The 144,179-nt window shown below is 42.8% G+C and overlaps 3 protein-coding genes, 1 non-coding gene and 1 pseudogene across 6 annotated transcripts; 3 read left to right on the forward strand and 2 right to left on the reverse strand.

Moving 5' to 3' along the window:
- Window positions 1-21,190: 21,190 nt before the first annotated feature.
- On the forward strand, window positions 21,191-21,902 carry LOC113902718 (annotated as a pseudogene).
- An 8,064-nt stretch (window positions 21,903-29,966) lies between these two features.
- Window positions 29,967-86,968, reverse strand: CDS2 (CDP-diacylglycerol synthase 2). The gene is made up of 13 exons (XM_027559424.1): window positions 86,614-86,968; window positions 46,644-46,780; window positions 45,270-45,366; window positions 44,417-44,514; window positions 42,266-42,405; window positions 40,430-40,488; window positions 39,708-39,790; window positions 36,511-36,598; window positions 35,946-36,014; window positions 34,911-35,063; window positions 33,287-33,406; window positions 32,740-32,843; window positions 29,967-32,498 (listed from the first exon to the last, which is right to left on the reverse strand). The coding sequence occupies exons 1-13, from the start codon at window positions 86,668-86,670 to the stop codon at window positions 32,366-32,368; spliced, it is 1,338 nt and encodes a 445-aa protein (XP_027415225.1). The 5' UTR covers window positions 86,671-86,968; the 3' UTR covers window positions 29,967-32,365.
- On the reverse strand, window positions 40,798-40,903 carry LOC113903736. The gene has a single exon (XR_003514278.1). It is a non-coding gene; the product is annotated as a small nucleolar RNA U6-53/MBII-28 (small nucleolar RNA).
- A 5,145-nt stretch (window positions 86,969-92,113) lies between the features above and the next one.
- Window positions 92,114-97,517, forward strand: PCNA (proliferating cell nuclear antigen). The gene is made up of 6 exons (XM_027559425.1): window positions 92,114-92,542; window positions 94,071-94,168; window positions 94,303-94,370; window positions 95,107-95,301; window positions 96,897-97,020; window positions 97,111-97,517. Exons 1-6 carry the CDS (start codon window positions 92,322-92,324, stop codon window positions 97,188-97,190), a joined length of 786 nt encoding a protein of 261 aa, XP_027415226.1. The 5' UTR covers window positions 92,114-92,321; the 3' UTR covers window positions 97,191-97,517.
- Window positions 97,518-98,805: 1,288 nt separating this feature from the next.
- On the forward strand, window positions 98,806-107,257 carry TMEM230 (transmembrane protein 230). Of its 3 annotated transcripts, XM_027559427.1 has the most exons (5): window positions 98,832-99,092; window positions 101,282-101,395; window positions 101,756-101,834; window positions 102,718-102,840; window positions 106,171-107,257. In XM_027559427.1, exons 2-5 carry the CDS (start codon window positions 101,373-101,375, stop codon window positions 106,309-106,311), a joined length of 366 nt encoding a protein of 121 aa, XP_027415228.1. In that variant the 5' UTR covers window positions 98,832-99,092; window positions 101,282-101,372; the 3' UTR covers window positions 106,312-107,257. The 3 variants fall into 3 exon arrangements, with proteins under 3 accessions (XP_027415227.1, XP_027415228.1, XP_027415229.1); XM_027559426.1 differs by lacking the exon at window positions 101,756-101,834 and having other exon boundaries at window positions 98,806-99,092; XM_027559428.1 differs by lacking the exon at window positions 101,756-101,834 and having other exon boundaries at window positions 98,837-99,268.
- Window positions 107,258-144,179: the final 36,922 nt, after the last annotated feature.

A 144,179-nucleotide genomic window follows, 5' to 3' on the forward strand; every position in this document is an offset into this window, starting at 1 on the left:
AAAGATACCCCTTATCTGCTCTATTGCATTACAAGAAGAAAACCACACTCTGTCCCCATCTCAGAGTGGAAAGGAGGGTAGCCCTTGGCTAAGACTTTGAGCCTCTTTGTGGCCATTTCAGTGATTTTCAAAGTTGGTTTTTGCAGAGCTGAGGGAACAATTACTAAGAGGTAGTGCTATGTCTTACTCTCAGTGGACCCATGTACACAGTCTGAAACAGCAGATTGGGACCAAAAAAATGGAGCCAGGGATCGTCCACATAAAACTGTGAAGTTTAATTCACTGAGAAGAGGTGGTCTTGGAAATTATGGAGCATGAAAAAAAATGTTATCCTGCCTCCTTGTGGGTTTTAACTATATCGTTTGTCTTTGACGAGAGAAGGAGAATGGAGAGGGAGAAGGAAAGACGGAGGTGGGGTAAAGAGAGAGAGAGATGCCTTTCTACATGATTCAACAGACACTCACTGGAAATTGTAGAGGATGAAGAGGTGTGCCTGCAAAAAATGCAGATGGGGAGAAGCTCTGGAAGCAAAAGCTCATCCTGGGCTGTGCTGCGGAAACTGCAAAGTCAACAGCCACCTTTCACTGCCCTTCTGGAATCCCCAGGAAATTCTCATGGATGGAGTTCCTTAGCACCAGGGGAGAGGGACAAATCCTGGGTGAGGCAGACCCCTTAGGTAGATAACAGAATTTCTAAAAGAGTGAGTGGGAGTCCCACAATGAACATTAAAAAGAAATTGGTGCCCCCTTTTAAAGCAAGAATGAGGTAGGACTGTCTGCTCTCATCCCTTCCATTCAAACTACTAGAAGTCAGTCTAATGAGACAAGAGAAAAAACATTGTAAGGATTAGAAAAGAAGAATACCATTGTGAGTATTTGCAGATAATATACTTTGCAAATAAAACCCAGAATAACCTAGTAAAACCTAATAAACTAATAAGAGAGTACAAAAAGGTAGTGGACTACAAGATGCAGAAACAAAAATCAACAGTGAGCTTGACAAATTCAACTTGACAAACTTTGAATTATACCAAATTCAAACCAAAGCATGTATTTTTTCAAGGCACATTTTTGAAGAAGGGACTTAATCCATCAGCCAGCAATATTTATTGTAAAGTTATGGTAAAACTGGAAGAGTCAGGTATTCACAGAAGGGATAAACAAATGGGCCAATCAAATAAAATTTAAAGCCCCAGATTTCAGATGCATGTATGTATAGGAATTGGCAAAATCCATTTTTCCCCCAAAATGCGGAAATCAAGGCTAAAGAGATAATTTAATCTCAATTACAGAGAAATAAATTGAGATTTTAAACACTTGGCTTCTTTACGGAAAATCTACACCTCCTATCTACCCTCTACCTTTTGTGGAGGTACTGAAAAGGATTAGGGGATGGGACAGAACAGGGAAATATGCTCTGCTCCCACTTCAGCCTGTGCTAATGCAAAGAGAGAGGCAGCAACATCCAAGGGGGTGAAGGGAGAGTGGTGTTCAGGCACTCCTGGGTCACCAGCAACAAAGATAGCAGAGGTGGAGATGGGAGCCGTGATGACCTGGCTACTGCCAGGTGAATATCTCATAAACGACTGAAAAGAAACTCCACTGACACAAGACTAGGAAGCTGGGAGCCTGGTCCAAGGATAACTTTTACACAAATCCAGTCGAATATCATATATTACCAATAGAATTCCTCTGTGAGTAACACACTGACAATCTACTTCCTAGGTACATTCTGCAATTGTCTTTTCTGCTTTCAACAGTCTTTACCCATTTTTTATTTTAATTTTTATTAGAGCATAGTCGATTTACAATGTTGTGTTATTTTCGGGTATACAATAAAGTGTATCAGTTATGCATGTACATATATCCACTCTTTTATTTAAAATTCTTTTCCCATATTGTCCATTACAGAGTACTGAGTAGAGTTCACTGTGCTCTACCGCAGGTTTTTATTAGTTATCTATTTTACATATAGTAGTGTGTATACATCAGTCCCAATCTCCCAATCGTCTTTACCTATCTTTATCACAATAATCCTCTCCTTCCCCATAAGCACTAAAGAGCCAGCCAAAGCTGCATAAGTCATGAGCTGTGATTCTGCCATCATGCATTTATCACCAGTTGATTTGTGTCTGTTCTTGCCTGTCCCTGATCTTATTCCTACTCAGGCTTCTCTAATACCATGCGAGTAACTCTAAACCTTCCTGCCTTTATCCATATTACCTGCTCCAGTTTCTCTGGTGGAATTAGCTCTCTATCATGACTATTGCCTGGATCTGGTCTCATGCACAGCTCTGGTTTCCACTCCATTCGGACTGAGCTCTGCTGGATGCAGAAGGATTCCCCAGAGTGAAGATGCAACTTTGTTCCCAATATGAGAGACCGCTGCCTTCTCCTTTCCCAGAGAATGCCTCCTAGGTTTCAGCACCAGCACAGACCGATAACAGTAACCTGTAATTTAGATTCATGTGACCCAGCTCTTCTATTGGGCTTGATTCCTGGGTCCTTCTCCCATATCTTCCAGCTTTATTACACATCCTTCCTCACCTCTAACCTGCACCTCTGATACCCAGAAAACCAAATTAAGATCCTAGATGTCTTTAGTCTTTCTCTATGTGCCAGTTGGAATCTTAGTAGGAAGTGAATTCAACTCAGCTGGTTCAAATGAGAAACCTTTAATAAAGAAAATATTTACAGAGGTGTGGGTGGAGATAAGGGAATCAACAAGGGGTGATGGGGCTCCCAGAAACCAGCAGCAGAGGGTAGCTTTATCACCCTTAGGACTGGAGAGCAAGAGAAGGAAATGATGACACAAGAGCTCAGTGAGAGCTGGAGTCACTGGGAAGGGGCTGCTCCTGGAGGGATGGAGCCACTCAGAGCAAGAAGTAGTATACCCTGACCTCTCTCTCCTGTGCCTTCCAGTCTCAGGCACCTTCCATTGGTCAAACCCAACCAGAATCCAACTGGCATGTGACCCCAAAAAGTGTCATGTGTAGAGTCACTCTCTGAGCACAGAGTAGGGCAGAGAAGGGTAGCAAATGCACCTGAGGTGGGCAAACAGTACAAGCAGACCCTTTGTTTCTCATGTCAGACCTTTCATTTCTCCTGCAACCTTGAGCGTTTCAGACATGGGCTCTCCTGGCCTCCTGACAGGGGAGTTTCTCTTAAGCCCTTCACGAGGTATCTACCTGGCAATAGCCAATGTGTTATGGCTCCCACAAAAGTATTCCAACTACTCAGATACGAGTGAGACCCACTCCTGGGCAGGGAATACCTGGTACTTCTCAGAAGCTAGGAGTTACTGGGAATTTATGGAGAGAGGACAATAAAAGCATGTCTCCACCAAGGGAGCTCCCAGTGGAGACACAGGCAGGTGGGATGAATCAAAGGAGAGGAAGGACACAGGACCAAGAAGCTGAAGCCAGGACGCTTTGTTCCAACTGGTGGGCGATAATCCCTCCTCTTCTTCCAGGGTGTGCCCAACAAGTAGCAGAATGGCTCAGGCAATCATGATAGGAAGGGCTGCAGACCATGTAACAATATCCACTCCATGTTCACGTCCTTTGTCCTATTCAGACCAGAGACAGATTCCCAGCCCCAGCTTGGTCACACACAATTATCCTGCCCCGACTGAGTTCTTGTTTCCCTACCTGCATTTCATATTCTGAGTTTCTTCTTTTCCTTCTTCGTAGGTTTATTTATGTCATCCCATCACTTTTTGTTGTCACCTAATCACAATTTCATGTCCTTTGTCAACTTTTAGTGACTTTAAAAAGTATGGTTGCCATAACCACTCTTGCAAAAATTATGGACTGGCTGCCTTATTTAGCAGTAGTTATATCCTACCTTGGAATGGCATCTTGGTTAAAACAGAGAGTATGGGCTTCTATTTTATCTTAACACCGAGAATCAGGGACCAAACCCAACACACTCACCGCCAGCAGGCACATACATTAGCTCATTTAGCCCTTCAGCTCCCCTCTGAGGTGTGACCCACTATTAGTCACTTTAAAGATGAGGTAACTAAGGCTCAGAGAGGTTGATTAATTTGCCCCAGGTCATGCGGCCAGTGAGGATCCTCTCAGTTCTCTCTCTGTCCTACTGATTGTCTGTGACCTAAGAGTGAGGAATAAAGGCAGCACTTGAAGGAAAACACTTTTCTCTCCTCTTGTTGCAGTTGTTTCTCTGTCTTCCCTTTGGATTCTGTACAGAGCTGCTGTTCATCTTTGCCTTATGCTTCAGAACAAGACAGAATGAATGAATAACCAAGGCAGTTGGGAGCAGCCTCCCAGACAGGATGACCAGATCCCCAGGAAGCTTGAACACTAGGCTGCCATGGCTGAACCTTTACAATCTCAATTCAACAGTCTGCCACTGTGCCTTTGTTATTTCTTGTGAGCCTGCTGTATTTAAGAACATAGAAAAGAATTTTTGTTTAGCCAGGAGGTATGGGAGTGGGGTCATTCTGAAAGAGGAAAACTGAGACAGAAATGGGACAGAGCCTCTAACTGCTCTTCATTCTCCCATTGTCTCTGTCAGGCGTCACTTCCCAACTACAAAACCAGAAAAGTAAGGCTTGTTAAGTCCTGCGTTATCTGGGACAGTTGGGGATCTCTCATCCATCCCTCAACATGCACACACACACACACACACACAAAGAAAGAGAGAGACCCCGAACTTGGTGCAGAGTGGGTAAATGCCAAGTATTCCTGCCCTGATTGCACTCTGAAGCTAAATCCACCTTGATACTTTAATTTATGAATAGGGAAATGTCCAGAGAGGGAAATTGTCCTGTACAAAGTCACAGAACTGTTCACGTGGCAGACTATGGTCTAGAGCCCAGTCTCCTGGTCCCCAAGTAAATTTTTCACATTGCATTATCCTCACCCGCTCCATGAGGGCTTGATGCAGAGGGTCATCAGTAGGGTCCAGCTAGGCCTTACATATGGGGATGAAGAGAAGATTCATAGGGGAAGAGGTTCCTGAAAACCCGGGAGTTGAGTTTCATGGCCTTTCTTGGGTCAAAGAGAACTCTTCCCCGGTAAGGCTGGGAATTACAAATTTACAAATTAAGATACAGGATGCCCAGACTTCCCAAGTGGTACTAGTGGTAAAGAACCTGCCTGCCAATGCGGGAGACATAAGAGATGCAGGTTCAATCCCTGGGCTGGGAAGTCCCTTGGAGGAGGGCATGGCAACCCACTTCAGTGATTTTGTCTGTAAAATCCCATGGATAGAGGAGCCTGGTGAGCTACAGTCCAAAGGGATAACAAAGAGTTGGATATGACTGAAGTGATTGAGCACACACAGCAAACACATACAGGATGCCCAGTTAAACTTGAATTTCAGATAAATGATACCTAATGTTTTGGAATAAGTATATCCAAGTATTTCAACTGTATCTGGCAACCCTATTCCCAAGGTTCAGATGAGGGGAAAAACACCATAACTGCCACAGATACTTCCTCATTTCCCTGCAGGTGTTCAGGCCCTCAATGTTCTGACTCTAGCCAATGGAACCTGCCTTGTTTTCTAGAATTATTTCTAGTCTGAGGTAAACATGGCACCAGCAAGCAATTGGGAAAGTTAGGGAGTTAATAGAAAATATAGATCTCAAAATATTTAACCCATACCACTGTATCTTTGCTACCTGAACTTGTCAGAGTGTGAAACATAGAGTTGTCCCACTGGAATATCTACCCCAGAGATGCCCTTCTAAGGACAATGCCAAGCAGACTATCCCAAAGTAGGGAAGTTCTTTACACAAATTTCTTGAGTGAATGAATGAGTAAGCCAGGGCCAGACCAGAGTCAGGAAATCTGACCTTTGAACAATAGCACTCCCTTCTTGAGCTGACACCCCAGATCTCTCCCAACCCAGGCCTGAGGCATCTTTCAGAGCTCAATGGAATTTCCTCCTTTTTCAATGGAAAGGCAAGCTCCAGGATGTCCAAGGTCTGGCTCACTCATTTAGGGCCCCCAGGGCCTATCTCAATGCTAGACACAAACTGAGAAGCCAATTAAAAGTTGAATGAATGAATGAATGACTTTTCTGACTACAAAGACCTCAGGAGTCCAAGAAACAGGGATTTGGAGTGTACAATGATAGGAATCCATTGCCAAAAATCTTGAATCCATTCATTCATTCAATATTAAATATACTGAGCTTTTTTAGGTCCAAATGGGAAACTGAAAGTGTTATTCACTCAGTTGTGCCCAACACTTTGGGACCCCATGGATTGTAGCCCACCAGGCTAATTTGTCCATGGAATTCTCCCAGTAAGACTATTGGAGTGGGTTGCCATTCCCTTATCCAGGGGATCTTCCCAACCCAGGGATTGAACCTGGGTCTCCCAAATTGCAGGCAGATTCTTTACCATCTGAGCTACCAGTGAAGCTTAATATTCCATTTTCTTTAAAAACTGTTTGGTCCCTACCACTAGAAAACATATCAACCACTTTCAATAATAGCAGTCTCATTTTGATAATGAATCATTGTTTAGCTGCTGAAAAGTCAAGTTCAATCTTGCCCAAGTCAAAACTCCAATCTCATATGCAATTCCAAGTATCAATTCTCCTTGCAGGTTCTACCTAAACTGTGGCTTGAGGCCTTGCAATGAGGATAGGGGGTGTGAGCGATTCCACCCTTCCTCTACTTCCTCCCTGTAATGAGACAAAGTCGAAGATATTAGAAAAAATAGGGAGCCTCAATTTACTTAGCTAATGCTATTTGTGATTGTCCCTTGGCTACAGAAGTCTTCCGTACATGGTAGGGTCCCTACCTTGCACCTGGTCAGGTGCATTGGCAGATCCTTTGGAAGTATCCCTACATGAGCCTCCATACTGTATAGTTTTCTGATGTGGGCAATGTGCTCTGTGCATAACCTGCATGCTTCTTCCTTTCTAATTCTTGCCCAACTAGTCTGTCCGAAATCCTTTTCATGCTGTAGTCCCTTTAACCTCTTGAGCAACCTCCTATCAAGACTGCTTAATAGATAATACTAGTTCATAATACTATGAACTAGAGACTGTTCATAGTATCCATTTACCCATCCTTGCTTCTCCAAGTATAGAGTGCTATCTGCCTATTGATGCCTTCATTCCTAGACCTCCCGTCACAGTCAATGCCAGCTAACATTCCACCTTTAGCATGACTTGGTTAGATATGGATTCCAGTATGTTTCACATAAGTCTCCCAGGTTGCAGTTCCCCTAAGAACTCTCACCTCCCTCCTTCCCTGTGGATACACCAAGAACCACAGGAACTTGAAGTCCCTGGTGGTCCAGTGGTTAAGACTCTGTATTTCCAATGCAGGCGGCAAGGGGTTCCATCCCTGGTTGGGGAACTAAGATCCCTCAGGTTGCACAGTGCAGCTAAAAGAATACAAAACAAACAAAAACAAAAAAACATGAAGCCACAGGATTCTGTATCTCAGCAAGCTATCAGCTTTCTGGTGAGAAGCCAAGTGGAAGAATGTGGAATATCCACGAAAAGAAACAAGGAAACACCTAGAAATGAGCAGCAGCCCTTGGCTGAACTCTTCTTTCCCAATGACTCCCGAAAATCACATCAAATGATTTATAAGATAGTCTTATAAAGACTGAAGGTAGAAGAAAGTATTGATGGCCACTGAACTTGTTCCAATGTTTTCTACTAAGTCTGGCATAGGTACGTCTAGCATCTAACTTTGTAATGCAGATAAACACATGTTGCATCAGCTATTCTGCTGGTGTGTGTGTGCGTGCCCAGTCATGTCCAACTCTTTGCAATCCCATGGACTGTCAGCCACCCAGGCTCCTCTGTCCATGGGGTTTCCCAGGCAAGTATACTGGAGTGGGTTGCCATTTCCCCTTCCAGCAGATCTTCCCGACCGAGAGATTGAACCCACATCTCCTGCATTGGCAGGTGGATTCTTTACTGCTGAGCCATCAAGGAAGCACTCATCTATTCTAGTACCTCTTTTTGAGAAGTCAGGGTAACTTTCACCTATTATTCTCATCTTTATGGTTTCACTGAAATCCCATGATATCCAGTAAAGTCCCTTCAACTTCCTGTTAAAATCATTTATTCATTCACTCATCCATCTATCTACTCATTCAGCATATTGTTAGAGTACATTATTGAGTGTAGCAGTGAGACATCTGACTTAAGGAATCTAGATGGAAGATCTCACTGGGAGAGGGCATCTGGATCCAAGATCAAACTGAACCATCAGTACAAAAAAGGACTTTAAGTACTTCCTTGGTGGTCCAGTGGTTAAGAATCTGCCTGCCAATGCAGGGGATACTGGTTTGATCGCTGGTCTGGGAAGATGTTACACGCAACAGGGCAGCTAAACTACTGAGCTCATGCATCGCATCTATTGAAGCCCACACACCCTAGAGCCCTTGCTCTGCAACAAGAGAAACCACCACAATGAGAAGCTGACGCACTGCAACTAGAGAGTAGCCCCTGCTTGCTGCAACTAGCGAAAGTCCACATGTAGCAATGAAGACCCAGCACAGCCAAAAATAAATAAATATTTTTTAAAGGACTTTAGAAACAAAAATGAAACAAAACAATATAATCAATCAGATCAGATCAGATCAGTCGCTCAGTCGTGTCTGACTCTTTGCGATCCCATAAATTGCAGCACGCCAGGCCTCCCTGTCCATCACCAACTCCCGGAGTTCACTCAGACTCACGTCCATCGAGTCAGTGATGCCATCCAGCCATCTCATCCTCTGTCGTCCCCTTCTCCTCCTGCCCCCAATCCCTCCCAGCATCAGTCTTTTCCAGTGAGTCAACTCTTCGCATGAGGTGGCCAAAGTACTGGAGTTTCAGCTTTAGCATCATTCCTTCCAAAGAAATCCCAGGGCTGATCTCCTTCAGAATGGACTGGTTGGATCTCCTTGCAGTCCAAGGGACTCTCAAGAGTCTTCTCCAACACCACGGTTCAAAAGCATCAATTCTTCGGCGCTCAGCCTTCTTCACAGTCCAACTCTCACATCCGTACATGACCACAGGAAAAACCATAGCCTTGACTAGACGAACCTTTGTTGGCAAAGTAATATCTCTGCTTTTGAATATGCTATCTAGGTTGGTCATAACCTTCCTTCCAAGGAGTAAGCGTCTTTTAATTTCATGGCTACAGTCACCATCTGCAGTGATTTTGGAGCCCAGAAAAATAAAGTCTGACACTGTTTCCACTGTTTCCCCATCTATTTCCCATGAAGTGGTGGGACCGGATGCCATGATCTTCGTTTTCTGAATGTTGAGCTTTAAGCCAACTTTTTCACTCTCCACTTTCACTTTCATCCAGAGGCTTTTTAGTTCCTCTTCACTTTCTGCCATAAGGGTGGTATCATCTGTATATCAGGTTATTGATATTTCTCCCGGCAATCTTGATTCCAGCTTGTGTTTCTTCCAGTCCAGCGTTTCTCATGATGTATTCTGCATATAAGTTAAATAAACAGGGTGACAATATACAGCCTTGACGAACTCCTTTTCCTATTTGGAACCAGTCTGTTGTTCCATGTCCAGTTCTAACTGTTGCTTCCTGACCTGCATACAAATTTCTCAAGAGGCAGATCAGGTGGTCTGGTATTCCCATCTCTTTCAGAATTTTCCACAGTTTATTGTGATCCACACAGTCAAAGGCTTTGGCATAGTCAAGAAAGCAGAAGTAGATGTTTTTCTGGAACTCTCTTGCTTTTTCCATGATCCAGAAGATGTTGGCAATTTGATCTCTGGTTCCTCTGCCTTTTCTAAAACCAGCTTGAACATTGGGAAGTTCACGGTTCACATATTGCTAAAGCCTGGCTTGGAGAATTTTGAGCATTACTTTACTAGCATGTGAGATGAGTGCAATTGTGCAGTAGTTTGAGCATTCTTTGGCATTGCCTTTCTTTGGGAAATGAAATGAAAACTGACCTTTTCCAGTCCTGTGGCCACTGCTGAGTTTTCCAAATTTGCTGGCATATTGAGTGCAGCACTTTCACAGCATCATCTTTCAGGATTTGAAATAGCTCGACTGGAATTCCATCACCTCCCATTAGCTTTGTTCTTAGTGACATTTTCTAAGGTTTTCACAAAAGTCGATTGGGGTCCTTGGCTGAGAGGAAACTCTGCCTTGGGCCCGCTGGTATAATAAACTGCACTCCACTATCTGCATTGTCCTTCTGAGTGAGTTTGTTTCCCAGAACGAGTGGCTACAACATGTGAAGTGTGGGCTTGGAGAGACAAGGAGTAGTGTCAATTCCCTCTTACTAGTTCCTTTTCTCACTGTAATGACCCTAATGCATTTTCACTGTTTTCTCCATGAAGGGTCCATTCCCTTAAGGTGCCCAAAGTAGGAGTTCAGATTGCAACTTTCCTATTGCACTATTTCAGGTGACCAAATCATTCATGTCACAGGATATTGAATTACAAAGGGCTTGGTGTTAGCATGGTCTTAATGGTTTCACACACCTTCAGAAGCTGGACAGAGTTTCTAGAAGGCTCCTGTGTTTCCTTCTGCTTTTATTTGTAGAATTGGGTGACTGGCTATTTTGTACCTGATATTATGTGTTGAAGTAGAAGGTATTCTTTAAGGCAACTGACATGACTTTATTATTAGTCCCTCCAAAGTTAACAGCTAAATATTCTCAAAAAGGTCAGGGTGTATTTGGACAGATAAGGGAAGAAATATGGCAGCTCCTAGAACTAATTATGACTAATCTTCACGTCCACACTGAACACTAATGCTATGTCTTTATTATTTAATATATGCAACAGTTGCCCTAAAGACATACCATGGTTATAAATGATTGCTTTCTAAACTCACTTTTCCTATTTGGTGCTTCTGAAGAAGGAAACAGACAGAGCTGGAGTCCATCTTAGGCCTGTTCATGCTGCTCATGCTCGGCCACCTCTCCAATGGACTCTGAACTCTGCTTATTGGCTATGGAAATTACAATAGAAGGATAAGACCCCCTCTGGACAGGGAAATCTTGAAGATCACATCCAGGTTACTCCGCGCCTAAGAGAAAACATACTCTAATCACCCCTGCCTCCAGACAGGTCATAAATTCTTTCTGTATCTATTGGAATGTAACCGCAGGCTTATTGATTATTAACTGCTTGAACACATAACACATAAATGATGGGGTTATTGTGATTGTATTTACCCTTCCTTTGTTTTATGTAAGTCTCAAGGAAATTGGTGTGGTGGGTTCGGACACATACACAGGGGATATAAAAGATTTTCACAAATGCTGGTCAGGGTCCTTGGCTAGGAGGAGACTCTGCCTTGGGCCCGCCAGTGTAATAAACTGCACTCCACTATCTGCATTGTCCTTCTGAGTGTTTGTTTCCTGGAACGCACGGCTATAACACTTCCATTAACTGATATGGCAACTTGATGCAAATTAGAAAAAGACACATCCTTCAGACTGGCTGTAGACTCCTTGCAACCAGATGTACCCAGATTGGATACATCTCCTTGCTGAATGTAGGTCTAGGTGCTTTAAGCTGTTCTGCGTGTTGGGCCCCATCAGCCTGCAGTCCCTGTGATGTTGACTGGAGAAAGAAACACACACACAACCTACAAGTTGAGAATTATGTTTTATTTGGCAGACAAAACTGAGGATTTAAGCCTGGGTCACAGCCTCTTGGCTCTGAAAGACTGCTTCAAAGAGGTAAAGGAGGAGCCTTTACATATCCTATAATGGACATACAGGAGTTTTTGCGACAAAAGCCAGGCAGTTGGAATTTGAAAAGATTACTGTTAAAGAAAATCAGATATCTCAAGTGAAGGAATTTAGCACTTTTCTATGCATGGGAAGATGCAAGAGTCTGGGCTCATTGAAATCATTCCTTTGATATGCATCTTGACTATATGGGGCCAGAATACTACTTTTCTCCATCCTGAATTCCCTTGGGGTGCACAGTTGGGGGTGACTGCAGTGGCTGAGAGCTTGGCAGTGGGCAGCCCCTGTCTCCATCCTGAGTTTCCTCCAGAGCTCACTGTCTGGGATGGCTGTAGTGACTTGAGAGTTACAATACCCTTTGTTCACTGATAGGGCAGGCAACATTTTTCATTTCACAGTAGTTTGCAATCTGCTCCATACCTAGCAAACCGAGCCCAAATGAGCAGGTATTGGAACTGTGTCCCACAGGATTAACAGAAGCTCGTGACTAACAGAAATCCTTGAGTTTGTCTCACAGAAAAGCAGATAAGGGAACAGCTTGTTTTTTTTAAAAAAACAAAAACAAAAGCCTCTGCTTGTAACCTGTCTTTACTGATTAAGCTCACTTTAGTTTTTCTAGGGGGGTATGGGTTTGGGGGTGTTTTTTGTTTTTGTTTTTTCCTTTAACTAAATAACTGCATACACTCCAAGCTTCACATAGTCTAGGTGATATATCACAAAACTCAACCACCCATAAAGATAATACCTTTGATGTATGGGTTACTTTAGGAACAAAGTGCGTAAGTTGTTTCCCAGAACTTGGAGTCAGTTCCTGATCAGCTCAAGCCAGCTAAGACTGGTTGGGACCATTGACCGTAGAACTGGGCCTGCCCAGGTATCCAATGAATGACCTTTTGATATCAGAGGGCCAAAAACTCCAACTTTAGATCATGCTAAGTGCCTCAATTATTGAATTGGCATCCCATGAAGAAGCATGTAGCCCAGATAAGCCTGTGTAGAGCACAGATTATCACCTCTTCGCTGCCTTCAACCACCTTTTCCCACCCTAAGACCACCCTGCTTATCCCATAAATGCTCCAACTCTCTCACTATCAAAGAGGTGAAGCTGAGACTTCTCCAGGCTTGGCTGCCTTATTCTGCTGCAGATCTCAGGATCTAAGGGTTTGCCTTGCTGTGTATCATGAAAAACAACCTGGTTCAGCAACGGTATCAATAAATTAAAGCCAATCAATTATCCTGATACCTTATACAATGAACTCCTGGAAAAGACCTGCCACCCCCAGCCCATATCTTCTGCAGATCTTGCATGGGCTAGGTACAAAGTGACCATTTAAAAGGACAGAATAGTTGGATGAAATATCAGGAATTAATGGAATATTTTGGAGATGGAATTATCATGGAAATTATGTTGCTACTGTTTATAGGCATCTCAAACCATGAAACCACCACACGTGATGGTGGCAAGCGTGGAAAACTCATCTGCGTGCCCTGCCATGCCTTGGGTCCAGCAACCCATATCTTCCCTAAAAGCTCCTGTAGCGGGCGATGTCTTTTCACCACCCATCTCTCCCTGGCCCTCACCATTCCGATGCATACAATGGCTTCCCAGAGTAAGCAATTGTGACTCCTTGCCTGAGAGCTACTTCTGGCTTCAGGAATGTTCACTGCCCACTAGCACAGCTGGTAGGATGTGATGGAAGATTTGTGCTCCCAGACGCTCTCCTCAGCCAGTGACAAAGCAGGCTGGAGGAACTTCCTCACCTCTTAGTAGTAACAACTCTGATGAAGATGCTTTCCATAATCTCCTAAATTTCTGCAGCGGGATTAAACACTAGGAGCCCCCGGCAGCGACCTGCTCATTAATACACACTTTTCTGTCTCACTTCACTATGCCACTAGAGGTTTGTTCTGAGCTCACTTCCAAAAAACTCGTCTCAGGGTCTGCTTCTGGAGAAAACCCAACCTAAAGCAGCAGCTTAATGGATTCGTTTAGTTGATTCTTCCTTTAAGTCTTCAAGTCTAGTTCTTCAGACTCCAAGGCAGACAGGAAGTAATTTTCACAGAAGAACTTAACATCCACAAATGACATTCATATCAATCCCACTCAGTGGGTGGAATAAGTAGTAGATATTTCAGCAAAACTAATTATGTTGACACCCATCTAATGCCAGAAAAAGAGATACCGTCAAAACAAAGGTAACAGAACAAATGCTGCAAAGCAATCAGTCCTGGCTGGTGTAAGCAACTGCCAGATGAGTAAGAGGAGGTCTGACTTCCAAAGTGGGGAGAGGGAAAGTGATGTCTGCACTCTGAAACACCCTCCACCACCTTCACCCAGTTATGGTCCCACTCCCTCAAATTTCTCTCCATCTCCATAACAACCTCTGTCCTAAACTAAATAGTGAGATTCTTACAGAGAAATGATGACACCCTGACCACCTACTATTGGGTCTCACAGCTAAGACTCATTCCTTATTCCTCTTTCCCTCACCATCTTGCATCCAACTTGTCAGCAAACTCCACTAGTCCTACCTCTAAAATCTATAGCAAGGGTCCCATGCCTCTCACTATCCAAGTGAGATAACCCAAGTTATCCCAACCCTCTCAGTAACCCAAGTCCAGGTTGCTATCAGCACTCCCACTTGGATTACTGCATTAGCCTCTTAACCTGACCATGTCTGCCTCAGGAGTCAGTTTTGGTATTTTTTGTCTTTCTAGGAATTTGTCCATTTTATTTATTTAATTTGCTAGCATAAAGTTATTTATAATTTCCTCTTATGGTCCTTTTTATTTCTATAAAGTTGGTAGTTATATTTTCTCTTCATTCCTGATTTTAGGAATCTGGGTCTTCTTTTTCTTGGTCAATCAAGATAAAGTTTTGTCAATTTTGTTGATTTGAGTTTGTTTATTTTCTCCATTGTTATTTTATTCTCTGTTCCACTCATTTCCTCTCTAATCTTTATTATTTCCTTCCTTTTATCTGTTTTAGCTTTAGTTTGCTCTTCTTTTTCTAGTGTCTTAAGGTGGAATCCTTTTTAAATGTAGGCATTTACAATTATAAATTTTCCTCTTTGTTTTTGTTGTTCTAGTTGGCAAGTCATATCCAGTTCTTTGTAACCCCATGGACTGCAGCATGCCAGGCTTCCCTGTCCCTGACCATTTCCCGAAGTCTGCCTAAGTTCATGTCCACTGAATTGGTGATGCCATCCTGTCCAAGCTCACTCTGCTTACCACAAGATAAGTCAATGAATTCAAGATGAGGTATTGGGATTAGGAAGGGACTTTATTCGGGAGCCAGCTGACCAAGGAGATGGCAGGCTAGTGCCTCAAAATAACCATCTTGTTGGGGCCTGGATGTCAGATTCTTTCACAGATCAGAGATGGGGGGAGGTGAGGAAACAAAGTTAAAAAGACCATTTAATTCCTGCAAATATCTCCTAGAATGGCAAGCCTCGGAGGGGAAAGTGTCAGTTTCACATCTTTGTCGTCATCTCATGGGTGGTGAGAAATGGAATGCTGCAGCTGCTTAGTTGCTCCAGTCGTGTTCAACCATATGGACTGTAGCCTGCCAGGCTCCTCTGTTCATGGGTTTCTCCAGGCAGGAGTACTGAAGTGGGTTGGCCATGCCCTCTTCCAGGAGATATTCCTGACTCAGGGATTGAACCTGGGTCTCCTGCATTGCAGGTGGATTCTCTACCACTGAGCCACCAGGGAAGCCCATGAAATGCAATCTCTCCTGTCATATCAACAAACAAAAATGTCACATCTATCTGTGATTCCAGCCTCCCCAAATGTGAATTTCTGGGCCACCTGGTAAGTAGCAGACTAGGGGTGCTGGGCGCTGTGCCATTTGCCACACAAAGAATTACAATCCTTCACAGGTGGTCAGGGTCAAGTTACCTCCCTGAAGCAGGCCAATGTGTATGTTTATAACAACAAGAAGTGTTAAGGTCACACAAGCAGACCCAGTGTAAATTTAAAATTAACCCTTTCCAGTTACAATCCAACCATCTCATCCTCTGTCATCCCCTTCTTCTTCTGCCTTCAATCTTTCCCAGCATCAGGGTCTTTTCCAAAGAGTCAATTGTTTGCATCAGGTGGCCAAAGTATTGGAGCTTCAGCATAAGTCCTTCCATGAGAATTCAGGGTTGATTTCCTTTAGGATTGACTGGTTTGATCTCCTTGCTGTCCAGGGGACTTTCAAGAGTCTTTTCCAGCACCACAGTTCAAAAGCATCAATTCTTCGGCACTCTGCCTTCTTCATGGTCCAGGTCTAACAACCATATGTGACTACCGAAAAGACCATAGCCTTGATTATATGGACCTTCGTTGGCAGAGTGATGTCTTTGCTTTTTAACACACTGTCTAGGTTTGTCATAGCTTTTCTTCCAAGGAGCAAGTGTCTTCTAATTTCATGGCTACAGTCACCATCCACAGTGATTTTAGAGCCCAAGAAGAGGAAATCTGTCACTGCTTCTACCTTTTCCCCTTCTATTTGCCAAGAAGTGATGGGACCAGATGGCATGATCTTAGTTTTTTTAATATTGAGTTTTAAGCCGGCTTTTTCTCTCTCCTCTTTCATCCTCATCAAGAGGCTCTTTAGCTCTAAGTACTGCTTTAGCTTCCCTCGATACATTTTGGTATGCTATGTTTTCATTTTCATTCATCTCAAACTATTTTTTAGTTTCCTTTGTAATTTCGTTTCTAAATAATGCATTAGTTATTTAGGAGTGGTTGTTTAATTTCCACATATTTGTGAACTTCCTAATTTCCACTATATTGTAGTTGTGAAACTGAGGAGGACCTTGTGGGTCTCATGAGCACAAAAGCCTTTCTGTGTCCTCCATTTATTTTTTGCAGGAAATAGGCATCAGCCTCCATGACCTTCCCTGAGTTTCAAAAGGCTGAGTCAAACATTTCCTAATTTGGGAAGGGAGAGGATGTGAAGACAGGCTCAGTCAAAAACAGCAGTGCAGCCTTGGGGTAGGGTCCCGTTCCTGCAAGGGATATACATAACAATATCTTTGAGCTGTTTTCCAGATACTAAAATCCCTACCAGGAGGAAGAAGTTTACCTCTATGCTGCCCACAAGCACATGGACTCCAGACTGGTTGGAACCAGAAGGTTGATGGTGCTGTCTCCCTGCTACTACCAACCAGTCAGAAGAATGTCCACAAGTTGATCATGCCCTCCTCTTTGATAAAACTTCTCACTACCCTCTTCAGGTTGGGACAGACAGTTTGAGGGAATTAATTTATTGTGGCCCCCTTTGCCTGGCAAAGCAATAAATCTTTTCTTTTCCACTTTACCCAAAACTGTCTCCAAGGATCAGTTCAGTACTGGTGTGTAAGAGGATGAATTTCAACTACAGTTGGAGAACTCTGTATGATTTCAGTTGTTTTACCTCTACTGAGGCTTGTTTCATCCCTAGTATATAGTCTGTCCTGGAGCATGTTCCATATGTGTTTGAAAGGAGTGTGTATTCCGCTATTGCTGGGGGGATTACAGATGTCTGTTCAGTCTAGTTGGTTTACAGTGTTGCTAGAGTCTTCTGTTTCTTTGTTGATCTTCTGTCTAGTTGTATCTGTTGCAGAGAAGAAGCCAGTTCTGACCCTGCTGCAGGGAAGAAGCCAATTCTGACTCCATATTAGAAACGGTTTCTTTGACTTGCTTTTTGTTGCTTTTGTTATTATAATCATATATAATGGCTTGCCTCAAAGGACCCTGCCCCTCTGCCTGACTAAACTAAAGTGACTCATAGAAAGATGATCTAACCCTGCCTACCTTGAATAGATGAGATTAACATATCCCTTTCAAAGGCTGGCCATTCCCTTGGAGATGTTTTGCGAGACTGAACACTTTCACTTTACTTCCCCACTGCCTCTACCTCTCTGTTTTGCCTTTTGACTTTCGTTTCTCATTGCTTCTTTTTCTCTGACTATACAAAGAACCTGGCATCCAGACCCTGACAAGATGGTTACTCTGAAACACTAGTCTGCCATCTTCCAGGTCAGCCAGCTTTCCAAACGAAGTCATATTCCTTGCTTCAACACCTCCTCTCTTGGATTCATTGGCCTGTCATGCATGAGGAGAGTGGGCTTGCACTTGGTCGGTCAGTCAGTTCAGGCACTCAGTCGTATCTCACTCTTTGAGACCCCATGGACTGCAGCAGCCAGACTTCCCTGTCCATCACCAACTCCTAGGCTTGCTCAAACTCATGTCCATCAAGTCATCTCATCCTCTGTCATCCCCTTCTCTTCCCACTTTCAATCTTTCCCAGCATCACGGTCTTTTCCAATGAGTCAGCTCTTTGCATCAGGTGGCCAAAGTATTGGAGCTTCAGCTTCAACATCAGTCCTTCCAATGAATATTCAGGACTGATTTCCTTTAGGGTGGACTGGTTGGATCTCCTTGCTGTCCAAGGGACTCTCAAGAGTCTTCTCCAACATCACAGTTCAAAAGCATCAATTCTTTGGCACTCAGCTTTATGTTCCAACCCTCACATCCATACATGACCACTGGAAAAACCGTAGCTTTGACCATATGTACCTTTGTTGGCAAAGAAATGTCTCTGCTTTTTAATATGCTATCTAGGTTTGTCATAGATTTTCTTCCAGGGAGCAAGCAACTTGTCATTTCATGGCTGCAGTCACCATCAGCAGTGATTTTGGAGCCCAAGAAAATGAAGTCTCTCACTGTTTCCACTGTTTCCCCATCTATTTGCCATGAAGTGATGGGACAGAGGCCATGATCTTCTCTTTGAATGTTGAGTTTTAAGCCAGCTTTTTCACGCTCTTTCACTTTTATCAATAGGCTCATTAGGTCCTCTTCACTTCTGCCATTAGGGTGGTGTCATCTGCATATCTGAGGTTATTGATAGTTCTCCCTGCAATCTTGATTCCAGCTTGTGCTTCATCCAACCTGGCATTTCTCATGATGCACTCTGCAGAGAAGTTAAATAAGAAAGGTGACAATATACAGCCTTGATGTACTACTCCTTTCACAATTTGGAACCAGTCTGTTGTTCCGTGTCCAGTTCTAACTGTTGCTTCTTGACCTGTATACAGATTTCTCAGGAGGCAGGTAAGGTGGTCTGGTATTCCCATCTCTTTCAGAATTTTCCACAATTTGTGGTGATCCACAGAGTCAAAGGCTTTATCATAGTCAATAAAGCAGATGTTTTTCTGGAATTCTCTTGCTTTTTCTATGATCCAATGGACGTCCACAATTTGATCCCTGGTTCCTCTGCCTTTTCTAAATCCAGCTTGAACATCTGGAAGTTCTCGGTTCACATACTATTGAAGCCTAGCTTGGAGAACTTGCAGCATTACTTTGCTAGTGTGTGAGATGAGTGCAGTTGTCCAGTAGTTTGAACATTCTTTGGCATTGCCTTTCTTTGGGACTGAAATGAAAACTGACCTTTTCCAGTCCTGTGGTCACTGCTGAGTTTTCAAAATTTGCTGGCATATTGAGTGCAGCACTTTCACAGCATCATCTTTTAGGATTTGAAATAGCTCAACTGGAATTCCATCACCTCCACTTTGTTCATAGTGATGCTTCCTAAGGCCCACTTGACTTCACACCCCAGGATGGTGGCTCTAGGTGAGTGATCACACCATCGTGGTTATCTAGGTCATGAAGATCTTTTTTGTATAGTTCTTGTGTATTCCTATATGTAGGTCAGGAAGCAACAGTTAGAACTGGACATGGAACAACAGACTGGTTCCAAATAGGAAAAGGAGTACATCAAGGCTGTACACTGTCACCCTGCTTATTTAACTTATATGCAGAGTACATCATGAGAAATGCTGGGCTGGAAGAAGCACAAGCTGGAATCAAGACTGTCAGGAGAAATATCAGTAACTTCAGATATGCAGATGACACCACCCTTATGGCAGAGAGTGAAGAGGAACTAAAAAGCCTCTTGATGAAAGTGAAAGAGGAGAGTGAAAAAGTTGGCTTAAAGCTCAACATTCAAAAAACGAAGATCATGGCATCCGGTCCCATCACTTCATGGGAAATAGATGGGGAACCAGTGGAAATAGTGTCAGACTTTATTTTTCTGGGCTCCAAAATCACTGTAGATGGTGACTGCAGCCATGAAATTAAAAGACGCTACTCCTTGGAAGGAAAGTTATGACCAACCTAGATAGCATACTCAAAAGCAGAAACATTACTTTGCCAACAAAGGTCCGTCTAGTCAAGGCTATGGTTTTTCCAGTAGTCATGTATGGATGTGAGAGCTGGACTGTGAAGAAAGCTGAGTGCTGAAGAATTGATGCTTTTGGACTGTGGTGTTGGAGAAGACTCTTGAGAGTCCCTTGGACTGCAAGGAGATCCAACCAGTCCTTTCTAAAGATCGGTCCTGGGTGTTTTTTGGAAGGAATGATGCTAAAGCTGAAACTCCAGTACTTTGGCCACCTCATGTGAAGAGTTGACTCATTGGAAAAGACTCTGATGCTGGGAGGGATTGGGGGCAGGAGGAGAAGGGGACAACAGAGGATGAGATGGTTGGATGGCATCACTGACTCTATGGACGTGAGTTTGAGTGAACTCCGGGAGTTGGTGGTGAAGAGGGAGGCCTGGTGTGCTGCGATTCATGGAGTTGCAAAGAGTCGGACAGGACTGAGCGACTGAACTGAACTGAACTGTGTATTCTTGCCACCTTTTCTTAATACCTTCTGTTTCTGTTAGGTCCATACTGTTTCTGTCCTTTATTGTGCCCATCTTTGCATGAAATGTTCATTTGGAATCTCTAATTTTCTTGAAGAGATCTCTAGCCTTTCCCGTTCTATTGTTTTCCTCTATTTTTTTGCATCGATCACTTAGGAAAGCTATCTTATCACTCTTTCCTATTCTTTGGAACTGCATTCAGATGGATGTATCTTTCCTTCTCTCCTTTGCCTTTCACTTCTCCTCTTTTCTCAGTTATTTGCAAGGCCTCCTCAGACAACCATTTTGCCTTTTTGTATTTCTTCTTCTTGGGGATGGTTTTGATCACCGCCTCTGGTACAGTGTTATGAACCTCCATGCATAGTTCTTCAGGCATTCTATCTATCAGATCTAATCTCTTGAATCTATTTATCACTTCCATTGTATAATCATAAGGGATTTGATTTAGGTCATACCTGAATGGTCTACTGGTTTTCCCTACTTTCTTCAATTTAAGTCTGAATTTTACAATACGGAGTTCATGATCTGAGCCACAGTCAGCTCCTGCTCTTGTTTTTCCTGACTGTATAGAGCTTCTCCATGTTTGGCTGCAAAGAATATAATCCACCTGATTTCAGTATTGACCATCTGGTGATGTCCATGTGTAGAGTTATTTCTTGCGGTCTTGAACTTGGTAACATATCCATTACTGAAAGTGGAGCACTGACATCTTAAAATATTATTGTTCAATTATTTATTTTTCTTTTCAATTCTAAATGTTTTGCTTCATGTATTTCAGGGCTCTGTTGTTAGGTAAAAATATATTATTGACTTAAAAAAGTCACAACCAGCAGTGTGCTCAGTTGTCCCTCGGACCTGTTCAACAGTGGTCTCTCAGATTGCTTCAACAGTGCTTGGATGGAACAGACCCAGGGATGCCCCTTGCTCCAGCCTCCAACCACCCTCCAACATTTATTTTAGTTTCAACCTTCAGAATCAGCCACTCTGCTGTCTGTGATCACCAGGATCATCCACAAATTTTTAGCTTAACTCATTACCAATCAATGATGCGCTCCCAGATTTGTCAGAGTTATTCCATCAAGATGGAGGCCTCCATCAACCAGCTGATCCACATGCATCTGTGGGCCTCCTACACTTACCTCTCTCATGGCTTCTATTTCAACCATGATGATGTGGCTCTGGATGGTGTAGGCCACTTTTTGCAACTGGCCAAGGAGAAGTGCAAGGGCATGGAGCATCTCTTGAAAACGCAAAACCGGCATGGTGGCCACACCCTCTTCCTGGATATGCCAAAGCCATCTTCAGTGGGGTAAAACCCAGGAAGCTATGGAAGCCACCCTTCTCGTGGAGAACCTGAACCAGGCCCTTTTGGATCTGCATGGCCTGGGTTCTGCCCATGCAGACCCCCACATCTGTGACTTCCTGGAGAAGCACTTCCTTATGAGGAAGTGAAACTCATCAAGAAGATTGGTGACCATCTGACCAACCTCCACAAGGTGGCAAGTCCCCAGGCTGGGTTGGGAGACTATCTCTTCAAAAGGCTCACCCTCAAGCACAAATAGGAGACTCTGGAGCCCAGTGGCCTTTGAGGAGCCCCCCTTAATGTCAGGGCTTCTGCCTGAACTTGGCAGCTATATATATACATATATATATACATATATATATATATATATATATATACATACATATATATATACATACACACACACACACACACACATATATATATATATATATCACAACCTTAAGTTGAGAGTTCCATTTTATTTGGGAAATTTTAGGAGTTTGAGACCAGAAGACAACATTTCAAGTGACCCTGAGAGAACTGCTCTGAGGAGGCAGGGGCAGAAGTCAGGTTATATAGAAATTTGCAAAAAGGGAGGTAGTCTGAACATCAAAAGTATTTTTATGAATCAAAGAAACTAGATATCTCAAGTGAAGGAATTTAGTATTTTTTTATATACAGGAAGATGCAAGAGTCTGGGCTCACCGAAATCATCCCTTTTATATACATCTCAACTATCTGGGGCCCGTATCCTGTGTTTTTTTACATCCTGAGTTCCTCAGTGTTCATCGTAGGGAGTGGCTGCAGCCTGATGGCTTCCATATTGCAGGTATTGTTCTCCGTCCTGGTTGTCCTTGCTGCTGCTGCTACTGCTGCTAAGTCGCTTCAGTCATGTCCGACTCTGTGCAACCCCATAGACGGCAGCTCACCAGGCTCCCCTGTCCCTGGGATTCTCCAGGCAAGAACACTGGAGTGGGTTGCCATTTCTTTCTCAAAGGCATGAAAGTGAAAAGTGAAAATGAAGTCACTCAGTTGTGTCCTTCTCTTAGCGACCCCATGGACTGCAGCCTACAGGCTCCTCCGTCCATGGGATTTTCCAGGCAAGAGTACTGGAGTGGGGTGCAATTGCAGATTGCAAATTTATTATCCACAGGGCTCCCTCCCTGGTTCCTCTTCAGGATGACAATCATGACCTTGGTAGGTAGGGGCAACTAGAGGCAGAAGCCCATGCATCAGTCCATTCTCTGGGGCTTTCCACCCAACTGCCTATCCCCTGAATAACCAAATACAGAAGTCACTCTTGCTTTCCCACCCCCAACTTCCCCTGCAAGAAGTCAAAAAGATAATAATATACTTCCTCCTCTACAACTGCAGCCTCCTTCCAGGAGGTAGCAGGTCTGCTGTCAGAAGGGATTGGAGCTACCTGAAGACAAGCTCCCCCCAGGTCCATATCCTGGCCTGAGAGCTGGATGTCTGAGGAAAGAAAATCTCTTTAAAGAGATGGAGGGAGTGGCCCTAGCTGGAAAGAACTGGATCCTCAAGTCAAGAAAAGGTGGCAGGGGGTTGGGGGCTCAGCTGTGGACCTCAACTCTTCAATGATTTCATCCAGTATCCTGGCTCTTACAGAATAATATCCACACTGTGACCACGCCCCTGGCCTGGACATCCCCAAATGGTTATTTCACAGGCATGTCAGACCTACTGCATCCAAAACCAAAATATTGATCTTCCCTCTGGTCCACCTCACACCCCAATTCTGTCTTCCCACCACAGCCTTCTTCAGCTCAGAAAAACAGTAATTCTATTCTTTAAGTTGCCAAGGTCAACAATGTCACAGCCATCCTTGACTCCCCCTCTACTCTCCCCAGCCATGTAGAATCCTTCAGCACATTCTAAGGATCTGACAATTTCTCACAGCTTCACCGGAGCTCGATACCACCCTCTCTTGCCCAGATTGCTGCTGCTCCCTCCTCCCGCCCTTGCCCATCTGAAATCTAGCCTGAGCACGGTAGCCAAGTGACCCTTTGAAAACAAACATCAGATCAAGTCATTCCTTGGCTCTAACTCTCCAACAGCTTTTCATGTTGCTCAGAGTACAAGCCAGTGGCCTTGGCCCTGCGTAATTACGCACACTCATTCCTTGCCACCACTCTCTCCCGACTCACCCTGTTTCATCCACCACTGCTGCTCCTGAGGGCAAAAGTGTCTGCATTTGTTCTGCATCTGCCTGGGACACCCTCCCCCACCTCCCTCAGGTGTGTGTCCATTTGCCCAAACATCACCGTGGTACAGCAAGGCCTTTCCTGAGGGCCCTGTTTACAACTGCAACCTCTTCTCAGCAGCATTTCCTGTTCCCCTCTCCCAGCTAGTTTCTCCATCTACACGCCTTTTTCACATGCTTGCCACCTTCTCCAAAATGAGCCCCATGAGAACAGTGATTGTGTCAGCTTTATTTTTTGCTGCTTCCCCAAGATCCAGCCAGGGTCTAGCACAGGGAAGGTACCCCACAAATGTTTGCTGAAGGCATGGAGGGCATCAAGATCTGGCTGTGGGGGCCCTAGGGTGGCAGGATACCAGATGCAGTTACAAAGGTGCCCGGGAGGTGGATGCTGCCAGCACTAACTCAGGAGTGAGCAGACGGACCTCACAGGCCTGGACGAGCAGAAGACCAGGGACCTCCTTGGCTCTGGCACCACAAGAGCCCATGAGAGCAAGGTAGTAAAGGAAGACTGCTAACGCCGGGGATATCATCATGGAAACTGGTGGCTTGGAGTCAGCTTTAGTTGGATTTAGGAAAGTAAATGCAGTATCTTTTAAACCTTGAGTGTTGGGAAGCAATTCATTGCAGAAATCCCACCATTTAGGGTCCCTATAGGTGAGAAAGACAGAGGTCCCTGTCCAAAAGGCAAGCAACCCTGTACTACTTAGTAGGCCCAAGGCATTAGTCCTAGGACTTCAGACCTAGGGCAGCGCTTACCCTCCCACCAGGGCCACTGTGACCAGGAAAGCAGTCTGGGGGTGGACAGCACATAGACCTCCCAGGTCAGGTGCTGCTGCTGATGGGACAGTAAGATGAGAGGAGTCAGGCAGCCAAGGGGAGCCAGGGAGGGAGAGACGATGAATCAGGCAAGGGAAATGTCATGTACACAGGCTAGAAGACAGAGCAACTGGGACAAAAAGGGTCAGCAGGAGTATGGCTGTGAGAGGTGAGACCTGAGCATGGGTTCAGATGCGGAGGGGGCGGACTCAGCAGCAAGCCTCAGCTAAGGTCACAGGAAGGCACCAAGCAGATCAATCTCACCCCACTATTGCGTAAGGATGGAGCAATGTCTTTCTCACCTATAGGGACCCTAAATGGCGGGATTTCTGCAATGAATTGTTTCCCAACACTCAAGGTTTAAAGGAGCAAAGGCGACTAGGCAGCAGGGAGCCAGCTGGCAGTCAGGATGAATCTAAAGAATACTTAGAAGGCAGAATGGGCAGGCCTTGGTCACTGACGAGATCACTCCTAGAACAGAACTGATGGTGGTCAAGTAATACTGGACTGGGCAGGTCCTAGGTTTGGCCATGCAGAGTCCACATGAAGAGATCTCACAGGCCCATGAGGTTAGAGATGTAGACTTGGGAATCGCAGGACTGTGATGACTAGAGCCCTGAGAGTGGGCAAGAACACTCAGGAGAGCATTCAGTGGTGGGGGGAAGAGTCTCTGGCAGAATCTACCATCTCAGGGCAGGACTGGTGGGAGAAGCGATGCCCAAAAAAGCAACTGAGGAGGAGCAGCCGAGGCAGGAAGAGGAAAGGCGGAAAGCTGGAGAGCAAGTGGTGGAGGTCAAGGGCAGAGGATGTCTCTATAAGCAGAGACTGGTTGGCAGCATCCTGGAAAGTGACACTGGCTCCATACAAACAACCCCCATATCTCATAGCAAGTCAGCATCCCCCCATCAGATACCACAAACAATCTAGAATTTAACAGGTGTTTATTTGTGTAGTAGGAAGATCCAGATATGTAAATACGAATACTTTCCAAGGTACAGTTTATCATGATCTGACACTGCAGTGAAAGAGAATCAGTTCAATACTGATCAGACAGTGCACAGAGAAAGGTCAGCTGTGGCAAAAACACAGATTTAGTGAAATGCCAGAGGCAGGGCCAGGACAAAAAAAAAGTGAAAGTGTTCGTCGCTCAGTCGGATCCAACTCTATGCGATCCCATGGACTGTAGCCCACAGGCTTCTCTGTCCATGGAATTCTCCAGGCAAGAATACTGGAGTGGGTAACCACTCCCTTCTCCAGGGGATCTTCTTGACCCAGGGATCAAACCCAGGTCTCATGGACTGCAGGCGGATTCTTTACTGTCTGAGAAACTGCAGTGGGCTTCATTTGATTACAAGGCACTTCCCAGTGGGCCCAGGGAGATCATTGCTATGTTTGGGGAAACCTCATTAAACAGACCTTCAGGGTGAACAGAACTGAGAAAGTACCTGACTCACCCAACACCACTAGGCTTCCCAACAATTTTCAATAGAGGGACATCTTCTAACACTTTTGTCTTCCCCTCCTGTTTTTAGAAAGTATTAAACATCAATAAAAATTAAAAGTTGGTATCGTCATCAGCTCCAGAAGAGAATCCACAATCCACGAGCACTGAGTCTCCATGGATGGCCTTCTGAGCCCAGTTCCTGGTCCCCACACCCACAAGACGCATAGGGCTGGCCTCTCCTCTACCTGTGCTTTTCTTGCCACCACCCTTGGGGCTTCTCAACAGTGCTCTGGCTGGACAACAACAAACCACTGTACCCTGCCCCTGCCTTTTTTCCTCTTGACTCCAAGTCCTTTGATTATACTGGCCCTGATGCCTGCTCAGCTCTTTCCCTTTGTAATCAGCTCCCAGATACCCAGCCATTGTGACATAAGGCAGCCACACAGAGCTGTGTCTGTGGATTTAAATGCAATAGCACACAAAGGACATCCTTATAAGATGTACGTACATTCTCAACCCCCGTCCTATTCTGGCATTCCCTGGCACAAAGCCAGCAAAACCAGCACATGAACTTAATGGAGGTGAGAAATGGGTACTCCAGGAGCCAAGGACAGGGACTGCACTATGGGTGACGTCAGCAAAGAATTTCACCAGCTGCTAAACCAACCACAGCCTCTGAGCACTACATAAGGGAAGTGCTCAGGAGGTTTCAAAGAGCTCGGCCCTGTCCGATACCTGGGAGACCACAGCAGAAGCAACTTTAGCCCAAGGCCCAGAGGGTCCCTGCCCCCAGTTTGGAGCCATTTTTTTCTCTACAGATAAAAAGCTGCCTGGGTCTATTTGTCCACAGGTGTCACCACGTTTTCAAAGGCAAAGAGATTTCAGCTGGGAGGGTGGCTTGGGAGGCATACTTTGGGTGCTGAAGTGCTGGTGTTTTAGGACATGTAGATAATTTATGAGAACAGAATGCTGGGACAGGTGAAGTCTAGAATTTCATGGCCAGTGGCTTTCACATCCATTGGCTCTTGAAAACCCTGCCTCTGCTTCCCCTCATACCAAATGCCTATCTGTTGAGGCTCCTTTTCACTTGAGTCATTAAGTTACTGGCAGTGTGTTTATTAATAATTGCAATAATAGTGCTTGAAAGTGCCAGGCACAGTGCTAATGATACATTCTTTCTTAATCCAGAAAACACATTTGATTGGGTATTATCTCCATTTTATACACGAGGAAAATGAGGCGTCATGACAGGTTAAGTGCAGTGGTTATGAAGATAGACTTTGGGCTCAAATAGCCCGGGGTTTGGGCAGGTTACTAGGTACAATTCCACCTCACTTGGCTCTGATTATAGCACCTCCCTTTCAGGACTGTTGTGAGGATTTTGAGATAATGCATGTAAGCATTTAGCACAGTACCTGGCACGTAGTTTTTATGGAATCCTGCTGGTAACCTGAACCCAGAGTTGTGTAACTCTGGAGACTGGTTCTCAGGCACTACACTGCCTTACCCTGTACACAGCCTGACTGTTCAAAGTCTAGACAGTGACCACATTCTCCTTCAGAGAGAAGTAGCCCAACCTTAACACCTGCCTACAGCAGCTGAGTGCTTCCCACTTCATTTAGAAAGCCAGCCTGAGGAAACAAGGATGTAGACACGTTCCTGAATTCTCCCTTCCTAGTAGGAATGGTTTGCCTGAGCTCTTGCTCACCTCCTGCTGCCCCTGGTCTGATTTCCATGGGGAAGGAGGCCCTTTCCTCTTGTCCAGTGGTGCCGCCCTCCCTGTGACTTGACTCAGTGTTCCCCTCTGCTCTGCACACAGCTCAGGAACCTGCAGCACTCCTCTGGGCAAGTGGACGCGGTGGGGGCCAAGAGGAGTGGGAGAGAGACCTTCTCTCTAGCAGATGACAATACAGAGGGAAGGCCTACAAGTTTTCACTTATGTCCTTACATATAACAAGCCAGGGGCTTTGTGTTTCTTGCTTTCTTTAGAGTGATAACAGGGTAGATGGCAGGTGGCCACTTGGGGATAGATGATGGGTGTTGTTTCTCTTGGATTCTAGGTTAGCAAAGGATCACAGGGGTGACTCATGAATGGAGACTATGCACTACATTGAACGAAAACTATTTCTTTTTAGTTTTCTGAATGCAGACAGAGGAGTGGGGGAGGATATGTGTGAAGTAGACCATTCTTCATTGAAGAAATGGCATTGACAGGAGGAATCCATGAAGTTCTTGAGCGGATAGAATAATAATGACATAGAACCACTGGCTTGACTGGACTGTTTCCTGAGCGTTAGTGTGGAATGAAGACCAGTCCCAGGGGCCCATTGTGTTTAAGTGATAGTCTCTCCCTTTCAGTTAATTGATGAAGTAATGATTATGACAGGAAGCAGGAACATGGTTGTGGAGGGATGGTAAGCAGCTGCTGTGATGGACTTGTCCTGGGCTTGCCCTCCCACTCTTCTGGATGCATGCCTGAGAGCCCAGGTGAGTAAGGTCACTGCTGGTCAACCTGAAACGGTTAAGGGACAGTGCTGGGAGGAACAGAAAGATGGAACCACCTTCAAACAGAAATAGGCAGTCAGCAGCTGCGACTGCACTCCTTGCTGAGAATGGGCCCATCTTCTGCAGGGAATGTGGGTAAGCAGGGTCCAGGACCAAGAGGAGGTAGGCCTGGATGAGCCTTAAATTAGGCTCATTATCCCCACTTGGTCCAAGCTCAGCACCCTGCATAGGTTGTGCCACAAGGCCCCCATCCAACAAGGGGAAACAAGTCAGGAGGTGGGGTGGGTAATCTCTTTAATAAGCAAAAGCAGGGTAACTGCATGGAGCGTGATCAAGGGAAAAGGAAGTTTGTTTTGACGAAGACAAGGGCAGAATAGTGCCCAAGAGTCAAACTCTCTCTTCAGAGCTGATGGTTTTTTCCAGACACTCTTTCAGAGCCCCTGCTGCAGAGAAGCATAGTAGGTTGGCCCATGGTTTGTGGTCTTGTGATGTGTACACAAGTCACCTAGACATCCTCCTCGTAGCCTTTTCTTCCCACCTTGACTGTGAAGAATAGGAACCCTGGGCCTAAGGGAAACTATCCCCTCCACACTCCCCCCTTTCCTCAACACAGTCACAATGCACAAGAAAGGTGGGCACAACTTGAGTAACTCCCAAAACAAAAGGCAATGGTGCCTAAGATACCACTGACCCAAGAAGAAGTTTCAGGTGTGCCACATCTATTAGAATACTGCAAATCTACTTCCTTGGAAACCAACCTTGGGCAGGCTTCTTATGGAGCAAGGCCACTGCTTTCCAGTTTTCTAAGCAAGGACGTTCTTTGCCCTGAGTCAGTCACACACCCCTGACCCCCGGCAATGTCAGGGATGCTCCTGAGCCTGGTAGGGTCTCACTGACAGTCTGAGGATCTGAACTTAAGGATCCATTCGAATCAGTCTCCAGCTAACTCAGCAACTAGTTCACTCAAATCAAAGGGTCTGTTTAGTCTCTATTCAACTGTATTTTTGGAATTTCCTTATACAATATAAGTTACAGGATAAAAAGCTCAGTGGGGAAAAAATAAAATACCATAAATTGTTTCAAAGTCTACCTGTGTAAGGTTAAAAATTACATTTTGCCCCTTCTGAAAGAGACATTAGATTTCAAACCTACTAATTTCAAGTTCTCCCCAAGCCTTCAGCTTCCTCATCAGCAAAGTGCTCATGCCTTTCACCTGAGATAACTCAGAAAGCTATTGTGAGAATGCATTGAATTCAAATTGGAAAACAAAACAAAAATCTCTAAATAAGGGCTGCACAAAATCAAGTGGGAAACATAAAACCATACAGGGAAGAAACTGAATTCATGACAAGAGAGGGCATACAATTTGTCACATTTTATTTCTCACACACACAAAAAAATGGATCTAGAGCAAGTTATGCCACTCATTAAGATGTGCACAGCTGTGTGTTACAACAGTCTCTGGAAACTTGTCTGTTCAGTAGAAAGATTTTCAATAAATGGGAGAAAGAAAACCAACGTGCTATATAGACACAAGGTGGTGTCTGTCTCCTGGCTACTTCCTACGAAATTCCCCTATTTCACCAGGAAGTATGTGGGAAATCAGAAGAAAACAAAATCCTAGCTGACCCTCGGGCTCTCTGGATGGCAGCTCTGTTGAGCTTCCAGCTGCCATTTCCTGGAACCCTCATCAGCAGCCATGTCCACAGGTATGTGCCAGGCTCCCTGATCCCAAAGGTGGCCCTATTCAAAGGTGGCTCTCTGCTGCTAGGTCCCAGCTGAGATTTCCTGTCCCCAAGGACCCACCTATCTGCCCACAGTGGGGCACCATGAGACAGATGAAGTGCCATTCTATCTTTGGTTTGGGAAACCAAGTTCATTCTTCATTCAGAAAACTAGATTCATTACTCTACTCCACTCTAAGATTTATTGCAGAGGACAAGCATTTTAAGGAAAAGTATTTAGAAAAGGCCTGCAAGCGCTTAATTTTTGCGTGCCCAGGACATGACTCAATACCTGCAAGCAGTCTCTGATACGTACACCTGCTCAGCCAGAATCATGGAATATGGGAACTAGACGACAGCTCAGAAAATGAGAACCCACAGAGTGATGTGTCCTGCCCAGTGTCACATGGCCAGCACTGAAAACACATGCAGGGGGCCTTAGACTTAAAAAAGAAAAGCCATTTACTGAAATGGAAATAAAAGTTCAGAAGAAAGAAGCTGCTGCATGTAGAAGGTCACACAGTGACTGTGAACAGAGACATCAAGAGGGGTCCGGCCTGTGCTGGACACCTCAGTGATTTGGGCTGGCTGCGAGCGTCCACAGATACAGTAAGGTTGCAATAAACACAAAGAAAAGCAGCGCCAGCCCAAGGTGCTGAAACAAGCTGTTACACCTCCGTTTGGCAATGAGAACCACCATGGCACAGAATAATGAAACACATTTGGGCACCAATCTCTCTCTCCTCTACCCCTTTGCTTATTATCCTGACAAAGAATGTATATTCCAAAAGTCAACCTCACTCTTCTAATTAAAAGGAAAAAAATAAATAAATCACAATTTAAAAAGAAAAAGGTCCCGCTGTAAAATACAAACTACATTTAAACTGGTCACATTATACAAGTGAGCATTTAATCTTCAGAAGCTTCAAACCTCTGGGTTGGGTTATGCAGAGTTGTAAGCAGGACTTTGTGGTTTCAGTGAAGAAGTCATGGTACAATTGAAATCACTGTAAGAAATAAGTGATTTTTAAAGCACACACACAGATATACACTTGCCTTAAGAGTAATATATATATATATATATTAATATATACAACACAGCAGCTACATGGGTGGTCAGCCAGGTCAAGGGCATGGGTGTGTGAACAAGAAGCCCTCTGCTCCCTGCCTAATGAGGAAGCCTCCAGAAAGGATTCAGCAGCAACAAGTCTATAGCACAAACGTGAACAGCATCATCCCTGAAAAGACCCAGTCAGCCAACTGCCCTACAGGAGCCACTTGAGCCTAAACCCTGTGGGAAAAGACCTAGTTACAGCACCCTACTGCATACACTTGAAATAGAACAGTGTGGCTTTCTTCCAGACTATTATAATTTTTCATGCCTTTTGAAAAAAATTAAAACTGAAACCTTCTTCAGTCTGTGATGAAGTGAGGTGAATCCATATCAAAAAGCAGAGCTCACAGTCCACAGGATTTCATGAACAGAATGCTTATCTGATTAATAAGCCTTCATCCTTCTTCCCTCAGAAGACAACCCTCCTGTAGCTCCAAGGCAGGGATTATTGAGAAGCCCAGGAAAAGCACTCCAGTAGTAAAGACATCCAAGCTGTGTACCTCTTCCCTGCTGGGGGTCAGCTACAAAGACAGTCGGTGGTGGGGGGCCTAAACTAGACAAACATAGATGAATGAGTGTCCACTCTGATCAGGCCCAGAAATGGAAGCCCCAGCTTAGGAGCTAGAAGCACCAAGCAGGCACTCCAGAGCCGGGCAACACTGTCTTCCAGGATGTTAAAAGCTTTGGTTTTAAAAACAAAAATTGACTTCTTTCCAACTCAAAGCTATAGGTTACTGACAACCCAAATCATAAGCATACGGACTGCATACACAGATTCTTTTTTTAAATCCACAAATAGAAACACTGGTTTTAAAAAAAAAAAGTGAGTTGAAGCTTGTCTTTGTCCAGCTGGGCTTGCCTGGGAGCCCTGCCCCTCACTCAGCCCTATTTCTGCTCTCCTGGCCCTGGGTGGCCCCTACTTGTCCTCTGTGGCAGCTGTCAGCATCCCCTTGTCGGTCAGGTGAGACTTGAGTGTGTTGAAGATATGGAGTTGCTGATCTGGCCTCAAGGTCAGGAACTGCTGAACCAGCTTACTTGGGTTTGGGCCCCTGCAAAAGGATGAAGGAACAACACTGAGCAAAGCAGGAGCCAAGCAACATGAAGGGCCTGATTATTTCAGCGGCGGTTCCCTTACTGGATTCTCTACTAATGGAGGGTAGGGGACCTCAGAGAATCCATAACTAACAGCAACTGAAAACTGCATTCATATTTGGGACTTTTTCACTCAAACTGAGAAGCAGATGAAATTCTAAAATCCACCAACTTGGTTCGGATGGAAAGGTACTATACCTGATAAAACTAGCAATATACACGTTGACAAAGGTGGCCATCAGATACTGGCAGTCAAAGCGATCCATGATGCCTCCATGGCCAGGAATGGTATTGGCAAAGTCCTGTTAGAGGAAGGAAAGGATTGGTAAGCCTGGCTTCATCCAAGTCAAAGCCTTGTCTATGGTCACACCTCAGTGTCCACCTACTATAGCTACTGCATGCTATAGCTGAGGGCAACAGTAAGTGAAAAGTATTGATTCAGGTGCTGAAGCTATAGTATACAATCTTATTAAATTATAAAATATCTCTTTTGAAGAAAGATTAACATAAAAGATTATCATAAAACTGAAATCCAACCATGGAATTTTCTTGGAAACAATGTATCTTCCTTTATCCTACTTAAATTCCATGCATGGGTGAAGAGCACACGCTAACAGTCAAGGTTCACAGCCTGGTATTTTGAAGTGGGTGGTAGTTGATGAGGTGAGACAGGAGGAGGAAGGCAGAGATGGTGAAAAGGGGCCTGGCTGGGAGACAACGAGAGGAACAAAAAGGGTTTTCCTACTTTGATTTTAAAGGCTCGTTTGAATCCACTAGCAAAGAACCCTCCGAAGGGGCCGATGAGCGAGGCAAAAGTAGAGAGGGCAATGCTGTGAATCTGGAAGGGGTACATCCGGACTGTTTTCTAAAAAGAACAAATGAAATCAGTTCAGATGCCTGCAAGCCCAGGCTTATTACTTATTACTATAAAAAAAAAAAAAGACAAAAAAACCACCTCTTTATGAAACTATATCTCCCCCCTCCCCAAAATTAGAAAAAAGACTGGTTTAGGAGTTCTGTTTCTGCTAAATCTCTAATACACTGCTTAACAGAGGACATTAACATATTATGCATTCAGTCTACAGCAATATGTTTTGTTTGAAGTATATGAAGAAAATCCAGTCCTACAAGGATACATCATTGAAAAAAGGGATTATTTTAGCACTGTCTTTCCAGATAATTACAGGGATTCTTTTCTGATACTACACCAAAACTTGACAAGTGATAGGTTTCTAAAAGTTGGTGCAATGTGGAATTGAAATTCTATCAATAAGTTTTTTGTACTCTCACATTAAAATCCATTGGTCTGCATTGCACTTTGAATAGATCATTTTATCCATGCATGACTGTGTAACACCATGCACTGGCCATTTCAAAAACACTGGTTTATGAGTTACATAAACCTGCCATATGTAGATACATTTTGCCATACAATGTCAAAATGTCATATGTTAAAATCACCACAGATCCCATCAGAAAAGTCTTTTAAGTATTAAGAAGTTATCAAACTTACGTGGCAGGTATATACTCTCCAAAATTCTAATTTTTACTTGAAAACCAAATTTTATCATTGGTAACAGTTACTGTCAGTTGTTTTCTGGAAGTGACAAATCTCACTTAATTTCTTTTTCAAGAAAAATGTCTGCCAAAAACCTATATGAAAACCTACAGTTTCTCATTTCTTTTCAATTAAAATTTATGTCCCCATAAAAAAGCTGCCAGTACTGCTCAGAATTCAAACAGGTGCACACAAACTCTTCCTTTGGGTAAGCACGGTCCTGCAGCATTCAACAGAAGTATTTTATGTATACTTTCCATTTTGGCACCAGAGTATTAGGAGATGTATAGTCAAGGATCAAGATTTAATAAAGTTAATAATTTTCCTATTTCATCAAAGACACTGTTAAGATAAGCTGGATAGGTCTTCTTGTGAGTGTGTGGCATAATGAATCCGATGACAGTCCAGTTTGGTGCCACTGCCTCCACTCATACAAGGTGTCAGCAGGCTTACCCACCACTGCTTTTGCACCACCATGGCAAATGATGACAAAATGAAAAAGCAAATGATGTCATTATGTTATGAAGAAAACAACTGTGATCTCACAGATACCCTCAAGGCATCTCAGGGTGCCCCAGGAACCAAAAGCACACTTTCAGAACTCTGGTCTTAATAATTTGAGGTAGGAGGAAACATCTCCTCCTGTCCCCACCCTGAACTGACTTAAGCAATTCTCTTCCATCCTGGGGTTTACAGCTTTGGGGAGGGGAGAAGCTAGGTTTTTTGAGGGAAGGCAATGGTGGAGAGGGGGCTCTCTCTCTGTAGTCACTAACCAGCCAAGGATCATTCGCCCCATGTGAATGGTACATACCCAGCCAATGATTGATTGGATCACCCCAGGAATGTTGTATTCCTGCAGCCGAAACAGGCCCGAGGGCTCACAGTCCACAGTGAAGCTGTTGGTATCATTGTTGTACTCCACAGGGCAGACAAAACATCTGTACCCAGACATCACATAGGACAGCTGAGGATGAGAACAGACAGACAAAGGAGACAAGTTCCAGCCATCTTGCCTGGGCAGTAGCCACCTGCTTAGGCCATGCTCCTCACAGTACCTAGCACCCTAATTGCAAGCTATGCACTAACTCAGAGGTTCATGTTTCACCGTATGTGTTATTTTACCTGAATTCTGGAAAAAACTGAAAAGGAGACTTACGGGCTACTGAGGCCTCACCTGTACTTGCTCAAACAACCAGGTCCTGAATAAATCCAGGAAAGACCTAAAGGAATCTGAGCAATAACTATAAGAAGTTTTGTCCTATTTGGAGAACCTATGGTTCATTTTTCTCAGGATCTCTTCATTCGAAATTACAAGTGGTGAGGGGAACAGTATAGTGAGAGGGCGACAACCAAGAGGAAAGAAGCAGAAGACCACTAAATAGGCGAGTGAGTCCTGAAGGACAGCTAGACAACTCTGAAAAGGGGAGAGACTGACTTGAAGGTCAGAAGCAGGGAATGGTGCCCTAGAAAGGGGTGGTAAATCACTCACCTCCAGGCAAGGCACACACAGGAGAAAATCTGGGTTAGAATGGCATGTCCCACCTCACCTCTTACTCTCAGACAAAGTAACAAAAGCCTGACCATGAACGCCATCTCCTGAGTGTCACCAGGCCTCGTCAGCATGAGAGGAGTACAAGTTGTGCCTGGCCTCCGCTCCTCTACTGCCAAGACCCTGCTTGAAGCCTGGCAGACAAAGGGCAGCTGATGCTGCCCTGCCATGTTCACACCCTGCTATAGGGCAAGGCTACCATTCAGCAGGACAGAGTCCTTGGCCTTAGGAGATGGGCTCTGAAGGTGGGTGGGAGGCCTCTACCCAACCCTCACCCAGCTGGGAGCCACTACCTACCAGAAGGCCAAAGACCACAGTAGCAAAGAAGCCCCCAATGAAGCCTTCCCAGGTCTTCTTCGGGGACAGCTGTGGACAGAGAGCAAGTTCTTAACAAAATGCATTTTGATAATTCTGGCTTTGGGAATAATGATTGTTTAAAGTCTTTCTACTATTTAAAAAACCTCATTCAATTAACCACTTCACTTTCTAAAATACCCCATTCTTGGTTTCCTTGTATAGCCTGAGAGCCCTCAGTGTCCTTTCTGTTTCAATTGGTCAAATAATTTAATTATAAAACAGTAAACTAATTAAATGACAACATTCAAATTCAGATCAAAGTCCCAAAAGTATACCTACACAGTCTATAAAATACTTTCTCTATCAGCTCTTTATTTTTTTCTGCATGAGTAATTGTTAAGTCTTCCTTTGGCTTTTCTCTTGAATCTAATTTATTACTAGCCTTTCTCCAGGATGACATGAAGATGTACATGCCATGCAGATCTCTTCTATCTCCCAAGCTGATCTACTTGAAAGCACTACCCTCGCCTCACGGTAATGGTCCATGTTAGGGTGATCCGTTTACCTTGATGAGTGGGGTCCGACCAAAGAAGAAGCCAAACATATAGGCCATGATGTCATTACAGATCACACAGGAAATGGGGACAATGAACCTAGGAAATTAAACCAGAGCAAGAATCAACTCTACCAAGATGATACTGCCAAAGTCCACAAAACAATGCTATTCATAAATTTCAGTACCAAAATAACCACATACTACTTATTACCCATTAAGGAATAAGTTTAAAATAAAAAAAAAAAACACCACCAAGTACCTGGCACACAGCAGCATTTGAATGTTTACTGAATGACTACTGAATAAATGGAGGTGGTATTCTATATAAAATGTCATGTTCTTTTTTCATTACAAAGTAATATAAAATTTTTAAGTATACAGAAAAGAAAAAATTAAAAATTGTCCTTCTTTCCCCTATTCCTATCTCCATTCTCCAAAATAACTACTTTTAATCATCTCTGACTCTTCTTCTTCTAGTAGTTACCTCCATTATTCTGTTACATTTATTATCTATTTCATAATTGACTTTTTTTTTTTTTTTTTTACTGTTTATTACTAGCTCTAATGAGCCCAACTTTCCCCCAGGACTACACAGACAGCAAGACCAAGATTTGATACGTAAGTGCATATGGCCAGATTTCTCCTCTGCCTCCTTCTGCTAGTGGTCTGATCATCCCTACCACAAAAAAAAAGGGGGACAGTTTCCACACTTGTACCATCTCTCTTCTCCTCACTCTCTATTCTCTGACAATCACTTTAAAAAATTTTTTAAATTTCCTCTATAATTGAACATAATATACATAAATCCTAGCCCCTCAACTCGGAGAAGGCAATGGCACCCCACTCCAGTACTCTTGCCTGGAAAATCCCATGGTCAGAGGAGCCTGGTAGGCTGCAGTCCATGGGGTCGCTAAGAGTCAGACACTACTGAGCAACTTCACTTTCACTTTTCACTTTCATGCATTGGAGAAGAAAATGGCAACCCACTCCACTGTTCTTGCCTGGAGAATCCCAGGGACGGGGGAAACTGGTGGGATGCCATCTATGGGATCGCACAGAGTCTGACACAACTGAAGTGACTTAACAGCAGCCCCTCAACTACAGGCTTTATTTTTCTGACTCCCTGTTTGTTAAGGGAGAGATTTAAAGCACCTATATCCACCCAACCACCTCTATTATTTACTCTGTTGAGGCTTCCAGCACATATTCTCTGCTCTACAACTGTAATCAAGTCTTAAAGGTTCCATCTAAAAACCAATAATAAGAGATTTTAATATGATTCACTCTAGAACAAAGTGGTATGTCTAGCCCTAAAGATGAGAACTTAGCATGAGCCTCTCTTTGGAATTACTTAACAACACTCTGAAAGAGAGGAAGAGTATGCCTTCCCATTGTTTTAAACATAATAATGCCCTCACAGTATGCCATTATCATTGTTTTAAACATGATAATGCCTTAAGCCTCTAAAGAACCTCTTGATGAGGGTGAAGAAAGAGAGTGAAAAAACCGGCTTAAAACTCAATATTAACATTTAGATGAGCTAGTCTTTACGTGTTCTAAGCTCTTTATATATTTTTACCAATTTATTCCTCAGGCAGTAGGTATTACAGCATCTTCACTCTGAGAACAGGAAACAAAGGCACGGTCTGGGATCTTAACCACAGTACTTTAGTATCTCTGCTGCTGTTGTCCAGTGGCTAAGTCATGACCAACTCTTTGCGACTGCAACATGCTAGGCTTTCCTGTCCTTCACTATCTCCTGGAGTTTGCTCAAACTCATGTCCATTGAGTCAGTGATGCCATCCAACCATTTCATTCTCTGTCACCCCCTTCTCCTCCTGTCCTCAATCTATCCCAGCATCAGGGTCTTTTCTAATGAGTTGGCTCTTCGCATCAAGTGGCTTCAGCTTCAGCATCATCCTTCCAATGAATACTCAGAGTTAATTTCCTTTAGGAAATCTGGTTTGATCTCCTTGTTGTCCAAGGGACTCTCAAGAGTCTTCTCCAGAACCACAGTTCAAAAGTTATCAATTCTTCAGTGCTCATCCTTCTTTATGGTCCAACTCTCACATCCATACATGACTACTGGAAAAACTATAGCTTTGACTACACAGACCGTTGTTGGTAAAGTGATGTCTCTGCTTTTTAATATGCTGTCTAGGTTTGTCATAGCTTTTCTTCCAAGAAACAAATGTCTTTTAATTTCATGGCTGCAGTCACGGTCTACAGTGATTCTGGAGCCCAAAAAGATAAAGTCTGTCATTGTTTCCATTTTTTCTCCATCTATTTGCCATGAAGTGATGAGACTGGATGCCATGATCTTAGTTTTTTGAATACTGAGTTTTAAGCCAGCTTTTTCACCCTCCTCTTTCACCCTCATCAAGAGGCTTTACACACTAGGATATGTCTTCACATTTTCACTTAAAGCATAGCTTCTTCAGTCAACCTACTGATTTCTATCAATGGTGATAGATTTCTTGCTGAAATCATCGCATTTGCGGAATAAAATATACTAAGTATATTATTCTTTTGACACATTGCCAGATTCTATTTGCTATAGTTTACTTAGAATGGTATAGCTATAATCATGAACAAAAAAAAAAAATCAGTTTATCATTCTTGTTTCTCCCTGTGTTTTTATCAGCTTTAATACTAGGGTTAGATAAGACTCGCCAAAACTAGAGAAAGCCTGTGTGCAGTCATAAGTAAATAAATAAATACTCAGCTGCTATCACTGGTCATTTTTTCCAGGTGTGGATTCTTATGGACTTTTCAAAGCTCTTTTATAATTACTGATCTGTTCAAGTTTTCTTCTTTGTGACTTTTACTCAGTGTCCTCTTGCCAGGAAATGATTTTTTTCTTCTAGATTTTCATATTCGTTGCCGTACAGTTGCACTGTCCTGGACTCTTTAAATATCCCTATACCTGTTGGTTTAGAACAGTGGTTCTTCAAGTGTAGGTCCTGACCAGCAGCATGAGCATCACCTGGGAATGTACTAGAAATGGAGTTCTCAGGCTTCACCCCATAGCTACTGAGGCAGAAAACCAAAAGTGGGGCCCAGCAATCCGTGTTGTAACTAGGCCTGCAGGGGCCGCTGATGTGCTCAGGTGAGAACTGCCAACTTAGCAACTGGGGTTTCTCAGTCCTATACATAAGAACACTCACAAAATAATAGGAAAAATGCCCCTCACTAACATCACTCACCAGATCATTCCTTCAAATAGGTTGTGGATAACAAGATGTGACTGTGTTACAACAATCAGTAATGTTACATGGGTCCAGCCAAACTGCAAAAGAAGATAAAGGATAAACTTTACCCATCAGTTTACCTTGAAAGGAACTTCAAATAACAGCTAATACCAAACAGAAAATTGTTGAGAAACAGGTAGGAAAGATATCTGTTTCTGTATCTGTCTTATTGGAAATGAAAAGCTACAGAACAGGCCTCGAGAAGAACTATGTTTCCCAGCTACAGTTCCCAACAAGAGGAGGGTGCATGTGGCCCACTAGTTAGTCCTTTTATGCTCCAAAAAGCCTGGGTACTTCTTGTTTTCTTAGTAAGTATTTACAGAGAGATTAGGACGCTCAGAGAGGGGGTGTTTTTAAGTTGAGGGAGCAATACAGCAGGTAGGATATCTATGGTCAATGTCTAAAGCTTCACCTAGAGCCTTACCTAGAGGCCACACTCAGATCCAGACGGGAGACACTGCTTAGGGTATATAACAGTGATTAGGTCTAGGTGGATAAGAAGCCACCAAACTTCACAGGGGATGCCTCTTTCACCCTCCAGGTTTCAGATGCACAAGAACAGACTACATTCCAAAGTTCTGATTTATCACAGAAAGGATGAGAGGCCTGTGGAGTTTCCACAGAATTTCACCTCTATCAAGAGTTTTGACACTGACATATTTTGACACTACCCTTACCATGTAGAACTGCAATCGATAATGCTTCTTGACCAGACTCAGCACAAACATGCAGAATCCTAGTTTGAGAAGGAAGGAAGAGAAAGGGCAAAATGAATCACAATTTATCTTTGTCCTAGTCATTTCCTTTAGCTGTGTCATATGGTCCTTTGCTAATTTCCTGGCAACAGCTAACCAGGGCACAAATCCATTGCCCAAGGGAATAAAACCAGTTGTTCAGATAGGCAGTCAGAAGGGAAAAATGACTACTTCAAGACAATCAAAGGAAGACAATATTTAAAAATTTTACAGATTACACTCAACTTAGGATACTGCTCACCAGCTAGAAATGTTTTGATTCTAGAACAGGGGCTGATAATGGTCAGGCCGGCTGCCAGTATTTTGTTGCTGTTACTAAACTCACGGGCACCCAAAGCAGGGCAACACTGCCCTAGCTGGTAGCTCAGTTATTAGCATGGCAACTCATCATTGAGGTTAGCTGCCTGTTTTTATAAACAAACTTTTATGAGAACACAGCCGTAACTATTTGTTTACATGTTATCCAGGGTTTCTTTTGTGCTACAATAGCAGAACTAAGGAGCTGCAGTAGAGACTCCACAGCCCCCAAAACCTGTAATATTATTTTCTGGACCTTAAGAACAGGTCTGGCAGAATGGGGATCCACATGGTATAAGGCCAAGGTCATCCTTGCATCTCTCTCCTACTGACCCACATGACTAAAACCTCTAGGAAGAAAACGGATTTTACCCACAAGTGTGCTGGGTCCCTCAAAAGTATCCCTGCCCAGAAGAGAGCATTTCACTGTTCTAGACCTCTGGCCTCCCTTTGTGGGACTGCTTCTAGGCTCTGAGGCATGCTTTCTGACTATCCTCAACACATCAGACCTCTCAGCAGTAGACTTCATATTCAGTAGCCAGGTATCATTCAGAGAGCCAAGTATCACTATCAAGTTGATGAAAAAATAGGTCAGATTGAAATTTAGGTCAGAGTCAGAACAAATTTCCCAATGCCTCAAACTGGTTTTCAGGGTAACCATGAAGAACATTAGCATTATTTGAACTCCTGTATAGTCTCAACTGAGTTTAGATTGACGGAGCAGTTTACCGTTTGTCAAATTTCAATATAGTTTATCAAATCCTCATGGTGACTTTGCCATTTTAGCTCTAGGTTACAGGAAAGCTAACTGAGACTCAAAGAGTAAGCTCCTGCCTCTTCTGAAGTCACAGGTCTGTTTAAATCCAAATCAATAAAATTTCTAATATACTGTAGTGTCCCTTTTTTAAAATTAACTTTTATTGGAATATAGTTGATTTACAATGTTGTGTTAGTTTCAAGTGCCCAGCAAAGTGAATCAGTTATACGTCTACATATGTCCACCTTTTAGATCCTTCTCCCATATACGTCATTACAGAGTTTCCTGTGCTATACAGTAAGTTCTTATTAGTTATCTATTTTATATACAATAGTGTGTATATGTCAATGAAAAGTCCTTTTTAAAATACAAGTTTCTGAATGGTTTTGTTCTGGTCACACTGCAGAATCTCTGCCAACAGAGTCAGGACACAACAATGCTGTGGGGTCTTTCAACAGAGGCTGAAACACACGGACAGGTAGCACAAACTACAGTCCCCGCAACCACACAAGCCCCTCAGCCTCATTTCTCTTAGTAAAGAGCTACTACAGCTCATGTAAGGCAGAATCCTTAGTTCTGCTTCCTTGTGTGGTCAGAGTTAAGTCATCAAAACTTTACAGGAACCAAGAAATGCCCCAACTCCAACTCAGCAGATATACAAAAACAAGACATACGCAACAACTGGCAAGCTGCTTAACACATACCTGTTAAATAGAGAGTAAAGGAAATGAATCGGTGGTATTTACTGAGAATCCGCAGAGGCTCCTCTCTCTGGACCAGAGTGAAGAAGTAATCCGTCACTGTTTCGCCATAGAAGAAATAATTTACACATAGCAGAAAGTACCTGTTAAAGAAGACAGATCACTGCCAAAGGGAGCACATGCGGCCCCTCCGTTATAGCAAGGCTGTTAGGACCAGAGCAGCAGTCCACCCAACCCCTAAGAACCCCCAGGCAGCTCACAGCAGGACAAGCAGACCACAGATCCCTGTCCTCTGGTGACCCTGTAGGTGAGATATTTATCTAGAAATTTGTGGCTTTCATTCACTCTCCATTTGTCACAAACTTGGGACCCAGTTTCTGCCCCTTCTATAGCATTGCCAGGTCTAACAACACTCAATCTGTAAGACAATCCCCAGAAAGGTACCTCATCCTGCCTCCTTGGCCTTAATTCCACTCTTCCTGATAGGAACTCTGCATGCCTATCGAAACGAAATTTCTGGCTTTCTGTCTGTCTGCTTGGTTCCTTTCTTCTCCCTGCCTGGAACATCCTCTTCACTTACCCACTTTATCATTCATTGCTCAAATACCACTGTCTTCATAAAACCCTGCATGATCGAATGTGGTATCTGCCTCCCCTGCCTTTATTTCTATAGTGCAAAATATTTGCTCTTTTCACTAAGCAATTAATTATGCTTCATCTCAGACTGTCTTCCTCTCTGATGCCCAGGCTCTGACATACAAATCTTTCACCAGCATTAAGTCTTCACTTGTTTATAACCTCTCTCCTCAACTAGAGGGAGCTCCAAAGAGGGAGAAGCCATGGTCCACATACATGTGCGGCTCCACTAGTGTTTCTGAATATGAGAATGAGCAACCCAACTCTAAACACTCAATAACAGACATCAAAGAAAGGGGAGAGCTTATCTTATCTCTTCCATTTTTTTTTTAAATTGCGGAAGTTCAAGAACTCCCAAACAAGCTTTGTTTTCTGTTACATGAAAAACACTTCCTTTGAACAGTGACCACAGTCAGGGGTCAAACATCCTGAATATGTTAATAAAATTCATAACATTGCTTTCCAGCTATAGGAGACCCACAAGAGAAACCTACATCTTAACCCAGGGGGAAGGCCCTGGCCCTGTGGCGACTGCAAGGCAGCTTATGCTGCTGGGTGACAAGGAAGCATCTCTGAGAAGGATGTGTCCAGCCCAAATATGAACATGTCAGCTCCCTTGGCCATAACCAAGTTGCTGGGGCCCAAAACACTACTCTCTGGCCTGGTAAGTTATGAAATCAATGCCCAAGACCCAGCACAGCAGAGTGAGAGAAATCTATATCTGCCCTAACTCTTCTCAGGACTACACAATGCTCTGTTCACATGTCACCACCTCAGAAGAGTGTGGTCAATACAGCAAAGGGCTTCAGATCAGGAAGGTGTCTTGGACATCATCTGCACTACAGGTTTTGTTCTGGCTTCAAGGCTTGTCTTTGGCAGTCCAATGGTTAGGACTTGCTCTCACTGGCCAGGCCCAGGTTCAATCCCTAGGCAGGGAACTAAGATCCTACATGCCACATAACACAGCCCAAAAAAAAAAAAAACAACTAAGGACATCCAAGCCCGTTCTCAGGAGGAGAAAGCAGAGCTCCTCTGAGGAGCCCAGACCCCCTGCATTCAGTCTCACTCCTGTCCACTGGCACCCAAGGAACCTCCAAGGAACTAGGACTCCAAAACCACAGGTTGAAAAGCACTGACTAGGTCTCTACTATCTATTTTAAGGATGAGGAAGCCAAGTTCCAGAAACAGCAACACCAGTGTTGACAACTCCCAGATGACTGTTGTTGGATGCTGGGATACCAGAGCACGAAAAATGTACTGATCTAGAAAACGGGGGCCATTGTGCAGTCTAAGGAATCCAAATATTGATGCAAATATGGTCACAGATGCAGCTGGTCTGGATTCTTCTAAGGATTCTTCCAAGCCAGCCATTCAGTCTGGCCTAGGCAATACTTTGGTCTCAAAGGTGCTGTGAAGGTCCATGGCCATCAACCCCTCCCTCCAACCACGACCGTAACTACCTACCACAAAACGTTTGTCCAAACCTGTTAAAGGTCTCTGTGGGGCTAGAGAGCTTACCAACTGAGGGTTCTGAACCAGGGCAGGTCATAGGAGTGGTACACATTGTAGCCAATAGTGATAATCTCATGGAAACACTTAATCTGAACACACATCACCTGCAGGACACAAAAGAATTAAAACACTTGCTAGCTCCTCAGTTCTTGTAATCTGTGGAAACAGAAACCAACAGGTCATAGGCCTTCAAGAAAAACCACTATATTTAAGAACAATGTCAGTCCTCCAGTGATTCTGCTCCCCTCCTTTCTCTCACATCACTCAACAGGGTTGGGAGGCCCTTTATGTCCCACAGAGCAGATCTAATTTCTCACAATAAATATATGCTTCTGAAACTTTGATTAACTTTTTATTGTAGCCTCCCCCAGGACTCAATCTCTTCCACTTTTGACTCTGAATAAAAATACATACTTGAAAAGTCCCAAACTGCTCCACTCAGTCGTCAATTGTATAGTCATTTGATGCTGCCTATGACAATGGGAAGACTCAGAGCAAAGTACTGTGGACTGGAATTTTATATCAGAAGTCCTAAGCTTATGAGGGAGGCCCCAGGAAAACAAGAAACAAAATCAAGAGTCACACAGAATCATAGCCAGGTCCCCAGTTTGACCAAAGAGCTGAAGTACTAAAATCAAATTTTAAAGTGATCTTTAATCACCTACAACTGGCCCATGCCAATAGCCCTCCAGGTGGCTGGTGGAAGGTGAGAAATCATAGTTATTCTAAGGCGGATGTGGTCTGAGCAGCCAGGACCTCAAGTGATTCCCAGAACCAACCCAACACCTGGCACTTAAAATGACTAGACATGCAGGGAAAACTGAAGGTAAAACTAAAACAGCAAGTAAATGGCACTTACAATCATCATTAAAACCATTGGTCCCAAGTAAATGATAATGAAGAAAAATGCAATCATCGCCAAAGTCAGGATGCCTCTCACCCACCAGTTCTTCCATCTAAGACAGAGAGGAAGGGAAGGAGAAAACATGTTAGGAGCCCAAAGGAACTGAAGCACAAACTCAGGGGGGATGGTTCTTTTGGGATAAGAGGGCTCTGAGGTTAGTGCTTTCCAGGAGTATGTCTTTCACCTTAACAGAGGCAGTAGCTGTATGCCGGAAGAAGCAGGTCACCTCACCCATCAGAGCCATCACCTCATCTACACTAAACTCAGCAAGTGCTCAAGGCTTGCATAAAAATACACCCAACTTGTTTTTTAATGAAGCAATCAGGCAAAACTCCCAAGGGAAATGTAATGTCTGCCCGCCTCCCTTACGTATGTATTTAGATGGCTTCTACGGGTGCCTCTGAGAAAAAACTATTAACATTTTTCCTGCAGCAGAATCCTACATTTCTCTGCTCCTGCATCACTATGGTAATAACAATATCAGACACAGTGGTAGTAACAGCTATCACACCTGGCACATATGCACCTGGCACTTCTACAAGGACTTTCACGTGTATTAACTGATTCAACCCTCAACACTACTAGCTTTTACAGATGAGGAAGTGGATGTACACATGATATCCTGTGAAGTGCTTAAGCTGGGAACTGAATTCTGGGAGCCAAAGTGGCTCCAGAACCCATGATCTTAATCACTGCACAATACAGCCTTTCAAAAGGACAAATGTGTGGGAGGCATGCCCAGGCACACTTTTATATAATGTTTTGGAATCTTATAGTTTGCCCACACAGCTGGTATCAGAAGGACCAGAATCTCAAGGGACCAAAATTTTAACCCTGAATTCACCAAAGTTGAGATGTTTCTTAATTTCTACAGGAGAATTTAAGGACTGTCCAAAACAGATGTGTGGGGGAGAAGGAAAACTGAACTCTGAACTAGAAACTTAGGCTCCTCAGTGGAAAGCAGCCTGCCCATTAGTCACAAACCTCAAGGACCATTTATCTTCATGTGCTCTATCAGCAACTACTCCTATGTCCATGTATTCCTGCTCTTTGGATCATACCTCCCAATCAGCCAAGGGTACCCTTCAAGGGCCAGATCCACTCAGGTTGTGCTTGTAGTCACTGGTAAGTACCTGATGACACTCAATAGAGCCTTAAGCAGAGGCAGGGTAGACTATAACCAATGAAAGTGGGCAGGTCTGGGCCTCACACTTTAACAGATGTGGGCTCCTGCTATAAGACAGTGGGTTCTCTAAGGGCTTCAGGTATTCCATGACACTTGCAGACCCAGAGCCCTCAGCAAGCACTTGCATGATTAAGCCAAGCTACCTTGAAGACAAGTTGGAAAGGGCCCTGTTGAGAACCTCTGGCGTATCATCTGCAGAGGGTGGTTGGGTGACAGCTTCCACTCTGCTTTCACTGTCCGATGCAGTCTCTCCATCTGCCTTTGCTTCTGACTCTGACTCCTGCACAGCAGAAAAACAGAAGAGGGAAAGATCAAAAGCGCTGAGTAGGATACTGGGTGTAGACATCCAAAAGGACCCATCTACCTTTGAAAAGGCCTCTCCACCAACACCTAAGTCACACAGGGAGGAGCCCCTGCTCTGCCACAATACCACAGAAAGCTGTGGACTCTTGGAGCCACGGGACAACTAGTGGCTCTGGACAGGCTCTCTCGGGGGAAGCTGAGTGTGCAGGCTACTGCCCCCTGCAACAGAGCTCCTGAAAACCCATGGTGTTACTTCCAGGCTTCCCAAGACCACCACGTGAGGAGGCCAGCCCCAGTCAGGTGCGGAAGCCCTATGGGACCACTAACTCTAGTCAACACTTCACCAGGACTGGTGTGCGCCACTGCCCTCTCCCTGCCACCAGGCCTGGGTGTCGGCAAACACTTTGATGTCACTCACTGAGTTGCCACCAGGTCACAGTCACGTAAGGAAATGCCTGAAGGAACTCACCCTGCTCCCCAGCCTGCATGAAGGGACCAGAGCATGCCAGCAAAAGGTCCTCCGTCTAAAGTACCGAGCTTTTATTTCTTAGGGGAATTTAGAATAGATGCTGTGAGAAGAGGTGCAGGAGAAATCAAATCACTTGGAATCAAAGTCATGATACTACACTGTATTTGAGTAGCCCTTCAGAATTCTGAGAGTATTTCCCGTACCTGTGAACATTTGAGCAGTTATGGAAGGAAGGAAAGGCAGACAGAAAGATCACTATTTATAAATGAAGAAACAGGGGCTCTGAGAAATTCAATAGTTGGCCCCAAATCTCCTATAACAGGTCTCTGACTTCAATGTGTTCATTCCACTACATTTCCTTTTATCGAAGCATCTCAGAATCCATTTAATTCTTCAGTTAAGTGATTCAGAACAAAACTGGTAATGGCAATAGGATGTTTCACCAAATCATCAAAGATTTCATTATATACACGAACAGACAAAAAGCTGTATCTTTTTTTCAAACTGAACAATTTCCTTAGCAACTTAGCAGCAGCAGCAGTGACTAATAAATATATGAAATTGAGCACCATTTCACACATCTCTTGGCCATTCTGATGTCTTCTTTTGTGAAGCGCTTGTCAAGTCATTGGTCAGTTTTCTACTGGGTTTCCTTGTTTTTTTTATGTGTAGTTGTTTTTTAATATGTTCCAAATTTAAGTACTTTGTATCACTAACATGTTCCCCCAGTCTCCTCTAAACCCTAACAACCCACCTGAGTCCTTCTCTCACCTACAGTCAGACCTTTTCCCTCTCACTCAGCACTGGCCACAATGGGGAGTTGGTGGGAGATTTTGTAATTGTCTGCTGCCCCAGCTGACCTTAAGGCCCCTAAAGACAAGATATTCTCATGCCTGGCACACAGATGCTTACAAATACATGGAAGATGGTGGAGAAAGAGGAATTCTTTCCAGCTATGGTAAAGCAGCCCCGCTCTCATAGAGACAGCTGTTTCTACATTAACTTACAACTGAGATAACACCACAAAACAGAAGACTTAACTACTACAGGATTGCTGATACAGAAACAGGGGGCTTTGGTAAAGAACTTAGGGAGTCACTCTGCTGTACAGCAGAAATTAACATAACACTGTAAATCAACTATACTTCAATTTACAAAAACAAAACAAACAAAAAAAACCTCATGGAGGTGTCATCAGTAGCACCTGAGGGAAAGAGCCACAGCTGCTGCTGATGAGGTCAATGCTCCTTCCTCCACCAGGCTGAGCCAGTGGACAAGTCACCCAAGTGCTGTACCCCACTTCCTTACCTAATAAAAGGGCACGAGAAAGGACCCTTCTCATCTGTGTAAGGGTTCTCCAGAAAGATATAACCAGACACACACCCAGAGCTGTGTCCTATTCCACTGCCCCACAAGGTTCTGAAATGTAGCAATGCCCCTAAGTGTAACTGGGATTCTCTCTCTCCAGTCACATTTAGTGAAGACGGAGGCATTCAGAACAGATTTCCATGCTCTAGGCTAACATTATCATCCTTTTCCCATCAGTGACCATCAGGGATATGAGGTATCGATGCTGTGGGATTATCTAGATCTGACCTCGAAGGAATTGCAAAATCCAAGTACCAGGGCCCCACAGATGTTCTCCAGGAGTATGCAGAAGCCACAGGGACTGAGATGACAACAGCCGGCGAGAGGGTATGTATGCAGGCGCATATGCTTGCGAGCGCATGCCCAGGCGTGTGTGCAACACACACACAGAAGCTCTAGCACCAGCTATTTTTAACTCATCCATCTTGTTGTCAAGGAAACTCACAAAGGCTGCTCGTTCCCCAAGCTAGGAAGGGCAGGAAGAAACCCGGGCAGAGCCCCTGCAGGGGAGGGGCAGGGAGCTCTGGCTTGGTACCAAGTCTCTGGACCTTGCAGACCCTTTTACAAACGTCAGCCCAAATAAACGCCGTATCTGACTCCTCTCCTTCCTTACTAGGAAGAGTGACAGTGAAGAGAGGTATCCTGAAGCAGAAAGCAGTAAAAGGACACAGAGAAGTGTCACAAAGACACAGTGACAGTTGTTATGGTCAAGACACCAGGAGGCCTGGGAGGAACAACTAAGACATGAAGTAAACTAAAGAAATGAGCCTGAAGGAGATTAACTTTCCAGTTGTCACCTGCCTTTAAGCAAGTAAGGGCTTCCCTGGTGGCTCAGATGGTAAAGCATCTGTTTGCAATGTGGGAGACCCAGGTTCGATCCCTGAATTGGGAAGATCCCCTAAAGAAGGAAATGGCAACCCACTCCAGTACCCTTGCCTGGAAAATCCCATGGACAGAGGAGCCTGGTAGGCTACAGTCCATGGGGTCGCAAAGGGTCGGAGACGACAGCGACTTCACTTTTAAAAGCGAGTAAGTAACGCCAGGGTCCTGGGCCTCAGCCCAGGCCACTGAATAAGCATCCTCAGAGCCCTTAACTGGAGGTCTCCTTGGAGAAGGAGACAAACACCTACACAGATAACCTCTCTCCCATAAGCTGAAACAGTCGAAAAAGGCAGAAGGGCAAATCCCAGTGCAGGAGGAAAGGGCACAACCTGGGAAGGCATGGATCGGGTGAGGGAAGTCAGCCAACTCTCGGGGCTCCAGGTGCGGCCGCCAGGAGAGCAGACGAAGGAACAGGAACCTCGGAGAACCTGGAAACCTTGTGCTGTTCTGGCTACTCCCTGTGTGGGGCAGGGCCTTCCACTTGGGCCGCTTAGGCCTCAGTGAGGAGGAGAATGCTGGCAGGAGCTTCTCTCATGGACCCAGGAGGAGTCAAAAACCTGGAGCCCAACCTTTTGCCCAGGAGAAAGTGGCACATGTGAGGACCAAGAATCAGAGATGTCAAGCGTTTCACTGGTTTGCTCCTCCAGGGGATGGAAAGACGTTCTGCAGGAGGCAGAGGCAGCCAGTCAATTCCCAGCTCTGGTGTTCATTACACTCAACACAGGCCTCCCGTCCCTGGTCTTCCCCCTGGGGAAAGCGCCCCCTACATCACATGGTTGCTAGAATGATCAAATGCAACACCAGTGAAAGTCTATTAAAACTATAAAGGGACTGAAGAGCAACAGGGACCTACTGAATTCCATCCTACCCCCACTCTCCAGTAGGCTGACCATGGCACACAGGACAGGAGCCCAAGAACCTTAAACACTCATCCCAGGCAACCTGGGCACCCTTCCCAAGGAAGGTGGAGTGGAGAAAGAACAGTGCTTATCAGGTCTTGCTGGGGCCTGTGTGCTAATCAATTCTGTGAACTCAGCATCTGCCTGCCTTGCTTCCTCTTTCCTGTCTTCCATTCCAACAGGTGGCCCCAACTCAAAAATGATCCACCTCTCAAAGCTGCCATAAAGATGGAAGTCTGAAACACAGGCAGCAGTACCTACCAACACTTCCTGACATGGGATGTGTACAGCACAATTCACTGAGGCATGGAAGGAAACATCAGAACTTACTTCTATTTACCTCGTTCATCTTTTCTTTCCTGTGCCTGCTTTATGATGAACCTATCAAAACATGTATATAACTGAGGCTGTGCCAGCTGGGGAACATGGTAAAAACATCACATACACATCAGACACAGTGGTGGGTCAGTGACCCTGGGATTCTTGATTCCCACCACACTGAGCAGTGCCTGGAACACAATATGAACTCAAAGATTTATTGGACTAATAAGCTAATTAATTCTTCTTAACCTACCACGGACCACGGTGTCTGGACTGTATTCAGCATATGACAAAATCAGCTCAGATTTCCAGCTCATGTGCCAGGTCTGACAGGCCCCTGCCTCGGCAGCAACCCTTGTAACAGAGCCAGACTAATGCCCACTCTCATCCCCTCTCTGTGCTAGCTGAGGGTCTAAGGATCCAGCTCAGGAGCTCTGGGACCAGCACATGGTAGCAGGGAAAGGCTGCCTTGCTGCTTCAAGCTCACCTCAGCTCCCAGGCATCCCCTCCCCCTCCCTTTCTTTTCAACCAAGGACCCAGATCAGAGGTTGAACAGAGCAGACCCTGTCTCTCAGATTCTATCTCAATCACCGCCCATCCTCCCACAGTCCTGCAGCCATTTCCCAAGTGGGCTGCAGCGCTGGTGTAAACAGGAAACAAGAGCATTGCTTTAAAAGGAGAAGAAAAAATAGTTACTTCTGAGGCCTCCTTCCTTCTGGTTCACTTAGATTCTAAGGTAGAAACACTTTGTGATATGATAGACACATGGAGAGCCTTGGGTACCAAGGGTTCAGATAAGACCTGTCAACATTTTTAGGGGAACTCATGCATAAAAAGCTTCCCCTACCAGCCTTCCAGGTCCCCTCTACCTCCCACAACTGCCCAGACACCAGCGAACCAGGGCTCAGAACAGAAGTCTTTCTTCAAAAGAAGCAAGAGATGGCAGTAAGGGAGGGCCAGGGAGCAGTAATAAGGGGAGGAGGGAGGTCCCTGTGCCCAAGGTCAGGCTTCCTGGCCTGAGAAGGGACCTGGCTTGGCCCAGTATAGCATCTGTATGACTCATTTTCACTGCTATAATCTAGGTAGGAAACCCAGGAGAGAACCCTAGCAGTTTAGAGCATACTAAGTTCTTGCCTGGAGAATCCCTTGGACAGAGGAGCCTGGTGGGCTGCTGTCTATGGAGTTGCACAGAGTTGGACACGACTGAAGCGACTTAGCAGCAGTAGCAGCAGCAGCAAGCTGCATTAAAATTGGTAAGTTTCATTTACTGAGTGTCTTCACACCTTACATAAACTATTTTTCCCACTGCTTTAGAAGGAAATTATAAATCTTGTGCTGGAGGAAAATCATCAGGCTGAGCCTAATCTTTCTATTAAGTATCATGCCAGCCATCTTTTTTGTTTTTTTGGATGTGCTGGGTGTCCACTGTAGGGCACAGGGGCTTCTCTGGTTGCAGCACGCCGGCTTAGTTGCTCCACAGCATGTGGGATCTCAGTTCCCCAACCAGCGGTTGAACCTGCGTCCCTTGCACCGGAAGGCAGATTCTTAACTACTGGACCACCAGGGAAATCCCACCTGCCATCTTCTTAACCAAGCCGTGTGGCCAGATACCAGGGCAATCAACTCCCCCACGTACACACACACCTCCAGGAAAGAAATTACCAGAGACAGGTTTATCCCTAATGAGTGTAGGAGACCTCTGTGTCCCTGTCACTGAAAAAAGCCAAGTAAGCTTTCATCTGAGTTCCTACTGCAGGAAAAAAGTGCATGTGTGTGTGTATGGTGTTTGGAACAGCAAAGAAAATATTTCTAGCTTTTTCTAATGCTCACCTCATCTGACAAATTCAGTGGTCTGAACAAAGGATCAAGGGGGAGGAGCCTGGCTCTGAAAGTTTAGAATCATCCCCAAAATGTCCACACTCTGCCTTCAAAAGCCTCATATCAATAATGTGATCCACAGAAAATGCATTCAGTTACTCCAGATGGACTGCTTCCTTAAAGTACCTCCATGGGTAACTGCTATCCACAGCAAAGAGCTCCAGAGACATGACACGGAAAGATGCACGTGCAGAAAGTTCGGCTTTTAAAACCTAACTCTGCCTCTGAACCATTTTACCTCCGGACAATACTATTTCCAAGGAGCCACAGGGCTCTTTGCAGAGAACCTACCACTGCCAGTCTTGGGCGCAGAGAGGGTTCCTGTGGGAAGACAACTGTTCCCAGGAGAGCCACACTGGGAGCAGCCCACATGCTGCCATCCCCATCCTGCCCCCTCCTCAGCACCTTGCTCCATTGATCTCCCCTCCCTCCCCTCTGTCCTCCAGCCTTCCCCTCACCCCAGGTCCTCATATTACACCACTTAAGCAGGCTCATCCAAAGAAAGCACTTTTTTCTCCACTTCACAGGTGAACCTTTGGGAAGCGTTTTGAACACTCCATCCCTTTCCTTTGACTGACCTTCATTCCTCAAGCCACACCAAGCCACCTTCATCCCTGGGCATTCCCAGTCCTCTGCTGCCAGCACAGCCTTGCAGCAACTTTTGATGTTATTATTGAGAAATATTCTTCCCTTGGCTTCCAAGCAGCACATCCTCCTGGTTTCCCACCTGCCTATCTAGCCAGGCCTTCTTTAGCCAGTTTCTCCTTGGCAGCTTCCTCTTCTGCAGCTTACCCTTTAATTGAGGGGCTCTGAGAGGTTCCGTGCTGGGTGCTCCTCCTGTTCTACTACACACTCTCCCTGAGTAATCTCGTTCACTCTGATGCCTCCAACAGCTTCTTCTTGAGCTTCAGACCCACATATCCGATCATACTTGATGTCCCCCCTTGGATGTCCCACAGATACCTAAAATTCTCTAGGTGCTCAAAACCAAATTCATTCCGTTTCCCCTGAATACTCAAGTGAAAAGGTGGCCAATCACCCTTCGTGCTTCCTCCCTCGGCTCCTATCACCTAGTCTGTGATCACTGCCTCTGAAACAGACTCTTAAGAGTCCCTTGCACTGCAAGGAGATACAACCAGTCCATCCTAAAGGAAATCAGTCCTGAATATTCACTGGAAGGACTGACACTGAAGCTGAAACTCCAATACTCTGGCCACTTGATGCAAAGAACTGATTCACTTGAAAAGACCGTGATGCTGGGAAAGATTGAAGGCAGGAGAAGAAGGGGACGACAGAGGATGAGATGGATGGATAGCATCACCGACTCAATGGACATGATTTTGAGTAAGCTCCGGGAGTTGATGATGGACAGGGAGGCCTGGTGTGCTGCAGTCCATGGGGTTGCAAAGAGTCGGACACGACTGAGCAACTGAACTGAATTGAACCCGTTCCCACTGCCTCTGGATCTCCTAAGCCAACACTGTCCCCTCCAGGTAACTGCAACAGCCCAACTGGCCACCTTATCTCCAGCCCTGAGTCTATTCCTACCTCCACTCTATACTTCACATTGCACCAGGACGGTCTTTCTGGAAAGAAAACCTGACTGCATCACTCCTTGTCCAGTACTCCTCCTGGAGCTCCCTAGGCTACACAGAGGTGATTCTTCCTCCTCTTGCCATCTAAAGGCTAGATCTCAACTTTTTAAATGGTCTACAAGCCCCTTTGGGATCAGAGTCTTGTCTACCCTTCCAGCCTACTGTCTCTCAGCCTTTCTGACCTACAGTCAGTTCCTAGAACAGGCTGTACTTTCTTACCTTAGGCTTTTTGCTCCTTCTGTTCCTTCCTACAACAGTCTATGCAGATTGCCCTCTTTAGAAACTCATCTCTCCTCTGGCCAATTATAATTTACTTCAGATCTTAGCTAACAAATCTCCAAACCTTTCCCAGCTGCCCTGTGTCCCAGTGGCCCCTGTCGTCCCTCAAGAATGCACTCCACACTGTACGGTCTCGTCCTGCAGACACAGTCTCGGTGGGGAAAAGGAGGATATGCTGACTTCCTTCCAACATCTGGCATGGTGCGTACAGAGAAGACACTAAGTCTCATCACATGTGCCTAAGTAGCCCCAGTCAATCATTCAGAGAGGATCCTGGGTTTACTAGATTTGCAGAGCTGGGCAACATGTAGCAATTCAACATCTTCCACACTCTTAAAAGCACCGTATGAGGCATTATAGGGTTACAGTCCATTGTCCCACTGTTGAGCTCCTCTTCTTTCTTAGAACAGAAGCCTTGATTTTTAGCTGGGCTTAGAACCAAGAGTACATTTTCCAATTCTGGTCAATGAGATATTAGCAGAAGTGTTGTGAGCAATTATACCTTTTTTCCTCCATGGTGATTGAATTGTGGAAAGGCTAGTTGGAGCTCCAGCAACCATCTTGGCCTATGAGGTGAAAACCATCTATTACCAATGTCTAAGCAACAAGATAAAAGGAGGAGAACATCAGGAAAAACTACCTACAGAGGACAACTATGTAGCAAGAACAAAGTTGTACGGATTCTGGACTGCTTATCACATGAGAAATAAGGGCAATTCTATCTTGCTAAACTACTGTTATTCTGGGTTTTCTGTCATTTGTGGCCAAATAAATAAGTGATACAAGGGATCCAAAAAAAAACAAAGGTTTGTCTGAGAAAAAGGTCAGAAAAGAAAGAAGCAGCCTTCCTGAATACAAGGCTTTCTAATCCAGACAGACACTGTTGGTTTAGGTCCCAACCTCCTCAAAACTGCTACTCCCATACATTAAACCAAGAGTTTGGATGACACAAACAGGTATTATCCTTTCTTCACCTTCCCCACTAAAGCCTCCCTCTGGAGTAAACACTTCTGTCTACTGAAAGAACAAGCATACAGCTCTAATCCAGTACCAGTCATCGTCAGAAGACATTGTTTAATTCAGGACAGAGACTCCCAGAGCTCCAAAAATCACCTGTTTCTTGGGAGGCTCTGCCCACAGGTCTGTTCTAATGATACCACTTGTTTCCCCCTGTCCTCCAGAGTCAGACACCAAAAATCAGAAGCCCTGCTGGAATCCAATAGGTCCTCTTATCATCAGTTACCTAATCAGGCATCTCTATTAGTATTTAAGGGAAAAATGAGTCCATCCTTACTGAGGGAGAAAGTAATTTTAAGTTTCATCATTATTATAACAAGGCTCATGCAAAGAAGAAAGTTTATCAAATATTACCAAGAGTTAATAAGATGGGAAATAGGTTAATAAAAAATAATAAGAGTTAAGTAACAAACAAAAAGAGTTAAATAACATGAGAAATATATTTGCAATCTTAAAACTGAGCTCAAATGTACTCCCTAGACCTTAGGAAGAAAATGGAACCAGGACGAGCTACTGGATTCCTCATCTGATGAACCCCTAAATCATAAATCAATATCCAGGACTTGCCTCAGTGTCACACATCTCCAACAGTTCCTACTACAAAGATTACTAGACAAAGTAAGTGGTTAAGAATCTGCTTTTGCAATGGAGGGATCACAGATTCCATCCCTGGTCAGGGAACTAAGTTCCCACGTGTCTTGGGGCAACTAAGCCCGTGCGCCACAACTAGGGAGTCTGTGCACCACAATGAAAGATCCTACGTGACACAATTAAGACCCAACAGACAAATAAATATTTTTTTTAAAAAAGGAAAAGTGTGTTTTTCACACCCCTTGTGGCTCAGCTGGTAGAGAATGTGCCTATAATATGGGAGACCTGGGTTCAATCCCTGGGTTGGGACGATCCCCTGGAGAAGGGAAAGGCTACCCACTGCAGTATTCTGGCCTGGAGAATTCCATGGACTCTATAGTCCATGGGGTCGCAAAGAGTCCGACACAACTGAGCGACTTTCACTTTCACTTTCTGTACAATGGGTACAAAGAAACTGACTATTCTTTTTTGTGTTTGAAAAGTTCCTTTAATACAAAGGTTTAAAAAAAAAAAAAAAAAAGAGTGCCCGAGTCAGCTGAACTGCAAGTGACTTTCAGATACCCCGAACCTCAGCAGAGAAAAACCACTGTGGCCTCAGGGTGATGTCCCAGGCTCTGAGCACAAAAATGAATTTAAAATTTCTGAACATGAAGTAAACAAAACAGCCTCGAAGACACAAAACCAAATGAACGTTCCACTCTTCATCTTGTGGTACCTCTTGGCAATATTAGATCTAGTTGAACACGTCTTTCCTGAAACACTGTTCTCTTGGCTTGCATAATATACACTTTCCAGGTTCTCATTCTACCTGACTGACTGCTCTTAGTTCCTGTGTTATCTTCCCTCTACCTGTCCTCTAAATGTTGGATTGGCTTTAGGCTCAATTCTGGGCCCACGACACTCACTCCCTTAAGTATCACCATCCAGCACCTTGGCTTTAATTACCAATTCCATGGCAATGACTCTGATGATTATATCACCAACCCCAACCTCTCCTCCAGCTCCAGACCCAACTGCTATACTTCCAACTACTTACTGACACCTCCACCAGAAAGTTCTTGCAGACATCTCAAACGTATCTAAACAGAACTACTGACATTGCCCACAAAAATCTTAATCCTCAAGTGCCTAGCTAGCCAGTTGATGGCACCACAATCTATATCCAGCATAAGCCAGAAACCTGGGTGCTTTGTGTGCTCAGTCGCTTCAGTTGTGTCCAACTCTTTGCAACCCTGTGGACCACAGCCCACCAAGCTCCTCTGCCCATGAGATTCTCCAGGCAAGAATACTGGAGTGGGTTGTCATCCCTCCTCCAGGGGATCTTCCTGACCCAGGGATCGAACTTGCATCTCTTACGTCTCCTGCATTGGCAGGCAGGTTCTTTACCACTAGCACCACCCAGGAAACCCAGGAGTCACGCTTAATTTGCTTAATTCCTCTCTCATCTTTCCCCAGTTACTGGACATGCAGCTGACTCCCTTCTAAAATCCACTCCCTTCCCCTTGCATGTTGTGTAGTAACCTGTGCAAAATAATTATTTTAATCCCATACCCTTTGCCACAATAACAAGTTCATGAACAGGCATTTTAACCCCAGTATAACTCAATGTGAGTGTGGGGAGGCAGGGGCGGTGCATAACTGTTCTGGAGTAAGCACTTGGCCTAAGATGGTACAATCAAATTAGAAATTCTAGAATCCAATTATATGACTGTGGGACAAGACACTTGAGCTCTCTTTCCCCCACAAGCCTGAGGAAAAAGGGAACAGGTGGAGAGGCAGAGCCCCAGATGCTAAGGCACTGGCCTGCATCTTCATGGGAAGTCTTCGGATGATGCCAACACCTGAAAGGCACAGCAGCGTGAGGACAGAGGATGGTTTCAGAGCCAATGAATTGCATGAATTCATTCATTCATACAAAATGAATCTGCAGTACATTTACTTTGATTTGCAGTAAGTCAAACTGCAAATGATTCATAGTCAAAAAACAATTCAGGTTTTGTTGGTTCTATGCCCAAAAATATATCTCAAATCTATCCTTTTATCTTCACAGTCTCTAGGCTCACACCAGGCTTCCCAGGTGGCAGAGTGGTAAAGAAGGTGCCTGCCAAAGCAGGAGACGTGGGTTCGATTCCTGGCTTGGGAAGATCCCCTGGAGGATGAAATGGTAACCAACTCCAATACTCTTGCCTGGGAAATCCCACGGACAGAGGAGCCTGGCGAGCTACAGTCCATAGGGTCGCAAAGAGCTGGACACAACTGAGCAACACGCGTGTACGCAGGCAGGCTCATCCCAGCCCCCATCATCTCTCACCTGCAATGGTCTCCTAATTGCTCCTTTCACCATCCATTCTTCTCACAAATAACCAATGGTATTCCTAAAATATATACCAGTGCATTCAACTTCCCCATTAAAACCTTTAATGACCTCTCACTACCTTAGCTTAACTTCCCAGCCTACCTCTCATATCTCTTTCCTATACCAGTGATTTCCAGGGAGGACAAACTCACAGCCTTTCTGCATCCCTCTATACACTGAACTAATTCCTGACTCAGAGGCGTCACATTAACTCTGGAATGTTCTCATTGCTCAATCAGCCCACCCTACTCAATCTTCATTTAATCTCCCCAAAGAGGGCTTCCCTGACCACCCTACTTAAAAAATGGCCCACCTCCATCTCCATCATTCTCTATCTCCTTAGAATGCTTTCTTTTAAAAAAAAAATTTATTTTTATTTTGGTCACATGGCATGCAGGATCCTAGCTTCTGGACCAGGGATCAAACCTGTACCCCCTGCAGTGGAAGCACAGAGTTTTAACCACTGGACCGCCAAGAAGACCCAGAATGCTTTCTTTTCTTTATAACACTTACTAATGCCTGAAATTTATTACCAATATCAACTTTGCAGGCACTAGGGATATGTACCACTTCAACCCTTAATAAAACATTTTTCCTGAAGTAATATATATTCCTTAAAGATAACTGGAATACACACCTTTAGAATGCCCAAATTATCAAAATGCTGTGATATATTTCACACTAGTCTTCTTCTATAAATACATGTATTGTGGGGGGATAATAGCTGTAATCACACTGAAGACCCAAATTCTGTTTTGCTTCCTAGTCACCTCTGTCATTAATGACTTAAATAAAACCACTGATGGTAGACTGATAAAACATGCAAGTGACACAAAACTCAGAAAGACAGATAAACACTTAAAAATATCAATGTGGGACTTCCCTGGTAGCCCAGTGGTTAAGAATCTACTTGCCAATGCAGGGGACACAAGTATCAACTGATCCCTGGTCCGGAAAGATCCCACGTGCCATGGGGCAACTAAAGCCCATGCACCACAACTACTGAGCCCGAGTGCTCTAGAGCCTATGCTTCGCAACCAGAGACACCACTGCAACGAGAAGCCCACACACCACACCTACAGAGTAGCTCCTGCTTGCCACAACTACAAAAAAACTGCGTGTAGCACCGAAGTGCCCACGAACTGCAATGAAGACTCACTGCAAACAAAAATAAATTAAAATAACTATTAAAAATTAAGAAATCAATGTGCTAGAAAGATGAGCAAAGTATACAAACGTAAAATTAGCAGTTAACCCAAGAGTTTAACCACTAGTCTCTCTTCTGTGGACCTACCTTTCATAACACTAGTTATACCCTCTCCCCCTAGCTACAGCTCTGCATTTCAACCTGCCAACAAGATACCTCCATGTCCAACCAGCATTTCAAAACTCAGTATGTCCAAAATGAATCAACTCCTTTACCACCCACACTAGCTCTTCTGTTTTCCAACAAGAACCTAATCTACCTGAGATGTGCTCCACAGGGAACACTGACCTCATTACCATCTCCAAATCCCCCTCATCAGTACTCAAACTGTATGATACTAACATTCGAGGGTCTCTCCTTATTCATTCCATTCTCACCCCTGGTATACTTGCTAATGTCTGCATGTCAACACTTCTCTACTACACTGGCCTCCCGATTGATTTCTCCCTTTTCAAACATTTTCCCCAGATTAATCTTCTCTTCATAAAGCACTCCCAGATTAATCTTCATAAAGCACAGCTCTGATTACACCCTTCTTGCACTCATTTTCACCGTCTATTAATGACAAATAGCCTCCCACTTCACGTCCTCCAATATTTGTCCTCTACACCCTGCACAAACCTCATGCTCCAACCAAGCATAGCTACTCAATGACCCTGATGACCTCCCACCTTGCTCTCTTCTCCCACTTTGCTCCCAGCCATTTTTCCTTCCTGCTCATTCATCAAGTCCCATCTCAGGAGCACTAAGACTCCTTAAGGAATGTCATCTTTGATTTCCATCTACAGTAAACAGGAAAAAAAAAAAAACACGCCTCCTCAAAATAAATTGACTTCCTAGAAATCTGTGAATATTACATGGCAAAAGAGTAAATATTACCTTATATGGCAAAAGATGTATTAAGGATCTTGAAAGGAGGTGTTTATCCTGATTATCCAGTTAGGCCCTAAGTGGAATCACACGTACCTATAAGAGAGAGGCAGGGACTTGCCTGGTGGTCCAGTGGCTAAGACTCAAGTTCCCAATTCAGGGGGCCTGGGTTCAGCTCCTTAGATCCCATATGCCGTGAATAAGACCCAGCACAGCCAAATAAATAAAATAAATATTAAAAAAAAAAAAATAAGAGAGAAACAGAGGGAGATATGATGCAGAAACAAAAGAGAAGACAACGTGAAGACAGGCTAGAGAGAGAAATGTGGCCACAAGCCAAGAGATGCCAAGAGTCACCCAGAAGCTGGAAAGGGGCCTAGAATGGATTCTCCCCTAGAGCCTCTGAAAGGAATGGTCCTCTGAATGGTATGGTCCTGCCAATTCCTTGTTTTCAGCCTTCCAGTCTCCAAAAACTGTGAGAGAATAATTTCCTATTGTTTTAAGCCTCTGGGTTTATGGCAATTTGTTAGAACAGTTCCAGGAAACTAACACCCCACGCTTCTCCCCAGTTTTCTCTTCCAATAAAGTTCCCACAGCACATTACGCATCCCTCCTCCTACTCTTCACTGCACTTTGTAGTTATGTTAAGAGGCGCTTTCCATAATCTAATTTAGATTTCAAGCTCATCTAAGGACTGCCCTATTCATCTTTCTTTACCTTGAGTGCTCCTTGCCTAGAATCTGGTAAAAGCTCAATGAGTGTTTTTAAAATCACTAAATTTTAATCAAATTCATAAACCCTTATGTACAAAACTGAGAATAATGGCTACCACCATTGGGGTGGGAAAGATAACTCTAGAACTATAGTTACACAGTTGTAACTAATGACAAAAAAGGACTACATTTTCAGCCCTTCCCAAAGATTAAAATTATTTGGGGAGGGACACCGATAAAACTCAAGTGATAATGAGCTGTATTCTGGACAGCAACGAATGTGTTGCCAAGGAATAAAGAATAAGTTGGCAAAGTGAAACTTTTAAAACTCAAAATGGTTCAATGCTGCCCCAAAGAATGTATAAGTCTGTGTACATGTCCACTCATTTCCCTTGAATAACAGGAAATATTCCAGGCAGAATCAGAACACATCTATCCTTTAAGCCAACTAAACTGCATACTGGAAGGTCCCTTTGAATGCTCAAACTCTGAAATGCTACTTCATATTAAGAAACACCTGCTTTATTCTTCTTTGTAAAATCATTACCACCTGAAATTATTACACATTTGTCTGTCTCCTCCACTAAAACATGAACTCCATGTGGAAGGGACTTTGTTTATTTACTAATACATCCCCTTGGTCTACAATACTGCCTGGTAGAAGGTCCTCTATAAATGTCTCTGTACAAAGGGAGGAAGGGAAGAAAGAAGACAGTTTAAGGAATGACTAAGAAATTATCCACTTCTATAGGTTAAAATGGCAGGCATAAATATCACACTGCAATAGCCAACCACTTTGCACAAAATATCCCCATCTCATCGTATTTACATAGATCTACAGATTCTATGTGGAAGGAATGTGAAATTCTTGAGAATGACATAAGGATGAGCTATCAAACAACAGAACGGAGGTGTGTAGTAAAACTGAGAAGACAATTTTAAGCAGCTGCTTACTGTTTTCCCCTCCACATATTCTTGCAAAAAGAAAATATCTGCCTCCTGCAGCTTTGGCTTCCAGAAGTTGAACTCTCCAAGCTAGTTTCTGCTCTAAGCACAGACAGACAGGTGCATCAACCAAAAAAGAAATTACTCACCACCTTAACAACATAGGCAATAGTGTTGGCCACTCAATCTTCACACTGAACAGTCTGGCTGTCACCTCTACCCAACTCCATCTCAGCTGAGGATTGAGGTTGATGAACAGAATAAACTAACATTTCTGTTACCTGGTATTAAGGAAAAATCTGCTAGTCCTCAGTGAAATTTCTAGATAACAAAATATACCTGTTTCATCAATTTAAAAAATAGCTTTCTTTTAAAGTCATTTAAAAGCAAATCTACCCCAAAATGATTATGCACCTCACAACACAGATGCTTAACCTGATAATTATTCTACATGTCTCTTATTAAAAAAAAAAAAACTCAACTAAAGTATACTTTAAAGATCTTTTGGGGTTTCAATCATGATCAAGCAACATCTAACTTAGCAGAAAGAAATGAGTTCCCAGGTTCCCAGGAGTTGCACAAAATGAAAGACTTTGATACGCAGAAAGGAGTGGGAACAAGGAAATTATACTAGCAAAAAAGTAGACTGGGAGATTGCCCTGGCGGTCCAGCGGTTAGGACTCTGCACTTCTACCATAGGGGGAACGGGTTCAATCCCTGTTCCAGAACTAAGACCCTGCATGCTACACATGGTACAGCAAAAAAAAAGGTAGATTGGTTATTGAAATATTTCTTTCCTTCAGGGAATGGCAGGAGTCAATCAGGCAGATTACCCTAAAGAGTGCTGATTAGGTAACTCCTGAGTGAGTGCTCTAAGATTCAGTTTCTGGAAGAATAACTAAGTCTTGGTTTGGTGATGTGGAGCTTAGAATAAATGACTCCATTTGGGATCTGTTGTCTTGTTTTTAATACCTTGAATCTCCACTGCTCTTCCACCTGTGCAGACCTCAGGAGCTAATGAATGAAGAGAGGCTATCTTCCCCAATAATACAGACCCTGTGCTTTTATGCTCAGGTTAATGTGGTCCACTGGAGAAGGGAATGGCAAACCACTTCAGTATTCTTGCCTTGAGAACCCCATGAACAGTATGAAAAGGCAAAAATATAGGACACTGAAAGATGAACTCCCCAGGTCGGTAGATGCCCAATATGCTACTGGAGAACAGTGAAGAAATAACTCCAGATAGAATGAAGAGAGGGGGCCAAAGCAAAAAAAATACCCAGTTGTGGATGTGACTGGTGATAGAAGTAAAGTCCAATGCTATAAAGAGCAATATTGCATAGGAACCTGGAATGTTAGGTCCATGAATCAAGGAAAATTGGAAGTGGTCAAACAGGAGATGGCAAGAGTGAATGTCGACATTTTAGGAAACAGCAAACTATAATGGATTGGAATGGGTGAATTTAACTCAGATGACCATCATATCTACTACTGTGGGCAAGAATCCCTTAGAAGAAATGGAGTACCAAAGAGTCTGAAATGCAGTATTTGGATGCAATCTCAAAAACGACAGAATGATCTGTTCGTTTCCAAGGCAAACCATTCAATATCACAGTAATCCAAGTCTATGCCCTGATCAGTAACACTGAAGAAGCTGAAAGTGAATGGTTCTATGAAGACCTACAAGACCTTTTAGAACTAACACCCAAAAAAGATGTCCTTTCATTATAGGGGACTGGAATGCAAAAATAGGAAGTTAAGAAACACTTGGAGTAACAGGCAAATTTGGCCTTGGAATACGGAATGAAGCAGGGCAAAGGCTAATAGAGTTTTGCCAAGAGAACGCACTGGTCATAGCAAACACCCTCTTCCAACAACACAAGAGAAGACTCTACACATGGACATCACCAGATGGTCAACACTGAAATGAGATTGACTACATCCTTTGCAACCACAGATGGAGAAGCTCTATACAATCAGCAAAAACAAGACCGGGAGCTGACTGTGGCTCAGATCATGAACTCCTTATTGCCAAATTCAGACTGAAATTGAAGAAAGTGGGGAAAACCCCTAGACCACTCAGATATGACCTAAATCAAATCCCTTACGATTATACAGTGGAAGTAAGAAATAGATTCAAGGGACTAGATCTGATAGACAGACTGCCTGATGAACTATGGACAGAGGTTCATGACACTGTAGAGCAGACAGGGATTAAGACCATCCCCAAGAAAAATGCAAAAAAGCAAAATGGCTGTCTGAGGAGGCCTTACAAATAGCTGAGAAAAGACGAGACATGAAAAGCAAAGGAGAAAAGGAAAGATATACCCATTTGAATGCAGAGTTCCAAAGAATAGCAAGAAGAGTTAAGAAAGCCTTCCTCAGGACTGGAAAAGTCGGTTTTCATTCCAATCCCAAAAGGCAATGCCAAAGAATGCTCAAACTACCACACAATTATACTCATCTCACACACTAGCAAATTAATGCTCAAAATTCTCCAAGCCAGGCTTCAACAGTTCGTGAACCGTGAACTTCCAGATGTTCAAGCTGCTTTTAGAAAAGGCAGAGGAACCAGAGATCAAATTGCCAACATCCGCTGGATCATCGAAAAAGCAAGAGAGTTCCAGAAAAACATCTATTTCTGCTTTCTTGACTATGCCAAAGCCTTTGACTGTGTGGATCACCACAAACTGTGGAAAATTCTTAAAGAGATGGGAATACTAGACCACCTGACCTGCCTCTTGAGAAATCTGTATGAAGGTCAGGAAGCAACAGTTAGAACTGGACATGGAACAACAGACTGGTTCCAAATAGCAAAAGGAGTACGTCAAGGCTGTATATTGTCACCCTGTTTATTTACCTTATACGCAGAGTACATCATGAGAAACGCTAGGCTGGATGAAGCACAAGCCGGAATCAAGATTGTTGGGAGAAATATTGATAACTTCAGATATGCAGATGACACCATCCTTATGGCAGAAAGTGAAGAGGAACTAAAAAGCCTCTTGATGAAAGTGAAAGTGGAGAGTGAAAAGTTGGCTTAAAGCTCAAGATTCAGAAAACTAAGATCACAGCATCTGGTCCCATCACTTCATGGCAAATAGATGGGGAAACAATGGAAACAGTGTCAGACTATTTTGGGGGGCTCCAAAATCACTGCAGATGGTGACTGAAGCCATGAAATTAAAAGATGCTTACTCCTTGGAAGAAAAGTTATGACCACCCTAGAAATCATATTAAAAAGCAGAGACATTACTTTGCCAACAAAGGTCTATCTAGTCAAGCCTATGATTTTTCCAGTAGTCATGTATGGATGTGAGAGTTGGACTATAAAGAAAGCTGAGCACAGAAGAATTGATGCTTTTGAACTGTGGTGTTGGAGAAGACTCTTGAGAGTCCCTTGGACTGCAAGGAGATCCAACCAGTCCATCCTAATCAGTCCTGAGTACTCACTGGAAGGACTGATGTTGAAGCTGAAACTCTAATACTTTGGCCACCTGATACGAAGTACTAACTCGTTTGAAAAGACCCTGATGCTGGGAAAGACTGAAGGCTGGAGGAGAAGGGGATGACAGAGGATGAGATGATTGGATGGCATCACCGACTCAATGGACATGAGTTGGAGTAAACTCTGGGAGTTGGTGATGGACAGGGAGGCCTGGCGTGCTGCAGTCCATTGGGTTGCAAAGAGTCGGACACAACTGAGTAACTGAACTGAACTTGAATCCTAGAGTTTACCCTCCCTATCAATCAGTTCTTGCCTTGAGAGCATTTCCAAGCTGTGTCTCTTCCAGAGAACTCAATCATGGGTGGAGCCTCTATCCAAGGCTCTTAGAGCTGGGCCTGAGCTAAGAATGGACAGAGCCAGTAAATTTTCACAGCCTGAGAGATCCCTCAGGCTCAGTGCCCAATCAAGAACTTTTGGGCATAGACTGGACATCAGTCCCAGCTAGTCCAGAGCATTTATTCTGAGAGGTCCCTGGGAGCAACAATCTCTTAATCAGAAAGGCTTGGCCAATGACAAGACAGCTCAGTATTCAGGCCTTACAGGTAGGTATTCTGGAGCCTGAGAAAGACACGGGGAAGGGAAGAAATCCATCCACAGGCTTCCTTATGCAGGGAGGAAAACCCAAGTCAGCAAAGTGTTCTGCTGCATAGTGAGAGTGAAGCTGTGTTCAGTCTAAGCCATTTGTCACATCTGCATGCCATTACTGAGACTCAGGCAGGCCACCCTAAAATATGCCACAATGGTATACTAATTATTTTGAAGTAGTTATTTAAGAAACGGCCAATGCAAAAGGGACACTTCAACCCTTTTTTCTGTCTCCCTGAAAGCAAGAAATAAATCTCTCATGTGAAAGGTGTACTCCCTGAATCTGGAGCTTTAAGAGAACACCCTTATATCCAAGAGACAGGGAACTAACCTTGTCACTAATTTACTATGCCAAGGCCAAGCTCCGTTTAGATTCTTCACTAATTGGGCATCTAAAACCTAAGTTTCTTCATCCTGTCAATTCTTCACAAATAGTCTGAAAAGCATAAAGCTACCTGCTGTGGCCACTTTTTAGGTTCCATTCCTATGGGGGCTCCATGTGCTTGAGTTAAAATGCTTCTTTTTCTCCTGTTAATCTGTCCTCCATCAATTTTATTATTAGTGCAGCCATCAGAATTTAAGAGAGGTAGAGGGGCAAATTTCCTCCTTCCCAACAATAATTTTTAGTTTAGCCTTTTTATGCATTTAAACTGTACTTTATCTTCTGTGGCAAGTCCAAATTTTGTGCATCCGAACCACTCAGTTTTACCATTTCTTAACTTTAAAAATTTCAAACACTTTTCAACAAACATTGGGATTGATACTAAGCATATCGTATGTTAATGCAGCATGGTACTTCAATACTAAAAATAAACACTCATCTGCCAATGTTTTCTTTTTGTTCCACAACCCTAATCACCAAGCTCAACAAATTCCTCCTGAAACCAGAGGCCTGGTTCAGACTGCCCAGCCAGTTGCTAAATTTCACAGCTGACTCAGCACCACTCAACCTGCCAATCACTTTAGGTCTACGAACAGCCACGTCCAACAGCAACTAGGAGTTACGACCAAGACATAAAGGAAAGCTGTGCTTTCAGGCTCACCCCGAACACCCATGATGGATCAACCTGCCTTGACTGAGCTCATAAGAACTGCAGAAATCCAAGACAAGGAGCCCAACTCCAAAGATTTCATCTGCTGAGGAGATACCACCTAACCAGGATTTGGACAATTTCCACAGAAGACTGGAGAAGGGAGGAGAATGAAGAAATAGGATGTAGTAGTCAAGAGGGTTCCACAGAGGAGACTGGGGCAGGGCTGGCCTCAGGGTACAAGGGCTCCATGCCTCATAGAGGCTACACCATGGAAGAAAAATGACTGGGAAAACCAAGAGGCTCAGGGGACAGAAGGCTAAGGCAAAGAGAAAGAAACTAACATTTAGCCCTGAACGGTTCAGGCTATAACTTGAATTTTAGGCCTGTTTGCTCATCCCTATAAAATAGGAGCCAAAGCTTCTGATAATCCAGTAAGCACACCTCTAAAAATGTATACAAGTCACCAGCTGGTCACGGCATGACAGGCTGTGTAATAATATCACAGCCCTACTGAGCACCCCACTGCCCCAAATCTGTAGACTATCCTAGTGGCATGTCTGTGAAAAATGGATAATCATTTCCAAAAATCCTTTAAGAACAATTCCATAGTTTAGATCTTTCAACTTCATTACTTAAAAAAAAAAAAAAAAAAAAAAAACTTTATATCAATAAGAAAAATGTGAATATACCAATAGAAAAATCAGCAAAAGAGAAAGACAATTTGCTAAATACAAATAACCTGTATTTGTAAATGACATAAATAAAATGGCCACAAAAAGATATTTTTCTCACATCAGACTGAATGAATAGATAAAAAGAATATTCACTATAGACCAAGGTTGGCAAAAAACAGTATACTCATTCAGTACTCCTGGAAATGTATACCAGTTCCACCTTTCTGAAAGGCAATTTGGAAATATGTACAAGCAGCCTTTAAATGGTTCACATCTCTGATCTAGTCATTCCATATTAAGACACTATCCTAAATGAATATCCAGAGAGACCCAATTTATGAGGATTTTCATCATAGCATTATTTATAGAAAAAAATAAGCTATATGTCCAACAATAGACGATTCTGCCATTATCTGTTTAACAAAGATAGGAAAGAATGCCAAACAGCCATTTTAAAACCATAGGAAAAAGATTAACAGGACATGATGAAAATGTTAACAACAGTTATATTCTGGGTAGTTTACAGTTATAGTTTCCTGTCACCTCCACATTTTCCACAAGTATTGCTTCCATAATTTAAAAATTATAGGGCTTCCCTAGAGGGCCACTGGTTAAAAATCTGCCTTGCAGTGCAAGAGACACTGGCTCAATCCCTGGTCCGTGAAGATCCCACGTGCTGCGGAGCAACTAAGCCTGTGCACCGCCACTACTGAAGCCAACGTGCCTTAGAGCCTGAGCTCTGCAACAAGAGAAGCCACCGCAAAGAGAAGTCCACACACATCGCAACAAAGAGTAGCCCCTGTTTACAACTAGAGAAAAGCCCATGTACAGTAACAAAGAAACAAAAAACAAAATAAATAAAAACTAAAAGTACAAAATGAATATATCTAAGCCTCTCACTCCTCTGTGCTGACACCTTTACTGCCTTTTCCTAAGCTCTATGGAGGGCACTCAAGGCCTCCCCATTGTACTTTGGGACCCCTGACTCATTCCTGCTCCTGCAGCTCAAATGTACCCCTGTACCAAGGTCCTTCCTCTGCCCCTGACCAGACAGTGCTAAACACCTCAGAATGATGAATGGTCCCTGGGATCACACACAGATGAACACACAAGGCAATAAGAGAATCTCTGAAGCAATCAGAAGAATCAGTCCTAAGATCAGCTTCCACAACCACATTACCTGCGCTGAACATGTCAAAGTCAAGAGATATTAGTGGACAACAAACGCTGGAAATGCTAAGCCAATTTCCCTGAAAAGGAAGGACCCTGAAAAATCTCAAACCATCCTGGCTTTCTATCCCGTTTGATTGCTGGGACACTAAAAATCTGTTTTTTCAATTTCAAGTGGTGGTTCATTCTAGTGTTTTGGATATCATAAGACCAATGAGAAATGTAATGCTGTTGCTGCTGCTAAGTCATTTCAGTCGTGTCAGACTCTGTGCGACCCCGTAGACGGCAGCCCACCAGGCTCCCCCGTCCCTGGGATTCTCCAGGCAAGAACACTGGAGTGGGTTGCCATTTCCTTCTCCAATGCATGAAGTGAAAAGTGAAAGTGAAGTCTCTCAGGCGTGTCCGACTCTTAGCGACCCCATGGACTGCAGCCTACCAGGCTCCTCTGCCCATGGGATTTTCCAGGCAAGAGTACTGGAGTGGGTTGCCATTGCATCTTCTCTCAATGAGAAATGTAATAGCCATGTTAGAACACCAAACTAAATAATCAGGATAATTCTTCCCCGAGATCTAGGAAACAAGATATCTAACCAAAGCTCCTAGGGCTCAAGCAGGACCCTACAAAAAGATGAGGTGTCACTTGTCTGATGAAAAGTTCCTAGAAGAGCCTATACCTGTGGAAGAAATGGTTCTTTTGTCAGAAGTTCTCAAAATTGCTATCCCCCTAGGGGCTCCTTTTCCCTAGACCACCATGTGCAAACTGAAAAATCTCTGTACAAAGAAATCCGTGGAACAAACAAGAGTTAGTAATAGCAACTGTTCAAGAGAAACTGGGTGTTTGACTGACGACCTTATGAGAAGATAAAATTCGTGTGCGAATTGCTCTCCCAAAACTACAGGAGGGCACAGACTTGGGCCGAAACACAGCACAGACAGGACCATGGTGGGAGATTCTATTCAACGTAGCCAAAGATCAGCAATGAAGGAAGGAGCTTCTAAAAACACCTTCACCTCAAAGCAGGATGAGACACTATAAACCTGCAACTGAAGGGAAAAGAGAAAGTGTTAAGCCCATGGCAAAAGAAACAGAAAAAAAAAAAAAAAAAAAAAGGCCAGAGGCAATGAGAACTTGAGCCAGCCAGTGCCCACATGCAATATAAGACTATTTCTCAATCTCATCCTTTAGTTATTTTTCCACCAAGGACTTCTCATTTTGAACACTCTCTAATATTATTTTGAAGACTGTAATTATTAAACCTGATTTGTTTCTTCAAAGATAATGGCCACATTGCACATCCTTGTTAGGCTCTTCAGGCAACAGGACAGCTGGGTTTCAATGCCAGCCCTGCCAGTAGCCCTGTCCAGCAAGTTACTGTTCCAACATCTAGGAAATACACATTTCTGCTGCAATAGTGGGAAGGGAGTACATGGACAATAACTTCTATCCAAAATCATCTTATTAAAGCCGCACCATTTTCTGGCTATTTCCGCCACACAAATTTGTAAGAATTTAAGCGCATCATTTTAAACAAGAATTACTGGTCCATACTATACAGAGATCAAAAGATACAAATTAGATGATGATGGAAAGGAACTCAGGGCCTGGATTTTCCTCTATTTTTAACAAAGTGGTACTAGATATCCATCTTGGGAGAGTCAAGCATGCAGGGACTTTTCTACATATTATTCCTTTGTTTGCCAAACATTTATGTACTGCACCATCCAAAAGGTGCTCAAGGCCTGTGCCTCAAGAGTTCTCCCACTGAGGAGCAGGCAGCTCTCAGCCGCCTTCTCTCAGCCTCTTCTTTCCCATCCCCAAACTTGCAAAACAGTCCCCCTTTTCCTTGCTGCCTCACCGTCCATGAAATCAGCTGCCTGCCACCACTGGAGGAGACCCTCAGCCATCACCGATCTCTTCTACGCTCTGCCCTCATCTTCCCCCACCTTTTCTTTTTCTTTGCTTAGCAGATCTCCCATCCATTTTTAATCAGCATTTTCAGGCCTTTTAAGCCTTAAGTGCTTAGAGATCACTAGTTCCCCCAACATCTATTCTCATTTCCCCCCCATTGTAATAGAACCCCAATGCTTAGCCAAATACGTGGCCATTTCCCAGCTTCTCTTACAACCAGAGGAAGACATGTGACAAAGTCTGGCCAATAAGCTGTAAGCAGAAACAGTAAATTTTTCAAGGAAACTGACCATTTTCAAAGAAAACAGTGAGTTTTTCATGGAAACGAAGAAACAGTGAGCATTTTCAAGGAAATGGCCTTACAGAAAAGAAGCAGCCCTCTTCTGCCCTTCTTCCGGCTTTCTGAAATATGGATGCAGTGGTTGGAACTGCAGCAGCCATCCATCCTTTACTAGAGGCAGAAGTCACACACTCAGGATGGTTGAAGAGCAACAGTAGGAAACTGAATCCTTGACATTATGAAGTTGCTGGTCTACTGACCTCTAACCTTCCTTTATGTAAGGGAAATACATTTCTATTGTGTTCAATCCTCTATCATTTTTGGTTTCAGTCACCTGGAGTTAAACGGAGCAAGGGCTACTTTTTGGCAAAGAAGCCTGAGATTTTGCTATGTTTAAAGAAACAGGTTATAAATATACATTGCTAGTTGTTTTGAAAAGCTATATAAGGGCTAAAAAAATATCACCAAAAGAGCTTAGCAAAATCCATTAAATGGCCAATGTATGTATAAAGATTTACTGTTCAAAAAAACTTAGGTCCCATTACCTTCTGAGATAGCACCTTCTATAAGTTGATTTGGGGGTCATTCTGGGAAAATATAGGGGCAGAAGATAAACCCTGTTTACTTCTTATTCTACTTGACATCTCCAAGGCACCTGACACTGACCTTTTCTTTCTTCTCAAAAACTTGTTCCCTCAGATGCTGGCAGCACACCATTCTCCTTCACTGGCCTCCTACCCTGTCTCCTCCACCAGAAAACTCTAACCAAACCTCCCAGGGTCAATCATTAGCTCTCTGTCCTTGCTTGTCAAAAGCAGAAGCCCAGAATTCAGTTTTCACCAGTCAAGAGGAAACATTTTTATTTTCACTACACACAAAAAACAGCAACAAGAACAGTGTTGCAACTACCTGCTTCTAATGTTGTAAGATAAGCTTGGTCTCTCAAAACTACTGAAAAGTGCAGACAGGGCCCACGCCCTTTAACCTCAACATCCCACTGAAATGTCAGTGGGTACCATAAGTAATAAAACCATGACCTTAGACAGAAAAACGAGGGGACAGAGATCATCAGTGGATGAGATTTCAATAAATTTTTGGATGACAAAGTAGACTGAAGAGCTAAGATGGATGGAATTAAATGGGGCGGGGGGTGGGTGGAAACACAACCAAGAATATATATAGAAGAAAGTTTCCAGGAAAAATAGGATCCCTCTGCCCTCTGAAATCCTGGAAGAGCTCTGGACTGAGATCTGATATATGAGATGGTAGATGAGATTCAGGAGGCTGTGCTCCCTAACCACTCAACCCAAAATGAAGTCTTTCAGGCAACAGACTCCATCTAACCACACAGAAGTCAGGCCAATTCCCACTCAGGACAGAGATGAACCAAGACACTGCTGTGTGTCTACCTCATTCTTTCCATGTCAGAATGGGGTTTGTCCTGCCCACCTTCATCCTGTCCCTTTTTCACAACTGTACTTGAAGGGGCAAGAGATGACAGATAATAACTCTTTCATATGTAAGTTGTCAGACCCAGTGAGGAGACCACTGGACATCAAAGTGTGATGTGGACTATCAGCCACACATGACTGGTGACTAGACAGAGCTTTGTGTTGTCTGCCTTGGGAGGAGGCGATGAGTTCTGCAAGCCAGAAGAGAAGCCTGGATCAAGCAATACACACTGCCATCCCTCCCCAGCTAATGTTTTCCTGTAAAGACACATGGGGATTAATACACACTTCATAGAATGCACACGATCCTCAACATGATGTTTCCAATGCTTACAGAGGCAAAAAATGTCCCCAAAATATCTTATGTCCCAAAGATCCATTCAGCATTTTTAACAGGACAATGAATTGGAGAACATTTTTTTGCAGGGGGGTGGGGTGGGGAGGAGGGAGATGCGCTGAATCTGCATTGATGGGCATGGACTTTCCTCCAGTTGCAGCAAGCAGGGGCTACTCTCTAGTTGCAGTACATGGGCTTCTCACTGTGGTGGCTTCTCTTCTTGTGGAGCACGGGCTCCAGGGTGCAAGGACTCAGCAGCTGCACTGCACAGCTTAGTTGCCCCGTGGCATGTGGCATCTTCCAGCACCAGGATCGACCCCATGTCCCCTGCACTAGTAGGTGGGTTCTTAAGCACAGGGTCACCAGGGAAATTCAAGGGGAGGAATTGTTAAGTTACATTTCAAACAACACTGGGAGAACACCAGAATTTTTAAATAGTATATTAAATTTCTAAAGATGTATGGTCTCCAAAGGTACTTTTGAGTCATATTGTCAACACATGCCTTGTGAAGATATTATAATGAGAAGCTTCCTTTTATTTTCTGTGGCCATGCTGCAGAGTTTGCAGGATCTTAGTTCCCCAAGCAGGGATTGAACCCAGGCCCTCAGCAGTGAGAATGTGGAGTCCTGACCATTGAACTTCTAGGGAATTCCTAAGAAGCTTCTTTTAAAAAAATGGCCTGACACATATCATATAGCATCATACAAAGAAAAATTTAATATAACTACCAAGAATATAACACAATTTCATTCTGCAGTTTTTCCACCCTAAAGCATGGTCCACCATAGTCCATAGGAAGATGAAAGCCTAACATTTCAGGAAGATTTACAGCAGCACAAAAACAAGATACTTGACTCTGACAATTCACTTGATGTGAACCCCATTGTTAGGATGACCTAATGTATCCTCCAAACTGAGACACTTGAGAGCAAAAAGAGTGTCTCATCCTCTTCATCACCAAACTCATCCACACCTATCAACAGTGACTGCTTCAACCCTTGCCGACCGTCTGAAGTACCCATTTTTCTACTTTTTTATATTCATTTTGTAGGAATTACTTACAGATTCTTAATGAGTCCTCTGTCAGAAGTATTTTTGATAAGTATCTTCTCATTGTCTGTGGCCTTCCTTTCCATTCTCTTTTAATAGCTCAGTTATCAGAATTTCTTAATTTTAATGTAGCTCAATTTGTCAACTGTTTCCTTCATACTAAGTGCTTTTTCACAGGGACTTTTAGACATTACTAATATTATTCACATCTGAAAAATTAACAATTCCTTTAAATATCCAATATTCAAACTTACCCAATAATTTCATTTTTCTCTTTATAGTTTGATTAAATCAGGATCCAAATAAGATCCAGAAATCATTAATATGTCTTAAGTCTTTTAATTCATAGGTTTAATCCTCCATATATCTATCTCCATTGCTTCCCTCTTCTTCATTTTTTTTTTTTAAGTGGGGGAGGTGGGTCTCCTTGCATTTATTTTCTAAAGTAACCAGGGCACTTATCCAGTGCTGTTTGTCACTGTTCCTCGGATTTCCTGTAAACTAGAAGTTCGGCTAGAGTCTTGAATAGTCTTAGGTATGATTTTTTTGGACAAGATTTCTCCATCAGTAGTACTGCACAATATACTTTTATCAAGAAATATACAATATCTGATTGTGTGATGGTACTAGCACTGATGGTTATTGCCTCGTTCTATTCAACCCAATGGTTGTGAAAATATTAATATTCTATCACTCCTTTATCAATTATTCTATACAGAGAAACTTCCAGTCAACTATTTGCTTACTCTAAGGTACAGTGCATGCAAGAAAGGCATGATAATGCCTCAGAGCAATACCATGGTCTCAACACAATCACACACAGCCACTAAAAATGATAATGGGTTAAAAAGTTTAGACCCGAACAATGTTTAGGGCATATTCTTCAATTATTTACTTATATTTATTTTTGCTGTGCACAGGAGCTACTCTTCTTGCAGTACACAGCTTCTCATTGCGATGGCTTCTCTTGTTGCAACTCACGGACTCTAGAGCATGGGCTCATCAGTTGTGCTGTACAGGTTTAGTTGCCCCACCACATATAAGAGCTTCCAGGACCACGGATGGACTCATATAAGGTTTTCCCGGACCAGGGATGGAATCTGTGTCCATTGCACGGCAGGAGGATTCTTAACCACTGGACCATAGGAAAGTTCCTAGAGCATATTCTTATAAGTTACAACAATACATTGTAAGTTACATTGTAAGTTACAGTAGTACACATAATGCAGGAATGTGCAATGTGTATAAAAAGAAATATTAACAATGGTTATCTCTAAGAAGAAGGATTAAGGTGATTTCTTTTTTGTGCTTTTACAATGAATATATTTTATTTTCATCTATGTCATAATTTTAAAAAAAAGTTTGAAATACTGTTTACAAAAAACTTTTATAAGCCATGACAATGTCAGAAAATGCTCCTGACAGCATAAAAAAAGTAAGGTTATCATCTAGGAGTATCATTTTAGGGTGTCATGTCTTATATTTAAGTCTTTAAGCCATTTTGAGTTTATTTTTGTTTATGGTGTGAGTGTGTGTGTATGTGTGTGTGTGCGCAGTTAGTTGCTCAGTTGTGTCTGACTCTTGCGACCCCATAGACCATAGACTGCCAGGCTCCTCCGTTCATGGGATTCTCCAGGCAAGAATACTGGAGTGGATTGCCATTCCCTTCTCCAGGGGATCTTCCCCACCCTGGAATCAAACCCAGGTCTCTTGCATTGCAGGCAGACTCTTTACTGACTGAGCCATGAGGGAAGCCCTGTGGTGTGAGAGAGTGTTCTAATTTTATACCACTTGCTGAAGAGACTGTCTTTTCTCCACTGTAAACCCTTGCCTCTTTTGTTGAAGGTTAACTGACTACAGGTGTGCAGGTTTATTTCTGAGCTCTTGATTCTGTTCCACTGATTTATCCGTCTGTTTTTGTGCTAATCCGTGCTGTTGCATTACAGTGGCTTTGTAGTATTGCCTCAAGTCTGGGATGGTTATGCCTCCAACTTTGTGCTTTTTCTCCAGGATTGCTTCAGCAATGCCAGGTCTTTTATGTTTCCACATAAATTTTATGATTATTTGCGCCTAGTTCTGTGAAAAATGTCATGGGTAATTTGATGGAGAACATAGGCAAAAATTCTGACATAAATCACAGAAATACTTTCTTAAATCAGTCTCCCAAGGTAAAATAAATAAAAGCAAAAATAAACAAGTAAAACTTACAAGTTTCTGCACAGCAAAGAAAACCATAAACAAAAAGACAACCTACAAATTAAAGAAAATATCTGCAAACAATACAACTGACAAGGGCTTAATTTCCAAAATGCTCAGTCTCAAAAAATGGCAATATCAAAAATATCAGCTTGATATCAAAACACAAACAGCTCAATCAAAAAATGGACCGAAGACCTAAATAGACATTTCTCCAAAGAACACAAAGAGATGACCAACAGGCACGTGGAAAAATGCTCGACACTGCTAATTATTAAAGAAAATGAAATCAAACTACAATAAGGTATTACCTCACACCAGTCAGAATGGCCATCATCAAAAAGTCTAAAAACAGTGCAGTTGTTGAAAATCTGTCATGCAATTCACTTCCTTTTCAGGGAACTACGATCTCACATGCCTTGGAGCAACTAGGCCTATGTGCCACAACTAGAGAGTCCTTGCACCAGTGAAAGATCCCACATGACACAGGGATCCTGAGTGCCGCAACCAAGACCTGACGCAGCCAAATAAATAAATAAATCAGTGGCTCATTTTTTTATGTCTAAAAAAACGATACAATGAACTTATTTATAGCAGAAACAGGCTATTTAAAGCAGAAACTATTCTATTTAAAACAGAACAGACTCACAGATATAGAAAATAAACTTATGGTTACCAAAGAGAAGGAGAGAAGAGGGATAAATTAGGAACTGAGGATTAACAGATAAACACTGTTATAACAGATATCAAATCCCTTACGATTATACAATGGAAGTGATAGATTCAAGGGATTAGATTTGATAGAGTGCCTGAAGAACTATGGATGGAGGTTTGTGACACTGTACAGGAGGCAGTGATCATAACCATCCCCAAGAAAAAGAAATGCAAAAAAGCAAAATGGCTGTCTGAGGAGGCCTTACAAATAGCTGAGAAAAGAAGAAAAGTTAAAGGCAAAGGAGAAAAGGAAAGATATACCCATTTGAATGCAGAGTTCCAAAGAACAGCAAGGAGAGATAAGAAAGCCTTCCTCAGTGATCAATGCAAAGAAATAGAGGAGAACAATAGAATGGGAAAGACTAGAGATCTCTTCAAGAAAATTAGAGATACCAAGGGAACATTTCATGCAAAGATGGGTGCAATAAAGGACAGAAATGGTATGGACATAACAGAAGCAGAAGGTATTAAGAAGAGGTGGCAAGAATACACAGAACTATACAAAAAAGATCTTCACAACCCAGATAAGCACGATGATGTGATCACTCACACTCACCTAGAGCCAGACATCCTGGAACATGAAGCCAAGTGGGCCTTAGGAAGCATCACTACGAACAGAGCTAGTAGAAGTGATGGAATTCTAGCTGAGCTATTTCAAATCCTAAAAGATAATGCTATGAAAGTGCTGCACTCAATATACCAGCAAATTTGGAAAACTCAGCAGTGGCCACAGGACTGGAAGAGGTCAGTTTTCATTCCAATCCCAAAGAAAGGCAATGCCAACGAATGTTCAAACTACCACACAATTGCACTCATCTCACATTCTAGCAAAGTAATACTCAAAATTCTCCAAGCCAGGCTTCAACAGTACATGAACTCTGAACTTCCAGATGTTCAAGCTGGATTTAGAAAAGGCAGAGGAACCAGAGATCAAATTGCCAACATCCAAAAGCGAAGAAGAACTAAAGAACATTTTGATGAAAGTGAAAGAGGAGAGTGAAAAAGTTGGCTTAAAGCTCAACATTCAGAAAACTAAGATCATGGCATCCAGTCCCATCACTTCCTAGATAGCATATTAAAAAGCAGAGACATTACTTTGTCAACAAAGGTCTGTCTAGTCAAGGCTATGGTTTTACCAGTAGTCATGTATGGATGTGAGAGTTGGACTATAAAGAAAGCTGAGCACAGAAGAATTGATGCTTTTGAACCGTAGTGTTGGAGAAGACTCTTGAGTCCCTTGGACTGCAAGGAGATCCAACCCGTCCATCCTAAAGGAAATCAGTCCTGAATATTCATTGGAAGGACTGATGTTGAAGCTGAAACTCCAATACTTTGGCCACCTGATGTGAAGAAATGACTCATTTGAAAAGACCCTGATGCTGGGAAAGACTGAGGGCAGGAAGAGAAGGGGATGACAGAGGATGAGATGGTTGGATGGCATCACCGACTCAATGGACATGAGTCTGGGTAAATTCTGGGAGTTGGTGATGGACAGGGAGGCCTGGCATGCTGCAGTTCACGGGTCGCAAAGAGTCAGACACGACTAAGCGACTGAACTGGACTGATACAGCACAGGGAACTATATGACCTATCTTGTAATAACCTATAAAGGAAAAGAATCTTAAAAAGTAGATTATATATACATATATATAAAAAACTGAATCACTCCTGTACACCTAAAACAGACACATTATAAATGAACTGCGTGCATGCGAAGTCGCTTCAGTTGTGTCCAACTCTTTGCAATCCCATGGACTGTAGCCCTCCAGGCTCCTCTGTCCATGGGATTCTCCAGGCAAGAATACCGGAGTGGGTTGCTATTTCCTTCTCCATGTCGGCAAAGTAATGTCCCTGCTTTTTAATATGCTGTCTAGCTTTGTCACTGATTTTCTTCCATGGAGCATCTTTTAATTTCATGGCTGCAGTCACCATCCATAGTGATTCTGGAGCCCAAGGAAATAAAGTCTGTCATTGTTTCCATTGTTTCCCCATCTACTTGTCATGAAGTGATGGGACCAGATGCCATGATCTTAGTTTTTTGGAAGTTGAGTTTTAAGCCAGCTTTTTCACTCTCCTCTTTCACTTTCATCAAGAGGCTCTAATTTCTCTTCACTTTCTGCCATAAGGGTGATGTCATCTATACATATGAGGTTATTGATATTTCTCCCAGCCATCTTGATTCCAACTTGTGGTTCATCCAGCCTGACATTTTGCATGATGTACTCTGCACAGAAGTTAAATAAGCAGGGTGATAATATACAGCCTTGATGTACTCCTTTCCCAATTTTGAACCAATCAGTTGTTCCATGTTCAATTCTAACTGTTGCTTCTTGACCTGCATACAGGTTTCACAGGATGGAGGTAAGGTGGTCTGATATTCCCATGTCTTTAAGAATTCTCCACAGTTTGTTGTGATCTACATAGTCAAAGGCTTTAGCATAGTCAATGAAACAAAAGTAGAAGTTTTTCTGGAATTCTCTAGCTTTTTCTATGATCCATCTTCTAAAGCCAACTAGTACATCCAGAAGTTCTTGGTTCACATACTGTTGAAGCCTAGTTTGAGAAAGAACAGAAGAGAAAGGCAAAGGAGAAAAGGAAAGACAAACCCATATGGATGCAGTTCCAGAGACTAGCAAGGAGCATATTGAGATAAGGGAAGATCTTAAATGGATTTTGAGAAAATAGGACTTCAATAGGTAGAGGTGGAAAGAGGGGTGACAGAAAACAAGTGTATTTCCTAGGGTTGGAAATATCAAGAGGCAAGATGCATGTCACAGAGGCCCCAAGCAGGAAGGGGGTTGGTTAAGAGACAGGGTCATAAAGGACCAAATTTAAGAGATCTGAAAAGAGGGTCAGAATTTTTTCCTTCCCTTTTGTAACTCACAGAGTAGTTTCACAGCTGTTCAAAGGTCAGGAGGACTAGAAGAGACGGAGTAAATCCTGAAGGAAGGTAACTCAATTAGAAGGATTTACAACTAGTTCAGGCATCCTGAACTATCCTAAATACGCAAAAGCAATAGATAAGGAATCCAGGTGTCATCTGATGTGAACACCTGGCCTGGACTACATGAGGGAGCAGAGACACAGGGACTAATGGATTCCTAGCTGGAGCAGAGCAGACAGGAGAAGGAAGGTCAATGTCTAAAAGGAGAAAATCAGATTTGAGACAAAGCAAGTTTGTGCTGCCTGAGGTATACATATGCCTAGGAATTTCCTGCAGATCACTGAACTCACAAGACTGGCAGGACACAGACTGTGGGTAAAGGCTTTGAGAGCCACCCACTGAGGGATTCAGGTCAGCGACACACATCCTCTCAATGTCAGAGACCCGCGAGCAGAGAATGCTGCCAGTAAATCTCAAATCGCAAGGGCTCTTTCCAAAACGCAGCCAAGTCTTCACAGAGAAGTCCCGGGATGGTCCTGGGGTGACTCTAATACAAGAGCTGCTGCCAAAGAGCAACAAATTCAAAGGACAGTTCGGGTCCTTCCACCTTCCAGGTGCTCATGAGCACTACTTCGGGGCAGGGGTAGGCTGCTGCCGGGAAGGAGAATCAGGGAGGTGGGAGGGAGGTGTTCACAGTGCTACACCATCACCTTTCAATTCTGAGACATGCACACACTGTCTAGTCAAAATAACATAAAGTTTAACCTTCCTTAAAAGGTCACTCTAAATAAATAATAAAAGGTCACTCAACTGAGTGGGCCCTATGCCATCCCCACTGCTGAGGCAAACTTGAGCAGAAGAACAAAGACCAGGCAGTGGCAGTGAACTGCCTAACGGGGGCCACGTCTGCCCTGGCTGGCGCCGCACCACCGCCCCAACCAGGCAACTACTGCACAGCAGAGCTTGGAAGGCAGGAACTCAACCCAACCCTAGGAACAAATCAGTATTCTTCAAAGGAGAGGCTGGCAAAATTAACAGTCAAGAGTCTCTTTTCCAAACCAGACACAGTCTGTAAAGTGAAAAGCTGTGTTTTATTACCCCCACAGCCTCCAGGTCCAGGCAGGAAGGCTGGGGAGACTGGCACAGCACAGGGAGCGCGTTAAAAAACTGTGTGCAGGAGAGTTGCTTGGCAAGCCCTCTGCAACACTAAGAAGTTCAACACACTCCATCTATGTGGATCTTAGAAAAGATAGCAGAGTGCACAAACCAGAAATAATGATGCACTATTTTTTTCAAACAGTTTAAAGGGTGATTATGTTCACTGTGAAATTAGGAGAGTCATTTCAAAAGCTTCCCAAATACATTCAAAATTATGATTTCTTGAAATCAGTGGAGGAAGAATGGATTATTTGGAGCCAAAAGTGATATAAAGTCCTGGACGTTTTCCCCATGAGCACAGACACCAGCCCTCTCTCAGAGCTAGTGAGACTGTATATAGCAGACCTTGGGTTCAGTGAACATTCTAAAAGAAAATGTGTAAATACTGAATGACATTGTTTTAGGACAAATAGTTTTAATACTAAGAGCCATCAACCAGAAAGCATTTATTCTCAGTAGCTTCCCATGAAGCTCAGAGTGAGGAGACAACAACTTCTAGGAGTTCCTTTCAAGGATACCCGAGTGGCTGCTCCCAGGGGTGAATTTAAAATATATAAATCACCACTTTTCCAATAACCAGGAAAACAGGACCTAATCAACTTTTTCTATAAAAAAAAGTTTTCTCAGAGTTTCAACGTTCACTCAGGAATACACACACACGTTTATATACGTACATACATACATATACATATATATATTTGGCATTTTGAAAGATTTTGCTATTTTCGTGAAAAAATAGGAGATATTTGGGCTTTTTTTAAATCAAAGTCAACCAACGCAGAAACTTTTAAAGTTTGTAAATTAAGTCTGTATCCTAAAAGGCAACATTATGCAACATAATGAGTAAAAAGGAATCAGAAAACCTTCATTCTATTAACAACTCTGCATCTAACTAGCTGTGTGACATTGAGCAAGTAACAACCTCTCTGGGCTACTCTGCTATAAAATAACTAGCCCTAAAATCCCTTCTAGTTCTAACATCTAATAAGAGCAATTTAATATTTTTTAAAATGTTAAAGGCTAATGAAATACCACATAAATTTACACCAAACATTTTAAACAAAATGTTTTTTGAAAAAAACTAATTTTAAGTAGCTGTAAGTTGGAAAATAACTGAGTTTTTAAAATAAAATTATACTGTTTGATCAGCAACTTAAAATACTGGGTCAAATGACAAACTAATCTTTCATCTTTTCTATTTAAGTCTGGGAGCCATAGTTAAGGTTTACTGATTATTCAAAACCTAAATTATTTCTCAGTGTTAAAAAAAAAAAAAAAGACTGAAAGAATAAAGCATTTCTCCTGCATCTGAAGTAGTCAGAGCTCTGAAAATAAGATTTTATTTCAGTAGTTCACTTTTAAAGTCTAACAGAAAACTATGTTTAATTATTTACCACTATTCTAAAATATGCTATGAAAGTGAAAGTCTTTCAGTCATGTCCAACTCTTTGCAACCCCATGGACTATACAGTCCGTGAAATTCTCCAGGCCAGAATACTGGAATGGGTAGCCTTTCCCTTCTCCAGGAGATATTCCCAACCCAGGGATCGAACCCAGGTCTCCCAAATTGCAGGCAGATTCTTTACCAGCTGAGCCATGAGGGAGGTCTGAAAAAGCTATTGCTGCTGCTAAGTCGCTTCAGTCGTGTTCGACTCTGTGCGACCGCATAGACGGCAGCCCATCAGGCTCCCCCGTCCCTGGGATTCTCCAGGCAAGAACACTGGAGTGGGTTGCCATTTCCTTCTCCAATGCATGAAAGTGAAAAGTGAAAATGAAGTGGCTCAGTTGTGTCTGACTCTTATCGACCCCACGGACTGCAGCCTACCAGGCTCCTCCGTCCATAGGATTTTCCAGGCAAGAGTACTGGAGTGGGGTGCCACTGCCTTCTCCGGAAAAAGCTTTTAGGGAAAGACAATTGCATGTAGCAATATTCCTTCTACAGCTCAAGTCCGACTGTGATTCTGACCACTGAAAAATTCAGTAAGAAAATGAACTGAAAAGCTGGGACATAGAACGCCAAGCTCTGTCTATAAAATTTTCTTTAAAAGGTGATAAATATGAAAAGACTACTCTGAACACTTATAACTTGAAATATTTAATCAGGTGATAAATATGAAAAGACTACTCTGAACACTTATAACTTGAAATATTTAATCATCTTCCAAGAGTAGAAGGTGAATATTAGTTTTTCCTGTAAAACTACATTTCAACCAGAAACAATAGCTTAACACAGTACAATGTGACAATTTCTGCTCTACATATGTAACATGCATACTCATTTAATCCACATGAGTATCTTCTGAAGCACATGCTACTTTTTATCACCCCTCATTTTAGAGATGGACAAGCTGAGGCTTTTATGCAAGTTAAGTGATTTGCTCAAAGTTACACAGCTGGTATGGAGTAGGTAAATGGCAACCCACTCCAGTATTCTTGCCTGGAAAGTTCCATTGACAGAGGAGCCTCGCAGGCTACCGTCCATGGGGTGGCAAAGAGTTGGACACGTCCAAGTGACATGGACTGAGTGACATCACACACACACATACACAGCTGCTAAGTGGCACTGTCCAGGCTGATGATAGCTCTAGCTGACTGTTATGCCCCTGCTCTTAAAACCACAATCTTCAGTTAAAATCTAAACTCCCCTTTCTAAATGATGCCTTTATGTCATCTTTATACCGGTTTCACTGATCTAGAAAGAAAGCCTTGAATGAGTAAAGCTCTAGTTTAAACAGCACTCTAGCACCTAAGGACAGTAGTAGAAAACTCCACATCCTTCCTTCTAACCTCCAAAACAAAGTCTCCTGAAATGCCAACCCAATCATAAATTTTAAGATGCCCATGTTTTGGCCCAAGTTCCATTCTCTCCTTTCCTAAGCTCCAATGGAAAAACATGGAACGATGGGAGGAAGATCATTTCCAAACCTTAAATACCAAGTTTCTTGGTTTGGCAACAATACTGTGCTTTGGGACTTTAAAATTATAAGCACGGTTCCCAGAGGAAAAATTTCCTTTATTAGCAACTGGCTTGACAATTCCATCCTAGGATGCTAAATATAATACATTCTGACTTTTGTAATAATAAACACATTCCCCAGATTATTTTGAAATGACTGTTTATTTATATTTTGTCACACCAGTTAGGCAACTGTAGCACTTTTTCCTAAATCTTTCAAATTTGTTTCAGTTCTTTTAGTGAACTGACCTGACACTGTTTTCTGAATTGTACTATGAAATAAGAAAGCTGGAATTTTTCCATTTATTTCCCTTAAAAGATACCCTTGTTTTACTATTTTTGATTTTCTTAAATTTTAACCCAAGAATATCAGCAAAGTCAGAATCATGGAAGTAAGTTTTACAAACTATAAAATAAAATAAACCTAATTTTAATACTTTATATACATTCATGTGATGGCTCAGATGGCAGTGAATCCACCTGCAAGGCGGGAGACCTCGGTTTGATCCCTGGGTTTGGAAGATCCCCTGGAGGAGGGCATGGCAACCCACTCCAGTATGCTTGCCTGCAGAATCCCCATGGATAGTAGAGTCTGGCAGGCTACAGTCCACGGGGTTGCAAAGAGTGACTAAGCACAGCATACATTCATCAAAGACAAATAAAGCATTTCACAGTTTTTAAAAGGAATCTTTATTATTAAAAATCCCATGCAAGGTAATCCAGAAATATTGGCAATGGCGCAACTGCCTTGTTCTGAGCTAATGGACTGTTTGTGGAGCAACAAGCATTCAGTGAACCTCAAATGGATCCAAGCAGTTGGATGGGGAGGGTAGAAATTTTGTTTTACCTCATAACCTCATGGTTTTGGGGGCATGTGGGTTTGCTTGTTTTTACCATTAAGTCTAATTCTTACAAGTAGCTTTTTAACATACAGCCCACTAGGTATCACTCTTTCTTTTTTGACTGCTCTTTTCACACCTAAAACCACAAAGTCCCATTAACGTCAAGACTGATCTCTCACCCTATTCAGGGTTATATAGCCTCAAAACATCTGTAACTTCCCAAAAGGCAAATGCATGGTGGCAACAGAGCTCTTCCAGGCCAAACTAAGGTATTTAATGGGAAGATTAGAAACTTCAAAGTACCTTGTCTCTGTATGCGACTCCTCAACTTGCAACCAAATTTTTCTCCAAAACATATTCTAGAAATCAAATTCTATTATCTTTCACCCTTCTAGTATAACTGCTGTTGACACCCTGACACCAAATCTTGGCTTTTTCCTTCCTGATAGCTCCCTAACGTTCCTTTCCTCCAGTTTTCTAAAATGGAAAGCTACATAAATGGGTATTGAGGGTCTGCTGTAGGGGCAATAGGGATTGGTGGGAGCAGCTATTCCTCAGTTCAGTTCAGTTCAGTCGCTCAGTCGTGTCCGACTCTTTGCGACCCCATGAATCGCAGCACGCCAGGCCTCCCTGTCCATCACCAACCTCAGTTCCAGCCAAACATTAATCAGCTGGGAATATGATGGCAGATCTTCCAATGATCCAAAATAGGCAATAAATTCAAGTGGTTGGGAGAAATATTCTGGTTTTTTTTAAAGCAATACAGGGACCAAAGAAAACAACTGCAGGTCACCAATTGGCAACCCGCGAGTCAGACACTCTCTTTCATTCTGGTCCAGGCTCCCTGAGTCCGGTTTACACATCACTGTCATCAATCCACCAAATAACACTGCTCCTGCTCCTGACCACGACAAACTCCAGGCTTGAAATACTACCACGAAGTTCGTGCTGTCACTTAGTGTCCACAGTAACAAGGCCACTCCTCACCTTCCCTACAAAGACCTTTCACTTCAACCAAAGAAGTCTGCTCACCTCATCCCTCACCCCCGCAAGATGGCCTCTGTTCTACCCTCCTCTTACCCCAACAAAGCCCACATCTGAAGCAGGAAACAAGTCCATCTTTGGGGAAGATACCTTTCAACACCTAATGACTGCATGACTTCTCTGCTTAAAGCCTACAGATTTAACTTTCGAGAAGGGGTTTAAATCTCCTAACAGGCAAATCTCATGGCCTTGTCTTGATACACCCTCACCCCTCAACAAATAACGGGAGATCGGAGAGGCTAAGTCACTGTCTGAGGAATCTTTGCGGGGTTTCGACGTCTTCACACCCGGGAACGCCTGGGGAGGTGGACTAGAATGGGACCCCCCCGTCCCAATCAGCCCTGCGAGGCAGGCGGACGTGCGCAACCTCCCGCGTTTTCCTTCCTGCGCCGCGGAGATACCAACCCCAGCCGGACCCCAGACCCGTGTCCTCGGGACCTCGACCTGCTGAACCCTGCCGCGAGGTCCGCGGGAACCCGCATCCAAGGACCGTCCGCCCTAGTGAGGCCCGATGCTGCCGGCGGCCGCGCCAGAGTCAAAAGGCGAGACGACCCCTCTCTGCGCGCCCCCCACGGGCTTATGGGGGACGCCGCTTCCGCGGCCGCGCCCACCCGGTGCCGCCGCTACCTTGTCCTCGGGCGGAGCTTCCGGCTCGCGGGCCACCCTCTGCCTCAGCTCCGTCATGCTGGAGACACCAGCGCTTAGTAGCCGCTGCCGCGTAGCGCAGACGCCGGGGCCGGCGCGCGGACTCTGCTCGGCCAGCCCCGAGTTGCCAAAGCAGAGCGCAGCTACGCAGCGCCTTGCTTGCCCCACCGCAGCCCAGCCGCCAGCCCTGGAACTCGGCCCCGCCCGGCTCAGCCGCCGCCCTTTCACCCGGGCGGAGCTTGACCAGCCTTCTCCAGCCTCTGCCTGCTGGCTCCTTTTCTGGTAAAGGCCCGGAGGGAGGGCGCAGGCGCACCATCGCCATCACGGGCCGGGAGATCCACCAATGGCGCGAACCCGTTAGGGAGGCGGGGCGGAGGCGGGGCAAGTGAAAGTAGTGGAGAGGCGTGCGTTATTAGATAGTAGCCTGAGGGGGCGGGAAAAGGCGTGCGTTTTGGAAGGAGACTAGCCAATGGGAACTCGAGGACTGGCGCCCAGGGTCTTAGAGGTTAACAACTTGCCAGGGATAATGGCAACCCACTCCAGTATTCTTGCCTGGAAAATCCCATGGATTTAGGAGCCTGGTAGGCTACAGTCCATGGGGTCGCAAAGAGTCGGACACGACTGAGCGACTTCACTTTTTTTCACTTTCCCCAGTCTCCAGCTTGCCTAGTCAGTACTTTGCCTCACACGGATAAGTATCCGCTTATTAGGCCCTGAGCGGAAAGGTCTGGGGAGCCCACCAGTGTAAAAGCAGGAGATTACTGATAAGGAAGTGAGAGTCAAACTTCAGTCTGTATCGTCTGGTTTATTTTATGTGCTGGGCACTGAACTATGTAATCTGTCTCATTTAAACTGCACAACACTTGGAAGTGGATATGATTTTCATTTTACAGTTAGGGTTTTCCACGTTTATTCAGATTTCTTTTCTGCCTTCTGAACTACTGAAAGACCTTTTAGGTGGGGAGGAACGCTGCCTACTTTGTTCACAGCCGGATCCCCTCTGTACCTGACACATCCCAAGTCCCTAATGAATGAGGTTTCTCCTAAAAGAAAATGATTTAGCCAAGGTCTCACGGCCAAAATGTGCCCACTAGGAATTAGAACATAAATCTGTTTGCCACCAACCCCCGCTGTAACATAATCCCAGCCTTCTTAAATTCATTATTAATATCTGTGTTACTCGGCATTGCTTTCAGCAGTTCCTGTTCGCTGCCTTGTAAGTGATGTAAAACAAGTATAAAATGGGGCCCCTTCCGTTAGCATCTTGTAATTTAACAAGGAGAGAAATTTGCACACATAGGAGATGCAAGTTTGAGTTAGCAATTTTGACCTGAACTGTGAGGTTTGGGGAAAATAGAATTCTGAACAGGATGTTTTATTTTCTTGATTTCTGTGAAACTAGATCCCCAAATGCCTGTAACACTGCTTACAGTCTACAGTAAAGTAGACGTGAGATCCATGTTAAGTCGCTTCAGTCGTATCTCTTTGTGACCCAATGGATTGTAGCCCGCTAGGCTCCTCTGTCCACGGGATTCTCCAAACAAGAATACTGGAGTAGGTTGCCATGCCCTCCTCCAGGGGATCTTCCTGACCCAGGGATAGAACCCATGTCTCCCTCCTGCATTGCAGGCAGATTCTTTACCCATGAGCCATCAGGGAAGCCCAAAATAGGTGTGGAGATCAATGAATTCAGGGTATGTTTTGTTCTCTATTAACAACATTGCACAAATACTTGGTTTTGTTTTGTTTTTTGAGAGAAACAGACCACTCCATTCAGGCCATTATTTATTTAGAGAAAGCCTTGCTTTTGTGTTTTGTCTTAATCTTATTTATAAAAGTAAATAACATGCTGATTGTAATTTTTAAACTCTTTTAATCTGTTGGGGACTGTGTGACCACTATTTTGACTGTTAGTGATCACCTCTTGAACTGTAGACACTTCTTGGATAAATTATTCAAGGTTTATTAGCTATAGGATGTAAAAGGATGTCAACAGAGAGAGCCACAAGTTCATCCTTTAAGACAAGTGGAAGTGTTAGTAACTAGATTCTCACCTTTGGGAAACATGTGAAAGGTCACATCCAAGCAAGCATTACATCAGTCCTCCTGGAAGCTCGGCTGTTTGCTTTGAAACCCAGCCTGAGAACCAGTGCACACAGTTTCCGAATGCAAACCATTTTTTCATACATTTACTAAGACCGGACCTTAGACACTGAAAGCCAGAGACCTTTGGTTTTTGTTTAGATACATTGGATTGGGTTTCTCTATTGTGGAAACTTCAAATATATTAACCAACACGTTTTATGCAAGTTTTAAAACTTACGTAGTCATTCCTTATGTTTTCTGGGGTGTTTTTTCCTTTTATGTTTAGAAGTCCACAGCAAGATCTCTTAAATATTTACCAATATATTTTTCTATTTCTTGAGTTTACACGTATTTGAATTTTAATTAACCTGTCGAATTTATTTCAGTAAACAATTAGGAAGAGTCTATAGCGTTATTCTTTCCTCAGTTCAGTTCAGTCGCTCAGTTGTGTCCGGCTCTTTGCGACCCCATGAATCACAGCCTGCTAGGCCTCCCTGTCCATCACCAACTCCCGGAGTTCACTCAGACTCATGTCCATCGAGTCAGTGATGCCATCCAGCCATCTTATCCTCTCTCGTCCCCTTCTCCTCCCACCCCCAATCCCTCCCAGCATCCTAGAAGTTTAATGAATTTTTTATAATTTAATTAATTTTTCTCACTGTTTGGAATAGCACCTTTACTAGATGTTTAAGTAATCCTCTTAAAATAGAAGTCTCATGTCAAAGCTTCCTTTGATAACTTTCTTTTTCACTTATAGAAGGCTTCCAAAGTGCTATAAGATCTCAGCCCTGCCTGTCTTTTCAACTTCTCTCCCCTTTGTTCAGTGTGTTCCAGACATATCAATCTTTGAGTTCTATTATGTCAATTGTTGTTGTTCAGTCCCTAAGTCGTGTCCAAACCTTTGCGACCCCATGAACCACAGTCCAGCAGGATCCTCTGTGGGCTTTTACACAGAGATTTTTCTATGACATTTTTCCTGGTGAGAATACTGGAGTGGGTGCCATTTCCTTCTCCAGGGGATCTTCCCAGACCAGGGATCAAACTCATTTCTCCTGAACTGGCAGGCTGATTCTTTACCACTCAGCCACTGCTGCCGCTGCTGCTAAGTCGCTTCAGTCGTGTCCGACTCTGTGCGACCCCATAGACAGCAGCCCACTAGGCTCCCCCGTCCCTGGGATTCTCCAGGCAAGAACACTGGAGTGGGTTGCCATTGCCTTCTCCAATGCATGAAAGTGAAAAGTGAAAGGGAAGTAGCTCAGTCGTGCCCCACTCTTAGCAACCCCATGGACTGCAGCCTATCAGGCTCCTCCGTCCATGGGATTTTCCAGGCAAGAGTACTGGAGTGGGTTGCCATTGCCTTCTCCGACTGAGCCACTAGGGAAGCCTATATGTCAATTACATCTCAATAAAGCGGGGGGAAAATATTTATTAAAAAGCTTTCAATTTTTTCACATTTATTTATTTTTGGCTGCACTGGGTCTTCATTGCTTTTCTTGGGCTTTCTCTAGTTGCAGCGAGCAGGGGCTACTGTCCATTGCAGGGTATAGGCTTTTCATTGTGATAGCTTCTCTTGTTTTGGAGTATGGGATATAGGGCACTCAGGCTTCAGTAGTTGCAGCTCCCTGGCTCTAGAGCACAGGCTCAATAGTTGTAGTGCATAGACCCTTGTTCCAAGGCATGTCAGGATTAGGATCGAACCCAGAGGTCCTACACCAGTAGGTGACTGCATCACTGAGCCACCAGAGAAGCCCAGTATCACTCTTAAGAATGCTGCATCATTCACAGCCTTGACAACGGTGATATATGGAAAAACAGCAGTTATCAGCAACTGAGAAACTGAATGTTAAAATATATTCTGAGTGCTTTTATATATGGTGTGCTTTTACATATATATCATATATATAATATGTGCATCATAGGCACAAGAGTGATATATGATACAAATGTTTTATAAGTCAAAGTTCTATGATAATAACAAAACAGAAAATCTAAACGATAAATCAGGATAGTTGCATATTTTCTTGTGCTACATAAAATAATGGAGCATCTTACAATTGAAGGTATCTTAAATTCAATTAAAGACACAGCTAATAGAAATACTAGAGGGAGAGCATTGAGTAGGGAAAGGCAATTTTTGAAACCATAATGGTTGACAATATTCTAGATTTGATGAAATGCATGAATCTTTTGGCTAAGGAATACAAAAATTCCATGAACAGGATAAATAAAACCAAATCCACACCATACATGGTAGAAAGACTACAGAATTTTATAGACCAAGGTAAAACATTAGAAGCAACTAAAAAGAAATGCTATAAACAAAGGAAAAAAGAAACAAAGGGAGAATATTTATAATAGGGAGATGATTAATATATGAAATGCTTTTAATCAATAAGAAAAAAAGTTTAACAGAAAAAATATAAACATGCAATGGTCAAGAACTGTATGAAAGATATCCAATTTGCACCAGTCTTTTAATATGCAAATTGAAATTTCCACACAAACGAGCACAGATTTAAAAATTAGACTGCCAGTAACTATAGTTAGAAAAATTAGGGGCAAGGAGCATGCTCATAGTCTTGGCTGGAATGTAAACTACAATCTTTTAGAAGTCAACTTAGTTAAACATTTATCAAAAATTTAATGCGTATGCTCCTCTATCCAGCAATACTACTTCAAGGAGTTGCCCGAATTACAAGACATTGGCAATTAGGTTAGGTTACATTTGTAGGATATGATGCCATCTTTTTAAGAGGTGCTGATAAACAAAACATGAACCCGGCATAAAATTAAACATACTTTAGTAAGCACTTAGCTGAATTCTTTATGGCATGAACTCATTATTTTTTTTTTAAGATATATACTTGTAGAGGAAAAAAAACTTAGAAAGTTACATACAATAAATGATATCAATTTGTGTGTAGGTGGCGGAGGAGCTTTAAGAGCTGGTGGTGGGGAGATAACTTTTGTTGTTTTTTTAAATCATAACTACCTCCCTTAAAGCAGCTAAAGAAAAGGTGGCTTTTCTTCCTAAAGAGTCAAACTGATGCGACTGAGCACAGAGCCTCGATTTACGTTTCACTCACGGCTGTAAATTTTGTACCCCTGAAGCGAGAGACTGATGAGGCACCACAGAGTCGCAGCTCATCGACCATTCCCGCCAGTCTAGGACTGATTTTCACACTCAGAAGGACTCCTCTAACGGGTGCCGGAACATAACAAAATGGCCAGGACTCCAGCTTACGCCTATCTGCTGGGCCAACGAAGCGCTGCGCTCCTGCCCCGCCCCCATGCCCGCATCCTCCAATGGATGTTCCGGGTGGGGCGGGTTTCGTGCAGTGCACGGACAGGATTGGCTTTACAGTCTCTCCGCCCAGGCAGCAGGAGGGCAGCGTGATGACGTATCAACAAGGGGCGCGGGGGCGTAGCGCGCGCTACCAGACGCGGCAGTATTAAACGGCTCCAGGCGCGGCTAGCTGTTAGAGGCTTCCTTCGTCTCAGGCGTTCATAGTCGTGTTCCGCCTCTCGCTGTCATCCTCTGAAGCCTAAGCCGGCTACACTTTCCTCAGTCCTTCTACTAGCCGTGTCATTGCGACTCCGCCACCATGTTCGAGGCGCGCCTGGTCCAGGGCTCCATCTTGAAGAAAGTGCTGGAGGCGCTTAAGGATCTCATCAACGAGGCCTGCTGGGACATCAGCTCAAGTGGCGTGAACCTGCAGAGCATGGACTCGTCTCATGTCTCCTTGGTGCAGCTAACCCTTCGCTCCGAGGGCTTCGACACTTACCGCTGCGACCGCAACTTGGCCATGGGCGTGAACCTCACCAGGTGAGCTCCAAAGCCTCGGACATCCGGGCCATGGTCCACTCCTACCTCAGGCTCTTGGCGCGAGCTCCTACGAGCCGGGCCCTCATTGGCTGGCGTGGGCCATCTGCGTCTTCTCATTGGCCTGCTGCGGAGTTGGGGGGCGGGTGGCGGGACCCAGCAGAGCGCGCGGTTTGCAAAGCCCGCGCTGGCTGCCGCGCGAACTGCGAACCGGCAGTTTTCCGCGCCAAAGTCACAAAGCGGGTGGTGGCGGGAAAATGATGGACTTTACGGTGCCAGGAAAAGACTGTTGCAGAACGCTTTGGTCATTACGTGCAGGCGACTTGGATGAGAAACCTTGGACCTGGTTGACTTAAAGTGCTTTATAGTGTATCCTAGTTCAGTCACCCTATCTAGGGACCAGAGTATTTTTTTTATTACTGCAAAGTTGCGGTGAGCACCCTAAGATCCTGGACTTGAAAATTTTCTCCAGGGCAGTGGCGTTCAACTTTTGAACTACACATGTTTAAATCTTAAAGCTTATGATAAATACCGTGTTATATGATAAACACCCATAGTACATGCAGTGTACTTTAATAGGTTTATTAGATCATTTTTAAAGATAATTGCCCGATAATTTACTTCACCCACCCGAAATTCATAAAATATTGTCCTTTTATTTATCCAGAAGTGAAACTGCTCTTGGTATGTTGTGGGCCTTTTGGGTATCAATACTGCCAGATTGCATTCCAAAGTGTCTGGACCGGTTTGCATATCCCTCGTGCAGTACGTTTTCCAAACTCACCAATCTGACAGATGGCGTACTGGTTAAGGGTTTCCCTGGTGGCTCACTTGTAAAGCATCACTTTGCCAATGCAGGAGATGAGGGTTCGATCCCTGGGTGGAGAAGATCCCCTGGAGAAAGAAATGGCAACCCACTCCAGTATTCTTGCCTGGGAAATCTCATGGACAGAGGACCCTGATAGGCTGCAGTCCAGGAGACACCACTTAGGGTCTAAACAACAGCAACTAATGGTTAAAAGTGGTAACTCCTAATTTTATTTTATTTTTTATTTTTTTTTCCATGTTCCTTTATATTTTATTTACCATAAACACTAAGAGAATACAGCAAACACTGGAGAAAGGCGTTTTAATAATTTTGATGTAAAGTTTATTAACACTTAAAGTTATGCTTGCTCCCCCCACCCCAATTCAACATGCAGGTATCATTTATTTCCAGATGCAGTGATTGTAGAGCATTACATTCTCTTGAAAGTTTTATAACAGAGTATCCTTGGCCTGTAACTTAAAACAATTTCATAAACTATGTGTAATCATGGTATAATAACATCATTCAAAGAGTTCCCCAAATGACTACATTCACACAATATTAATGTTAAAGTCTTGAGTTTTTAAAACATCATTTCAATAAGTCAAACCACAGAAACCCAGGTTCTAGTTTTAAATGTGTTTATGAATTTTAATTCCATTAGAAAACTAACGATCTTGAGAAGATGGTGTTGATTAAAACCCTTTGTCTTCTCTGTTCTAGCATGTCCAAAATACTAAAATGTGCTGGCAATGAAGACATCATTACCTTAAGAGCTGAAGATAACGCGGACACGTTGGCACTAGTATTTGAAGCTCCAAGTAAGTCCACCCTTCTACTGAGTTATGGTAGAGGAAACTAAAATGCAGTGTCAGTATTTCCCAAGTCTGATGATTGTAAAATATACCTCTTAGTTGTAAACTTACATATTTTTCTTCATATTTGCTTTTGGTAGATCAGGAAAAGGTTTCAGACTATGAAATGAAGTTAATGGATTTAGATGTTGAACAGCTTGGAATTCCAGTGAGTATCACAAGTTTCTGATTGAGCATGCTGTACAGTCATGATAGTTACATAACATATATTTATATAATAATTTAAAGCCTACTTCCTAATAGAACTTTTCTATATATCTGCTCATGTATATTCCAGAGTAGGGTATTTAGACTGGCATATTTGTCATTTTATTAAATTATGGTGTTCTGCAGTGGCTCATTGGTTTGAATTCATTGCTGCCAAGGACATATTTGCATTAACCTCTGCATCTTTTAAAAAAATTATTATTATTCCTAGAGTGCTTGGTTTTTATTGAAAGATTTTAAAGCTATTTTAGCAGAAATTCATTATGGTTAGGTTTTATCAACATCGAAAGAAGATGTGTTCAGATGTTTACAATGCCTAACATGCTCTTGTTTTGGAAAGCAAACCTATTTGTGCTGTTACCATTTGAATGCCATATCCTAATGTCTTCTTGATTTAGACTCCTATAGAGTGATTAGATGGAGGCTCTTGTTCCCTGGATAGTGCATTTACTTTTTTAAAAGTTTAAGTTCTAATTGGTTTCTTAGTATGATTATTCTTATACTTTTTTATATCTGCATTTTTTTTTAGTAGAATGTTAAGAAATTGCACAATGAGTGATATTTCAGAGTAATCAGAAAATCTTGAATTCTGAGTTCTTGTTTAGATGTTGAATCTTCAAGAAGTGAGGGTCCCAAATCTTTCATTCCCATGACCTTTACATGTCTTTGTTTTATAGGAACAAGAGTATAGCTGTGTAGTAAAGATGCCTTCTGGTGAATTTGCACGTATATGCCGAGATCTCAGTCACATTGGAGATGCTGTTGTAATTTCCTGTGCAAAAGATGGAGTGAAATTTTCTGCAAGTGGAGAACTTGGAAATGGAAATATTAAGTTGTCACAGACAAGTAATGTTGATAAAGAGGAGGAAGCTGTAAGTAGTTTTTAAGTAAACAAAATACTTTGAAGAATTACACCAGGTTATGTCCTAGTCTGCTAAGGCTACTGCAACAAAATACCATAGACTGAGTGGCTTATAAACAACAAAAGTTTATTGAAGCTGGCAGATTTGGTGTCTGTTGAGGGCCTGCTTCTTCATTTAAGAAGACAGCAGCCTCCTTAACCTGGTGAAAGGGGTAGGGGAGTTCTCTGGGGTCTCTAAAAGGCACTAATCCCATTCATGAGGGCTCTGCCTTCTTAACCTAAGCACCTCCCAAAGTCCCCTCCAATAACATCATATTGGAAATTTGGTTTTAGTATGAATTTGATGGGGGGTGGACACAAACATTCGGTCCATAGCAAGGTAATTACTAAGATTAAAGAAAGCTCTAAAGAAAAACAGTTTGCATCTTCAAGTAACTGATTTGTGAGAATTGAAAGACACTTTTGAAATCTGCAACTGATCTATAAATGCCATATAACTTAAATTTGTGAGAAGGGAACGCAAATTCATTGCAACCTTTATAAAACTACAGAACAATGAGTTTGTGTATCAGTCCCACACATACTCTATATGATTGGGAGGCTACCCTTGGCTTTCTGGGGGTATTTACTATGTTTTTACCAAATAATTAAGCAATTCAATAAAAGGATCTGGTTGGGGTGAAAATCTAGCTCTTATGTAATCCTTATATATTAACTTTAAAATAAAGAGTCTAAATATATATATATATATGTAATAAATATATATTAGTAACAAAACTCCTGGAGCTAACTCTTTTATTCTAAATTACATCTCATTTCCTTGCCAATCTTGAGTTTTGCTTTTCTCTCAGTAGTTCAGTGGTTAGGACTCCATTCTTTACTGATGAGGCTATGTGTTCAATCCCTGGTCTGGGAACTAAGATCTTGCAAGCTGTGAGGCACAGCCAGAAATTTCAAAAGTTCACACGATGAATATCTTACTATTATTATAGTATAAACATTTTATAACATCTAAGAAAATTTATGTTAAGGAATTTTTCAGTGTTCTGCTTCCCTTGTTATTTCAATTTATTTGAATCAAGATTTTTAATAGGGTCCATACATTACAGTTCATTGGGATGTGCTTCTTAGGTTTCTTTTAATCCATTGTTTCTCCAGTTTCCATTTCCTTCTCTCCATTACAATTTCATTTGTTGAAGAAACTAAGTCATTTGTTATCAAATTTCCCAAAGTCTGGATTTTGCCCACTGAGTTCCTTATGTCAGTTAATATGTTCTTCAAATCCATTTTCTGATAGATACAGCTCTAGGGGCTTGATGATTTTCAAGGTGTTTTGTTTGGAGGTGGGAGAAGGAGAACATTTTATAGGTAATGGTGTGTCCCTCTATAGGAGACATGAGGTATTTGGATATCTTTGTGATTTTTATCAGCCATAATAAATTTCGTCTATAATCATTAAGTCCTTAGGGTTTGCAGAATTGTAATATATTAATATATTTTATTCCTTTGTTTATTAGCTGATTATTTTTTAATGTATACTATAAATGAATGGATTGCAGTTTTCTTAATGTTGTTCAGTATAATGACTCTTGTTTTCTCCCTAAGGTTGCCATAGAGATGAATGAACCAGTTCAGCTAACTTTTGCACTGAGGTACCTGAACTTCTTTACAAAAGCCACTCCACTGTCTCCTACAGTAACACTTAGTATGTCTGCAGATGTACCCCTTGGTAAGATAATAAACTTGTTCAGTGTTGGTTTTGTAGGTAGTGTATGTGGTACTTCTCAATAATTAACTATGTTCTCCTGTTTTCTTTCAGTTGTAGAGTATAAAATTGCTGATATGGGACATTTAAAGTACTATTTGGCTCCCAAGATCGAGGATGAAGAAGGATCTTAGACATTCTTAAAATTCAAGAAATGAAACTAAGCTCTTTGAGAACTGCTTCTGAGATGCCAGCACACACTTAAGTCTTTTTTGTCTTTGTACCTCTGAGTACATATGTAGATAATGTTTTCTGTAAATAACTTTTTTTTCTCCATTCTCTACAACTTGTTTAAAGAAAAGTGCAAAGTCAAATCTGGTCTTGTTAACTGAGTAATACTTCTGCCTTACCTAGGAATAATCCTTATAGTTTTTATAAACAAAAGAGTTTTGACTCTAATAAATGTGTTTTAAGTATCGTTTTCAATTTAAATAAAAGTCATTTGAATTTAAGCATCATCACAGGACAGTGCCTTCATTTGGACTACAATGATTGCAAATATCCTAAACAAGTTAAATTCAAGCAGCTCTTTCATGTAACTGCTCTATTTTTTGTCTAAAGTATTCCAAATACAGCAAGTATTTTGGGGTGATTGATTTGCCAAACTTACTTTGGTATTCTGACTTGAGCTCAAGAAATGAAGAGAGAGTAGAACACATAATACTTTATATTAGCAGAAACTAACACTTTACAGAAGCTTAATGTTTGCAAAGTTCAATGGCCTTTATAAGGTCACTTACAGCGTTGTAGGGCAGTGTTTTTTTTAGCCTAGGGAGCCTTGTACAGGAGTCTTGGAAGTGTTAGTAGATCTGTGATAGGTCCCAAGAAGTTATGTTTATGCAAAAAGTTTTTCTAGTGTAAGTAGACTTTTGGGAGGGGCAGGGGGGACTTATTCCCTTGAAGGATGAAAATGGTTTACATGGATGTCAGGAGTCAACCAAGAAAGTGAAAAAGGCCCAGCAATAATTGTGCTACAAAGTCACATATTAAATTCTAGTTATCCGTTGGTAGAACTCACTGTATCCAGTAGATAAATTACCTTCCTGGTGTGTTAGGGAAGGAGACTGACAGCAGAGGGGCCTGGTGAAGTTTTTGGAGTGAAAAAAATGTTTTATCTACACTGGTGATGTCTCCACTGCATTTGTCAAAAAAACTAACCCAATTGTACTTTATATGTAAATTATACTTCAATAAAGCTTGACATTTTAAAGAGTTTTATGTATTGCAAAATGTCCCTTGTGGGCAGCCCTCTTAATGGGGCATGGCCTGAAGATGTGCAGGAAACTGAAGCACAAGAATGTAGGGTGCTACTCCAGAGTAGTGGGTGAGGTAGACGGCGGCAGACACCGCTGCGCAGACCCCGGGCAAGGCGGCCTTGCCTGGGCACACGGAGACCTGGCAGCTCCAGCTTTCTGGAGCTTCGTCAGCTCGGCTTCTGCGTTTCGCAGCGCCACTGAGCTCCCTTCACTGCTCAGGGGGCCGGAAAGAAACACGTGGCCGGGTAGCCCTGGGCCTGACTGACCCAGGCGGCGCCGCTACCTAGGAACCCACCGGCCCCGGCGGAAATGGTGGACAGCCAGCCCGGACTGCAGAGCCTTAGGAAACCCCACGGGGCGCGCTCCGCTTGCGCAGCGCTAAGACCCGACGACTTGTGCGGGCCGCTGAAAAGAAAGCGGGCTAGAAACCGAAGAAAGTAAAATGAGAAGGCGTCGCCCCCGTTGACGCCACGTCCGGCCTGCAACCTCCAAAACACACGCCATTTCCGGCGTCTAGCCGGTCGAGGCCGGGTGGCAGTTGGGGGATGTCTCGGGCGCTCCAGCTGCCAACCGTGAGCGAGCTGTCCGCGCTCGGGCCCCGGATAAAGCGTGCGTGCTCGCTGGGCGGGAGCGGAAGCGGAAGCGCTCGCCTCAGGCTTGCGGCGCGGCCCAGACTGCGTTCTCCGCCGGTCAAGGCTGGAGTCCTCCGTGTGGAGCATTCACCCTCCCGGGGCACGGCTGGCCGCTTTCCTGAAAGCAGATATTTCCATCTAAATTCACGTCAGTTCTTATTTCTCTTGTTGGCTGGGTCTGGAAGCGGACAGGGACGTAGTGTGGAGAGGCGCGTAGTGCGAAGCTGTATGCTAAGTGCTATGCTTTAAAAATTCTTGCAGCATTCAAGTGCTGAAGAAATTTTGGGATTCCGGTGAGGCTGGTAAAAAAAGCCTGTTGGGCAGGTACTCAGAAAACATTGCTTTACATTTTTCCTTTTCCCTCTTTTAGAATTCTTACTCTGCTACCAATAAGCAGTCGTCTGGTGTTTCTCACGCCATGCCTGTTTTTATGTTTTGATGCAGTGTATGAATAGTTACGGAGAAGGCAATGGCATCCCACTCCAGTACTCTTGCCTGAAAAATCCCATGGATGGAGGAGCCTGGTAGGCTGCAGTCCATGGGGTCGCTAAGAGTCGGATACGACTGAGCGACTTCACTTTCACTTTTCACTTTCATGCATTGGAGAAGGAAATGGCAACCCACTCCAGTACTCTTGTCTGGAAAATCCCATGGATGGAGGAGCCTGGTGGGCTGCAGTCCATGGGGTCGCTAAGAGTCGGACACGACTGAGCGACTTCCCTTTCACTTTTCACTTTCATGTATTGGAGAAGGGAATGGCAACCCACTCCAGTGTTCTTGCCTAGAGTCCCGGGGACGGGGGAGCCTGGTGGGGTCGCACAGAGTCGGACACGACTGAAGTGACTTAGCAGTAGCAGTAGCATGAATAGTTAATGACAGTATGTAAACTTTTAAAGACTGATACAAATCACAGGTGATTAAATGCTCTCAAAACCCCCCACTTATTGGTAGTTTGGACTTAAAGTTTTATAGAATTAAATTTAGATTATCGTGTAATAAGGATCACAACACTTAAAAACAGTTTTTGACATAATTTGATCTAACCATTTTTGAAAAGCATATAAGAGCACACTTTTATTTTTTCAGTACTTGATTTCTGCATCATTACAAAATTACTAAAAAGGAACAGGAGCGTTTAGCACCAGTTCCTTTATAATGCTAATTAGGTTGTCTGCAGGCCACTTAAAACAGCTCATTCATTCAGAATTAAGTATATATAAAGCGCTTAGATATGTTTCACTTTTAGAAATCAAGTAACTTGATGATCAAAATAGGTTTACTTGTTTCATTCACATAACTTTGTGATTTTATAGAGGAAAAGTACAGGAATTACAAATGTTTTTCAATTTAATCTTATATACTTTTAAGCTGGTGACGTAATAGCCACGATTTCATTATAGGAGTCAACTTTGACTAGTTTGAACAAAAACCAAGTATTTATTCAGAGTTTTTTTGTTTTGTTTTTGATGTAGCTGAAGAAGTAATTTGGAAAGTGAAATTGCTACTTTCAGTGCTTGGGCTGAAGCAGTGCATTCATGCTCAGTCACTTCAGTTGTGTTAGACTCTTTGCGACCCCATGGACTATAGCCTGCCAGGCTCCTCTGTCCATGAGATTCTCTAGGCAAGAATACTGGAGTGGGTTGCTGTGCCCTCTTCCAGGGGAATCTTAACCAACCTGGGGACTGAACTTGGGTTTCCTCCATTGGACTCTACAGCTGAGCCAACAAGGAAGCCCTCTGGGGTGGAGCAGAGAGACAAGCAAATCAGAGGACACTGGTGTAATACTGGTAGCCAATAACTTATCCAAATTTACAAGAACTTTTACAGATCTTTTGTGTTAAACGGATGATATCCATCAGAGGGAAATAGGCAAAATGCTGATGTGAATGTATTTCATTTCTCACCCTCTCTCTTCTGTCCTAGTCAAATAAGAGAATCACTTGAGTATATGCTCCTCTTGCTTTTTGTGGAAGCAGGGATGGGGGGACAGGCAGTACTGTAGCAGAATGGTTGAAATGTCAGATGGATTTAAGTGACCACTGTTTCACCTACTCTCTTGTGACTTTGAAAAAATTAGGAGGCAGAAAAACATTAATGGCAAAATAAATATGAAGTCTGGTTCTTGGCAAATGTCTTGATTCTTATTCTACCAGGAGAAACTAGAGTGGAGGCATAATGAGAATGTTTTCATGTCAAAGGAATATCAGGCTCTAAGAACAATGGAGCTTAAATCGCCAAATGCTAGTATAACACGGCAGCCCAGAACTCCAGTATGTATAACAAACACATTATTGTAGCCTGCAGACAATAATACTTTTCTTTGTTTTCATACTGTAGCTGTGTCAGCGTGTTATGATGCCGTCTCGTACCAACCTGGCTACTGGAATTCCCAGTAGCAAAGTGAAATACTCAAGACTCTCTAGTACGGATGATGGCTACATTGACCTTCAGGTAAATGCAGAAAGGACCTGATGAGATTAGCTGGCTCTGTTGATGCTAAGTTAGCAGGGAGACTGTTTTTGATCAGATCCAGGTTTTGCTGATTGTTCCTAGGGTTTAGAGGGAGCAGGAAAGAAACTGCTGAGACTCTCACCCATAGCCTGCAGAAAGAGGGACCTTGGCAGAGCAGTTTCAAACCAATATAAATATTGTCCATTTTGGAGAAATTTTAGTTGTAATGCCAGAGTCTAATAGTTGCAAATTTTATTTCGTTTATCTGGAAGTAATCAGATTATCTTGTTAAGTAGAATTTTTTAAAGACTGTGTTACCAGTTTGTTTACACTTCAGTCAAAACCAGTTCATCTTTTAAGGGAGAAACTCACTGCTAAAGCCAGCAGATTGTGGGAATCTTCCTTCTTTCCTGATGTCATGAGATCCAATTTATTAAAGGTATTCTTTGTGGCAAACAGTAAGTAAAACAGAGAATATTTTTTGAATGTGTGTCCTTCCTGATCATTGTTTATAAAGTACTTAAGGGTGTAGCATCTCTTTTTGGCCGCTTCCCTTTAGACTAGACTATTTTAGGTGGAACTAAGATCAAAGAAGTAGCAGGAACCCCATCCTTTTAAATAAGTATCAGTATAAAGAAATCAATTATTCTTTGTACTTTTGGGACCCACACTTAAAAGAGAGAGTTTTTTGGGTTTTTTTTTAAAGCAGGTTGGAAAAGCTTCCAGTCAGTTTGGTCACACACAAACATGAGCCAAACCTTAGAAATTTGTCTTTGAATGTTTTAACCTTGAATTGAACTTGTTAATAAGGCAGGTTACTTGCTCGGTGGGTCAGGCAACTAATGCTTCAGAAAAGGTTGTTTTTAAAACCCTTGACCAGATCCCAGCTTAACTTTGAATTCCAGAAATCATTTTTTTCTTCCTTACTTTTCCAGAGCTTGATGTTCACTTTTAATCCCTATAGATTAGTACATTCTTCCATGTGCAAAGGCATGTTTATTAAAAACATGTGTAACATGAAGTGTCTTGTTTTTGTAAGAAAATGATTTTTTTAACAGTACAGTGAGTGGTCTGTGGAATGAGACTAGAACTAGAAAAAATAACATTCTGCTGAGATTTCCTTACTCGAGTTATTGTTAGAGCAATAACTGGAGCTTCCTCTCCTGCAGTCCTTTTCCTTTCTCTCCCAGAGCTGCAGTGGGTGGTAGGACTTTTCAAGACACACTAAGATTGATTTTTCTTATCCTCCCTGCTTTAAAGTATCTGAGTCCTGTATATTCATAATGCTCTTCTTTGTCTTTTTTTGTTTGTTTCTCTTCCAGTTTAAGAAAAGCCCTCCTAAGATCCCATATAAGGCCATTGCGCTTGCTACAGTGCTGTTTTTGATTGGCGCCTTTCTCATTATCATAGGCTCCCTCCTGCTGGCAGGCTATATCAGCAAAGGGGTAAGCTGAGGGGCTTGTGGGATTTCCAGAAGATGTTTAAAATGTCAGCCACTCTGTTGTCTTCTATCTAGTACAGCATATTTCATCAGAAAGAAGAAAAGGTGGTTTTTGTTTTTGTTTTAAGATTTTGTTCTCAGATAACAAGATGCTTCTTCCTTTGAGCCTCAACAAACTTCTCTCACAGATCCTATGAGGTGGGTGTGGCAGGTGGGCAGATTTTCCCTCTTGAGATGTGGGCAATTTTCCTACCATCATAGTTTGGAACAGCACAGCTGAGTCTAGCACTGAGGATTACTGAGTGATAAAGTTTATAACTGGAGTGGGATGCTATTATTGTAACTTTGCAGTGCCACAGACATACAACCGTAGTTAGTGTTTGGGCAGAAGCAGTGAGGATTGTATAGGTCTGGGGCCACTGACCAAGCCAAGACTTTTGGCTCATGGCCCAGATCTTTCTTAAATTGGATTTGGTTGAAGTTCCTGTTGAGCTTCAGTATGATACCTTAGAAACCTAAAGTGGTTTTTGGTGGTTCTTTCTCTTGGATTGTATAGCAGTGGCAGTGTTAGTCTCTCAGTCATGTCCAGCTCTTTGTGACCCCATGGACTGTAGCCCACCAGGCTGTTCTGTCTGTGGATTTCTCCAGGCAAGAATACTGGAGGATATTCTTCTCCAGGTGATTTTCCCAACCCAGAGATTGAACTGGGGTCTCCTTCATTGTAGGCAGATTCTCTACCATCTGAACCACCAGGGAAGCCCAATACAGATGCTTATACACAGCATCTAAACTAATATTGACCATAGTTCACATCTGATCTTCCACACACACCAGACCAGGGGATGATGGTCACATTGCTTTGTATAGGGAACACAGCAAAGAGCTAAAACTCTGGGCATTATCCCTGGAATTAGGAATAGTAGACTGTCCCAATAAAATGGCTGCACATGGCTTTTGAGATGTATATAAATTTACTTTAGCTGTGTCGCAATTTGTCTTTAGCTATTTTAAAAGTATCATGTGGCTACCAGAGGCTTACTTAGTGCTGTCTAAATTTGAACATTGAACTTCAGGACTGTGCCTTCAGTTAACTTTATTAATGACGTAAAAATTGAGAGTGGAGGTGAGATCACAAATAGCACTTCACCTTGTATGATTTATAAAAGACTATAAGTAAGGATAAAGGTGTTAACTAAGAAAATCACTTATTAGATTGTTTTGGTTTTTGGTTTGGTTTGGGGTTTTTTCACTTCTTATTGCAGACATTTCAAACAAAACAGAAGTAGATGAAATAACATAATGAACCCCCAGTATATATCCGCAGTTGAACATCAACAGTTAGTGACCTTTTGTTTCATCTATATCCCCAACTTTTTTTCCTATGTATACTAAAGCAAATACCAGATTTACATTTTGCTGGTAAATTATTAAGCGTGCGTCTTCAGTATGCCTCTCTAACAGTTTTTACACAGATCTAGGGGTATTGTCTTAATACAATTTACCTTGTTTTTCTATTCCCCTTTTTCTTGCGTACTGATAGATTTAGGAACTTGCTTAGATTTAGACCTACTGTAGTTTTCTTTTAGAAAGAATATTTCATAGGGATGCTGTGCGTTTGCTATTACACATGGGTTCTCAAAGCCTTTAATAGTTTTCTTGCTTTCTGGCTCAGCATGTTATCCCAGGCCCATCTGTATATTCCCTGTCCCCCAACTTTTAAACAGCCATTTCACTAAGGAGCTGTGGTTTCTTTATGGGAAGTAGATTTAGAGCTCACAAACTGGGCATGAATGATGCCATTACTATTGGTTTTCATTTTTTCTAGGCTTTTTCAGAGACAGAATTAGGAAATAGGTATCCTTTAGAAAACAGGGAAATATTGTATAGACATTGACCTGACCAAAAAGTTCTTCTGGGTTTTTCCAAAACATCTTACAAAAAAACCTAAATGAACTTTTTGGCCAATCTAATATGTCATAATAGCTATAGTATTAGATATTTCCCATGCAAGTTTAAGATTACAGTTTGAAGTTAATTTCTTTGCTTTTAGGTATGTATGTCTATCCCAATGATATTGAAATAATTTCTTCATGCCTTATTTGACATTAAATAGTTTAAAAGTAATAGGAGAAGGAAATGGCAATCCACTCCAGTATTCTTGCCTAGAGAATCCCAGGGACAGAGGAGCCTGGTGGGCTGCCGTCTGTGGGGTCGCACAGAGTCAGACACGACTGATGCGACTTAGTAGCAGCAGCAGCAGCAGTTTAAGAGTAACAGCAATATTAATGCTAAGTAAAAGAAGGCTGAACGCACTGTAAGTTTTCTTAGCAACTCTTTTAATCCTTGGGATATATCTCCTTAGGGATGTACAGTCGAAATCCTGAAAAAAATAAACAGAAAAGTAGAAAATGTAAGAGTGAAAGTGAAGTCGCTCAGTCATGTCTGACTCTTTGCGACCCCATGGACTGTAGCCCACCAGGCTCCTCCGTCCATGGGATTTTCCAGGCAAGAGTACTGGAGTGGGTTGCCATTTCCTTCTCCAGAGAAAATGTAAAATAATAGAAATAGCACCAACTATGTCAAATGTGAAAGTTGTAGACCATCATTTTTAATGTTCAAATAATCCCCTTCAAAAGTTCTCTTCCTTTGGTTTTAAGCTTGCATTTATCATCATTGTGTGCCAGCTGGGGCTACTTCCTTTACATGTATCAATCACTTCATTTAATTTCCACTGTAACCATATGAGGTAAATAATCCTCTTTCAGTTTTGAATGAAGCAGCCTGTCAATATCTGTTAAAAGCAGATCTTTATAGATTGTGTTGTGGTGGTTTAGTCGCTCAGTCGTGTCCGACTATTGTGACCCCATGGACAGTAGCCTGCCAGAATCCATGGGATTCTCCAGGCAAGAATACTGGAGTGGGTTGCCATTTCCTTCTCCAGGGGATCTTCCCAACCCAGGAATCAAACCCAGGTCTCCTGCATTGCAGGCAGATTCTTTACCAACTGAGCTACGAGGGAAACCCAGACTGTGTTATAATAAGGGACGAAAAACAAGGCACAGAGTTTGGTATACTCACAACTAAAAACTTTAAAGGAGTAAAAGTTAGCCAAAATATCTGTGGATGAACATGAATAATTTCTTTATAATTTTAGTACTTTGCAATTTTTCAGCAATTGTTAAAGAGACAAAGAGATATAAACATTTTATCTTGGTAGTGTACTTCCCAAAGCTCTGAAAAGTATATGATAACTGATTTATGAATTGGACCCATGACTTTATTTTAAAATTTAGTAACTTGCGTGGTAGTAATGTTTGCTTCCTTCTGCCACCAGGGGGCAGACCGGGCCGTTCCTGTCCTGATCATTGGCATCCTAGTGTTCCTGCCAGGATTTTACCACCTGCGCATCGCCTACTATGCATCCAAAGGCTACCGGGGATACTCCTATGATGACATTCCAGACTTTGATGACTAGCACCCACCCCAGCACTGAAGAAAAGAGTCACAGATGGAACTAAGCCCAGCTTTAAGACATTGAGCAAAAACTATGACTAAGGACTAAGGAGTTCTGCAGTTTGCCAATGTTTAACAAAACAGTGGACAGATTTTATGGGTCCATCCTGAAAGATGTTAACTAAGCTCACAAGTAACTGTCATTTGGGCATTCTCTTATTTTTCATTTTCTGGCCCTGGCAAAAAGCTCCTGACAAAGTTTTTCTGAATGAATATGCATCATGGGAGAGTAGCAATTAATTGTATGGGAAAGTGGGAGGTTATTCTGTAGTGGAAAGTGTTCTGCCACCACCCTTTTTAGAGTTGAGCATTCTTTTAAATAGTCCTCATGGTCAGAATGTTCTTATGGCAAATGGAAGAATGCGCTATGTCAGATTTCCTATTACTAAGTAATTTATTTTGAAAGTAAGTGTCTTCTCCCCATACTCTTTAACTTTGTGTTCCAGTGGAAGACCTTGACACAATCAAATATCAGTGTGGTGCATCTATAATATTTTTTACTTGCTTTCTTATTAACAACAACTAGGAATTTTTTAAACCTCAAAGCAAATTTTCAAGATGTAAACACTCTTCTCTGTACACCAATCCTTGGCCAGCTCTGATCTGGCCTACTGATAGGTTGGCCAGCATATAATTTGGATCATTCTGTCCTGTGTAGATCAAAATGTTCTTATATCATACCATTATGGACTAGACTTTTGGCTGCTTCCTAAGGAAAAAATGTAGACGAATGGTTATTATTTACAGTTTATAATCCCATTGTTGACACCTTGTATTAATGTCATTCTGCTGAAGATTTTAAGAATTGGCCTGGATCTCTAGAGGACTGGACTGCCTTAGCTTGATCTGCCTCCTAGCTTGCAAAAAGTGACTTGTATTCAAAAGAAATTAAAATGTCAAAATCTAAATCCTAGACTTAAAAATTAATTTTAACCTACTTTAGAAAACAGTTTAATGATTATATGTCTTTGATCCCAATCCCCAGGACAGCCTTCAGTTTTAGTTAACTAGCATTGTGCTTAGACTGCTTTCTAGTCATTGTTTTATTCTGAAGTCAGAGCTGTGGTTTTTCCAGTAGTCATGTATGCATGTGAGAGTTGAACTGTAAAGAAAGCTGAGTGCCGAAGAATTGATGCTTTGGAACTGTGGTGTTGGAGAAGACTCTTGAGAATCCCTTGGACTGTGAGGAGATCCAACCAGTCTATCTTAAAGGAAATCAGTCCTGAATATTCATTGGAAGGACTGATGCTGAAGCTGAAACTCCAATACTTTGGCCACCTGATGCGAAGAACCAACTCATTGGAAAAGAACCTGATGCTGGGAAAGATCGAAGGTGGGAGGAGAAGGGGATGACAGAGGATGAGTTGGTTGGGTGGCATCACTGATGTGATGGACATGAGTTTGAGTAGGCTCCAGGAGTTGGTGATGGACAAGGTGGCCTGGCATGCTGCAGTCCATGGGGTCGCAAAGAGTTGGACATGACTGAACAGCTGAACTGAATGAATGGATTTGGATGATTATAAGGCTGGAAGTGCCATTGGCTGCGATTTGAAGGGCTGTAGGTGGAGTGGTGTTAATGGGGAAGATGAGTGCAGCTTTGGATGTATTAAATTTAGATGTCTGTTTGACATCCAAGTGGAAATACTGAGTAGGCAATTGAAATTTGGAGTTTGGGAAGGGAGTCAAAACTATAGTTAGAAATTTGGGAGTCAGTATATCTAAGAGGTGTTACACCCTCACAGTGGGCACAAATGGGGGAAAAAAATCTAGTATGAGACTCAGGAAATGAGGGACAGTGAGAGGGTGACCTGAAGCAGCCACCAAGGTTAGGTGCGTTTGGTAATGGGAGAGTAGGCTGGGGAGTATAGTCGTCTAAAATTCTTGGGCTGTGACAGTGAAAATGTGAGGAGATATATAAAGCTTAGTATCCTTGGCAGTGTTTGCAAAGCTAAGAACCAGAAGGTTTTGGCCAAAGTAAATTATTTGGCCGTTTCTTAAGGGTAATGATAGTGCTAATAAGGGGGGGGGGGGAATAAAAATGGAATGGTGGGGGGAGTAAACAGCCAGTTCCCAAGGTTGTCTAGGTAAGTTTCTTGTATCCTGTTCTAGAAATGTTCTAAGCACTATCTGTATCTGTTTTTCAAAAAAAACTGACTCCCATTCTATAGTTCTATAATTTTTTTCCCTACATACTCAGTTTTGTGTCTCTTTCTATATCCCGGAGATGAGCCACGTTTCTTTTTAATGCACATCGTATGTATAGTTTTCCAAGTTGTGCATGTAGTCCTAGGGTCCTAAGAACAGAGACCATAAAAGTCAGATTCCTGGAGTGGTAGTCATATTTTCAATCCCCTGAGGAGTGATCTTTGCTATTGTATTTGAACATTCAGGTTCATAATCTCATACTGTAGTTGGAATTGTTACAGAAGTATTTTCTATTAAGCCAAAATCAGACTTTATGTAACTATGCAATGACAGTAATGGTATATTCTTGTGCTTTATAGAAAATGTATAAACCTCCATAATAATGGTCAGTGTTTCTTGAACACTTTGCCAGATGTTGTGCCAGGCAATTTCATTACATGTTTCTACTTTATTTTAATATTTAGGAAAACCCTGAATTGAGAAAGATTCTTAGATAAAAAGTTAATATTTGAGGCTCACATGTAAGCAAAGTGTGCCCTAGATTTATAAGGATTTTCTTATTGGCAACAGCAGTTATGCCTCTCATTAGTCATTTCCAAGGCTAAAAATCCTCCCCAGTTGTATCAGCTGTTCTGTTAACACATATGATGGCAGTTTTAGGCCCCTTCTCTCTGGATAAGCTTTACCTGGTCAGTGTGCCAGAAGCATATTGGTTGCTTCCTTTCTGCCAAGAATTTTTAGGTGCTGAGTATTATAGGAAAAGATAAGGCTTGGTCAGTGAGGAGCAGAGGTTGGCCAAAATTGTTTTAAAAATGGAAAAGTTCAGCTGAACTTGATTTGGGGTTTTTCTTGAAAAAAAAAAAAAAATCAATAGATTTTTCTTGCTCAGAGGCAACCAATTGGAGCAAAATAGTAAGTGAAGCAGCTTTGAGCAGAATTGTCCAATTCACTGCAGTCCCCACCATTGCTTGGTTTCTTTTGTATCAGACCTGTTAGTTTTCTTCATTAAGGGCAAAGAGTGTATCTTACAGTTCCACAAAGTCTAATACAGTGCTTTATGGGCATTTAGGTTATTGAATGAAGAACCAACACATTTCTGCGCCAGGATGCAGTGTTGTAAGGTACAAACAGATGGGCTGGTATTGTTTCAATTTCCTAAATGACCCTCTTCAGCTGCTGGGGAGGCCGGCTACTCTGTAGACAGAGTTGATACTACCTGGTGAGTCAAGTCTGCGAGACACCCTCTGCTCAGGCCAGTGAGCCCAGTTCACAACCACCTCCAAGTCCCCTCCTCCAGGCTGTGCACAGAGGAGCCTCCGTTACTGTGTACAGTGAGGGAGGCAGGTAAAGGGCCAAGAACAGCTTTGACTCTGCTGACCTTCAGAGGGCCACCTTATTTGGTTTGCTCTGTCATCTAAATTCCTATCCTAAGGTTTCTTTCCTGGATTCAGTCCCACAGGCTCCTAGCCTCACGGTGCGTAGCTCAGTTACGGTTTAATGCCAGCATGGGGTGCGTGCAGACTGTCTCATTTGCCATGAGGTATTGCACAAATTTCTTCTGGACCCTCAGTTTCCTTATAACGTGGGGATAAACCCGTTCTATAGGGTTCCTACCCCATAGGGTAATTGTGTTGCTGTTTAGTTGCTAGGTCCTGTCCACCTCTTGTGATCCCATGTACCTGCCAGGCTCCTCTGTCCATGGGATTTCCCAGACAATACTGGAGTGGGTTGCCATTTCCTACTCCATGGGATCTTCCCAACCCAGGGATCAAACCCGTGTCTCCTGCATTGGCAGGTGGATTCTTTGTCACTAAACCACCAGGGAAGCCCAGGGTAATTGTGAGGGTTTAATAAAACAATGTGGGAGGGTGTTTCACACACAGCCTGGCACCCAGTAAGTGGAAGCTGCTGTTTGAGAGTGAAGACGTTCACTCCTTTGGCTACGGGGAGTAGTGCTGGGAATGAAACAGGGAGAGGAGAGAGCCTATCTGTTATCCCTGAGGCAAACCTGGGAAAACTGTTCCATGGTGGAGTGAACCCAGAGCCAGGGGGCAGAGCCAGCAGGGCAGTCCTGCCCTCTTCCCTGACAGCTGCCTGTGGGAGGGGGTGAGGAGGTCTCCAGCCCCCACCCTTCTCCAGCATATAGTTGCTCTAGTCCTCCTCTGGTTGAACACAACAGGAAGGGAAGGACCATGGATTCTAATTAAAGTTCATCCATGAAATATTTGGGGACATCTACTATTAACATTTGCCTAGACATCAAATCAGAGAAGGCAATGGCACCCCACTCCAGTACTCTTGCCTGGAGAATCCCATGGACAGAGGAGCCTGGTAGGCTGCAGTCCATGGGGTCGCTAGAGTCGGGCACGACTGAGCGACTTCACTTTCACTTTTCACTTTCATGCATTAGAGAAGGAAATGGCAACCCACTCCAGTGTTCTTGCCTGGAGAATCCCAGGGACAGAGGAGCCTGTTGGGCTGCCTTCTATGGGGTCGCACAGAGTCGGACATGACTGACGCAACTTAGCAGCAGCAGCAGACATCAAATAGGAATGTCCACTTCCTCCAGAAGTTTTCAGCTTACTGAGAGAGAAAGAGATCCATACCTGAACTGGCTAAATGCAATAAGTACTATTAATGAGTAATTCAGAAAATTTTGCTCTTCTAAGTACATCAGAGAAGAAAGGAGGCTCAACAGTCTCTGAAGAACATCTGGCTGAGACAAGGCTCAAGGGCAGGTGGAAGGGAAATTTGGGCTGGTCCCAAACTGATGATGGGTACTATGGTCTGGGTGCCCAGGATGGGCACTGGGAGAGCTGGGGATTAAGGTTGCCAGAGTGACACAGAACTAGGTTGTGACCAGCTAAGGAATGAGGAACTTTGGTAATTTTCTTTTTAAATTTTGTTTTCTTTTTCTCAAAATTATCAGTGCATATATCTGACAAAGTCATGGGGTCCCATCAGGCTGGTCATGAAAATCAGTAGTCTTCTGCAAAGGAAGAGGAGCCCTTTTCCCTTGCTCCCCCAGAAACACTCACCTTCAATTCTTCCAGCTGAAACCTTTCGTACTGACTTCTATATCACCGCATGAAATATTTATATTACCATTTAACAGTGTTTCAGTATTAGGCCTAGTCAATTGATTTTCTCCAGTGGAAGATGGAGATTTTGCTCTGTTCCCTCATCATCCCCTGTGGTACATACTTCCAGGCCCTACATTTTCTCCATAAAATTGTGTCACTGTGATTGGATCAATATTAAATGTTGACATTACCAAGAATGCTCCTGCTAAGTCGCTTCAGTCATGTCCGACCCTGTGTGACCCCATAGATGGCAGCCCACCAGGCTCCCTGATCCCTGGGATTCTCTAGGCAAGAATACTGGAGTGGGTTGCCATTTCCTTCTCCAATTCTTACCTAGAATATATAAGCCCTATTTTACAGATAAGCCAGGACAGATATTTATGACTTCGCCTTTAAAAAGAAACAACTTGAGTTTTTCCTGGAATTAACAATCTTGTTTTGTTTATTTGCATAATTTTCCATATCAGTTAGGTTCAGTTCAGCTGCTCAATCATGTCCAACTCTTTACAACCCCATGGACTGCAGTACTCCAGGCTTCCCTGTCCGTCACCAACTCCCGGAGCTTACTCAAACTCATGTCCTTTGTGATATCCATGGTGATGTCATTCAACCATCTCATCCTCTGTTGTCCCCTTCTCCTCCCACCTTCAATCTTTCCCAGCATCAGAGTCTTTTCCAGTGAGTCAGCTCTTTGCATCAAGTGGCCAAAGTATCGGAGTTTCAGCTTGAGAATCCATTCTTCCAATGAATATTCAGGACTGATTTCCTTTAGGATTGACTGGTTGGAGTTCCTTGCAGTCCAAGGGACTCTCAAGAGTCTTCTCCAACACCACAGTTCAAAAACATCAATTCTTGGGTGCTCAGCTTTCTTTATAGTCCAACTCTCACATCTATACATGACTACTGGAAAAACCATAACTGACTAGATGGACCTTTGTTGCCAGAGTAATGTCTCTGCTTTTAAATATGTACTCTAGGTTAGTCATAACTTTTCTTCCAAGGAGCAAGCGTCTTTTAATTTCATGGCTGCAGTCACCATCTGCAGTGATTTTGGAGCCCCGAAAAATAAAGTCTATCACGGTTTCCATTATTTCTCCACCTATTTGCCATGAAGTGATGGAACCAGATGCCATAATCTTAGTCTTCTGAATGTTGAGCTTTAAGCCAACTTTTTTCACTCTCCTCTTTTACCTTCATCAAGAGACTCTAGTTTTTCTTCGCTTTCTGCCATAACAGTGGTATCATCTGCATATCTGAGGTTATTGATATTTCTCCCTGCAATCTTGATTCCAGCTTCTGCTTCATCCAACCCAGCTTTTCTCATGATTTACTCTGCATATAAATTAAACAAGCAGGGTGACAATATACAGCCTTGACGTACTCCTTTCCTGACTTGGAACCAGTCTGTTGTTCCATGTCCAGTTCTAACTGTTGCTTCTTTTTTTTTAATTAATTAATTTTTTATTGGAGGATAATTGCTTTATAGAATTTTGCTGTTTTCTGTCAAACCTCCACATGAATCAGCCATAGGTATACATATATCCCCTCCCTTTTGAAACTCCCTCCCATCTCCCTCCCCATCCCATCCCTCTAGGTTGATACAGAGCCCCCATTTGAGTTTCTTGAGCCATACGGCAAATTCCCATTGGCTATCTATTTTACATATGGTAATATAAATTTCCATGTTACTCTTTCATATATTTCATCCTCTCCTCCCCTCTCCCCATGTCCATAAGTCTATTCTCTATGTCTGCTTCTCCATGCTGCCCTCTAAATAAATTCTTCAGTACCATTTTTCTAGATTCCATATATATGTGTTAGAATACGGTATTTATCTTTCTCTTTCTGACTCACTTCACTCTGTATAATAGGTTCTAGGTTCATTCACCTCATCAAAACTGACTCAAATGCGTTCCTTTTAATGGCTGAGTAATATTCCATCATGTATATATACCGCACTTCTTTATCCATTCATCTGTCGATGGACATCTAGGTTGCTTCCATGTTCTAGCTATTGTAAATAGTGCTGCAATGAACAATGGGATACATGTGTCTCTTTCAATTTTGGTTTCCTTGGGATATATACCTAGGAGTGGGATTTCTGGGTTATATGGTAGTTTTATTCCTAGTTTTTTAATGAATCTCCATACCATCTTCCATAGTGGCTGTATCAATTTACATTCCCACCAACAGTGCAAGAGTGTTCCTTTTTCTCCATGCCCTTTCCAGCATTTATTGTTTGTAGACTTTTTCATGAGGGCCATTCTGATTGGTGTGAGGTGATATCTCATTGTAGTTTTGATTTGCATTGCTCTATTAATGAGTGATGTTGAGCATCTTTTCATGTGTTTGTTAGCCTTCTGTATGTCTTCTTTGGAGAAATGTCTGTTTAGGTCTTTTTCCCACTTTTTGATTGGGTTGTTTGTTTTTCTGGCATTGAGTTGTATGTGCTGCTTTTATATTTTGGAAATTAATCCTTTGTCAGTTGTTTCATTTGATATTATTTTCTCTCATTCTGAGGGTTGTCTTTTCACCTTTCTTATATTTCCCTTTGCTGTGCAAAAGCTTTTAAGTTCAATCAGGTCCCACTTGTTTATTTTTGTTTTTATTTCCATTACTCTAGGAGGTCAGTCATAGAGGATCTTGCTTTGATTTGTATCATCGAGTGTTCTGCCAATGTTTTCCTCTAAGAGTTTTATAGTCTCTGGTGTTACATTTAGGTCTTTAATCCATTTTGAGTTTATCTTTGTATGGTGTTAGGAAGTGTTCTAATTTCACTGTTTTACATGTAGATGTTCAGTTTCCCAGCACCATTTATTGAAGAGGCTGTCTTTGCCCCATTGTATATTCTTTCCTCCTTTATCAAAAATAAGGTACCCATAGGTGCATGGGTTTATTTCTGGGCTTTCTATCTTGTTCCATTGGTCTATAGTTCTGTTTTTGTGCCCATACCATACTGTCTTGATGACTGTAGCTTTGTAGTGTAATCTGAAGTCACAAAGCTTGATTCCTCCAGTTCCATTCTTCTTTCTCAAAACTGCTTTGGCTATTCAGGGTCTTTTTTGTTTCCATATGAATTGTGAAATTTTTTGTTCTAGTTCTGTGAAAAATACCATTGGTAATTTGATAGGGATTGAATTAAATCTAATGGCACCCCACTCCAGTACTCTTGCCTGGAGAATCCCATGGACAGAGGAGCCTGGTAGGCTGTAGTCCATGGGGTCGCTAAGAGCGATTTCACTGTCACTTTTCACTTTCATGCATTGGAGAAGGAAATGGCAACCCACTCCAGTGTTCTTGCCTGGAGAATCCCAGGGACAGGGGAGCCTGGTGGGCTGCCGTCTATGGGGTCACACAGAGTCGGACACGACTGAAGTGACTTAGCAGCAGCAGCAACATTAAATCTGTAGATTGCTTTTGGTAGTATAGTCATTTTCACAATATTGATTCTTCCTACCCAGGAACATGGAATATCTTTCCATCTGTTTATGTCATCCTTGATTTCTTTCATTAGTGTCTTATGATTTTCTGTGTACAATTCTTTTGTTTCCTTAGGTAAGTTTATTCCTAGATATTTAATTCTTTTGTTGCAGTGATGAATAGGATTGATTCCTTAATTGCTCTTTCTGATTTTTTATTGTTAGTATATTGAAATGCAAGTGATTTCTGTGTATTAATTTTGTATCCTACAACTTTGCTAAATTCACTGATTAGCTCTAGTTATTTTCTGATACTATCTTTAGGGCTTTCTATGTACAGTATCACGTCATCTGCAAACAGTGAGAGCTTTACTTCTTCCTTTCCTGTTATTTCTTTTTCTTCTCTGATTGCTGTCGCTAGGACTTCCAGAACTATAGTGAATAATAGTGGTGAAAGTGGACACCCTTGTCTTGTTCCTGATCTTAGGGGGGATGCTTTCAGTTTTTCACCATTGAGAATAATATTTGCTGTAGGCTTATCATATATGGCCTTTACTCTGTTGAGGTAGGTTGCTTCTATGCCCATATTTTGAAGAGTTTTAATCATAAATAGGTGCTGAATTCTGCCAAAGGCTTTTTTTGCATCTATTGAGATGATCATATGGTTTTAATCTTTCAATTTGTTAATATAGTGTATCACATTGACTGATTTCTGTATATTGAAGAATCCTTCTATCCCTCAAATAAACCCAACTTGATCATGGTGTATGAGCTTTTTGATGTGTTGCTGAATTCTGTTTGTTAAAATTTTGTTGAGGATTTTTGCATCTATGGTCCTCAGTGATATTGGCCTGTAGTTTTCTTTCTTTCTCTTTTTTTTTTTTTGGCCTGTAGTTTTCTACCACCATGGACCAGTGACAAACAACTCATGGATCAGCTGTGGTCCAGAGGCCATCTTGATTACTCAGTTCAAAGGCTTCATCACTTCCACGTCTGCTCTTCTAAATCTGGTAGACATTTCAAACTGCAAGCTCAAAGAATTTGACTTCCTTTTCCTATGTATTCTGCTGTGTCATCCATTCCCTAGGCCCATAAGTGCAGAACATATTAACTGCTGGAGAGAAATATTGGAAGAAGTAGCAATTAGGTCACAGAAAACAGTGGAAATAAAACTGCATCGGTTAACTCTCCAAGTTTCACTCTTGATGCAGAATAAGAAGTATAAAATTGGCTTTTAAAAAAGGAAGAGAACAAGAGACTAATCATAATTTGTAAATTAACGACAACCTACAGAAAAAAAAGTGTTGTTTTTTTTTTAATAGTAGGATGGATTATTCAGAGAAGGCGATGGCACCCCACTCCAGTACTCTTGCCTGGAAAATCCCATGGATGGAGGAGCCTGGTGGGCTGCAGTCCATGGGGTCGCTAAGAGTCGGACACGACTGAGCGACTTCACTTTCACTTTTCCCTTTCATGCATTGGAGAAGGAAATGGCAACCCACTCCAGTGTTCTTGCTTGGAGAATTCCAGGGACGGGGGAGCCTGGTGGGCTACCACCGTCTATGGGGTCACACAGAGTCGGACACGACTGAAGTGACTTAGCAGCAGTAGCAGGATGGATTATTACAAACAGTAGCAAAATCAAGAACCCTTCTACTATACTAGACTAATGATTAGAAACCATAATAAGGGTTCCACCCACACTAACTGTGAAACAAAACACCTAGAAATCAAATTAATAGGAAGTCACTGAATGTATTTGAAGAAAATAAAGAAAGCTTACTGAGATACTTGAGAGATTAGTTTACTCACCAAGTTGTGTCCAACTCTTTGAATCCCCATGGACTGCAGCACACCAGGCCTCCCTGTCTTTCACCATCTCTCAGAGTTTGCCCAAGCTCATGTCCAAATTAGTAAGTTTATATTGTAAAGAGTTATACATTTGTCTACAAATATAATTCCATCCTAGTCAAAATCATGTAGAAGGGGTAAGGAGGACTTGACAAAGTGATTCTCAAATCTATCTAAAAATTAAAGGGATGATACTAACCAGAAAAAGATTTCAACAGAGAAACTTGAGGGAGTACTTATTATCCTTTTTGATATTGTATGACATTGAAAAGCTACAGAAATTTAAAATAGAATAATTCTGCACACACATGAAAAGAGAAGTAAGTGGAACAGAAAGATTCAAAAAGAGGCCTAAATGTCAATAAAAAATTTAATATATGACAAATGCACAATTAAAATCATGAGAGGAAGGATGAGTTGTTCAAAAAATGGTGTTAGAACAATTGGTTAACAAATGTGCCCATTCCTGGACTCCTCTTTGTATTTCCTTGTTTGTTTGGGCTGGGTGTCCTCATGTGACTTGTATTGGCCAATGAAATGTGAGTTCGAGTGATGCATGTCACTTCTGATAAGCTGTAAGAGCCAGTGCACAGTTTCCCTTGTTTCTACTTCCTCTAGTGAGTCCTGAGTAAGGATGATGCACAGAAGAGCTCCTAAGTGACTCATAATAAATGTGTAGTGTGAGAGAGAAATAAACCTTTGTTTAAAGCCTCTGGAATTTAGAGTTTCTATTATGCATCATAACCCAGCCTACCCTGACTGATATAATTTCTATCTCACACTTTAAACTTGTCCTGAGGCAGGAGGCAAATGAGCCCCGCCAGGGTAAAGCAATTGGAGATTCATTCTATATTGATGGAGATTCATCTCTATTGACAGAAATTCCAAGATAAGAATAGCAGGACAATTAGGGAGGAGGCTAGATCTGGCACATACAACATATTTCTCATTCCCAAAGTCAGGAGATCTCTCTGATCACACAAACACAGAAAAGGCTCCTAGGAGGCCAAAGGGGAGTCATGTCAAGGGATATTCTACCCAGCTGACTTTTCAGTAGGATCCATCTTAGCTAAGAGATGTGTGCACACACAAGGAAGGATCCTGAGATATACCAAATATGGAAAGTGAATCATAATGATATGATTTGTATATGATTTCCAGGTGAATCATAATGATTGGCCAAAGGAATCATAATGATTGGCCAAAGGAAACCCAGAAGAAATGCCTCATATAAGTGATTTTAAATGCCATGTGGGTGCAACTTAAGCATTCTCCCTCTGCCTGTGTGTCTCTCCACACATACTATACTCTTTTCCCTCCTACTAAATACTTTACTTGCTTCACTACTTTCCAACTTTGTGGAAATTCTTTTCTGCAAAGTCAAAGAGCCAGGGCCCTTGTCACTGACCACTGGTCTAGTGGCTAGGATCTGGTGTTTTCACCACTGCAACCTAGCCTTAATCGCTGGTTGGGAATCCAAGCCCTGCTCCAAGCCATTGCAGGCCACCCAAGATCAGTTAGAAGAAAAACAATTCACACCAATATTTTAGAGATGCAAATCATTAATATTCAGAGTATTAATGTTTTGGAGTATTTGTGGTTTTGAGAGGAGTGTTAGGGGGATGGCATTCAATTCAGTTCAGTTCAGTTCAGTTCTATCGCTCAATCGTGTCTGAGACTTTGTGACCCCATGGACTGCAGCATGCCAGGCCTCCCTGTCCATCACCAATTCCTGGAGTTTACTCAAACTCATGCCCATTGAGCCAGTGATGCCATCCAGCCATCTCATCCTCTGTTGTCCCCTTCTCCTCCTGCCCTCCATCTTTCCCAGCATCAGGGTCTTTTCTAATGAGTCAGTTCTTCACATCAGGTGGCCAAATTATTGGAGTTTCAGCTTCAAAGGCATTGCTGAACCCCCAAGATAAAGTGCTATATGCAGGGCCAGCTACATAATAAAGCACAGAATTAAAATGCAGGGTCCCTTGTTTTAAAATTTATATAATTTCAAGATGGTGACCACAGAGCATAAACTATGCATTGGGGCATCAGATCAGATCAGTCGCTCAGTCATGTCCGACTCTTTGCGACCCCATGAATCGCAGCATGCCAGGCCTCCCTGTCCAACACCAACTCCTGGAGTTCACTGAGACTCACGTCCATCGAGTCAGTGATGCCATCCAGCCATCTCATCCTCTGTCGTCCCCTTCTCCTCTTGCCCCCAATCCCTCCCAGCATCAGAGTCTTTTCCAATGAGTCAACTCTTCGCATGAGGTGGCCAAAGTACTGGAGTTGCAGCTTTAGCATCATTCCTTCCAAAGAAATCCCAGGGCTGATCTCCTTCAGAATGGACTGGTTGGATCTCTTTGCAGTCCAAAGGACTCTCAAGAGTCTTCTCCAACACCACAGTTCAACAGCATCAATTCTTCGGCACTCAGCCTTCTTAACAGTCCAGCTCTCACATCCATACATGACCACAGGAAAAACTATAGCCTTGACTAGACGGGGCATAGTTTATGCATAAACTATGGGAGATCAGCCCTGGGATTTCTTTGGAAGGAATGATGCTAAAGCTGAAACTCTAGTACTTTGGCCACCTCATGCGAAGAATTGACACAATTTCCTAACTATGCTGCCTCAGATTATACTTCCACAAGGCAGTGAGGTTGATGTTTGTGTTTCATTCATGAAGTCTTTACTCCAGTGTTGCCTTCTCATTTAGGCTAACCTCTGTCCTCCATACTCCTTATTTATTTTTCTCCTGTAATACTTTTCACTATCCATCATGGTATACATTTACACATTTATCTTATTTATGTGTATCTCCCCTACTAGAATGTAATCCATGAGGGCACATATTTTTGTCTATTTTGGTCATTATTATATCCTCAACACCTAGGACAGTGCCTATCATATAGTGATTACTCAGTAAATATCTATCGAAAGAGTGAACAAATGAATTTAAAGAATATCAATAAGAATATCTAACAGGCATCCACACATTATTGGTTCACCTGCTCAACAATAGTTAATGATTTTGTTTCAAGTCACAGTATCATGTTATCCCCTGTGAATAGGGTAACAACTGCACCACAGCATTCTCTGTCCAATAACAAAATTGGGTCCTTGGCCCATTGCTGGAAATCCTGACGGTAATTGTGAAATTGCTCATTACACAGGATGTCATGAGGTTGGGACTCTATAGAACAGAGGGTCCCCGCCACCCACGCCTGTTAGGAATTGGGCTGCACAGAAGGAGGTGAGCAGTGGCAAGCGAGCAAAGCTTCATCTGTATTTACAGCTGCTTCCTATCACCGTCTGAGCTCTGCCTCCTGTCAGATCAGCAGCAGCATTAGATTCTCTTAAAAGCACAAACCCTACTGTGAACTGCACATTCCAGGGATATACATTGTGTGCACCTCACGAGAATCATCCTGAAACCAACCCCCACCCCTGCCCTTATCCCCAATCCATGGAAAAAAATCATCTTCCATGAAATTGGTTCCCGGTGCCAAAAAGGTTAGGGACTGCTGCTACAGGGAAAGAGTCTTTTTTAAAAAATAATTTTACTAGGTTGTAATTTACCATAAAATGCACTCATTTGAATGGTATGGCTTGATGCACTTAGATATATGTATATACTTACATTCTATGTTGTTTTATTTGGTAAAAATACACAAAATTAAGTTTACCATAATAACGATTTAAGTGTACAGTTCAGTAATGTTAAGTATATTTGCATTGTACAACAAAGATTCTCTAGAATATTTTTATCTTGAAAAATTGAAACTGTATACCCACTGAACATGAAATCCTCCTCCCCAGGGGAAAAGTTTCCTTTTAATTCATCCCTATAATGAAGCATTCAGAATGCATAAAGAACTCCTTAAAGTAATCTCAAAATCGGACTACTTCCAGAAAGAGTCAAGGAATCATTTACTACTCTTAAGTGTACAAATAAAAGAAAAACTATCCAACTCAAATCAACTACTAAATTAATAAAAAGAATTTAGAGGCTCCTGTAAATAATAGTCTTCTATCTGGGGCTCAAATGATGGGACCAGGACTAGCTTCTCTTTGCATTTCAGTTCTGGCTCTAGGTATTATAATCCTTCCCAGGGTGGTGGGAGCAGCCAACCTTTTCTTCCTGGGCCTTGTGAGGAGGCTCTTCCTTCCTGGCAATCCAAACAGATGACTCCTCAGTCCAATGGTAAGATGACTTCCCATTAGATCAGTCTGGTTTCCTGCCCAAGATGGAACTAATCTCTGTGGGCAGAGGAATGGAGTCTATTGATAGTCTTAAACCAATTAGGATCCATGAGGGAGCTTGGGTAGGAGTCTACCTTCTATGCACTGACTGGCTGAGAATGTGAGAGTGATGATTTTAATTAAGAAAATTGAGTGCAGGTGATAAGGGGGAATGGCTGCTGGGGCAACATCAGAATGTCATCATTGCTATGTACTTTATACAATTATATCAGTCAATCACTTAGTATTCAGTGAGTTCCAGTTGCAAAATGAGCACCTTGATGAACTTTGGAGTTGTGGATCAGGTTGTACCTGAATTTTCATTTAGGGCTTCTGAAAGAAGTGTTTCCAGGACAAACCTGTAAGGTGGTGAGGTGGGAGAAACAGGACAGGGAAGGAGAGGAAGCCCAGCAAGAATGTCAGCCCTGGCCTGATCACTCCAGAGCTGAGAGTAAATTACACACCCAGGCAAAGGAACTAGGCTATTGTACTCCCACACCAATGTTTGTCTACTGGCCATGGAGAAGGGGGGAAATTTCCAGGTACTTCCAGCCCTCCAGGTAATCACGGAGGCACCTATACCCAAGGGCACTCTTCTGAAGGTTTCTAGTGGTAGCCATTCACAATGAAACTGACTGGAGATAGGTGCGCAGAGCTGGTCAAAGGTGGGCTTTCAACAGAAACCACTACAGAACAGATGTGACCATGATTTTCTGTGAAAGCTGGTGCCAGATGAGCAGGCTCAGGGGCACAACACCAGGGCAGAGGTCAAGCATCCTACCTTGAGAGGAGTTGTTACCAAAAGTGCCACACAAAGGAGTAAGGTGCAAGGATGGCACTGGGAACAGCCACCATGGGCCTAGAAGAATGTAGTTGTGGAACAGAGAAGAGTGAGATGCAGGTGTCAAGAGGGACAGTCAAGAGTGGGGGGGGGGCTTCCCTAGTGGTCTAAAGGTTAAGAATCCACCTGCCAATTCAAGGGGCACAGTTTTGATCCCAGGTCTGGGAAGATTCCACATTTGTTGTTGTTTGGTCACTCAGTTGCGTGTGATTCTTTGCAGCCCCATGAACTGCAGCATGCCAGGCTTCCCTGTCCTTTACCATCTCCCAGAGTTTGCTCAAATTCATGTACATTGAGTCAGTAATATCATCCAACCATCTCATCCTCTGTCACCCCCTTCTCCTCCCGCCTTCAATCTTTCCCAGCATCAGAGTCTTTTCCAGAGAGTCACCTCTTTGCATCAGATGGCCAAAGTATTGGAGTTTTATCTTCAGCATCAGCCCTTCCAATGAATACTCAGGGTCGACTTCCTTTAGGATTGACTGGTTTGATCTCCTTGCTGTCCAAGGGACTCTCAAGCATCTTTTCCAGCACCACAGTTCAAAAGCATCAGTTCTTCAATGCTCAGCCATTTTTTATTTTCCAGCTCTTACATCTGAGAGTCCAACTTTGAAGGTCAGCAGGATTTAATTACAGAACTTCTACAAGACTGGGGAAACAGAGACTCTTGGAAGGTACAAGCAAAACCTTGTGCACACCAGGACCCAGAAGAAAGTAGCAGTAACCTCACAAAAGACTGAGCCAGACTTGGCTGTGTGTGCTTGGGAGTCTGGTGGAGGTGTGGGTCAACTTGGCCTACCACAGGGTCAGGGGCACTGACTACAACAATCCTGGGAGGCCCAGCATGCTGGTGTCAGTCCCTCTGAAGGAGGTCACCATTGCCCCTACCATTGCCTCAGGTCAAACTACAGGGAGGGAACACAGCCCCACCCATTAGCAGAAAATTGGATTAAAGATTTACTGAGCATGGCCTTGCCTACCAGAACAAGATCCAGTTTTCCTCATGGCCAGTCCCTCCCATCAGGAAGCTTGCACAAGCTTCCACATACCTTGAAGCAACTAAGCCTGTGTGCCACAACTACTGAGCCTGTGCTCTAGAGCCTGGGAGCCACAGTAAGAGAAGAAAAAGGTGAAAGTGTTAGTCGCTCCACTGTGTCTGACTCTTTGCGACCCTGTGGACTGTAGCCTGCCAGGCTCCTCTGTCCATGGGGTTTTCCAGGCAAGAAGAGAAACCCCCTCAATGAGAAGACCATACACCACAGTGAAGAGTAGCCTCCACTCACTGCAGCTAGATAAAGCCCACATTCAGCAAGGAAGACCCAGCTGAGCCAAATAGAGAACTATAAATAAATAAATTAAGCAAATAAATCTTTCAAAAAATTTTTCCTACTTCTTAACAACATAACAAAAAAGTGAAAAGGACAAGATAGCTTTTTTCCTATTTTCTCACCTTGCACCATCAACACTCACCAACCCAAGCCTCAGATTGGCCTTGGGCTCACCCATCCCAGAGCACGTCTGGGCTTGGCAAACTGCTCTTCACCTGGGCTCCAGAGATGCTCTCCCAGTGCTGTCACTGGTGCAAGGCCTCAGTCTCAATCCTCAGCTCTACCCCTCCCGCAGTGCCCTGACAACACCCAAGCCCTCCAAGCCGGCTCCAGCAGTTAACTTTCCAGATAGTAACTTTGGCTGTGCAGCAGTTACTATCAGTGTGGCATCCAGATCCTCTGGCAGTCCTTTCACTGGTTATGTGTGCCCAGCCCTGGGGTTTCTGTTCTTTTTCAAGTCTGTGACTTTCATGGGAGGACTGTTCTGGAGTTCTTGGAGCTCTTCTGTAAGTTCTAGGATTCTACATTCCCTGCGTGCTAAGCATCTCAGTTGTGTCTGAATCTTTGTGACTCTATGGACTATAGCCAACCAGGCTCCTTTGTCCATGAGATTCTCCAGGCAAGAATACTGGAGTGGGTTGCTATTTCCTTCTCCAATGCATGAAAGTGAAAAGTGAAAGTGAAGTCGCTCAGTTGTGTCCGACTCCTAGCGACCCCATGGACTGCAGCCTTCCAGGCTCCTCCACCCATGGGATTTTCCAGGCAAGAGTACTGGAGTGGGGTGCCATGGCCTTCTCCATATGTTTCCTGGGACAGCCCTTAATCAATGAGTGATAGTATAGGAGAAGGAAAAGTCTAGTTCTCTTGCCTGAGGGCAAGGTAACTCAAGAGCTCAGGTGAGGCTGGACTGCACCTGAAAGGCTGCCCTAAATCAGATTTGCTTCCCCATCTTCTTCCATCTAATTTCCCCTAAGAAGCCCTTCCTCAGGAATCTGTTGCACATAACTATTTTCAAAGTCTGTTTCCAGGGAATAAGACCTAAGTCACTATGCTGGTTGGCTCCAGTTACTTGGGCCATCAGTCTCCATAAGAAGGCTGGAACTGAAACTGTGCAACTCGGATTGGGACTTGAACCCATGGTCTTTTAATTGAGATCACACATGTGGTCTCAGGACTCCATGAAACTCAGGTTCTTGATATCTCATTTCAGAAAGTATTCAGTGAGAGACAAAGTATTGGGGAAGAAGTGGATTTATTTAGAGGAACACAGTCCACAAACAGAGTGTGGGCTACCTCAGCAGGTGAGAGTGGCACCAGAGTACAGGGCCGTCAGTTTTTATAGGGGTGGCTAATTTCATAGGCTAATAAGTGGGAGGAGTATTTTGGCTATTTAGGGGAAGGGGTGGGGAGTTCGAAGAATCAGGCTATGGCCCACTTTTGACCTTTTATGGTTGACCTTGGAACTGTCATGGTGCCTAGGGGTGTGTCATTTAGGATACTGATGTGTTACAATTAGTGTATGCTGAGGCTCAAAGTCTAGTGGAAGTCTTGTCTTCCATCTTGGACCTAGTTGTTTCTAACCATTTATGTCATGACCTATGGCTATGGCATTCTTTTAAAGTTTGTGCCCTGTCCCCTTCCCTCCTATTTCAGAACTAGATCCTTAGGAAGCTTCAGTTCATGCTCTGATAGCCTCATAACTGGTAAGGAAAAGTTTCTTCCCTACCAGCTTCAGGTAGAAAAATCCCAGAAAGCGTTCTGTTTAGCCAGAGTGTATCCAGTGTCCATTCCTGCAACCATTACAATGGACAGGAAAATGGGACTCTGCAGACTCCCCAAGAATTACATTGTTAGAAAGTAGGAAAGCATTCCCTAAGTGATAGGGATACTGTTCTGGTTAGACAGAGGAATAAATGGTAACTGCATTTGTGAGAATACAGGCTTGGCTGCAAGTGACAGAGATAAAAAATAATATCACCTGAAGATGATAGAAATGGGCTTTTCAAGTGCACTAGTGGTAAGGTGATGCTGGGAGGGATTGGGGGCAGGAGGAGAAGGGGACGACAGAGGATGAGATGGCTGGATGGCATCACTGACTCGATGGACGTGAGTCTGAGTGAACTCTGGGAGTTGGTGATGGACAGGGAGGCCTGGCGCGCTGCGATTCATGGTGTCGCAAAGAGTCGGACACGACTGAGCGACTGAACTGAACTGAAGTGGTAAGGAATCCGCCTGTCAATGCAGAAGATGCAAGAGACACAGTTTCGATCCCTGGGTCAGAAAGATCTCCTAGAGTATGAAATGGCATTCCACACCAGTATTCTTGACTGGAAAATTCCATGGACAAAGAAGCCTGGAAGGCTAAATTTCATGGGGCTGCAAAAAGTTGGACATGACTGAGCACAAACAGATAGAAATAGTTTTTTCTCTCACAAAAAGGTCCAAGGTGGTATAGCATCTCAGCTCTATCATGTTGCCAGAAGCTCTGGCATCTTCTTTCTTCTTGTTCTACCTTTCCTGCTCTGTGTTGCTTTTGACCTCATGATTCAATATAGCTCCCCAGCCCTCTGCCTTCCATCACTGTAGTAGAGACAGGGGGAAAAACAAGGGAGAGCATACTCCTTTTTTTTATGAGTGCGATCCAGCAGTGAGACCTATGGCCACATCTAGCTTCAAGAGAAGCCAGGCAGAGCTGACTTTATTCTTGGCGGCCATGTGCCCAGCTAAAATTTGTTGTTCTGGAAAAAGGGGAGAAGAAATATTGGGAGACACCTGGTCTCCCAAGACTCTTTCCAGATATTTATATTTGTGGGCATTTAGGGAAAAGACTACTGGGATTTTTGAATCCCAGTGAAAAAGGACAGACTTAAAGTAATATTTTTCAGTCATATTCTATAAAATGCTTCTTCTAAGGGATTCTAATAGGTGTAACAGTAAATCGGAGTTCCATAATCAAATACATTTGGGAAATTCTGGACTAAATGCTAGGGTTTTTTTTCTTTAATCACATGACTTCCGTCATGCCCTCATGGACACTATGACACTCCCAGGAGGACACAGATTGCAATGACATGTACTGATATCTCCAGGAGGAGTGTTTTTAGGAAACTGTTTGGAAAATATTTTCTTCAAAACGGGTCATCTTCTCCAACTCTCTCATTGGCATTTTTCCACTGTAACTCCTACATTCACAAAGATAACTACCATACTCCTGGTCATTTTTCAGTTCATTTCTACTGAAACTTTTGTTGTATGCCCCAAGCTGGTTCAGTTTGGAGAGGTGGAGAGACCTGTGCACACACAGTCCCAAAGGTAGGGAGGAACAAGCAAGTATCTCAATGGGGTGCTGACTAGGTTGATTTGACTGAAGTCAAGTACCTGTAGGGGCTCAGCCAGTGAAGAATTTACCTGCAATGCAGAAGACCTGGGTTCAATCCCTGGGTCAGGAAGATCCCCTGGAGAAGGGAATGGAAACCCACTCCAGCATTCTTGCCTGGAGAATCCCATGGACAGAGGAGCCTGGAGGGCTAGAGTCCATGGGATCTTAAAGAGTCGGACATGACTGAGTGACTAACACTTTCACTGTCTTTCAAGTATCTGCAAAGTTGATTAATGTCAGATGATGACAGACTAGGAAAATAATTTGACTATCCAGCAGGCACTGAGGAGTTCTTGAAGGGCTTTTTTTTTTTTTTTTATGAGGGAACCAATACACTTAAATTTGTATTTTAGCAGGAGAAGGCAATGGCACCCCACTCCAGTACTCTTGCCTGGAAAATCCCATGGATGGAGGAGCCTGGTAGGCAGCAGTCCACGGGGTCGCACAGAGTCAGACATGACTGAGCGACTTCACTTTCACTTTTCACTTTCATGCATTGGAGAAGGAAATGGCAGTGTTCTTGCTGGGAGAATCCCAGGGACCGGGGAGCCTGGTGGGCTGCTGTCTATGGGGTCCCACAGAGTCGGACACGACTGAAGCGACTTAGCAGCAGCAGTAGGATTATTTCTTGGATGGCATTACCAATTCAATGGACATGAACTTGGGCAAACTCCAGGATACAGTGAGGGACGGGGAGGCCTGGCGTACTGCAGCGCATGGGTTTGCAAATATCTGGACACGACTTCGTGACTGAACAACAAGTAACTGTGACAAGCTGGGGATGAGAAGAGGACCTACAAAGTCAATGAAAGTCACTTTTGGAACCATCCAAGTTCATGTGGTACCAGGCTGAAACGTTTCTCTGTTCCATCTACCAGTTTGGGCAGATTAGGAGGGACCTTGAAGACAGGGCAGTGCAACTCAGCAGGCAGAGCCACAGCCCTCTAGGAATGTCCTCAGACAATAAACTTCTATTTTCTGGAATTAAGGTGGACCCCAGGGCTGCAGTTTGACCCATCTTGGTACTTGTTCTTCCACTGTTTCTTAACCTCAGCTCCATTCAGAGCTTTGTCTCTGTGGATATCCCTAGATTATTAATATCCTTCACCCTGATTCCTGGACCTTGGGAGAGGTTAAGTTGCCCTCAAGAGTATCACAAAGGTCCACGAGTTTAGGTTCTGGGCATATAGATGGTCCCAATACAGATCACAGAGGGCCAAAGTCTGCTGACTTTGTGCAGCCCAAATATTTACTTGTCAAGCCCCCTAAAATGAGGGAACAAGAGCAGAAATGAGTCAATGCATTCTTGTGTTTATTTTTTGACCTGGTTTACTATAGAAGGACTCAGAAAACCTCAATGTGGCCAACATCTGCCCATCACCATGCTGAAGTTGCTCCAGTGACCTTAGAGGCCAAACTAAGTGAATTCTGGGTCTTGAGACATACCAAAGCAGACCACTCCTCCTGCTTGGGTGAGCCAGAATTTTAAATTTCAGTGTTTAACTTCCTCTCTCCTTTTTCTCCTTTACTTTTTAATTGTTGTTATTGAAAATAATGCAACATTTAAAAATTGTACATAAAAATAATTACCCTCAGGAAATTCCCTGGTAGTCCAGTGGTTAGGACTCAGAACTTTCATTGACGATGACCTGGGTTTGATCCCTGGCTAGGGAACTAAGATTCCACAAGCCTTGTGGTGTGGCCAAAAAAAAAAAAAAATTTACCCTCAGCCCTCTCCCTTAACACAATCCCACATATTTAATGTTTGATTTCAGTTTTTGTCATTTGAAGATATTTTTGTATGTAATTGTATTCATAGCACACACACGATTGTGTACCAATATTTAAACTTGCTGTTGATTAATTCCTAGGTTGTTTGAAAATATAACCATAGTTTTTAAAGATAAGACAACCTAATAGTAGTAAAAAAATCAAAATTAGAAATACTCTTAGTATTACCAGCCCTCTTAATTTTCTATCCCAGTCTTGTGTCAAGAATTTATTTTCTGGAGTCAGTTAATTTGGGGCTCAAATTCTGGGTCTGCCACTTAATACTTTGTGTAAGGTTACAAAAATTACTTGACATCAGATGTAAAGTTGACATAAAGTTATGAGAGCTCAGTTGGTAAAGAATCGCCTGCAATGCAGGAGACTCTGGTTTGATTCCTGGGTCAGGAAGATCCGCTGGAGAAGGGATAGGCTACCCACTCCCATATTCTTGGGCTTCCCTTGTGGCTCAGCTGGTAAAGAATCCATCTAAAATGCAGGAGACCTGGGTTTGATCCCTGAGTTGGAAAGATCCCCTGGAGAAGGGAAAGCCTACCCACTCCAGTATTCTGGCCTGGAGAATTCCATGGACTATATAGTCCATGGTGTCACAAAGAGTCGGACATGACTATATGACTTTCACTTTCACTATGGCTATAGTGAAGAGTAAATAAGAGAATGTACATGAACTATCTGGCACATTTTTGGTCATGGTAAGCTTTCAAGACATCTGAGTTCCTTTTCTTTGGTTTTACTATACACACATATTTCTGTAGAGTTGCAGTTATGAAATACTTGTTAGTTTCCCATTGAAATTGTATTGTAACTAATTTCTGTTACTGCAGTTTTCAGAATTACTATTTAAAAGTGGTGGAGTTAGGATCTGAAGCTAAGCACTTCAAATCCTGCTGTCCTACTCTTGATTTTTTTTTCCATCAAATGATTTGGAAGCTATATATCTCATCTTTATTTTATGTAGTTACCTTTGAAATTTAAAGACATCTGAACTTATATTTTTTAGTCAGGTGTCATCAATGAAACGGAATCTATTGCTTTCATTTGGTAAGGTAATTTAAGCACAATTTTTCTTTTTTCCTCTTCTCTTGCCTCCTAGTTTCTATTTAAACTTTTATTATTCATAGTGAAAAATTTTTAATTCTTTTAATAACTATTTTTATATCAGTAATGTTTTTAATAGCAACATAAACAAGAATTACTTAGACTTAGTTCAAAGTTTTATTAAGTTTCATTGTTCATCATTATTTATTTTATACAACTCTTCTTTTAAAAACTGTGGTAAAGTACACATAACATAAAGTTTGCCATCTTAACCATTTTTGGGCTTCCCAGGTGGCACTAGTGGTAAAGAACATGCCTACCAATGCAGGTAGATGCAAGAGACACAGGTTCAATCCCTGGGTCAAGAAGATCCCCTGGAAGAGGGCATGGCAACCTACTCCAGTAACTTGCCTGGAGAATACTATGGATGGAAGAGCCTGGCAGGCTGCAGTCCATAGGGTCGCAGAGTCGGACGTGACTGAGTGACTTCACTTAGTAGCATTAAGTACCTTCACATTCTTGTGCAACCTTCAGCACCATCCATCTCAAGAATTCTTTTCTTTTTGCAAAACAAATTCTGCACCTTTAATGGGTGAGCTAACTCCTCATTTTCCCTCTCCCCAGCACTGGCAACCACCGTTCTAATTTCTGTTTCTTTTAATCTGGCTACCCTAGGTACCTCATGTAAGTGGAATCATACAATATTTGTCCTTTTGTGAATGGCTTATTTCACTTAGTATAATGTCTTCAAGGTTTATCAGTTGTAGCATGTGTCAGAATTTCCTTTCTTTTTAAGGCTGAATAATATCCACTGTATGTGTGTAACACATTTTTTTTATCCATGGGCTTCCCTGTAGCCCAGCTGGTGAAGAATCCGTCTGCAATGTGGGAAACCTGGGCTCGATCCCTGGGTTGGGAAGATCCCCTGGAGAAGGGAAAGGCTACCCACTCCAGTATTCTGGCCTGGAGAATTCCACGGACTCTATAGTCCATGAGCAAAGAGCTGGACATGACTGAGTAACTTTCACTCACTCATTTATCCATATTCAGCTCTTTCTTAAGTTCTTTTTTTAAAAAAGAAATTCATCTGCTGAACTAATAGCAAACAAACACATTACTTAAAATTATATTAATTATTTAGAACTTTAATATTACTTAACACTATTTTAATAATTTCTGTATGTGCTGAAAATAGCACTTTGAGTTATTTTTTCAAGTAGGGCATTTGGTTCATCTCAAGTTGAATATTTCATGCCTGGCAGAATTCTAAAGATGGATTCCCCCCACCCCAGATTCTCATCCCCTGGACAGCCAACAAACACTAACCTAGGTACTGCTGGAAGGTGATGTTGCAATTACTAATTAAAGTTCCCAATCCAGAGGAACTTTAAAATACAGAGGTTATCTGGGTAGTCCTGATCAACTTATGTGAGCCTTTTAAAAAGCAGTAGAAGGCAGAAGTAAAAAATGATTCACAGAATAAGAATGACTTTACATGTCATTCCTGGTTTGAAGACTGCAGGGATCACAGGAAAAGGAATGTGACTGGCATTAAGGAATTGAGAGAGAAGTCCCTGGTCATCAGCCAGTGAAGAAAGAGCCCTCAGTTCTCTAAACTTCAAGGAATTGAATTCTGCCCACATCAGAAGGAGTTTGGAAGAACCACAGTAGAAACTCCGGAGAAGAATGTAGCCCTACTCCCACCTCGATTTCAACCTTGTGAGACCCTGAGCAGAAAAACAAGCCAAACTTGCCCAGATAACCTGAACTATAGAGAAGTGTAAGATAATAAAGAGGTGTGTTTCAAGCTGGTAAGTTTATGGTGATTTTTACACAGAAACAGGCAACTAATACAATGCTTCACTGTCTTAGTTCTCCCATATAATTAGAATAACTTTTTCTTTTAGATTTGTTTTTTACTTTATTTATTTTTTGGCTGTGGTGGGTCTTCGTTGCTGCATGGGGGCTTTTCTCTAGTTGCCGCGAGTAGAGCTCTTCGTTGTGGGGCTCTGGCTTCTCTCGCTGCGGAGCACGGGCTCTAGAGCACTGGCTTAGTAGCTGTGGTGCACAGGCTTAGTTGTTCCGTGGCTTGTGGGTTCTTTCCAGACCAAGGATCAAACCAGTGTCCCTTCCATTGTAAGGCAGATTCTTAACCACTGGACCACCAGGAAAGGCTGGTTAATAATAACTTTTGATGCTTCATATAACAAATCCTTCCTCAGAGGATAAGAATCATTTACAATAAGATGAATCCATTTTATTATGGGCCTATTTGTGTATTATCATTAATAAAAAAATGTGCTGCAGGTTCTGAAAGTAATGTGCATGTTAAAAAGCCTTTCTGGATCAGAAATACCCACAAAAAACACTACTCTGTCCTGGAACAGCTTGGTTTAAAATTGGATATTTATCAAAGATGGTCATTTGTCAATAGTAACTAGTTCACAGAAATAAAACATAGTCAGTTATATTATTAACTATTTGGGACCATGAACATAGCTTTAAAGATTTCCCCTTTTTCCTAATGATGGAAGCCCTCTACTTGCCTCAACACCCTAACTAGATGTGAGATAACTGAATGTGTCTGTTAGTCTGAAGCATTTCCTACAAAATGTTTTACACTTTTTCTGTATCTTTAGACTTGTCTTTTCTTTTTTTAAAAAAAGTCTTTCTTTTGCACAAATGATACCCAGGTTCATTTTAGGGAAACGACAATGTGTTTGATGAACAAAAGGGAAAGACTTCTGCTTGCAATATCATCATACATAGGGAAATGAGCTCTCATGCATAACACTTCTTTACACTTTTCTGTTTCTCTCTCTCTCTACATGCACTTATTGGTATTTATATTCACCTCTATACATATTGCTATGATTATAAATCTATACATCCATATAAGTATATTCACGTCCTAGCCTTTCTCCAGCTCCTCATCTCCCCACCTGTTTCTTTATCTGTCTGGATAACTGTGTGTTCTTGACTTGCTCCTGCCCTGGATTAAACCACACACAGTTTAGTGATCCATGCTTTCTGAGCCGAGACATTCCCTAATGATTGGAGTCAAATATATTGCCACTCCAAGTTTTACCATCCAAGTTTTACAGGGCATCTAAGGATATGAACATCTGATTTTTGAGTACATCCTGACAGCCACCCCTTTGTGGATCACAGCCTTGTCATTACCAAAGGGCTTGTATAACTCAGTAAAGCTATAAGCCATGCCATGCAGGGCCACCCAAGACAGATGGATCATAGTGAAGAGTTCTGAGAAAATGTGGTCCACAAAATGGAGGAGGAAATGGCAAACCACTCTAGTATTCTTTACTTGGAACCCCAAGAATAGTGAAGAGGCAAAAAAGATGTGACACCAGAAGATGAGCCCCCCAGATCAGAAGGTGTCCAATATGCTCCTGGGGAAGAGTGGAGGGTAATTACTAATAGCTCCAGAAAGAATGAAGTGACTGGGCCAAAGGAGAAATGATGCTCAGTTGTGGATGTGTTTGGTGGTGAAAGTAAAGTCTGAAGCTGTAAAGAACAATATTGCATGGGAACCTAGAATGTTAGGTCCATCAGATCAGATCAGATCAGTCACTCAGTCGTGTCCGACTCTTTGCGACCCCATGAATCGCAGCACGCCAGGCCTCCCTGTCCATCACCAACTCCCGGAGTTCACTCAGACTCACGTCCATCGAGTCAGTGATGCCATCCAGCCATCTCATCCTCTGTCGTCCCCTTCTCCTCCTGCCCCCAATCCCTCCCAGCATCAGAGTCTTCCAATGAGCCATCTCTTCGCATGAGGTGGCCAAAGTGTTCCATGAATCAAGGTAAATTGGACAAGGTCAAGCAGGAGATTACAAGAGTGAACAGTGACATCTTAGGAATCAGTGAACTGAAATGGATGGGAATGGGAGAATTTAATTCAGATGTCCAATATATCTACCACTGTGGGCAAGAATCCCTTAGAAGAAATGAAGCAGTCTTCATAGTCAACAAAAGAGTCCAAAATGCAGTACTTGGGTGCAATCTCAAAAATGACAGAATGACCTTGGTTAGTTTCCAAAGCAAACTGTTCAACATCACCGTAATCCAAGTCTATGCCACAACCACTAGTGCTGAAGAAGCTGAAGCTGACCTAATACATGACCTACTTCTCTCATGATCGACTTCACTGAAGACCTACAAGACCTTCTAGAACTAACAACCAAGAAAAAAGATGTCCTTTTCATAGAAGATTGGAATGCAAAAGTAGGAAGAGAAGATACCTGGAGTAACAGGCAAGTTTGACCTTGGAGTACAGAATGAAGCAGGGCAAAGCCTAACAGAGTTTTGTCAAGAGAACACACTGGTCATAGCGCACACCCTTTTCCAACAACACAAGAGATGACTCTATACATGGACATGACCAATGGTCAATATCGAAATCAGATTGATTATATTCTTTGCAGCCAAAGATGGAGAAATGCTATACAGGCAGCAAAAATAAGACTTGGAGCTGACTGTGGCTCAGATCATGAGCTCCTTGTTGCAAAATTCATGCTTAAATTGAAGAAAGTAGAGAAAACTACTAGGCCATTCAGGTATGACATAAATCAAATCCTTTATGATTATACAGTGGAGGTGATGAATAGACTCAGGGAATTAGATCTGGTAGACAGAGTGCCTGAAGAACTATGGACAGAGTTTCATAACATTGTACAGGAAGTGGTGACCAAAATCATCCCCAAGAAAAAGAAATACAAGGCAAATTGGTTGTCTGAGGAGGCTTTACAAATAGCTGGGGAAAGAAGAGAAGTGAAAGGAAAAGGAGAGAGGGAAAGATATACCCATTTGAATGCAGAGTTCCAGAGAATAGCAAGAAGAGACAACAAGGCTTTCTTAAATGAACAGTGGAAAGAAATAGAGGAAAACAATAGAATGGGAAAGATTAGAGATTTCTTCAAGAAAACTGGAGATATCAAGGGAACATTTCATGCAAGCATGGGCACAATAAAGGACAGAAACAGTAAGGACCTTACAGAAGCAGAAGATATTAAGAGGTGGCAAGAATACATACAAGAACTATACAAAAAAGGCCTTGATGACTGGGATAAGCAAGATGGTGTGGTCAGTCACCTAGAGCCAGACATCCTGGAGTGTGAAGTCAAGTGGGCCTTAGGAAGCATTACTACAAACAAAGCTAGTGGAGGTGATGGAATTCCAGTTGAGCTATTGCAAATCCTAAAAGATGATGCTGTTAAAGTGCCACACTCAATATGTAAGCAAATTTGGAAAACTCAGCAGTGGCCACAGGACTGGAAAAGTTCAGTGTTCATTCCAATCCCAACGATGGCCAATGCCAAAGAATGTTCCAAGTACCATATAATTGCACTCATTTCACATGCTAGTAAGATTATACTCAAAATCCTTCAAGCTAGGTTTCATCAGTACATGAACTGAAAGCTTCTAGAAGTACAAATTGAGTTTAGAAAAAGCAGAGGAACCAGAAATCAAATTACCAACATCCATTGGATCATAGAGAAAGCAAAGGAATTCCAGAAAAACATCTACTTCTGCTTCATTGACTACGCTAAAGCCTCTGATTGTGTGGATCCCTTGGGAAGATCCCCTGGAGAAAGGAATGGCCAGTATTCCTGCCTGGAGAATCCCATGGACAGAGGAGCCTGGTGGGATAAAGTCCATGGGGTCCCAAAGAGTTGGACATGACTGAGCAACTATCTCTCTCAGACATTCAGATGATACCACTCTAATGGCAGAAAGTGAAGAACTGAAGAGCCTCTTAATGACGATGGAAAAGGAGAGTGAAAAAGCTGACCTAAAACTCAACATTCAAAAAACTAAGATCATGGCATCTGGTCCCAACACTTCATGGTGAAAAGAAGGGGAAAAAGTGGAAATAGTGACAGATTTTATTTTCTTGGGCTCCAAAATCACTGCAGACAATGACTGCAGCCATGAAATTAAAAGACACTTGCTCCTTGGAAGGGGACTATGACAAACCTAGATTACATATTAAAAAGCAAAGATATCACTTTGCTGCCAAAGGTCTGCACAATTTAGTCATGTAGTCATGTATGGATGTGAAAGTTGGACCATAAAGAAGGCTAAGGGCCAAAGAATTGATGCTTTCAAATTGTGGTGTTGGAGAAGACGCTTGAGAGTCCCTTGGACTGTAAGGAGATCAAACCAGTCATTTCTAAAAAATCAACCCTCTATATTTGTTGGAAGGACTGATGCTGAAGCTGAAGCTCCAATACTTTGGCCACCTCATGGGAAGAGCCAATTTATTGGAAAAGATTCTGATGCTGGGAAAGGAGGAAAAAGGAGAAAGGGGTGGCAATGAATGAGATGGTTAAATAGCCTCACCAATTCAAAGGACATGAATCTGAGCAAACTCTGGGAGCTCATGAAGGAGACGGGAGCCTGGTGTGCTGCACTACATGGGGTCTCAGAGTCGGGCATGACATAGGGATTGAACAACAACTGACAACCATTCTATTGCCATTCACCTGGAAACAGGACTTTGTCAGCTGCTAACCAATAAGGAACAAAAAACAAAAAAATTCCGTATGTCTTCTGAGAAGTGTATTTCTTTTCCTCTGCCACACTTGGTCCCAACAACAATAACAACAAACAAAGCCTGCCAGATTATGTGCCCAAGAGGGACAAAATCCTTTTATGCAAATAATTTTTAAGTCTTCTCCCACTCAATAATTACCGCTTTTCACTTCCACTTGGTGAGTATAACCAATGTGGTGGAAGAGTGCCACCTGTCCACAGCTAAAGCCTTACTGCACCTGGAAAAGGGGTATGGCAGAGCAGGTGCTGGGCTGTGCTTTCTCACCAGTGAGATTCCTGGTAATCAGGACAACTTCTTCAGGGTTCTCCTCTTTAGATTTCCTTCTTTCCATGTATCACTTCCCCACTTCTTCCTGCAATCACTTCCAAACTGCTCATACCTAGATCCTACCTTTGTTGGGATTCACACTAAGACTAGTTGGAGGTCATCGGGTGCACCTAGAAGTTTCAAACAAGGGCTTAGTTGCATGAGAGTTGGCACTGGGGGCCCTAGAGGCATGGCCAAGAGATGGAAACAAGGTCAGTCAGGAGATGAAGACACTCCTATCCAGGAGGGGTGATGAAAGCCAGCCCAAGTCAGCGATGTTCTGTCTAATCCCAGAAACATTCACAGTAATTTAATGAATCACAGGAGGGTGTAACTCTGGAAGGAGGTTCTTTGGGTATGGTGAGGGTTTTGACATTGCTTCCCAGTCTTGCTTTTCCTGGGATGTTCCAGGACTCTAGGAAGACAAAACACCATTTCACATGCTCCATCAGGGAAAGCAGCATCTTGCAAAGAAGAATGATTCCATCCTGATAGGCCAACAGAGTGGTCCAAGGTCGTCCAAGCCCAGTCCATAAGAAGGCTTGCCAGGTTGGCAATGGTGTGTCACCTACTTGGTTTATTGGCCTGACTATGACTTAGCAAAGCTAAGTGAACTTTTCCAGTCTAAACCAGTGTGGGTACATGGGCAGAATAGAGCAGGGGGTGAGGGCATAGACCTGAACAGAATGCCAGAGCTGGGAAATTTTGTGGATGCCTTCTGCTATGCCATAGCTTCTTACTCAGTTTGGCTCCTGCTTCTCTGGTCCTCAGGGATGGGGTTTCCAATGCAGCCCAGCCCACATCATGGTACTGCCATCTCCAGTGCAACTTCAAGCTGACCTACAATTGTGGCTTCCAGAACAACAGGGGCACCACCTGCACCCCAACAACCAGTGAGTCACAGCCTGGGTGGTCCGGTGTGTGGTCTGATCACTCCGTGTCCTTCATGCTGGAGCCCTGCCCCAGAGTTCAGTCATTAGATATGCCCTGGTTTTAACCCGATTATTTCAGAAGTATCCCCACCTGAGTCCAGGGGACCTGAGAAACTGGTAGCAGTTAGCGGTCTCTACTCCAGCCGCCAAGCCTCCTCTAGGCCAGGCAAACAGGCCACCCCAACTGCCCCTCTTCCCTGCCTGCTAGTCTCTAGGAGATCATCAGAGCAACTTTGCTGTCCATAAGAATAACAGCCTGTTGGTGAAAACAACAGCCTGCTAAGGGAGGTAGATCAGGGAAATCAAAGAAGCAGAATTCTCTGTTTCAGTCCCTCCAAAAGCACCAGCCTGATCTTGCCAGGAGCAGTGTCTGATCCATCTCTCAGACCATCTCTCAGACCACATGTCTGGCTTACCTCTCGGGAACAACTGAGCCTGAAATGTTCCCTTCCTTAGCAACAAAGGTCACAGCATTCATGAATCATTCCAACTTGTTATGAAGTTACTCCTTATAATGAAACCAAACCTGCTTTCCTATATTTTCCATCATTTCGTATGTTTATTGTATATTTGTATTTCATTCACAAAATATTATAACTTTTGTTTAAATTTTTAAATTTATTTTTATAAAGTTGTGCCAATTTTTGAAATCTATTCATGTATCTATAGTTTATTCTCTCTCATCCATCATGAGGGAATTGAACCCACTAGACTACTGGGAAGTCCCAATAATTTTTTCTTTTTTTTTTTTAATAATTTACACCAGGCCTGATATGGTCAACATTGGCCCACGGATGGGTCAGCCATGCACTCTGCCTGCAAATCCTAGCCTCGTGTTCAGCCAGAACCTGAGTGTTGACTGCCTGAGCGCTTACTCTGGGCCAGGATTTCGCCCATTTTTTTCTTATTAACATTGTCAAATGTTATTTTTGTTTTCTCCTTTTTGCTTTGATATTAATAATACTTTTCAAACTTGTCTATTTTATTGTTTTTCCTCCAGTTAATTTTTAGTTTTCTTTAGGGATTTTATTTGTTTCCATTTTATTCATTTATGCTTTTACCTTTAGTGATTTCTGCTTATTCTTCCTTTGGATTTATTTTGCTATTCACTTGCTAACTTCTTAGGTTGAAAACTTAATTAATCTAATGCCAGCCTTTCTTGTTTTGTCCTCAATGCATCTGTGGGTATGCATTTTCCTGACTACTGCTTTGACTACATGCCAAGATGCTGACATATAGGTTTATAATTATTGTTTATTTCTGAATAGTTTATAAAAAATTCCTTTTGCAAACAAGAATCATTTAGAAAGCTTTTCCAAAAATTTTGGAAATAAATCTTTCTTATTTTTTAATTTTGTTGCATGGTGGCCAGAGAATATGGCGCATGTGAATTTTCACTTTTCTATAACTCTCATCCACCTCAAATCTGTTCTTTGATCCCCCTCAAAGAAACTCTCATTTCTTTTTCATGGAATGCTCCAGTGAACATGTGCCAGCAGTTCATGTGGCAGGAGAGGGGTGTGGTTCTCCCCTGGAAACTCCTTCATGGTGAGCTCTGCAACTGCCCACTTCTCTGCTCTCTATCCCATCACGGTCATGTGTTGACCCAGGAAAGGGAAACCTGCTCTTAGACATTCAAAGTGGGACATGTGTGGTTTGCCTCTACTTCCTGCGGTGCTTCTCTGGAGATGTTTCAATCCCTCCTCAATAAACCTAGGAAATCAAGATGGCATTCATTAGTTTTCAGGAAACTGGTGCCTCCTCTCTTTGCCCTGAAAACTATACTTCTCTTAATGTGTTCCAAAAGCAGCTTTCTCTTTTTCATGGCCCAGAGCATAAACTAAAACACCAAGCCAGTGTTTCCCACACTGTGTTCCATAGTATCAGTCCTGTAGATATTAATAGGTGATGTACAGAAAGGTTTCTGTTTGGGCACTGTTGAATCAAACAAAGAGGAAATGACCCCTTCAGAGCCTCTGTATTTTTTAGTGCATTAATTGACATAACAAAAGGAGAGGAGAGCATGGTTGTGGGTCCCAAAGTAATCTGGAATGCAGCCTTTCTGTGGGAAAAGGGTAATGTTTCACAGCAGACACTGTATGCCACTGCTATTTTCTTCTTTATTGTTGTTAAACATTTATTTTTTTTAATTTAAGTGCAGTTAATTTACAATGTTGTGTTAGTTTGAAATGTACAGCAAAATGAATCAATTATGCATACATATGTTTATATGCCACTACTATTTTCAAATATGCTCCTACAAAGTCTTTAGTCTTGGTCAAATTTTATTTAGCCCAAAGGTTAGAGCCAGTCCTTCACACCACACTCTGAATGTGCTTGTATCTTGATTTTGAAATCCAGTGTTTCTGCTACCCCTCTAGATTTCTTACTGTGGGTATATCAGATCAGCTTGCCATCTATGTTCCCATGCAGTGCACAGATAAGCACTTGGGAAGGACAGGACCAAGGACAGAGCCTCGCAGTGTGTTTCTGGAATAGGGAGGACACACACATTTCACTGATACTTTTTAGATATTGCCTAAGCCATCCCAGGGACGGGGGAGCCTGGTGGGCTGCCGTCTATGGAGTCGCACAGAGTCGGACACGACTGAAGCAACTTAGCAGCAGCAGCAGCAAGCCATCACTTCTCATACTTACTTGTGCAGGTGATCATCTGAGAATATTTTTAAATGCAGAATCTGGAAGATTGGACAAGAGTCTGGTATTCTGCATTTCCAACAAGCTCCCAGGAGACGCTAACGCTGCATGCCCCAAGACTACATTTTGAGTAGTAAGAGCACTGAGTTGAGGTGGATTCTAAGGCTACATTTGTACTCAGTGAGAAAGAATACCATAATCAATTAATTAGTAATGCTTGCCATGGACAGAGGAATGAGTTGATAATACATGTCATCTTTGTCCTATAACTCTATCTCTGTTTTGAAAATGATGTATTATTCAAGAGAGTAGAGAAAGAAAAGTTGTAACATCCTGGAATGCGAAGTCAAGTGGGCCTTAGGAAGCATCACTATGAACAAACCTAGTGGAGGTGATGGAATTCCAGTTGAGCTATTTCAAATCCTAAAAGATGATGCTGTGAAAGTGCTGCACTCACTATGCCAGCAAATTTGGAAAACTCAGCAGTGGCCACAGGACTGGAAAAGGTCAGTTTTCATTCCAATCCCAAAGAAAGGTAACGCCAAAGAATGTTCAAACTACTGCACAACTGCACTCATCTCACATGCGAGCAAATTAATGCTCAAAATTCTCCAAGCCAGGCTTCAGCAATAAATGAACCATGAACTTCCAGATGTTCAAGCTGGATTTAGAAAAGGCAGGGGAACCAGAGATCAAATTGTCAACATCCATTGGATCATGGAAAAAGCAAGAGAGTTCCAGGAAAACATCTACTTCTGCTTTATTGACTATGCCAAAGCCTTTGACTGTGTGGATTACCACAAACTGTGGAAAATTCATAAAGAGATGGGAATACCAGACCACCTGACCTGCCTCCTGAGAAATCTGTGTGCAGGTCAAAAAGCAACAGTTAGAACTGGACATGGAACAACAGACTGGTTCCAAATCAGGAAAGGAGTACATAAAGGCAGTATATTGTCACCCTGTTTATTTAACTTATATGTAGAGTACATCATGAGAAATGCTGGAATAGATGAAGAACAAGCTGGAATCAAGATTGCCAGGAGAAATATCAATAACCTCAGATATACAGATGACACCACCCTTATGGGAGGAAGTGAAGAAGAACTAAAGAGCCTCTTGATGAAAGTGAGAGAGGAGAGTGAAAAAATTGGCTTAAAACTCAGCATTCAGAAAACTAAGATCATTGCATCTGATCCCATCACTTCATGGCAAATAGATGGGGAAACAGTGGAAACAGTGCAGGCTTTACTTTGGGGGGCTCCAAAATCACTGCAGATGGCGACTGCAGCCATGAAATGAAAAGAAGCTTGCTACTTAGAAGAAAAGTTATGACCAACCTAGACAGCATATTAAAAAAGAGAGACATTACTTTGCCAACAAAGGTCTGTCTAGTCAAAACTATGGTTTTTCCAGTAGTCATGTATGATGTGAGAGTTGGACTCTAAAGAAAGCTGAGTACAGAAGAATTGATGTTTTTGAACTGTGGTGTTGGAGAAGACTCTTGAGAGTCCCTCGGACTGCAAGGAGACCCAACCAGTCCATCCTAAAGGAAATCAGCCCTGAATATTATTGGAAGGACTGATGTTGAAGCTGAAACTCCAATACTTTGGCCACCCCATGCGAAGAACTGACTCATTGGAAAAGACCCTGATGCTGGAAAAGATTGAAGGCTGGAGGAGAAGGGGACGACAGAGGATGAGATGGTTGGATGGCATCACCAACTCAACGGACATGAATTTGAGTCAACTCTGGGAGTTGGTAATGGACAAGGTGGCCTGGCGTGCTGCAGTCCATGGTGTCACAAAGAGTCGGACACGACTGAGTGACTGAACTGAACTGAACATGGATTCTCTAGTTGCATTGCCCAGGCTTGTTTCTCCCAGGAATATAATATCTTAGTTACTCAACCATAGATCAAACTCGTGTCCCCTGCATTGCAAAGTGGATTCTTAACCACTGGTCTACCAGGGAAGTCCCCTATCATAGGGATTTTTATCAATTGTTGATATCCAATTAAAGAATTCAAAATAAAATGACACTGTTATATTACCCTAAAAGGGGCAAGCTTGGAGAATGAACTTTCTATGACTTTCCTATTTCTGTAAAATAATAATATATTCTGACAATACCAAGAACTAATAAAGCTATTGAAATTTCTTATACTGCTGGTGAGAATATAAACAGTTACAAACACTTTGGAGAACTGTCTGACAGTATTATTAAAGTTGAAGGTATTTGTGCTCAATTCAAGCTAGGCTTCAGCAGTATGTGAACTGAGAACTTTCAGATGTACAAGCTGGGTTTAGAAAAGGCAGAGGAAACAGACATCAAGTTGCCAATGTTCGCTGGATCATAGAGAAAGCAAGGGAAGTCCAGAAAAACACCTACTTCTGCTTCATTGACTACACTAAAGTCTGTGACTGTGTGGATCACAATAAACTGTAAAATTCTTAAAGAGATAGGAGTACTGACCACCTTATCTCTCGCCTGAGAAACCTGTATATGGCTCAAGAAGCAACAGTTAGACTGAACTTGGAACAATTGACTGGTTCAAAATTGGGAAAGGTGTATGTCAAGGCTGTATGTTGTCACCCTGTTGATTTAACTTATATGCAGAGTACATCATGTGAAATGCCTAGCTGGATGAGTCATAGACAGGAATCAAGATTGTCAGGAGAAATATCAACAACCTCAGATATGCAGATGATACCACTTTAATGGCAGAAAGTGAAGAGGAACTAAAGAGCCTCTTGATGAAGGTGAAAGAGGAGAGTGAAGAGTTGGCTTAAAACTCAACATTTAAAAAACTAAGATCATGGCATCTGGTCCCATCACTTCACGACAAATAGAAAGGGAAAAAGTGGCATCAGGGATAGATTTTATTTTCTTGGGCTCCAAAATCACTGCAGACAATGACTGCAGCCATGAAATTAAAAGATGCTTGCTCTGCAGAAGGCAAGCTATGACAAAGCTAGACAGCATATTAAAAAGCAGAGACATCACTTTGCTAACAAAGGTCCATATAGTCAAAGCTGTGGTTTTATCAATAGTCATGTATGGATGTGAGGAGTTGGACCATAAAGAAGGCTGAGCACCAAAGAATGGGCACTTTCAAACTGTGGTGCTGGAGAAGATTCTTGAGAATCCCTCGGACAGCAAGGAGATCAAACTTGTCAATCCTAAAGGAAATCAACTGAATATTTATCAGAAGGACTGATGCTGGATGAAGCACTAGCTGGAATCAAGATTGCTGGGAAAAATATCAATAACCTCAGATATGCAGATGACACCACCCTTATGGCAGAAAGTGAAGAGGAACTAAAAAGCCTCTTGATGAAGGTGAAAGAGGAGAGTGCAAAAGCTGGCTTAAAACTCAACATTCAGAAAACAAAGATCACGGCATCTGGTCCCATCACTTCATGGGAAATAGATGGGGAAACAATGGAACCAGTGACAGACTTTATTTTGGGGGGGCTCCAAAATCACTGCAAATGGTGACTACAGCCACAAAATTGAAAGACACTTGCTCCTTGAAAGAAAAACTACGACAACCTCAGTTCAGTTCAGTTGCTCAGTTGTGTCCGACCCTTTGCGACCCCATGAATCGCAGCACGCCAGGCCTCCCTGCCCATCACCAACTCCTGGAGTTCACTCAGACTCATGTCCATCGAGTTGGTGATTCCATCCAGCCATCTCATCCTCTGTCGTCCCCTTCTCCTCCTGCCCCCAATCCCTCCCAGCATCAGAGTCTTTTCCAATGAGTCAACTCTTTGCATGAGGTGGCCGACATACTGGAGTTTCAGCTTCAGCATCATTCCTTCCAAAGAACACCCAGGACTGATCTCCTTCAGAATGGACTGGTTGGATCTCCTTGCAGTCTGAGGGACTCTCAAGAGTCTTCTCCAACACCACAGTTCAAAAGCATCAATTCTTCAGTGCTCAGCTTTCTTCACAGTCCAACTCTAACATCCATACATGACCACTGGAAAAACCATAGTCTTGACTAGACGGACCTTTGTTGGCAAAGTAATGTCTCTGCTTTTCAATATGCTATCTCGGTTGGTCATAACTTTTCTTCCAAGGAGTAAGCGTCTTTTAATTTCATGGCTGCAGTAGATAGTATATTAAAAAGCAGAGACATTACTTTACCAACAAAGGTCCATACTATCAGCCCTATGGTTTTTCCAGGAGTCATGTATGGATGTGAGAGTTAGACCATAAAGAAGGCTGAGCACTG

This window comes from Bos indicus x Bos taurus, chromosome 13 (assembly GCF_003369695.1).
Source record: "Bos indicus x Bos taurus breed Angus x Brahman F1 hybrid chromosome 13, Bos_hybrid_MaternalHap_v2.0, whole genome shotgun sequence".
Taxonomy (NCBI): Eukaryota; Metazoa; Chordata; class Mammalia; order Artiodactyla; family Bovidae; genus Bos; species Bos indicus x Bos taurus.

Coding starts and splice junctions, on each gene's coding strand:
- PCNA (XM_027559425.1), top strand. CDS start 92,322: ATGTTCGAGGCGCGCCTGGTCCAGGGCTCCATCTTGAAGAAAGTGCTG. Junction 94,169..94,302: donor ACTAGTATTTGAAGCTCCAA/GTAAGTCCACCC, acceptor TGCTTTTGGTAG/ATCAGGAAAAGGTTTCAGAC. Junction 94,371..95,106: donor TTGAACAGCTTGGAATTCCA/GTGAGTATCACA, acceptor TTTGTTTTATAG/GAACAAGAGTATAGCTGTGT.
- TMEM230 (XM_027559427.1), top strand. CDS start 101,373: ATGATGGCTACATTGACCTTCAG. Junction 101,835..102,717: donor TGAGATCCAATTTATTAAAG/GTATTCTTTGTG, acceptor TTTCTCTTCCAG/TTTAAGAAAAGCCCTCCTAA. Junction 102,841..106,170: donor CAGGCTATATCAGCAAAGGG/GTAAGCTGAGGG, acceptor TTCTGCCACCAG/GGGGCAGACCGGGCCGTTCC.
- CDS2 (XM_027559424.1), bottom strand. CDS start 86,670: ATGACGGAGCTGAGGCAGAGGGTGGCCCGCGAGCCGGAAGCTCCGCCC. Junction 42,406..44,416: donor TGGTTCAGAACCCTCAGTTG/GTAAGCTCTCTA, acceptor CTTCTTTAACAG/GTACTTTCTGCTATGTGTAA. Junction 40,489..42,265: donor CTTTACTCTCTATTTAACAG/GTATGTGTTAAG, acceptor TTCTCAAACTAG/GATTCTGCATGTTTGTGCTG.